Genomic DNA, 144,179 nt, shown 5'->3' with positions numbered 1-144,179 from the left:
AGTCTGATTAACATGTTAGAAATGCCTGTCAGAAAGTCTGCATGTGTTTCAAGCACTCTCTCCACAAGGTACGAAGGTCCTGGATGTGAAGGAAAAACAAAAAAAAAAAGATGACCTGCAGGCAAAGCCCCATCTCTGACCCACCCCAAATCCTCCCTAGCACAGGTCCCACAGCGGGGAAGCACCCTCATCTTCCTTGCGCTCCCACCACTCCTGTCTCAACTGTATCCTGTCCTAGAAGGCCAGGCCGGTTCTAGCACTTTAGACTACCTTCCCAGGTTGCTTCATAACAGTCCTAGGTTGGTAGAACCTAGATAAGTACTTGCTGCATGAATACATAAATACAAATGCATACGTACTCAGATATACCCCCACCTTTTCTACAGATTACAGAACGGCTGGGGTAGACTTCACTGAAGATGCCCCACTTTCAGCCCTGGGGTCAAGGGCAGGAGCAGACGAGTGTCTTTCCAAAGCCCCCTCTGTAAAGGGGCAAAGGGAGAGCATGAGGACCCGACCCTTTGCCCTCCCAATTGTCCCTTCTCTGCCAGAGTTCTAGAGGCTATCAAGAGCACACAGATGGATTCCAGAGCAAAGGCAATCAGGTTTCTGGCTCCTATTACACTCAGATACAGACCAGGGCTGACAGAAGAACTGCAAAAAGCTCCCCTTCCCCAGGTTAAAACACCCTCAAGGCTGTGGGTGCGCAGCAGTCTGGACCATCGGGTGCGGAAGTGACTTCCCTAACACAACTACTCATGCAAGTATTTCCACTTCCCTACCTCCTATAAACTCCTTGCCTATTAAGAAGGGATCAACATTCTGACCAGGCTTAAAGGCTTACCCCCTCTCCAGCGAACCCCAACCCAAACCCCAAGCCTGAGGGGCAACTGGATTACCCCCTGGTAAGGGTTTCTGATTTTAGCTTGCAACTCAGACGTGCTGTAGTTTGGGTGACTTTCCACTCCAAACAGAGAGAGAAGAAAGAGTAATTCTAGGAAAGCACTACTCACGGTAACACAAACCTTGGAGGCAACCCCAAAACCCATCAGCAGGAGTGGACGAATAAACGAACCAATTCTCACAACTGAATAGTATACAAAAGTGAATCAACCATATTGACATTAACACTGAGTGTACAAGATGTTACTAAAAACTGCCTTGTCGGGCGCCTGGGTGGCTCAGTTGGTTAAGCGACTGCCTTCGGCTCAGGTCATGATCCTGGAGTCCCGGGATCGAGTCCCGCATCAGGCTCCCTGCTCGGCGGGGAGTCTGCTTCTCCCTCTGACCCTCCTCCCTCTCATGCTCTGTCTCTCATTCTCTCTCTGGCAAATAAATAAAATCTTAAAAAAAAAAAAAAAAAAACTGCCTTGTGAATGCCTCTCATTCTTCAAGACCTCTTCTCCAGGAAGGTTGGGAAGGACTGTCTGAATCTGAAGACACCATACCATAAACTCCCCAGGACAAGAGCCCATTCCGGTTTTCCTCGTAAAGCTGATGGGGCATAGGGAATGTGAGTGGAGATGGTGAAATGAAATGAAACCTCTTAACCAGCCTTCCAGATTCCACTGGGCACCTACCCCCATACTGTCAGTCCTTTCTCTATTTTTAAAGTATAACATACATGCACGTAAAGTGCCCAAATCTGAAATGCACAGCTCAGTGAAAGAAGTCATCCTTTTTAAAGTACAAATCTGATCACAGCACGTTCTTTGCTTTAAACCCTCTGATGGCTTTCCAGTACAAGTGGAATAAAACCTAGACTCCCTTCCCTGGCCTAAAACTCACTATGTCATCTGGCCCTTGCCAACCACACTGACATTTTTTAGCCTTCTCACTCACTAGGATCCAGCCACTCTGGCCTTGTTTCTGTCCCTTTAACATATCATGTGCATTCTGACCTCAGGGTCTTTGCACTTACTGTTACCTCTGTGTAGAGCGCTTTTCCCTTAGATCTTCATAGGTCTCAGTTCAAATGTCACCTCTACAAAGGTGGATGCCCATGTGGTTCATAAGGGGAAAAAAAAAAAGCTCACTTCCAGTCATTCAGAATCCCAACACGCTGTTTTATTTTCTTCTTACTGTATGTCACTATCTAAAATAGTCTTCTTGGGGCGCCTGGGTGGCTCAGTGGGTTAAGCATCTGCCTTTGGCTCAGGTCATGATCTCAGGGTTGTGAGATCAAGCCCCATGTGGTCAGGCTCCCTGCTCAGCAGGGAGTCTGCTTCTCCCTCTCCCTCTGTTCCTCCCCTCTGCTCATGCTCTCTCAAATAACTAAATAAAATCTTTAACAAAACAAATAAAATAGTCTTCTTTCTCTTGTTTTGATTACATATTTATTTTGTCTCTTAGTACCACGATGTAAACTCCACAGTAGTGGAGACTTAAGGTCTATGACCCTCACAGAACCTGAAGAAATGAGTGGCTGGCACCAAGTCAGCCACCAAAGAATACCTGCTGAACGAAAGTGTTAATTTTCCACTGCCCATTTTCACAGTGCCAGACAGTTTAGAATTGTGTTGTTCTTGAGTCTCTATCCACAGTTGAACTGTTAGCAACCTTAGAGACCTGACCCCTTCTTCTACAGAAGCTTAAATAGAGCTGAAAAGACCCCCAGGGAGCCAGAAGGTTGTCTGGAGCTGGAATATAAAACATCAGGCAGAGAAACCAAAGAGAAACCTAAGCTGCAGCAGGGGATCCAAGAGCAAGGTGGTGGGAGAGAAGCAGACGCAAGGAGGCAGCCTCCCTTCCCTGCAACCCCAAAGACAAATGTCCCAAGGATGGGCAACCATCTGATAATCCTGCCGAAAATAACATGTGAACTTTTCCCCATGGCAGAGGAAGAAAAGGAAAGCAAACCCCACAAGTACAGGCTGTTTCTAGAATTTCTCAGCTGCTCATGGAAACTCTGAGTCTCATCCCAGTTGCATATAACCTCTCAAAGTGCCAACTGCACACATCCTGAAATGCAGGGGGAGGGGCTTTGTGAGCGGCTGCCAAGAGGGAGTGGTGTGAGAATAGTCAAGGTCACAGGCATAATCTGGCCAGCAGAGCTGTGCACACACCTCCGTTTGCCCATGGTCAAGGCCTCTGCCGTGGGAGGCATCCCCACACAGTATCTGCTGGATGTGGGGGGTGGCTGAGGAGGGAGGAGCAGGAACTGGGACATAATCTCTGTTCCTACGGCTGGTCAGGTTGCTCCAGAGGCCACTTTGGCTAGTGGCCCAAGTCTGGGGGAGTGGGTGACTTTGTACTTTTTGCACCTTTCTGGGAAAGGTGATGAGAACAGTCGTGGCTTGCAGCCCCTGGAAACTAACCAGGGACCTGGTATCCTGAGAATCTGCCTGGCCTCTCAAATGGAACGTCTCCAACAACAGAGAAAAATGGTCAGCACTGAAATACACACATGCCAATCAATGTCACCTGGGCCTGGGATGGCTGAGCACAGGACATGCCATCCGTGGGCAGGGGGAGAGAAAGAAAGAGGCAGTAAGGGATTTCAGGGCCTTACACCTCTGGCTCATCTCCTGGAGGAAAAACAGGGCCACCTTCCCCAGGCCAACATGGCTCCACCTTGCTCCAAACTTCACGTACTCTGCGCTCTAAGAAAATGAGAGTCTGTGGGGCTGGCTGGGAGCCCTCTGGTTTCCAGGAAAGGATGAGAGTACTCAACAGTCAGCTTGCTGCCCGTGATTTACAGGGCTTTCTTGACTAGCAGGACACATACATACCCCACCCCTTTTCCCCACAAATCAACCTTTTAGGCTTCCAGTAAAAAAGTGAGGAAAAAAACAGCTGTTGGACTTCCCTCCTCACCCTCCCTTTGGGAGGGCAGCTCAGAAATCCTGGGGCCAGGGAGGTGGTGGTGGGAAAGGCCTTTTAGGGGAGTGGGCTGCCTCCTCCTTCAACTTCTACCTGGCAGCAAGGCACGCGGGAGAGGCCCTAAAGGGTCAAGGAGGTCTCTGCAGAAGGAAAGGATCAGTGAGATCCAGAAGCAAGTTGCCTGGGGGCCAGTCCTGTCCCCACAGCAGCGGTCAACAAACAGTTATTAAGAACTTACTCTAGGGGCGCCTGGGTGGCTCAGTCGGTTAAAGGCCTGACTTATCTCAGCTCAGGCTCAGGTCATGATCTCAGGGTTATGAGATCAAGCCCCACGTGGTTGAGCTCCGAGCTCAGTGGGGAGTCTGCTTGAGATTCTTTCTCCCTCTGCAGCCCCCTCTCTAAAATAAATAATAAATCTTCAAAACAAACAAACAAAACTGGGGCACCTGGGTGGCTCAGCTGGTTAAGCATCTGCCTTCATGATCCCAGTGTCCTGAAATCAAGCCCTGCATCCGGCTCCCTGCTCCGTGGGGAGGCTGTTTCTCCCTCTTCCTCTGCCACTCCCCACCTCTACCCCACTTGTGCTCTCTCAAATAAAATCTTTAAAAAAAAAAAAAAAAACTTACTCCACCATCTGCTAAATCATCCTTCTGAAGGTTTAACTAATTTAATACTCCAACTATCTGCGTGTAAGAATGCCTGCTTCAGGGAGCCTGGGTGGCTCAGTTGGTTGCATATCCAACTCTTGATTTCAGCTCAGGTCACGATCTCAGGGTTGTGAGATGGAATGAGCCCTGTGTTGGTTCCAAGCTGGGTGTGGAGCCTGCTTGAGATTCTCCCTCTCTGCCCCTTCCCACTCACACGTGCATTCTCTTAAAAAGAAAAAAAGGCCCGTTTCATAAGATTCTCACCAATGTTGACTATTAAAATAGTATTCCATCTGGGGCGCCTGGGTGGCTCAGTCATTAAGCGTCTGCCTTCGGCTCAGGTCATGATCTCAGGGTCCTGGGATCCAGCCCCGCATCGGGCTCCCTGCTCAACGGGAAGCCTGCTTCTCCCTCTCCCCCTCCCCCTCCTTGTGTTCCCTCTCTCGCTGTGTCTCTCTGTCAAATAAATAAATAAAATCTTTAAAATAAAATAGTATTCCATCTTTGTCAAATAGGTTAAAAATCATTCTTTCAATTCTTTTAATTTGCATTTCTCATATTAGCAGTGTGGCTAAACATATTTTCGTGTTTACTAACATTTATATTTCTTCTTTCACACACTGTTACTCTCCTTTGCCCATTTTTGCTGAGATTATTCATTCATCTTTGTTCTTATTGGTGTATGTAGGAGTTCATTGTATGGTAAAAATATTAACCTCTTCGGGTGCCGGGTGGCTCAGTCGTTAAGCGTCTGCCTTTGGCTCGGGTCATGATCCCAGGGTGCTGGGATCGAGCCCCATATCGGGCTCCCTGCTCAGAGGGGAGCCTGCTTCTCCCTCTCTCACTCCCCCTGCTTCTGTTCCTGCTCTCGCTGTCTCTCTGTCAAATAAATTAATTAATTAAATTTTTAAAAAATTAACCTCTTGTCACATGTTACAAATACCTTCCTAATTAATCATTTGTCTCTTAATTTTGTTAATTGGTATTACTGACAAATTTTTTAAATAGAGGCAAAGTAAATATATCACACACTTCCTTTAAGGTTACTGCTTTAAGTAGCATGCTTGGAAAATCCTTCCCCACCCAGAAATTATAGAAATATATATCTTTATTTTCTTGCACTTAAAAATTTTAAATCTCTCATCTAGAATTTTTTTTTTTAAGATTTTATCTGTTTATTTGACAGAGAGAGAGAGAGAGAGCACAAGCAGGAGGAGCGGCAGAGGCAGAGGGAGAAACAGGCTCCCTGCCAAGCAAAGAGCCTGACTTGGGGCTCGATCCCAGGACCCTGGGATCATGACCTGAGCCGAAGGCAGACGCTTAACCGACTGAGCCACCCAGGCGCCCTCTCATCTAGAATTTGATTTGGTACAGTGTAAGAAAGAGAATCTTACTTTTAAAGAAATACTCAATTATCCCAATATTGTTTAATAAAGTCTATTTTCTTTATAAACTTCAAGTGTAGAGTCTATAAAAGATAAGAAACGGAGGTAAAGTCAAATATATCCTTTGCACAGGTGGCTACTCCAGCTAACAAAATGTGGGTGCCGTGGGTTTCTTCTCCTTCCGGCTCAGAGGTATAGGCTGGCGAGTAACAACTACAACAAAGTCCTACCTACAGAGGAGGGCACAGCAGAAAGATACAGGGACAGCCTGGGACCCTACGGGCATCACCGAGCAGGAGCATGGGCCTCACACAGCTAACTGCCAGATGCTTTACGTGTTATTTGCCAAACCAGCATTGGTTGGACTCTGGCATTTGCCCTAAACATCCCTGTAACTCATCCACGATCCTTTCTTCCTCAATTTTACAGTAAGAATTGCTCAGATTTATTGTTGTCTGCTAGGCATCACAGTTAAGCAATTTCTTTTCATCCTTGTTTAATTTTCTCAACAACCTTCATTTCGAGGGGCGCCTGGGGTGGTCCAGTCGGTTAAGCATCTGCCTTCAGCTCAAGTCATGATCCTGGGGTCCTGGGATTGAGTCCCGCATCAGGCTCCCTGCTCAGCGGGGAGTCTGCTTCTCCCTCTGCTCTTCACCCCGCTCACTCCCTCTCAAAAACAAAAAAACAAAACAAAAACAACCTTCATTTCGATAGAGTCTACAGGACTTCCCTATAATTGCAAAAGTTTCAATGAGGGCACCTGGGTGGCTCAGTTGTTAAGCATCTGCCTTCGGCTTAGGTCATGATCCCAGAGTCCTGGGATCGAGCCCCGCATCAGGCTCCCTGCTCCGCGGGAAGCCTGCTTCTCCCTCTCCCACTCCCCCTGCTTGTGTTCCTGCTCTCACTATCTCCCTGTCAAATAAATAAATAAAATCTTAAAAAAAAAAAGTTTCAATGATACCTTTTTGGAGTAGGAAAAGACAGTGCATGAAATGCACACATCAATGAGACAACTCTCTATTTTGGAAACATTAAAATAAAACAAAAGCACCATAAAATTGTATCATCTTCCTTTTACAGATAAGGATACTGAGGCTAAAAATACTTGATCAAAATCAGACCGCAACTAGTCAGAAATAGTATCATTATTTGCTAAATTCCTACATATATTTAGGTATGGTTTTGGATGTTTCTATTTTGTTCCATTCACCTATCCTGTGCCAATGTCACCATTTTTCCCCCCCGGTAAAGCGAGTCTAACTTCACTACTTTCTTCTTTAAATTGTTTTTGGCAATTCTTATATATTTATTCTTTCAGAAAAAACTTTTTAAGGTCTCCTGTCAAGTCCCAATACTTCCCTTGGGGAATTCATCCTATGGAAATCACGTTGATTTCTATCTATCGAGTGCTGACTGTTCTGGGCATAAGAAATAGAGCAATAAACAAAAACAAAAATCCTTACCCTCAGAGCATGCATTCTTGTAGTACTCATAACAGTAAAAAGTTGTAAGCCATCTAAATGCACCATAGGGGTGCCTGGCTGGCTCAGTGGGAAGAGCAAGCAACTCTTGATCTCAGGGTCTTAAGTCTGAGCCCCACGTTGGGTATAAAAATGGTTTAAAAGTAAAATCTTAGGGGCGCCTGAGTGGTTCAGTCAGTTGAGCATCTGATTCTTGGTTTCAGCTCAGGTCATGATCTCAGGGTCATGGGACTGAACCCCGCTTTGGACTCCATGCTCAGCGCGGAGTCTGCTCAAGATTCTCTCTCCCTCCCTCCACTCACGTTCACATGTCCTCACTCTCTCTCATATAAATATAAAAATCCTTAAAATAAATAAATAACTGCACAATAGAAGGTAACTGTTAGAGTAAGGTAATCCATATAACAAAATATGTATAGTTTGAGCACAGAGATTAGGAGCTTTGGCTCTGGGTGAGAAAGACCAGTGTGAATCCTCAATCTGCATTTACTAGCTTCAAGGCTTGGGCCAAGGAGACTTATTTTCCTTATATAGAAAACAAAGCCTACTAATGGTCCCTCCTAAAGAGCAGGTAAATGAGATACTAAATATAAATACAGTGCCAACACACCGTAACTGTTCAATAAATATTATTCGGGGGAAGATTAACACGGAAAGATGTTCGTGATATGGTAAGTGGAAAAAAAAAGAGCCTATAAAACTGAAGGCACGGCAGACCATCTTTCCTTAAGTTGTATACATTCACAGAAAAAGACTAAAAATTCATAATTGTTATCTCTTGATGATGGGTTTAATGGTTACTTCTGTTATCCTTTTATTCATCTGCATTTTCTAAAATGAGCATGTATTACTTTAAGAAGTTAACTGTAGACTCCAGTTAGGAAATGGGAAAGGCTTAATGATGACCAAGTGGGAAGGCTTCTCCCTCCCCCTTTTAAAGATCTTCACTTAAGAATCTGGAGGTGGGGGCGCCTGGGTGGCTCAGCTGGTTAAGCGACTGCCTTCGGCTCGGGTCATGATCCCGGGGTCCTGGGATTGAGTCCCACATCGGGCTCTCCCTGCTCTGCAGGGAGCCTGCTTCTCCCTCTGCCTCTGCCTGCCACTCCCCTGCTTGTGCCCCCTCTCTCTCTCTGTCAAATAAGTAAATAAAATCTTTAAAAAAAAAAAAAAAAAGAATCTGGAGGTGGGGGGTGCCTGGGTGGCTCAGTCATTAGGCGTCTGCCGTTGGCTCAGGTCATGATCCCAGGGTCCTGGGATGGAGCCCCACATCGGGCTCCCTGCTCAGCAGGAAGCCTGCTTCTCCCTCTCCCACTCCCCCTGCTTGTGTTCCCTCTCTCACTGTGTCAAATAAATAAAATCTTAAAAAACAAAAAACAAACAAAAAAAACCCCACAAGAATCTGGAGATGAACTGCAGTCCTCATCTGCCCTGGGCTGGACTACATTTGTGCATGGTTCCTAACCTGGCCACTCCAGTGAGCAGGGCCTCACCTCAGTTCTCCTGGATCAGAGCTTCTTGGAGGAGATCCACGTATCTGTACATCTAGTTCTGAGAGATCAACCTGACTCTAGTCTGGGGTACTGGTCTGACATTTCAGGACTGCTGGACTGGACAAGACTAGCTATTAACATTCTGTGATTTATCTAAACTCTCTGAAGTCAGATCACCCCTCCCCCTACCAAATGGGTCCCACCATGTCTGCCTTGCCCATCCTACAGGGAAACTAGTGCTCAGTGAGAGCTCCATGCACATGCAAGTTGTTGGTACTGTAAAGTGTCTGGATCCCAAGCATGAAGGACCTCTGAGGCAAGTTTTCTAATTTCTACTTGGTTCTCAGATCTGTGTCAACATGAGGGGAGCAGGCAGGCTGAGGTTGGGCCCTTGCCTCAAGAGCAAAGCCTGCTTTCTGTCTTCGGTCTAAAAAGAAGCCTCCCTTTTCTTTTGCAGCTCTGTGAATGACAGTCTCTACAGGACATTTCCCCCATCCTGAGTGTAGTGGGTTGAAAAATATCCCCCAAATCCATGTCTACCCAAAACTTCAGAATGTGACTTTATTTGGAAATAGGGTCTTTGCAGATATAATTTGTTAAGGATCTTGAGATGAAATCATCCTGCATTTACGGTGGGCCATAAATCTAATGACTGGTATCTTTACAAGATAAAGGAGAGGGAGATTTGGACAGAGGGACACAGAGAAGGATATTTGAAGATGGAGGCAGAGATTGGAGTGAGCCAAGGAACACCTGGAGCCAACAGAAGCTGTTAGAGGCAAGGAAGGATTCTCCCCTGAGCCTTTGGAGGGAGTGTCAGACTGCTGACACCTTGATTTCGAAATTCAGCCTCCAGAACTATGAGAGGATACATTGCTATTGTTTCAAGGTACGCAGTTTGTGATGAATTTGCTAAGGCAGCCATGGGAAACTAATACTTTGGTGCTGGAATTAAGGCCTGATCATTTTTATTTGGGGTTCTCTTGCTATAGCTGGCAGAATTCTAAGATGAACCCCATGACCTTGTGTGTGGGCAGGACCCGTAAATATGAGATATCACTCCTGTTACTATGTTACATTATCTGGCAAAAGGGATTTTGCTGGTGTTAGCTGACCAAATTTGTTGACCTTAAGATAGAGAAATTACCTTATGTGACTAGAACTAATCAGGTGAGCCCTTGAAAGAGACAGGCTCTTCCTGGCAAAAGGGATTTGAGGCATAAAAGGATTCACCATGGGAGAAAGAGTAATTTTTCCACTGTGGAAGTCTAGCAGACACCAGTTGGACCAAATGATCCAAGAAAACACCACCAGTAATAAGACATATTGACATCATGAATGCCTTGATAGGATGCTCTGAAAAGGATGCAACATGATTTTTTTGATATTCTCGCCCAAAATGCACAACCCCATTGTAAGAAGGAAAGACAGAGAAACTGTTAGAAACTAGAGATCCCTGCAACGTGGGATCCTGGAACAGAAAAACGGCATTAGCGAAAATACTGGTCAAATTTCAAGAAGGCCTGCAGTTTAGTTAATAATATTTGCCAATGTTGATTTCCTGTTTTTGATAATTGTGCTACAGGGTGAGGGATATGATGGAACTCTGCTATATTTTTTTGCAACTTTTCCTTAAGTCTAAGGAAAAAATGAAAAGTTTAAAAGTTTAAAAGGAAATGGCTGCCTAAGTTATTATAGAGCCATAAGGCAGACTAAATGCTTCAGGAGAGGGGCGCCTGGGTGGCTCAGTCATTAAGCGTCTGCCGTCAGCTCAGGTCATGATCCCAGGGTCCTGGGATCGAGCCCCGCATCGGGCTCCCTGCTCAGCGGGAAGCCTGCTTCTCCCTCTCCCACTCCCCTTGCTTGTGTTCCCTCTCTCACTGTGTCTCTCTCTGTCAAATAAATAAAATCTTAAAAAAAAAAATGCTTCAGGAGAAATTTTGATGCCAGCGTAAGGGGGAATAAATACCCAATCGTATCATGAAAAATAATTACGAGGAAATAGGCAATTTGTGAACAGGGCCACAGGATTACAGTCTTTTTCTCCAATACTTCGTTATTCTCTTCTTTACAGTAAGTATGCATTACTTTTTTTTTTTTAAAGATTTTATTTATTCATTTGAGACACAGAGAGAGAGAGCATGAGCAGGGAGAGAAGCAGAGGGAGAGGGAGAAACAGGCTCCCCACTGAGCCAGGAGCCTGATCTGGGGCTCGATCCCAGGACCCTGGGATCATGACCTGAGCCAAAGGCAGACGCTTAACCATCTGAGCCACCCAGACGCCCAGTATGCAATACTTTTGATAATCAGAAAAAAATAAACTCTTCAGGGGCACCTGGGCTGCTCAGTCAGTTGAGCGGCTGCCTTCGGCTTGGGTCGTGATCTCCGGGTCCTGGGGGCTCCTGGGATCAAGCCCCGCATCAGGCTCCCTGCTCAGCTGGGGAGTCTGCTTCTCCCTCTCCCTCTGCCCCTCCCCCTGCTTGTGCTGTCTCTGTGTGTCTCTCCCTCAAATGAGTAAATAAAATCTTTAAAATAAAAAAATTAAAAATAAATAAATAAAATTTTCAAAAATACCAAACAGTTGCTTGGGGATGCTGTGGAATAGAATTAATCACGAAGTTCCTGGAAAAGGCTTTTAAAGTAGAGAGGGCAGTGTTAAGATGGGATAGAAAGGGGGCGCCTGGGTGGCTCAGTTGGTTAAGCGACTGCCTTCGGCTCAGGTCATGATCCTGGAGTCCCTGGATCGAGTCCCGCATCGGGCTCCCTGCTCGGCAGGGAGTCTGCTTCTCCCTCTGACCCTCCCCCCTCTCATGTGCTTGCTCTCTCTCATTCTCTCTCTCTCAAATAAATAAATTAAAAAAAAAAAAAAAAAAAAGATGGGATAGAAAGGTGTTCCCTGCCTCTGAAGGTTAAGAGGGGGCAGGTGGAGGTGGCAGTTTAAGCGGACTGGTGCAAAGGATCTAGATTTGGGGCCACAGAGTTGTTCTAGATAAGAGCAAGCTGGACCCCAAGACAGAGGGCTGCTGAAACAGAACAGTTAAGTCTTTGACATGGAAACAGCTAAGGGTTCTCAGAGTATCAGTACCTTAGGCCCCAGAGCCCTTCAAAACCTCTGGGTCCAACCTAAATTTCCAGGCATGCCTGTCACCTGCCCTTCCCTCTATCAGCTATCAGCCTCTAGCCTATGCTGATCATCCCTGCCCAAGGATCATCCATCCTTGTGCTTCCTCACCAGGACTCCTCTTCCCGCTTTCCTTTCTTCATAGCTTTCAAAGTTTGGCTTAATTCCACCTCCAGGAAGCCTTCCCAGACCACTCCTGCCCTAAGCACTTCACCTTCTTCCAGCCTGCTTAAGTATCTCACCTGCTTCACTCAACTGCCGCTAAGCGAACCCACAAGATAGTGCGTAACCTTCCACATGTCCTCAGTGCATCTTCAGCCCAGAGACCAGGTTTGCCTGTCTTCACGGGGCAGAAGCTCTCAGCTGAGCTCCACTGGCTTGGTCCCCACCTCAGTACATCCTCCAGCAAATCACCTCTCTGCTGTCACCAGCAGAGGTCACATTTAGCAAGTCTGCTGTGCCTATGCCCAGACCTCTTTATACTAGTTCTATTTGTTTTTGTGGTTATAATTTCATTAAACAGTAACTGAAATGCAGGTGCAGAAAGAAAAAGGTTTGGTTTCTATGAAAATTAAGTGCTCTAGAACAGCAATTCTGAAATTCTGGTCTTAGAGGACACCTGGGGTCACTGAGACTGTTTTAGGAGGTCTATCAGGTAAAAACTATTTTCATTGTAATATTAAGATGTTAAAAGCCTTTTCACTCTCATTTTTCAGAGGCTACATGAAGTGTGGTGAATACAGTAGTCTTGAGCTTTGTAAAGATTTCTAAGGTGGAAGTTTAGGATATAAATAGGTGTGTTCGGAGATTAACTCAGTTTGTTCTCAAGACTTCAACTGAGGGCGCCTGGGTGGTTCAGTGGATTGAGGACCTGCCTTCAGCCCAGGTCATGATCCAAGTCCCACATCGGGCTCCCTGCCAGCAGGGAGCCTGCTTCTCCCTCTCCCTCTGCTGCTCCCCCGCTTGTTCTCGATCTCTCAAAGAAATAAATAAAATCTTAAAAAAAAAAAAAAAAGACTTCAACTGAGTCTTTACCAGCAAACTCACATTATACCTATTACAGTCTCTGCTAGCTCATCATCTAATAAATCGTTATTTTGAAATCCTGTAGATCTACAAGGATGTAAAAGCAATGCCATCCTGCTCTCTGCTTTTTTTAATCTTGGAAAACAGGTATTTTCATAAAAATATGCTTTTTAGGGGCGCCTGTGTGGCTCAGTTGTTGGGCGTCTGCTTTCGGCTCAGGTCGTGATCGCAGGGTCCTGGGATCAAGCCCTGCATCGGGCTCCCTGCTCTGCAGGGAGTCTGCTTCTCCCTCTCCCACTCACCCTGCTTGTGTTCCCTCTCGCTGTCTCTCTCTCTCTGTCAAATAAATAAAATCTTAAAAAATATAAATATATATGCTTTTTATGTTAACATGTAATGATCTCATATTTATTATTTTTAAATATGTTTTAATTTGGGGGGAGGGAGGGTAGGGGGAGAGGGAGAGAGAATCCCAAGCAGGCTCCACATCCAGCTTGGAGCCCAACATGGGGCTCGATCTCAAAACCCTGAGATCAAGACCCTAGCTGAAATCAAGAATCGGATGCTTAACTGACTGAGCCACCCAGATGCCCCCAAATCTGTTTTAATTTTTAACACAGCAAATATCAAAAGATTTGGCACATAAACAAAAGACAATATTAGGGGTGCCTGGGTGGCTCAGTCGTTAAGTGTCTGCTTTCAGCTCAGGTCATGATCCCACGGGGATCGAGCCCCACATCGGGCTCCCTGCTCCGTGAGCCTGCTTCTCCTTCTCCCTCTGCCACTCCCACTGTTTGTGCTCTATCAAATAAATAAATAAAATCTTAAAAAAAAAAAAGATAATATTAAAGTACCCTAGGATCAAAAAGTCTGAGAACTGCTCATCTAGAAAGACATGTTACAAATGAGGGGGGAAAAGGGGCACCTGGATGGCTCAGTTGGTTAAGCATCTGACTTCAGCTCAGGTCATGGTATCAGGGTCCTGGGATCCAGCCCTGCATTGGGCTCCCTGCTCAGCAGGGAGCCTGCTTCTTCCTCTCCCTGCCACTCCCCCTGCTTGTGCTCTCTCTCTCAAATAAAATCTTTAAAAAAAAAAGTAGGATTCTACATGTGGACTGATAGGCTTTTAAATTCTTTTAAATAGTCTTTTATTTATTTATTTATTTATTTATTTTTAAAGATTTTATTTATTTATTTGAGAGAGAGAATGAGAGACAGAGAGCACGAGCGGGAAGAGGGTCAGAGGGAGAAGCAGACCCCCCGCTGAGGGAGCCCGATGCGGGACTCGATCCCGGGACTCCAGGATCATGACCTGAGCCGAAGGCAGTCGCTTAACCAACTGAGCCACCCAGGTGCCCCTTAAATAGTCTTTTAAATTCTTTAAGAAAAACTAATGAACAGATGTATATGTCCTTTTACCCAGCAATCCCACTTCCGAGAATTTCTTCTAGAGTCATAATTAAACACATAGGAAATACCATTTGTACAAAGTTATTCATTGCAGCATTGTATGTAATAACAGAATAAACAAAATAATGGAAACAATCCAAGTTCAGGGACAGAGAGAGATGACTTACGTACATTGGTTAAAATATCACTGTACTTCCATATCCTGAATATTGTGTGGCTACAATAAAAGAATGACCTAAATGTTCTCTGTACCCATATGGAAAGATCCAGTACAGTTGCTAGGTGAAAAGAGCAACGGGCTAAACGACACGTCTAAAGTGCTAACTTGAACCATCTGTAAAAAAGAGGAGCAGGGGTAAGATGTTTCACTGAATACCAAGTGTGGGTGTGAATGTATACATTGTTTTTTTAACCTTTTGATTTTTCAACTATGTGAATAGAGCTTGGTGAAAAAAATTTAATAAAATAAAAGGAAATGTGGGGGCGCCTGGGTGGCTCAGTTGGTTAAGCATCTGCCTTCGGCTCAGGTCATGATCTCAGGGTCCTGGGATCAAGCCCCATGCGGGGCTGGCTCCCTGCTCAGCGGGGAGCTTGCTTCTCCCTTGCCCCTGCCCGTGCACCCACGCTCTCTGTCTCTCAAACAAATAAATACAATCTTTAAAAAAAATAATAAAATGTGAAAATTGCAGGTGCTATGTATAGGTATGATTTTTATACACAATTTGCAAGTTTAATTAGGGTACCCAGAAACCCAAAGAAAAAGCCTCAGCCCTAAATCATAGTTTTGGTGAGTAAAAAAATACATGCATATGTTTTTAAAGTAAAATGAACTGTTTAAAACATGGATTGTTTTAAAACTCCCTACTTTAAGCTGACTTTTTATTAACCACTAACACCGAGTGCCTTGCCTAAGAGCCCCTAGGGATCCAATGGTAACAAATTCAGGACCGTCACCTTTTCATTCCATCAAACCCCAACACTCTCCTGGGCCAGATGCTGGAGGAAGGTCGTTAGGAAGCATGAAAACGCAGTCAGATCTTGAGTTTCCAAGGCAGGGAATACGGTTTCCCACAGCTGGGCATGCCAGGCTCTGTCCAGGCTGATTCTGTGGCCACTCTCCCTCCTGCGTTTGTGGGGGTCCCAGAGGGCCCACCGGGTATTCTGCCTCTGGGAGATTCAATGACCACAGTAAGGGTGGGGACAAGGTAGTTGGGTCTCAGAGACCTTGTGGCAAGCCTGCCCTGCTAGCTCCCTGGCAGGGCATGAGGCCCCTGGCTGGCAGCAGACTCTGAACTCCTTATCTGCTGGCATTCTGCCAACCTGTCAGCCTCGAGATCATAAAAGTCCCACTGTAGACATCTAGTGAGTCCTGGCTGGGGCCCCAGCAGCAAGACCTTTCCACATCCACTCCCTACCCTCACATGTCTCAAGGCATTCTGGAAAGAGAAGTAGAAGACTCCTGCAGAAGAAACTTCCACCCACACAAGCAAAGGAACTTCTTTCCCCCTAAATAAGCATAGGGGATAACTGGCTCCTTCCTCTTCATGTTTTCAAGGAAAAGACTAGAATTAGCAATTTCATCATCACACTTAGGAATAAAAAGAGAACCTTTCTTTGGTCTTTGCCATTGAGCCTCTCAGTCACTAGCAAGCAAAGTGACTTGGTTAATGTGACCAATTAACCTCTCCAGATCTAGTTTCTTTAGTTGTAAAACAAAGAGCCTAGACTGAAAGATTCCCCAAATCCCCGCAGTTCAACATCCTATTGTCTGTAGTTCTGCAAAATGCCTAAGCATTACTTTTTTCATGCAAACAGGTTGAATTATTTTAGCACAGTGGGGAGAAGGGGGTCCCAATTCTCAGACATATACAATCTATTCACAGCACTACTACTTAGATCCCAAGATCCTGTGAATATTGGACATGGATTCAGGTTCCTCCTGGAATAGAGTGGGATATGAGCAGGTAAGGAAAAAGGAAGACTGTGGGAAGGGTTTGAAAATAGAACCAGTGCAGTGACTGATACATACCTGCAGCCGCCCCACCCCAACAATGTTAGTCCTTCCAGCCTATTATCAATCCAGAAAAGGAGTACTTCTATTACCTGAAATCAGAATAGCTCCCAAAACTAAAGGTGGGGGGACCCCTCTTTTCCCTATGCCCAGTGATTCTGGGGGACAATCCCTGGCAGGGCCCAAAAAGCAGCCTACTCAGAGAGGCAGGGAAATTGTATGCATGTTCCCAAGGAGGAGAAGAATCAACCCTAAGTCTGCACTCCTACCACTCCTACAACCCAACCTACGTATCAGTTTCTAGGACCCCTAAATAATACACCCCATCCCACAGAGATGATGATGATGATGAGACCTCTACCATGTTCCAGGAACAATCACAACGTGCTTCACGGCAGGGAGAACAGACCCACAGAGATTAGGAAACCGCCCTGCTAGAGAGTAATAGGGTCAGGATTTGGACAGATTGATCTGGCTCAAAAGTCCACAATCTCCCACATTACACCATCTCTAGTAGAGTGCTGTCTTTTCTGAACTTAACTGAACACAACAGCATGGCCTCTCTTACGTTGCTACCTTATTCTTCGTGTCTGGATGTTCTCTCCTCATCAAGAGTCTGCAGGAGCCAGGCCTCATACCCTCTTTGCACCTGGCAGTGGACACTGCAGAGCTGAACACAGACCAGGCCCTGTGTATTGACGTACTGGAGAGATGAGGACTACTAGGAGAATCATTGAGCCTACAGTTTTTATTCTTCTTGCCTAAATGACAAGGCCATGAATTCTGTTTGATGCCCTTTAATCATAACTGCAAACCAAAAGTAGAAAGAGTACCACTAGTCTATCTCCTGGCTACCACACAGTTTACGAAAAGCCCACCTCTGGGCCTCCAACAAGAAATGGAATAGGTAGTTTTTAATTACAGCTTCTAAAAATCACAATTCTGGACATCCTTTCTCTTGCTTCATCATCAAGTTCCTCTCAGTTTTTATGGCTCTTGTTTTAAGAGTTAAGGATTAATCACAGATGCTGTAGATAAGAGATCTATTCTGACTTTAGCACTGACCCCTTCCCAAGGTCACAGGGCAAGTTAAGAGCAGAGCTGGGACAGGGACCAGGATAACCAGGCCAGTCCCCAGTACATGTTATCACCACCACTTCCCAGCAGCCTAACCACGTGTGCCTGTGGTTCCTAGGGAAGAGTGATTCTAAAGTCAAAACCAAATCCAGGGTGGCTCAAGGAAGAAAAGTCAGGTTCAAAGCGGGTCCTGCCCCCACCGTTCCTTACGCCCCAGGTAAGCATTCTGCCCTCATCAAATCATGCCCACACGGTCCTATTGGACACCCAGACCCTGGCAGACACTAGATCCTCACAACTGAAGCCACAACTCCGAGCTGAGAAAATTTTCTTGGCTTTAATTGAATCTCAGAATCACATGGTGAAACTGCTTGGACGGCTATTTTGTCCCATTGCCCTAACCCACCAAGAGAGGGCAGCCTGAGCCAGATCGCCCAACTTGGTCAGTAGGACCAAAAATAGCTAAAAAACCATGCCCAAGGGGTAAGCCAGGTCAGGGTTTAGCATAGTCCCTCCTTTGCCATTCTCCAGCTCTTGCTACTAGTCAACTGGAAGATTTGGGTTATTTTCCTTCTGCTGGTTGGCGATCCGGCCGGGGTGGGATGGGCTGGGGGAGAGTTCCCGGAAAGCAAAGTCCGGAGACCAGTGTCCCATCGGAGCTGCCCCAAGAGCTGCCCACCAGATTTGCCCATCTACTCTCTGCTTTTTCTGTCCTCGTTATCTATGGGCTCCAGGAAGCCTTTCGGGCTTTTAGTGCGGCTATCTACGTTATGGACACTCTTCTCTGGCTCCCACATCCCTCGATCTCCAGCCGAAAGGAGAGCGGCTGCGAACCTCTTCCCTCGCCACCAAGTAAGCCCCATCGTGGCACCGCGGCCAGGTGTCCGCTCCATCCAGCGTCCGGGTCCATGTGCGAGTCCTCCGGGGCGCCTCCCTGGTCTAGCCCGAGGCTTCGGAATCCGGAGCCGAGCTGCCGATCCTCGGCGCCGCCGGGCCCCCGCCCCCACCCGGTGACCCCGAGACTTGGAGGCGCGCCGCTTCTCCGCGCGATGCCCCACTCCTCAGCACTGCGCGGTCCCGCACGCACGTACGCCCTCCGCCCTCACCTGAAGCTCGGACGGACGCCACCCGGGCTCCGCGCAACCTCACAAGCCAGGCCCTCGGGCGGCCCGCAGCGGTACCTCAGTCGGTGTGTCCGCGGAGGAAGCCCGCGTGCCCTAGCCCCACAGCCTGCGTCCGTCCCCGCCACCGTTGCGCATGCCCCGCTATAAACCAGCGCGTCAGCGGCAGGGCCCACCCCCGGCCCTTGGCCCCGCCCCCGCCCCCGCCCCCGCCCTCGCCCCACCCTGCTCTCCCCAGGACCTGCCACGTGGGAACCCCGCGGCGGCAAAGCGACGTGCGCGAGCTGTCAGCCGGCCGGCCGCCAGCTAGGCCCGGCCCGGCGCTGGCGCCTTGCCGCCCCAGGCTGAGACCTAGCTCGCCGGGATCCCAGCCCGACCAGCTTCGTCTTCTAGCCCTTCCGCGAATTCCATTCTTCATTCACTGAGGCCCCATAGACTCCTCCTTCCCCTGGAAACTCCCATAAAGACCTTTCTTAACACCTGGCCTCCATCCCTTAGCAGTGAGACTGCTACTCACCCGATATGTATGTATATATTTTAACACTTTTGATTGATGTAAAAACCTTCTCACCCCCAGCTCAATTCTGAAATGTACCCTAGGAGGGGACGCACCCATAGACGATGTTTCTTCTACACATTTCAACCAGCCAAAAGAACAAAAATTAAAACAACAAAAATATCCTGTTCGAGTTCCAAATAAACCATGCTATACTCAAACTATATGTCGCATCGCACCCCCCCAAATAATCAGGCTCTCTACGGGAGCTACATTTCTTAATCCCAAACAGGGAGAATGTTAATTTGGGGGTGAGGCGTGTCCTAAGAATCTCTTCCGGTGTGGGATAGTCCTATTGAGATGGATATCAGGCCTCGGAAATGCAAATTTCTTGAGAAAATAAGCCACCCATTAAATTCCCATTGTTCTATTCTGCTGGACATCGCGATTATTTCCTCTACAGCTAAACCAGCTGCCACCTGCGTCTAGGGTACCCAAAGGAAAGGTCTTGTAGCAGAACTGTAGCCAGTTATTACCCATGTCCCAGTTTTACCCCAATGACTGATGCCTCACTGGCACTTAGGGTGTCTGTGAATTTGCCCAGGGAAGGGGGACCATAGCCCACTCTGCAGAGTTCTGGAGAGAGGAAGCCTCATGCTGGCAGTGCTAAAGATAAAAGGAAAGCAGACAATCCCTGGAGCACGCAGCAGGAAGAATCCGGGGCTCAATGGCAGCTTGTTCCGAAGTACTGGGTAGCGAGGGGAAAAGAAAGAATTGAAACAAAGCCAGAGCAGGCCAGAGTGTTTATGCCACTCTTGAAGAGACTAGCTGGGCCCTGGGTTTTTCTAAAGTTCAATTATCCTCATACTGCAATTACAGTGCTCCAGTTGGGTAAGGGGTGCGGTGATATTCCTCTCATTTTCCAAGTGATTTCAAAGTAATGGTATCTTGCAGAATTCCCCTCAGAGCCCCTTCATCTTTGTAATAACCCTTTATATTTGTCTTTCTTGGTTAAGCTCGGGAGTATTTTTCAGACATTATGTCATCCATTGGGACTCAATCCCATCTCCAATGGACAGTCAGAAATGGTCCAATATATACCACTCCTTCCTTTCCTTAAAGTACTGGGAAAGGAATGAGAAACTCACCCAGAGATTAAACAAAACAAGCATGCTTCTAACACATACAGCTCTGAAAAGTATTAAGCCCATAAAGGCGTATTACACAGGGGTGTTAATTTCTTAAACCTGAGGTCCAAAAACAATCCCATGACTTTTCCAGGCAAGGTGTCAGTACTACACACAGGGGAACAGGCTCCTTTCAGAGAGACAGGAGGGCAGGCAGAACAAGACACCCCACCTCAGGGCCTATGGCAGCATTTCACTTGTTTGCAACCAGATGAAGGGTAGAGTTGCCAAAGTCCACCAAAGCTGATAAGCTATCAGTAATCCATTAGGGGAATACAATTAATTATTAACACAGCTTAAAATCAAAAGGTTTTAACTCTCCATATCCACCCCCACACAAAATTCTGTAGCTGAACCCTAAGTCTCTCCTTGTTGCTGAGTAGTCCTCAATTTTTTTATGCCTAGTGCCATGCTTAGGCCCCCAATTCTATATTTCTTTTTACATAATATGCCCTTCTTCCTATTAGCCCTATTTCCACTTGTTAAAATTCTAATTCTTCAAAGCCACTTCCCTTCAGAAAGCTTCTTGATTCTTCTGTAGCACATTTGATCTACCCTTTCAAACTTTCTTGACTGGAACCCACATTAAAATGCATTTTACACTCCAGTATAAATAACAAGTCCAGTATAAATAACAATACAGCAAACAAGTTTTAAAAAACTTCATTAGTGTATACAATGTACTGATATTTTATATTCTACTTCAATCTTTTTTTAAAGATTTTATTTATTTATTTGACAGAGAGAGACACAGCGAGAGAGGGAACACAAGCAGGGGGAGTGGGAGAGGGAGAAGCAGGTTTCCTGCTGAGCAGGGAGCCCGATGCGGGCTCGATCCCAGGACCCTGGGATCATGACCTGCGCCGAAGGCAGACGCTTAGGCAGACGCTTAAGCAGACGCTTAATGACTGAGCCAGCAAGGCGCCCCTCTATTTCAATCTTTTAAAAAGTGGTAACAAGCCCACTAAATTGATTTCAGGACCCATTACTGGGTCCTGAATTAAAACATTTTATATGGTTTATGGTACTTGCATTTTCCCCTTAAAAATTATTTCATTTTGGGGTGCCTGGGTGGCTCAGCCTTCAGCTCAGACCCGAGCCCCAATCGGGCTCCCTGCTCGGCGGGAATCCTGCTTCTCTGTCTCCCTCTGCCTGCCACTCCCCCTGCTTGTGCTCTTTCTGTCAAATAAATTTTAAAAATCTTAAAAAAAAATATTTCATTTTTATCTCTATCCTCATTAGACCTTAAACTGTCTTGATTACCAAAGATTTCTGTATATACCGGCATCTCCTAACATAACATCTTTTTTTTTTTTTTTTAAAGATTTTTTATTTATTTATTTGACAGGGAGAGAGAGACAGCGAGAGCAGGAACACAAGCAGGGGAGTGGGAGAGGGAGAAGCAGGCTTCCCGCTGAGCAGGGAGCCCGATGCGGGACTCGATCCCAGGACCCTGGGATCATGACCTGAGCTGAAGGCAGACGCTTAACGACTGAGCCACCCAGGCGCCCCTAACATAACATCTTGCATGTAATAGATTCTCAGTATTTCTTGGATGAATGAATAGGCCAGCTCACTAAAAGTTTGTTGGACGATATTTAAGGGAACTAAGCACAAACACCAGGCATTTTCATGACTATTTCCCTTCTGACAAGTTACCACAGCTACCAGCCAAAAGATATGCAGATTACCCATAGCTGAAGTGAATGGGACAGGCTTGGGAAAGAAGTCAGAGAAATGAGACCCCAGCCCTGAGTGTGTATAGGGTGGGACTGGGGACTCAGAAAATCAAACATCCTTCTGTGGTTTGTGTTCACAAGGTAGGCAACTTGATCAGCAGGCGGGGCAAAGATCCTCTTTTTGATTTGCAGCCTACAGGTCAGTTGAAAGAGAATGAAGTGAGAAATCAATGACCAGGTTTCTAAGACACTTTCAAGGGGAAAAATGAGTTTTCCATGTTTTGGCATGGTTTAATGAATTTAAGAGGGTCAGAGGGAACGTGAAGGCTCTCGTTTCCCCAAAATCATGTCAGAGGACCAGAACCTCACACTCTGTTAGCCAAAAGATTTAGAATGCCTTGGGGGGTGGGGGGATGGGTTAGCCTGGTGATGGGTATTAATGAGGGCACGTACTGCCTGGAGCACTGGGTGTTATACGCAAACAATGAATCATGGAACACTACATCAAAAACTAATGATATAATGTATGGTGATTAACATAATAAAAAGATTTAGAATGCCTTTAGCTTCAGTCACTTCTGTTATCTAATTTTTTTTTTTTTTTTAAATTTTACTTATTTGACACAGAGAGAGAGAGAGCACAAGCAGGGGGAGCGGCAGAGGCAGAGAAAGAAGCAGGCTCCCTGTTGAGCAGGGAACCAGATGCTGGATGGGATCCCAGGACCCTGGGATCATGACCTGAGCTGAAGGCAGGTGCTTAACGGCTGAGCCACCCAGGTGCCCCATCTAATGGTTTTGGCAGACAAAAAAGACAATTGGTAAAAATAACATTTAAGTAGCAAACATAGGAATTTGCCCATTTCATCTAAGATAACTTAATTTCTTGGCATATAGAGGATTGATATTTGTCTCTAATTCTAACTGTTCATAGTATTCCCTTTACAATCCTTTTTATTTCTGTCAGGTCAGTAATCCCTTATTTCATTCCCGATTTTTGTACTTTGAGTCTTTTTTTTTTCTTTTGGCCAATCTAGCTAAAGTTTTGCCCATTTTTTTGTTAAAGATTTTATTTATTTAAGACAGAGAGACAGAGAGGGAGACAGAGAGGGAACACAAGCTGATGCCAACAGAGAGACAGAGAGGGAATACAAGCAGGCGGAGTGGGAGAGGGAGAAGCAGGCTCCCCGCTGAGCAGAGAGCCCGATGTGGGGCTCGATCCCAGGACCCTGGGACCATGACCTGAGCCGAAGGTAGACACTTAACGACTGAGCCACCCAGGCACCCCAAGGTTTGCCCATTTTGTTAATCTTTTTAAATAACTAACTCTTGTTTTTCTATTCTCTTTCATTAATTTCTGCTCTGATCTTTATTAGAAAATACCATTATTTTTGTCCTTGCCTTCGAATGAATGTTTACCTGGCAACAGAATTCCAAGTTGATGGTGCATTTTTAAGTTATTATTCCTTTGTATTAGGCACCTGTTGTGGCTGATGACAAGTGAGCTGCTAGTTTGATGACCTTTCTTTATCAGCAATCTTTCACCTCTAACCATTGCTAAGATTCTGTCTTTGGGGTTCTATAGTTTTACTACAGTACATTTAGAAGTGGATGTGCTTCTCTTTAGCCTCAGGTTCTTCAGGTAGAAGTTTGATATTTGTCTCCAATTCTGGAAAATTCCGTCTTTATATCTTTCATATTTTGCCACTCATTCTTTCTCCTTTAACTTGCAGGAGCTCCTCTTAGATAAATATTGGAGCTTCTCATTCTCACCTATCTCTTTTCTTGCACGGTTCCATTTATACCTCTCCGTGCTGCAATCCAATTGTCTGCACTTGTTTCTCTCACCAGTCTGAGCCAATGTTCATGGTAATGTTTCAGCTTGTGGTCCTTCCACATGCTAGTAATATAAATTCAGACTATGTTTATCTGCATGTGGCCCAGGCTTTGGGATTTTTCATGGATGCCTTTTTACCCCGAAGTTCCTTGTTGCCGCCCCAGGATGGTTGGCAGGGTCTCTTTCGGGCTCCAGCTCTCTTCATCCGGAGACTTTACTCCTGTAGTCCAGCACCTCATAGGCATCTTCTATCCTTAACTGGAACGAGAATCCTCAGTGCTCCTGCCCTTGCCCTTTTGTCCATAATCCTGGGAGCTGTGTTGGCATCAACTATTACCACTCTGGCTTCCCTTTCTTTCTTGCACCTCGATATTTTCTTTCCTTCTTCCTTCCCTTCCTTCCCTCCCTTCCCTCGTTCCATTCCCCCAAATTCAGCTACCTAACAACAACAACATTGTTTTTTTTCTATTTTGGCCAACATTTGTCAGTATGGTCAGTTTAGTCTGCCATGTTGCCAGAGGTCTCCCTAGTTTACTCACTTAAAAACATATTTTATATTTTAGAGTAATTTTAGGTTCACAGCAAAACTGAGTGGAAAGTAGAGATTTCCTATTACACAGAGCTTCCCCCACTACCAACATCTTCCACCAGAAATGGTACATGTGTCACAACTGATGAACCCACGCTGACACATCATAATCACCCAAAGTCCATAGTTTACATCAGGGTTGATGCTTAGTGTTTCATATTCTACCGGTTTGGACAAATATATGACATATATCCACCATTACAATATCATACAGAATAGTTTCCTTACCCTAAAAATTCTCTGTGCTCTGCCTGTTCATCGCTCCCTCTCCCCAACCCCTGATTTTTTCACTGTCTCCATAGTTTTTGCCTTTTCCAGAATGTCAGATAGTTGGAATCATACAGCATGTAGCCTTTTCAGATTGGCTTTTCACTTAGTAATAAACATTTAAGTTTCCTCCATGTCTTTTTGTAGCTTGATAGTTTTTTTTTTTTCTGAATAATATTCCATTACCTGGATGCACCGCATTTTATTTATGCATTCACCTACTGAAGGACATCGTGGTTGCTTCCAAGTTTTGGCAATTATGAATAAAGCTGCTATAAACATCTGCATGCAAGGTTTTGTGTGGACCTAAGTTTTCAACACATTTGAGCAAAAACCAAGGAATGTGATTTTCAGAGAATATGGTAAGAGTAGGTTTAGTTTTTGATGAGTCTGGCTAAAGGTTTATCAATTTTGTTGCTATTTTCAAAAAAGATCCTGGTTTCACTGATCTTTTCCTTTTTCTTTTTTTTTTTTTAGTTTCTATTTCATTTATTTCTGCTCTAATCTTTCTTATCTCCTTCCTTCTACTGGTTTTGGGTTTTGTTTTTTATTCTTCTAGTCCTTCAGGTGTAAAGTTATGTTGTTTATTTGAATTTTTCTTGTTTTTTGGGATAGGCCTGTATTGCTATAATCTTCCATCTTAAACAGCTTTCACTGCATCCTAAAGATTTTAGACTACTGTGTTATCATTTTCATGTCTCTCCAAGCATTTTTTAATTTCCTCTTTGATTTCTTGGTTGACCCATTCATTGTTTAGTAGTATGTCATTTAACCTCCAAGTATTTGTGGAGTTTTTTTAAAAGATTTTATTTATTTAGGGGCACCTGGTTGGCTCAGTCGATTAAGCGTCTGCCTTCAGTTCAGGTCATGATCCTGGAGTCCTGGGATAGAGCCCTGCTTTGGACTCCCAGCTCAGTGGGGAGTCTGCTTCTCCCTCTCCCTCTACTCCTCCCCCGCTCCTGCTCACTCACTCACACTCTCTCTCTCAAATAAATAAAATCTTAAAAAAAAATTATTTGGAGATCCTGGGTGGCTCAGTCGTTAAGCATCCGCCTTCGGTTCAGGTCATGGTCCTAGGGTGCTGGGATCGAGCCCCGCATCAGGCTCTCTGCTTAGCGGGAAGCCTGCTTCTCCCTCTCCCACTCTCCCTCCTTGTGTTCCCTCTCTATGTTTCCCTCTGTCAAATAAATAAATAAAATCTTTTTTAAAATTTTATTCATTTATTTGAGAGAGTGTGTGTGCGCCAGTGTGGGGAAGGGGCAGAGGGAGAGGCAGACAATCCCTCTCCCCCAGCAGACTCCCTGCTGAGCGGGAGCCCACTGTGGGGCTTGATCTCATGACCCTGAGATCATGACCTGAGCAGAAACCAAGAGTAGAACGCTTAACCGATTGAGCCACTCAGGCGCCCCCATGTATTTCTGTTCTTTACAGATTTTTTCTTTTCTAGTTTCATAACGTGGTCAGAAGAAATGCACGGTAGGACTTTATAATCTTTTTGAATTTGTTGAGACTTGTTTTGTGGACTAACATGTGATCTATTCCGGAGAATGTTCCATGTGCCCTTGAAAAGAATGTGTTATCCCACTGGAATGTTTTGAATATAGCTGTTAGGTCCATCTGGTCCCATGTGTCATTCAAGCCACTGTTTCCTCGTTGGTTTTCTGTTTGGATGATCTATCCATCGATGTAAGTAGGGTGTTAAAGTCCCCTGCTACCATTATTATTGATTACTTCCTTTATGTTTATAATTAGCTGCTTTATGTATTTGGGTGCTTCCATGTTGGGTGCATAAATATTTACAATTGTTGTATCTTCATGATAGATTGTTCCCTTTATGATCATATAGTGTCCTTTTTTGTTTAAATAAATTGTTTTTTAGTAGGCTTCACACGGAGCCAATATGGGGCTTCAACTCACAGCCCCGAGATTAAGACCCAAGCTGAAACCAACAGTTGGATGCTCAACCAACTGAGCCACCCAGGCGGTCCCTAAAATTTTTTTTAATTGGAGTAAAGTACATAATAACCTTTGCCACTTTAACCATTTTATTATTTTAAGTAATCTCTACCCCAACACTGGGCTTGAACTCGACCCTGAGATCAAGAGCCCCATGCTCTACCAACTGAGCTAGCCAGGCGCCCCCTCCTTTATCTTTTGCTCTTTCTTTTAAAGTCTATATCGTTTGATACAAGTATTGCTACCCCAGCTTTCTTTTCACTTCCATTTGCATGGTAAATGCTTCTCCATCTTTTCATTTTCAGTCTGTAGGTATCTTTAGGTCTGAAGTTAGTTTCTTGTAGGCAGCATATAGATGGGTCTTGCTTTTTTATTCATTCAGTCACCTTACCTCTTTTGGAGTGTTTGTAAAAAACTGCCAAACTGTCTTACAAAGTGGCTGTACCATTTTTGCATTCTTACCAGCGAGCGATAGAAGTTTCTATTGCTCCACATCCTTGTCAGCATTTGATCTTGTCAGTGTTCTGGATTTTGGCCATTCTAATAGGTGTGTAGTGGTATCTTGTTTTAATTTGTAATTCTGTAATGACATGTGATGTTGAACACCTTTTCAATATGCTTATTTGCCAACTGCATATCTTTGGTGAGACGTCTGTTCAGGTCTTTTGCCTGATTTTCAGTCAGGTTGTTTGTTTTCTTATTATTAAGAGTTCTTTGTTTTATTTCAGGTAAGTCTTTTATCAAATATGTTTTTGGCAAATATTTTCCCTAAGTCTGTGGCTTCTTTTCTCATTCTCTTGATTTTCCTCATTTGTTTTTAAAGAAAGAAAATAAATTCAGACAGGACAACTTACTAAGAAACTCAGGTAAAGCTAGGTATGGAGCCACAAAGTGAAAGTAGGGTCTTCTCCAGTAATCTTAAATCACTGAGAAATATCAGGCATATAGAAAGGTAGTCTATTTAAAAAACTGCTTCCTTTTTCACACCATTCGATGAAATGTTGCCCTGTAACATTGTACAGAAATTAGGCTCTGTCTAGGGGCGCCTAGATGGTTCAGTCAGCAGAGCATAAGAATCTTGATCTTGGGGTCATGAATTCAAGCCCCACGTTGGGCATAGAGCCTTTTATTATTTATTTATTTATTTATTTATTTATTATTTATTTATTTATTTATTTATTTATTATTTAAGCCTACTTAAGAAAAATTAGGTTCTATCTAGAATGAGTGTGCCTGGGTGGCTCAGTTAGTTGAGCGTCTGCTTTCAGCTCAGGTCATGATCCTGGAATCCTGGAATCAAGCCCCACATCGGCTCCCTGCTCAGCAGGGAGTCTGCTTTTCCCTCTGCCTCACCCCCTGCTTGTGCTCTCTCTCTAATAAATAAATAAAATCTAAAAAAAAAAAAAGAATGAGTTCAAGAAGCACTGCACCATTTCAAAATGGAGTTTCTAAATAAATACAAGGAGATGTAGTGGTGAAGCAAGCAGCCACTGTGCTTTGGGAAGGTATTTTTAAGGGTTACAGAAAGAAGGGCAAGCATTATTAGAAAAAGGGGAAGGGAGAGGCCACTCTTGGAGCTGGCTCTCACATAGGTAATAGAAGCTGATGGGAAATGGGAAAAGAGATTTGAAAAACAACACACACACACACACACACACACACACGCACACAGACACATCCCTCACTTGGCCCTAGAAGACTGTTAGTGACTTTACCAAGAAATCTTACTAGCAGGTCACAGTGAAATTACCTTGCTACTAACACTGGAGATGCATCTTCATACTGAATAATAAACTAATAATTCTAACAAGTGTTGCAGCTCTAGAAGGAAAAGAACTATATCAATATATCAATAGCACTATTTCAAACACAAATTCACATTTATACAAATTTGTTTTTATTTATTTCCTACCCCACAGCCCAATCATTTCACATTAAGACTGAAAAACAAGGCAAGAAAACAGGAATAAAAAGTGAAGAAATTTTTGTATTATATTCAAGCATTTGTCTTTTCTGATTATACAAGTGAAAATGAGTATTAGGAAATCCAACTTCAAAAGAGAAATTCAAAATTCAAAATGCTTCCAAAGAGAATCAGAAAGCTGATCAGTTAAGCCAGAGACCAGTGATCCAATTTGTTTGATTCAGTGGTTTTAAATTCCAGGTCTTAGCCTTACCCTATGTCCTGCACTCCAAATGAAACCAGAAGTGCACTTAAGGACTATCAACACTCAAAGTTCTTCAACAGAACTTTGAAGCAGAGGCTGGGCACCACAACAAACTGAAAACTTGCTTGGTTTTCTTCTTCTAAGGAGTTTTTTAAGCTAAAGTTTCTCTTCTCACACACTGTCCTATAAAATGGGAATTTCCGCTTTGTCCCCTCCATGCCATCACACCAAAAAATAAATAAATACAAATTCGAAAAGGGTAAATAAAACTGGCTTTTAAAACCAGTTAAAGCAAGTTAAAACTGAATTAACCCCAAAAGGGTTAGAAGATTTTAAAACAGGGAAAAATAAACACAAAAAACCCACAGGCAGAGTGACAACTTTCTAAGCTGAAAATCTGGACTTTGGCAGGAGTGTCATGTTTTCCAAAGCTGACTTCTGGAAATCTTAAGCTGGATTCAGAAAAATTCCTAACAAAATGAGCCAAGAGCCAGGAATAGGTTATTGAGCAAGGGAAATGAGTGATTCCATTTACAAACACATCAACGCAAAGAAGGCCACACATCTGAGAGAAAGGTTTAAGAAAAACTCACACTCTGTCATGAACCTTCTTAGCTGTTGAATTTCACCATGTTCTGATTCTTAATTTAAAAACTGAAACTTATTAAAGATCAATAACAGAGCAAATGTGTGTCGGGGGTGAGGGGTATAGAAAAATCAGTATGGGACACTGTAAAGCAACTAAAACATACAGAAAAAAACTTTATCTGGCCTCTCTCAGGAGACCAAGGAATGGCTAAAGGCCCCTTTCGAAAGCTTCAAAGCCAAATCATGTCACAGGTGTCACAAACTCAATCTGCAGACAAGATTAGGTCAGAAGGGCCTGACTACGCCACCAGCTGGTTTTACTACGTGCCTTTCACACTTGCCAGCAATAGCAGTATCTTGAAAAACTTTGCCTCACAGGCCTTTTTATTACCTTTCTCTGTTGCCCAAATAAAGTAACTCTCTACTTTAAGATATGTGGAATGACTTCATTCATTATCACCTCTGGCGCCAGAAATGGGAACTGCTTAGTAAGCAGAACTTCTGAGGTGTAATTGCTGCTTCTGCCGGTCTCCACAGCACATTGGGCTGTGGAGGCTCTTCCAGGTTCCCCCGTATTCACCTCTCCATCTATGCAGGAGCAGTACTGCCTCCACTTGGTCTACAAAGACCAGAAGGCAATTTCCAGCTGATATTTAGAATGGAACTTATTTCTTGGTGCTATCAGGTATAAAAGAGAAAAAAAAAAGAAGAAAAGGTATCTTATTCTACTGGGTCAGTGAAAAAACCCACCAACACAAAACCCCTTCTGTCCCTGTTGCTCCCACAGGAGTCGCAGCTGAGTTCAGAACGCTAACCTCCCTAACCAGCCCACATCCTGGTGGTCCAGTCACAGGAAGAACAGGTTCTCGCACAGCTGGATGGCTGGTTCATGATGCAAGATTTGTCCTGACAGGAAAGCGAGCTTGTGGGCATACTTGCAAGGAGCTGGAACTCTGATGGTGCCAGGCCAATTCCAGTACATGTGGCACAGTTTGAAAGTCAACCTGTAGGCCAAGAAAAACATACGATCCATATGACTCTCCACCTTCAATCTGGGACATGATTATGTATGTACAAATGGGTGTATGACACACAGCATACTTTTCAAAAAAACTGGGGGACTGAGAAATACATGATGCAACTTTTGGGAATCATTATTTTTAAGTGGATTTCCTTTCCACTATTTGTAAGTCAAGAGGACATGGGTTAACATGGGTAAATCCCCTCACTTTAGGTGCCCCCGTTTTTAGATCAAAACAAGGTGGGGCGCCTGGGTGGCTCCATCAGTTAAGCATCTGCCTTCAGCTCAAGTCATGATCCCAGGGTCCTGGGACTAAGTCCTGCATCAGGCTCCTTGCTCAGCAGGGAGCCAGCTTCTCCTTCTGCCTGTTGCTCCCCCTGTTTGTGCTCTCTCTCCCCCAACCCTGACAAATAAGTAAATCAATCTTAAAAAAAAAAAAAGAAGGTAAACAACAAGAGATTTTTTTTTTTTTCTCAAGAAGAGGCTGCAGAAGGGTAAGTACTCCAGCAAAGTACTGATACAATCTGAGCCCAAGGACATTGGGTCTCAAAACTCACTGTGTATCATAATCACCCACGGTAGTTTTTAAAATAAGAATGCCTTACATTGCTTGGGGGTAAAGCCTGGGCATCACTATTTTTTTTAAAGCTCTTCAAATAGGGGCGCCTGGGTGGCTCAGTTGTTAAGCGTCTTGCCTTCAGCTCAGGTGATGATCCCAGAGTCCTGGGATGGAGCCCCATGTCGGGCTCCCTGCTCAGCGGGAAGCCTGCTTCTCCCTCTCCCACCACCCCCCCCACCCCCGCTTGTATTCCCTCTCTCGCTGTGTCTCTGTCAAATAAATAAAATCTTAAAAAAAAAAATAAAAGCTCTTCAAATAATTTTAATGTGCACAAGAAATACCAATCACTCTCCAAAAAGATACCATTATCATGAAAGACAAGAAGAAACTCAAAGGGTAAATATTCTGGGTGGTGGGGGGGATTGACCCCATCTTAGCTAGCTGGCCAGAATTACAAGACAGAAAGAGTAAATTATCTATCAGTCAGCTCACCTCTGCATGTGATCAGGGCTCAGGTTTGCAGTGTTGAGAACACAGACATAATGGGTAGGAATGCCACAACCCTGCCGTACATGATGAGCAAGAAGGTAAAAGTCCACCCTAGGAATGAAAAAGTACAAAGGAATGATATGGCCAGATCTGGCTAAAGAGAGCTGGAAAAGATCTTGGTGATCATTTTGGCTCCTCCACCTAAGGCTCAGAGAGGTCAAATGACTGGATCAAGGACATACACAGACCACCACGATTACAGCTCAGGTTTCCAGACTCAACAGGCTATTTGAGAGTGGTAGTATGAACTACCAATACTGTATGCAGAAGGTTTAAAAAGTATGCACAACCTTAGGAAAAGAATGTGCATTCAATATTTTATACTTAGGTAAAAGCTTTATTGTTTTCTTTTTAATCCTTTAGAAAGTATTTTATAACAGCAAAATCTCTGAGGATTCCATTCCACATCTCTCTAGGCAACCTCCCCATTCCAATATCCAGGGAACAGATTAACTCCTCCAACCTATTCTTGTTGAAATATAATGTTTTCCCCACTTACCACTCACAGCTTGTTATGGTATGATCCACCACAGTCCCAGGGGAGGGAGTCACAAAGTGCTCAGTAGCAGCCAGGTACAGATTGGTGCTGATTTTCTTCTGAACTACAAATACTACCATCTTGGGCTGATAATTCTCAAAAGCTTCAAAACACTTCTGTAGCTGAGGAATCTCATAGTTGGCAACCGTCTTTAGTTGGCCATCAGACACTCCATCACGGTACACCACGATCTTCTCTGGGAGACAGTGGTTCACCTGCAACGGACACCCCGCTGAGGTGAACTGTGGGGTCTGGGGTTAATGACCGCAAGCAGGGAGAGGCTCATTCAGCACACAGCCTGGAGATGTGGCAGCAGATCCTTCTGACGGGGGACCAAACCCACCATGTCAGAAGGGAAGGGGGGAAAGCTTCTAGTCATTTCTAGACTTCCTCAGGGTAGTAAAACAGACCTGGTACAGCAAAGGTGTCATAAAATATGAAAGCAAAAATAAGCCAGTGATGAGTCACATACTATGGCACATACTCAAAGTTAAAAGGAATGGTAGGAAAATTAGGGGCTGAATCAATCTTCCTATGATTTGGATTTAACATGAATTACTGTCTAGGCAAAGAACAAGGTAAACTGTTAGAAAAATTCTATGACTGCACATTCTACAGATCTACCATCTTCATATTTTTATGTATAAGCAACATCCAAAGTTGCTAATTAGTGAAAGGCTCCTTTACTAAATACAATCCTACAATCAGGTACAATGTGATACATTTTGCTTTAACTAATTAATTAGCAAAAAGTCACATTTTTTTATGTATAAGCAACATCCAAAGTTGCTAATTAATGAAAGGGTCCTTTACTAAATATTATCCTACAATCAGGTACAATGTGAAACATTTTTGCTTTAACTAAGTAATTAATTAGCAAAAAGTATAATGTGAAACATTTTTAACTAGTAATTAGCAAAAAAATAGCAAAAAACTGATTGAATCAGTTTGAAGAATAATGTGTTTCCCATTTAGAGAATATAATTATGTTCTAGCTGGGTATGATTTTGGTGGCTCAAGAGAATAAGCTGTTCTATTTTGAACTGGAAGTTCCCTGAAAAGTGCTTTAGTTTGGTTCACAGTAAGTGGCAGTTTGATTCTAATTGCATGGCATAGGTTATTCACAATTCCCCTCAAAAACCTAAATTATTACTGAATTAAATACACACACACTATACATTCATTTTTTTTACACTATTCATTCTTTATACATTATTAAGTTTCAATTCAAAGAATACTTTTTAAACATAATCATTTAGAATATTTCTGGAGTTTAAGTTCAGAACTTAAAATATTTTATAAATGTCCCTTTTTTTCTAAAACACCTCAAGTATTCCATTTACAAATGTGTATTGATCTTCACAGTCCAAAACTGACATTATTACTACAGTCTGTACTACATTTTTTTGTGTTGTCTTTGACTCTCCAGCATCTATTCTACCATTTTGGTAAGAACATTTAGTTTTCTTCTACCTCCAACAGGGTAAGTCTGGTAGGACTATTAATCCAGGTGCCTTCCCCTCATCCAAGGTTTTTCAGCACTTTTGATCTATGGGGCTAGATAATTCTGTTTTGCAGGGGCTGACACTATAGGATATTTAGCATTCCTGGCCTCTACCCACTAGATGCCAGCAGCAATTGCTCCTAGTTATAACTAAAAATGCCTCTAGACATTGCCCACTGGGAGGATATAACTGCCCCCAGCTGAGAACCACTGTACTAACCAAAGGACATAAAGATGACTCAAGTCATGCCAACATAATGTTCCTCCTTGCTCTGAATCTTGAGCAGAGAATGAAAATCACTTGGATTTTGGTAGTGTCTCTTTAGGTCCCTGCTTCTGGAACTTTAGGAGCTACCCTGACTCCTGTCCATTTCCCAGCTTGATGCTAAACCTTCTCACCAATCTTGAGACTCTCCATAATTTTATCAACTAATTCCCATTTTGCTAAAGTTAACACATTTCCATGACTTCTCAAAGACCTCTTACTGATATACTGTGTCAAAAGGTGGATACCATAGGGTACTGAGATCAGGAAGAAACTCTCAATTCACAGACAAGGAAACACAGAGGAAGGACACTGGATTGGGATCAGGAGATCTGGGACTGAGTCTGACTCTGCTGTTCCTTGGCTATGATCTTGAACACTGTTTCCTCAGTTGAAAAGTGGAGATAAACGACCACCTTACCTTCTTGTCAGGGTTGTTAAGAGGGATAAAGTAAAAAATATATACAGTTGACTCTTGAACAACATGAGTTTGAACTGTGTGGGTGCACTTAAATACATTAATTTTTTCAATACAGTACAATACTGTAAGTGCATTTTCTCTTCCTTATGATTTTAACATTTCCTTCTCCCTAGCTTACTTTGTTGTAAGAATACAGTATGTGATACATTTAACATACAAAAGATGTGTTCAGTCTACTGTTTATGTTATTGGTAAGGCTTCTGGTCAATGGCAGGCTATTAGTAGTTAAGTTTTTTTTATTGTTATTATGTTAATCACCATACATTACATCATTAGTTTTTGATGTAGTGTTCCATGATTCATTGTTTGCGTGTAACACCCAGTGCTCCATTCAATACGTGCCCTCTTTAATACCCATCACCAGGCTAACCCATCCCCCCACCCCCTCCCCTCTAGAACCCTGTTTGTTTCTCAGAGTCCATCGTCTCTCATGGTTCGTCTAGTAAAGTTTTTGAGAAGTCAAAAGTTATACACTGATTTTTGACTGCGTGGGGGGGGGGGTGTGTGTGTGCCCCTAACCCTTGTGTTATTCAATAGCCAACTACATTTATCTTTAAAAGCTGTTGAGAACGAGCTAGATCAAGGAAATACAGATATTCTGAAGCACAGAGAAGGGACATAATGAGATCAATGGAGTGAAAAATAGAAACAAATTCATCTGAAGTGTTCACTGATACCACCTTTCTTTAAAATTTGCTAACCAACCACTGAGTGTGAGATACTATATACTTGGCTCTATATAAGCTGCCAGTAGAAGTGAAAGACATGATTCCTGTTAACAAGGAACTTAAAAATCTTTTTTTTTTAAAGATTTTATTTATTTGACAGAGAGAGACACAGCGAGAGAGAGGGAATACAAGCAGGGGGAGTGGGAGAGTGGAGAAGCAGGCTTCCCGCTGAGCAGGGAGTCCATAGTGGGGCTCGATCCCAGGACCCTGGGATCATGACCTGAGCCGAAGGCAGACGCCTAATGACTGAGCCACCCAGGCACCCCAAGGAGCTTAAAAATCTAGTAATAGTTAACAATGGTAACTCTTCTAGGTCATCTAATCCAGTCTCATTTCATAAATGATGGTTATGGTCTAGACAGGGGTCAGGACATAAGACAAATCACAACATTTTTTAATAAAGATTTTATTTATTTGTTTGTCAGAGAGAGAGCATAAGTGGGGGGGAGGGGCAAAGGGAGAGGGAGAAGCAGGCTTCCCGCTGAGCAGGGAGCCCAATGAGGGAGCCCAGGATCCCAGGATCATGACCTGAGCCAAAGGCAGATGCTTAACCGATGGAGCCACCCAGGTACACTGACAAATCACAATATTGAAACATAAATGTTAAATGTATATTATTAAACCACTCTAGTAAAAGAGTAAATACACTAAATAAATTAATGAGTACCCTGAAAGCAGGACTATGTTTGTTTGACTTGATATTGCTAGCACTGAGTATAATGACAAGGATCAAGTAGAAAAATCAGTATCTGCTGAAAGTCTGAAATGTTCTTTTAGATATGTCTCCATTCATTCATAGAACACTCAAAGACACTAAATACAAGCAATTGTGCTAGTCTCAGAAAATTAAAAAATTACTTTGATACAATCCAAATATCCATGGAACCCAAATTAAAACTGGGGAGACAGACACAAAGTAAATGCTAGTGATAAATTATAAATAACATTATAAAGGTATAAGCAAAACACTGTAAGAACAGAAAAGTGTAAGACATTTGTCATCTGGAGGGAGAAATGAATGTTATGCCTCAGGAAAAGGTGTAATGAAAGATCAGCAGACAATTCATGCAGGAAAGAAGGGTAAAAGGATTCCAAGTAGAACACAAGCAAAGGCCTAGATTACAGCTGGGGTAAGAAAACAACTAGAGACCACTATATGATCAGTCACACATTTGAAAAACTACTCTGGCAACCATCTAAAAAACAGATCAGGGCTCCTGGGTGGCTCAGTCGGTTAAGCATCTGCCTTTGGCTCAGGTCATGATCCCGGAGTCCTGGGATTGAGCCCTGTGTTAGGCTCTGTGCTCAGCAAGGAGCCTGCTTCTCCCTCTCCCTCTACTCCTCCCCCACTCGTGTTATCTATTGCTATTTCTCTCTCTCTCAAATAAATAAAATCTTTTTAAAAATTTTAAGAAATTAAAAACAAAAAAAAGATCAAAGATGATTCAGAATGGGTATTAGGACTAAAACACTTCCAGTTCGGAATGTCAGAAGACACCAAAAACCTTCCTTCTTATGGTAACACACAAAAACATCAAAATATAAAAATCACACTCCCAGGGGTGCCTGGGTGGCTGTCAGTCAGTTAAGTGTCTGACTCGTGGTTTCGGGTCAGGTCATGATCTTGCAGTTGTGGGATTGAGACCCACATTGGGCTCTGTACTCAGCTTGGAGTCCTTTGGGTTCTTTCTCCCTCTGCCCCTCCCCCTGCTTGCACGTGTACATGCACTCTCTCCCTCTAAAATTAATTAATTAATTAATTTAAAAAAATCTTAAAAGAGTGAGTGTGGGTAGGAGGAAGAGGAGGCCTGAGGCTGGAGAAATTTTTATCAAAAACAGACCAGACTGATAGAATTCTTGGGAGACGGTGGAGGAGGAAGAACAAGGAATTTGTGTCCCCCCACCCAGATAACAAATGCACTTGCAGAGTCCACCTGATACAAATGATTTTTGAACTCTAGAGTTTACTGAAGTCTTGCAACTTCCTGGGAAGACTTGGACAGTGAAGTGCAGGTTATTTCTACTCTCAGGACAAAATGAGCTATCCCCATGCTCACCCACAATGCAGGGCACTATCCTATAAATACTGGGAATCTGTGCTCTGATTGCTGCTTCTGATCACACATGTGCAAACAGGTAGGCAGCCATTCTTGCTACATCGACCTCTCTAGCAAAAGTGACTTCCAGAGGATTTAATGGGCAAGTGCCATCCTCCCCTGCCCTTTATTTTGCTCTTTCTCCTCTTTTGGGGGTCACTGAAACTAGACATTCAAAAACAACTGAGTATATGTAAATAATCAGGAAGTGACAATGCATGCCAGGACAGAGAAAAGCTCACAAAGGAACTTAGAAGACCTTAAGTCCCAGCACAGTCTTAACCTAAAACAATAAAAAAAAAAAAAGAAAGAAAGAAAACTAACCAAAAACAGCAAAGCCCTAAGAAGGGGAAGAATCTGATTTCCAAAGTTACAATGTTATTAGATTCAAATGCCCAGTTTTCAACAAAACTCACAAGGCAAACAAAGAAACAGGGAAGTATGGCCCAAAGGAAAACATTAAATCAACAGAAACTGTTGCTAACAAAGACCTTATGGCAGTTATACTGACCAAAGACCTTAAAACAATTGTTTTAAAGATGCTCAAAGAACCAAAGGGCAATGTGGACAAAGTAAACAAAAGTGGAAATATTAATGAAGAGAACATCTAAAATATAACCAAAAATAACTTCTAGAGTTGAAAAGTACAATAAGTGAAATGAAAATTCCCTAGACGGATTCAAATGCAGATCTGAACAGGCAGAAGAAAACCAGCAAACTTGGAGACTGTACAATGGATATTATTGAGACTGAGAAACAGAAATAAAAAAGACTGAAGAGAACAGTGCCTAAGGGACCTATACGACACCATCCAGTGGACCAACATATGTATCATAGGACTCCCAGGAGAAGAGAGAAAGGGCACAGAGAATATCTGAAGAAATAATGGCTGAAAACTTTCTAAATCTGATGAAAGACATGAATATAAACATTCAAGGAGCTCAATGACCTCCAAGTAAGACGAATTTAAAGAGAACCACACTGACACACATAATCAAATCTTCAAAAGCTGAAAGATAAAGAGTCTTGAAAACAAGATAGAAACAAATCATCACACACAAGAAATGCTCGGTAAGATTATCAACAGACTGTTCATCAGAAACTCTGGAGACCAGAAATGTAGTGAGCTGATATATTCAAAGTACTAAAAGAGAAAAACTGTCACTCAAAACTTAGACCAGCAAATTATTTCTTCAAAAGTATGAAAGAAATTAAGACATTCCCAGATAAACAAAAGCTGAAAGAGTTTCTTGCCAAGAGACATGTGATGCAAGAAATGCTCAAGGGAGTCCTATAGGATGCAATAAAAGAATACCTTACAGTAATGTGCAGCTGTGTGAAGAAATAAAGATTTCAATATAGATTAAGTATTATTGTAACGATGGTTGGTACTACATTTTAAAATTTTCTACATGATTTAAAAGACCAGTAAATTAAAAAGTATTAGTCTAAAACCTAGTATTGTTTACCTTTGGTTTGTAACTCTAAATCTTGTTTTTTTTCAAAATTTAAAGACAAATGTATTTAAAAGGATTATCAGTCTAAGTTTTGGGGCACATATTTATTTGCAAATAAAGATACATGTACTTTTTGACATCAAATGTCAAAATATATAATAAATTTTAGATATTTTATATATATCTATACTTATATATAAAGAGGTAGAGATGGACCTGTAAAGGAGCAGAGTTTTTATATGTTATTGAAGTTAAACTACAATATATTCAAATTAGAGTGTTAGAACTTTAGGATGTTACATGTAATCCCCATGCTAACCACATAGAAAATAGCTACTGAACACACACAAAAGGAAATGAGAGTGCCCCCAACAAAATCAACCCAAGGAGGTCCACACCAAGACACTTAATAAACCTATTAGCTGATTTTTCAGCAGAAACATTGCAAACCAGAAGAGAGTGACATGAGATATTCAAAGTACTGAAAGGAAAAAACCTCCATCCAAGAATACTCTACCCAGCAAGGTTATCCTTCAAAATAGAAGGAGAGATAAAGAGTTTCACAGACAAACAAAACTTAAAGAAGTTCATCACCATTAGACCAGCCTTATAAGAAATAATAAAGGAAATTCTTTCCTTTACGAGTGAATAGAAAAGGTCATAATAGGATTAAGAAAATTATGAAAGGAAAAAATTTCAAAGATAAATGCAAAAATATAACAAAAGTAGTAGATTAATCACTTATAAAACCTGTATGGAGATTAAAGCACAAATGCAATAAAATCAATTATACCTATAAAAATCAGCCAAGGGAGTCACAAAATAAAAGAATGTAAAGTAAGACATCCTATACATACACTGTGATTGGTGGAGGGAAGTAATAATTTATTGCTTTTAGAATGAGTTCAAACTTAAGCAACCCATAAGATGTTATATATAAACCTAAGAACAACCACAAATCAAAAACCTGTAATAGATACACAAAAAATAAAGAAAATGGAATCCAGGCATATCACTGAAGAAGGCCATCAAAGCATAAGGCAAAAGAGCAAGAGAAGGAAGGAACAGAGAACTATAAGAACAACCATAAAACAAGTAGGGGCACCTGGGTGGCTCAGTTGGTTTCAGCTGAGGTCATGATCTCAGGGTGGTGAGATCAGGCCCTGCCGGACTCCACACTCAGCACAGAGTCCACTTGAGATTCTCTTCCTCTCCCTCTCTTTTCCCCTTCTGCTCCTCCCCGCCATTTGCACACACGCATGTGTGCACACCCTCTTATAAATAAATAAATAAATAGATAGATAAATAAATAAATAAATAAAATCTTTAAAACACAACCATAAAACAAGTAACAAATGTTAGCACTATATACCTATCAATAATTACTTTAAATTTAAATGGACTAAATGCTCTAATAAAAAGACATAGGGTTACTGAATGGATAAAAAAGCAAGACCTATGTATATGCTGCCTACAAGAGAATCACTTCAGACCCAAAGATACATGCAGATTGAAAATGAAGGGATGGAGAAGCATTTATTAGGCAAAGAATTAAAAAAACAACAACAAAAAAACAGAGTAGCAATACTTATTAGACAAAACAGACCTTAAAAGACTGTAACAAGAGACAAAGGACACTACATAATGATAAAGGGAACAATCCAACAAGAGGATATAACAATTGTAAATAGTTATGCACCCAACATGGGAGCACCTAAATACATAAAGCAACTATTAACAGACATAAAGGAAAAAGTTGACAGTAATACAATAATAGTAGGGGACTGGAAAGACATTCCATGCTCATGGTTGGAAGAACAAATATGGTTAAAAGGTCTATAATTATCCAAAGAAATCTATACATTTAGCACAATCCTTATCAAAATACCAACAGCATTATTCACAGAGCCATAATAATCCTGAAAAATTGTATGGAACCACAATGGACCCCGAATAGCCAAAGAAACCTTGAAAAAGAAAAGCAAAGCTAGAGGCATCACAATTCCGGACTATTACAAACTAGTAATCAGAACAGTATGGTACAGGCACAAAAACAGACACATAGATCAATAGAACAGAATAGAAAACCCAGAAATAAACCCACATCTATAAAGTCAATTAATCCTTGACAAAGCAGGAAAGAATACCCAATGGGAAAAGGACAGTCTCTTCAACAAATGTTGTTGGGAAAACCGGACAGCAACATGCAAAACAAAGAAACTAGACCACTTTCTTACACCATACACAAAAATAAATTCGAAATGGATTAAAGACCTAAATAGGAGATCTGAAACCATAAAAATCCTAGAAGAGAACACACACAGTAATATCTCCGACATCAACCATAGCAACATTTTTCTAGATATGTCTCTTGACACAAAGGAAATAAAAGCAGAAATAAACTATTGGGACTACATCAAAATAAAAAGCTCTGCACGGTGAAAGAACAATCAACAAAACTAAACAGCAATCTATGAAATGGGAGGGAATATTTGCAAATGACATATCCAATAAAGAGTTAGTATCCAAATATATAAAGAACTTATAAAACTCAACACCCCAAAATAATCCAATTAAAAATGGGCAGAACATATGAACAGACATTTTTCCAAAGAAGACATCCAGATGGCTGGGGTGCCTGGGTGGCTCAGCTGGTTTAAGCGTCTGCCTTTGGCTTGGGTCATGATCCCAGAGTTGTGGGATCGAGCCCCATGTCGGGCTCCCTGCTCAGCTGTCTGCCTGCCACTCCCCCTGCTTGTGCTCTGTCTCTCTCAAATAAATAAAATCCTAGGGCACCTGGGTGGCTCAGTTGGTTAAGCGACTGCCTTCAGCTCAGGTCATGATCCTGGAGTCCCAGGATCGAGTCCCACATCGGGCTCCCTGCTCAGTGGGGAGTCTGCTTCTCCCTCTGACCCTTTCTCCTCTCGTACTCTCTCTCACTCTCTCTCTAATAAATAAAAATCTTAAAAAAAAAAATCCTAAAAAAAAAAAAGACATACAAATGGCTAACAAACCCATGAAAAGATGCTCAACATCACTCATCATCAGGGAAATGCAAATCAAAACTACAATGAAATATCACCTCACACCTGTCAGACTGACTAAAATCAACACAAGAAACAGGTGTTGGCAAAGAGGTGGAGAAAAAGGAACCCTTGTACACTGGTGGGGACGCAAACTGGTGCAGCCACTGTGGAAAACAGTATGGAGGTTCCTCAAAGAGTTAAAAATGGAACTACCCTACAATCCAGCAATTGCACTACTGGGTATTTACCTAAAGAATACAAAAACACTAATTCAAAGGAATACATGCACCCCTATGTTTATAGCAACATTATTTACAATAGCCAAGATACAGAAGCAGCCCAAGTGTCCATCAATTGACGAATGGATAAAGAAGACGTGAGATAAAGAAATTTGTATTAAATTCTTTAACATCAGCCATAGAAACATTTTTTCTTGATAGGTCTCTTCAGGCAAGGGAAACAAAAGCAAAATTACACTACTGAAACTAGAGCAAAATAAAAAAAAAGCCTTTGCACAGCGAGGGAAACCATCAACAAAACAAAAAGACAACCTACTGGATGGGAGAAGGTATTTGCAAATGATATATCCAATAAGGGATTAATATCCAAAATATATAAAGAACTCATAAAACTCAACACCAAAAAACAGATCATCCAGTTAAAAAAATGGGCAGATGGGGGCACCTGGCTGGCTCAGCTGGTAGAGCATTCAACTCTTGATCTCAAGATCATGAGTTCAAGCCCCACATTAGGCATGGAACCAACTTAAAATTTGAAAAAAAGAAAAAAAAAGAAAATGGGCAGAGGACCTGAATAGACATTTTTCTAAGAAAGACATACAGATGGCCAACAGACACATGAAATGATGCTCAACATCACTATTCATCAAGGAAATGCAAATCAAAGCCACAGTGAGGTATCACCTTACACCAGTCAGAATAGCTAAAATCAAAAACACAAGAAATAACAAGTGTTGGTAAAGATGTTCTCCACATCTAAAAAGGAACCCTCATGCACTATTGGTGGGAATACAAAGTGGTGCAGCTGCTGTGGAAAACAGTATGGAGGTTCCTCAAAAAAATTAAAAATAAAATTACCATATGATCCAATAACTGCACTACTATTTATACAAAGAAAGCAAAAACACTAATTTGAAAAGATGTAAGGACCCTTATGTTTATGGAAGCATTATTTACAATAATCAAGAAACAGAAGCAATCCAAGTGTCCCCTGACAGATTAATAAAGAAAATGTGGTGTGTACACACACACACACACACACACACACAGGAATATTACTCAGCCACAAAAACAGATCTTGCCATTTGCAACAACATGGAGATAGACCTAGATGGTATTATGCTAAGTGAAATGTCAGTCAGAGGAAGACAAATACCTTTTAATTTCACTCATATGTGGAATTTAAGAAACCAAATGGACAAAGAAAAAAGGAGACAAACAAAAAAACAGACACTTAAATACATAGAACAAATTGGTGGTTGCCAGAGGGAAGGTGGGTGGGGAAGATGAGTGAAATAGAAAAAGGGGGTTAAGAGTATACTTACTTTGATGCACAATGCATGATGTATTGGATTGTTGAATCATTATATGTTAATTATACAATTTAAAAAAGGAAATGAGAAAGGACTTTAACCATTTTACTACAAAAAAATGAACTAAACAAAAAGATAGTAATACAGTATATGGAGGACCAAAAAAGCTATAAGTAGCATATATAGAAAACAAACAGGACAGAATTTCTCCTCTAATTAGTAATTACTTTAAATGTAAATGGATTAAGCTTTCCAATCAAAAAAATAGAGACTGGCAGAATAGATTAAAAACACTTGATCCATCTATATGCTATCTACAAGAGACTCACTTTAGATCCAAAAACACATATAGATTGAATGCGAAAGAATGGAAAATGATATTCTGTGCAAATAGTAATGAAAAGAAACTGAGGGTGGGGGAGACCTGGGTGGCTCAGTCAGTTAAGTATCCAATTCTTGATAAAGGCTCAGGTCATGATCTCAGTGTTGTGAGATCAAGTCCTGCATCAGGCTCTGTGTTGAGTGTGGACATACTTAAGATTCTTTCTCTCCGTCTCCCTCAGTCCCTTGCTGCCCTACACCCCCAAAAAAGAAAGAAACTAGAGATGTCTATAGTAATATCAGACAAAATAGACTTGAAATCAGAAAGTTACAAGAGACAAAGAACATTATACATTAAAAAAGGTTCCAAAACTGCAAGATGATGTAACAATTCTAAACATTTATACAGCTGATAACAGAGCATCAAAATGTATGAGGACAGAACTGAAGGGAGAATTAGGGAAATGCAAATCAACAGTACAATAATATACTACCTCACATCCACTAGGATGGCTAATATAAGTATATATACACATACACACACACAGAAAACAAGTATTGGCAAGATTGTGGAGACACTGGAATCCTTGCACACAGCAGGATTATTAAATGGTACAGCTGCTGTGGAATACAGTATGGCAGTTCTTCAAAAAATTAAAAATAAGACTCACCATATGATCAAGCAATTCCATTTCTGGATATATACCCTAAAGACTGAATGCAGGGTCTCGAAGAGATGTTTGTACACTCATGTTCACTGCAGTATTATTCACAATAGCTAAAGTGCAGAAGCAACCCAAGTGTCCACAGATGAATGCATAATCATAATGTAGTATATATATACAATGGAATATTATCCAGTCTTAAAAAGGAAGTAAATTCTGCAATACAACATGGACGAACTTCAAGAACATTATGCTAAGTGAAATAAATCAGTCACAAAAACACAAATACTATATGATTCCACTTACGTGAGGTATTTAGTCAAAATCAATAGAGAGTATAATGGTGGTTGCTCAGGGGCTGGGGAAAGAGGAGAATGGAGATTTATTGTTTAATGTGTGCAGGGTTTCAGTTTTACAAGATGAAAAGAATTATGGAGATTGTGGTAGTGATAACTGCACATTATAAATGCATTTAAAACCATGAACTGTATTAATCAAAAATGGTTAAGATGGTAAATTTTATGTTATATGTATTTTACTCAATTAAAAAAACTGGAAAAAAAAAAAAAGAGGCCAGGCAAACTATGGGCAATTGTGGGTGCAGGAAGGGCAGGCTAATGTCTGAAGATCCCTCCAAATAATAATCACTTGCTGGAGTTAGCACTCCACCCCAATCTCTTCCCAATTCTGCTGAGAAAAGAGAAGTGAAGGTGGAACTGAAAAGCAGAAAGAACCCATGTTCACATATTCTACAGTTGCCTGAAACTCTTCATTCTAAAGGCAAAAGTCAAATACCAGTCGAAACTGGTCTAGCCCTATGTAGTCGTAGCCATAGAACCACATCAGCAGTAACAAGGGTTGATCAGAGCAGAGTTCCAGCTTCTTAAGCTCAGGCCAAATAACTGATGAACTTAACATGTAGTGATTACTCATCATGAAAGATAAAGCTGAGGCAAGTGTCAAGAATGTAGCTTGTTTTTGATTTTCACACTTGAGTAGAAGGAAACACTGGCATTCAAACTCAAACACTAGGTTTCAGTGGCCTCTGAGACACCAAAGTAGAGAGGCCAAGCAGATAGTTGGAGATAAGTCTAGGAGCTCAGATGAACAGTCTTGACTGAGTGGGTGTCCTCTGGGGTCCCATCTTTCCCTACCAGCAGTCTCTGGAACATTCTAGGGAGCCCATAAAGTAAAAAAAAAAAATTTTATACTACTACTACCACTACTACATTACCTGTTATTTTCTCTGTAATTCTCTCATAAATATACACTAGAATTTTCCAGATAGTAAATGACACGTGACATCACAAAAGACTAAATGTAAAATATTGACTTGCATTTTTCTAACTCAAACATTAAAGCCATTTGCAAAAATGTAAAACAATGGTTCTCCTCTCACTAAACATTTTGGAAGTAGTTATCTTTAATTAAAAATGTTGTTACTGGGGCATCTGGTTGGCGCAGTTAGTAGAGCATGCAACTCTTGATCTCAGGGTCGTGAGTTCAAGCCCCATGCTGGGCATAAAGCTTACTTAAAAAATAAATAAAATAAAAACAAAAATTTTATGTTATTAACATGTACTGAGTTTATACTTTTCTTATCCTATTTTTTACTACAGTTGACATAGGAGATTAGTTTCAGCTATACAACATAATTATTTCATATTTATACATATTGCAAAATCATCACCAAAATCCACCTAATTAACATCCATCACCACATATAATTACAATATTTTTTCTTGTGATGAGAACTTTTAGGATCTACTGTTAGCAACTTTCAAATATACAACATATGGTATTATTAACTACAGTTGCCATGGTGTACATTACATCCCCATGACTTATATAATTTTAAAATTGAAAGTTTGTACCTTTTGACTCCTTTCAACCATTTTGTCCACTCTCTTCACTCCCCACCTCTGACAACTACCAATTTGTTCTCTATGAACTTTTTCTTTTTTTTTTAAGATGACACATATAGGGGAGCCTGGATGGCTCAGTTGGTTAAGCTTCAAGCCCCATGTTGGGCTCTGCACTAAGCTGGGAGTCTGCTTGAAGATTCTCCCCCTCCACCCCTCCCCCCACTTGTGTGCATGCATGCTCTGTCTCTCAAATAAATATATCTTAAAAAAAAAGATGACACACATGAATAAACTCATATGGTATTTGTCTTCCCCCGACTTATTTCACTTAGCACAATGCCCTCAAGGTTCATCCATGTTGTTGCAAATGGTAAGATTTCATTCTTTTTTAATGGCTAATATTCCATTGTAATATACATACCACAATTTCTGTATTCATCCACTGATGGATAATTAGGTTGTTTCCTTATCTTGGCTACTGCAAATAATGCAGCAGATACCATTTTAAGTTAGTGTTTTCATTTTTCTGAATCATATGGTAGTTCTATTTTTAATTTTTTGAGGAACCTCCATAGTGTTTTCCACAGTGGCTGCACCAATTTACATTCCCACCAACAGTGTAAGAGGGTTACCTTCTCTCCACATCCTTACTAGCACTTCTTTTCTTAGTTATTTTAAATTCAAAACCATAAAACATATCCTCAGTTTTAACTCTGAATATGGTAAATACCGATAGAAATATACCACTTAAATAAAAACTCACTAATATTTAAAAATGTAAAGGATTCCTTAGACCAAAAATTTGAGAATGGCTGGATACAGACATTAAATAAAACCATGGATGAGCTTAAAGCTTGCCTGCGAGACTTCAGGTGGTGGACCAGGAATTCTGAGACACCTGACAGCTGAAAAGCTGGACAAAGTACATAAACATTTAGGTGAAGGCCTCAGATCCAAGCAACATCAGTGGAAGAATGGGGGCCTAGATAAATGAACCAGGCTTCTGTATCTGTTTTTCCCCTGGCATCAGTTGCTGGTTTTGCTGATACCACGAGGGTACCTACAAGGCTAGAAGGTTTGGAAGTGCTTTTTTTTTCCTTTTTCCTTTTTTGAACAGCTTTATTTGGTTCTAGTTTGCTATACCATAAGGTCACTCTTTTAAGGTATAAAACTCAAAGGTTTTATATTCATAGAATTTTGCAGTTATCTAATTTTTTAAAAAGATTTTAAAGAACCCTGCTTAAACCCTGTTAAAGAATCCTGCGTTCAATCTTTAAGGATTTTATTTGGGAGAGAGAGAAAGAGAGAGTGCGCATGCACCGAGCAGGGAGCCTGGTGAGGCGCTCCATCCCAGGACCCTAGGTTCATGACGTGTACATGGATCATGATGTACTCCCTCTGCCCCTCCCCCACGCTCGTGCTCTCTCTCTCTCTCTTCTCTCAAATAAATAAAATCTTTTTTTTTTTTCCTTTGAGACAGAGAGAGAATACAAGCAAGGAGGAGGGTCAGAGAGGAAGCAGCAGACTTTCTGCTGAACAAGGAGCCCAATGCGGGGCTCCATCTCAGGACCCTGAGATCATGACCTGAGCCGAAGGCAGACGCTTAACCAGCTGAGCAACCTGGGCAGCCCTCAAAGAAATAAAATCTTAAAAAAAAAAAAAAAAAAGACTATTTTTAGACCACTTGTAAGTTCACAAAAAAAACTGAGGCGACTTACAGAGTTCCCACATAACCCCTCCCCAACCTACACAGTTTTTCCCCATTACCATATTACATTAGGGTGGTATATTTGTTACAATTTGTTACAATACAAATGAGCAAATACTAACACATTGTTATTAAAGTCCATAAATTTTTCTTTTGGACAGCCATTTATTTATTTATTAAAGATTTTATTTATTTATTTTACAGAGATAAAGAGCATGCACAAGCAGGGGAAGTGGCAGGCAGAGGTAGAAGCAGGGTCTCCCCTCTGCGGGGAGCCTGATGTGGGACTCGATCCCAGGACCCTGGGATCATGACCTGAGCCAAAGGCAGTCGCCCAACCAACTGAGCCACTCAGGCGCCCTAAAATCCATAATTTATATTAGGGCTCACACTGTGTTATATATTCTTTAGGCTTTGAAAAAATACATGACACCATGTATCCATCATTACAGTATCATGTATAATAGTTTCACAGCCCTAAAAATCCCCTGTGCTCCCCCTATTTATCCTTCCTTTCCTTACACTCCCAAACCTCTGGCAACCACTGATCTCTTTACTGGCTCCATAGTTTTGTCTTTTCCAGAATGTGCTATAGTTGGAACCATGGAGTATGTAGTCTTTCAGATTGGCTTTTTTCACTTTGTAATATGTATTTAAAGTTCCTCTATGTCTTTTCAGGAATTGATAGCTCACTTCTTTTTATTGCTGAATAATGCTTCATTGTCTGGATGCATCACAGTTTACTTTCCAATTCACCTACTAAGGGAGATCTTGGTTGCTTCTAAGTTTTGGCAATTGTGGATAAAGCTGCAATGAACAACTCTGTGGAAGTTTTTGCACTGACATAAGTTTTGAACTCATTTGGGTAAATACTAAGAAGTGCTACTACTGGATCCTATAGTGAGAGTTAAGTAGGCTCCATGACCAATGTGGGTCCTGAACTCACGACTCAGAGATCAAGAGTCACATGCTCTACTGACTGAGCCGGTCAGGTGCCTCAAGAGTCTTTTTTTGGGGGGAGGGGGGTGTGCTGGGTGGCTCAGTTGGTTAGGCATCTGGCTTCGGCTCAGGTCATGATCCCAGGGTCCTGGGATCAAGCCCCATGTCGGGCTCCTTGCTCAGCAGGGAGTCTGCTTCTCCCTCTCCCTGTCCCACTCCCCCTGCTTGTGCTCTCTCAAATAAATAAGATGTATTTATAGTATATAATAATATATATAATGTATAATCTTATAATAAGTAAGATATATTCATTTGAGACAGAGAGCGCGTGCGCACGCATGCACTGAGGGAAGGGTAGAGGAAGAGCAAGAGAGAAAATCTCAAGTGGACTCGATGCTGAGCGTTGGGCCCAGTGCGGGGCTGGATCCCACAACCCTGAGATTGAGCTGCCCTGAAACCGAGAATCAGACGCTTAATCACACTGGGCTCTGCGCTGGGAGTGGAGCCTAAAGAAACTGCCAAATTTTCTTCCCTTGAAGTATCTGCACCCTTTTCATTCCTACCAGCAAAGATGAATGAGAGTTCTTATTTCTTCATATCCTCAATTGGCATTTGGTGTCATCTGTGTTTTGGATTTTGGCCATTCTAATAGGAGTGTAATGGTATCTCATTGTTTTAATTTACAATTCCCTGTTATGTTTTCATATAGTTATCTGTCATTTTTATATCTTTTTTGGTGAGATGTCTGTCAAGTCTTTTGCCCTTCTTTTAATGAGATTGTCTTCTTGAGTTTTAGGAGTTCTTTGTATATTCTGGATAACGATGCTTTATCAAATAGGTGCTTTGCAAATATTTTCTCCCAGTATGTAGTTTTCCATTCTCTTAGTATCTTTCACAGAGAAGTTTTTAATTTTTTTAAAAGTTTTGTTTATCGGGCGCCTGGGTGGCTCAGATGGTTAAGCCTCTGCTTTCGGCTCAGGTCATGATCCCAGGATCCTGGGATCAAGTCCCACATTGGGGTCCCTGCTCAGCGGAGAGCCTGCTTCTCCCTCTCCCTCTGCACCTCCCCCTGCTCATGCTCTCTCTCTCTCTCTCAAATGAATAAATAAAAAAAATCTTAAAAAAAATGTTTTGAGGGGCGCCTGGGTGGCTCAGTCATTAAGCGTCTGCCTTCGGTTCAGGTCATGATCCCAGGGTCCTGGGATCAAGCCCCGCACTGGGTTCCCTGCTCAGCGGGAAGCCTGCTTCTCCCTCACACTCTCCCTGTTTGTGTTCCCTCTCTCGCTGTGTCTCTCTCTGTCAAATAAATAAATAAAATCCCTACACCCAAACCATGAGTTTGGGGGCTCAAACTCACAACACCAAAATCAAGAGTCGCATGCTCTTCCAACTGAGCCAGCTGGGCACCCTGAGAAGTTTTAATTTTAATTAAGTCCAACTTATCCTTTCTATTATGGATTGTGCTTTTGTATCTAAGTAAGTTACCATCAAAACTCAAGGTCACCTAGATTTTTTTACCTTCCAGTTTACCATTTTGCATTTTAAATATAAACTTGCAGTACCTTTTAAGTTAATTTTAGTAAAGGTATGTGATTCGATTTTTTTTCATGCAGGTTAACAGTTGTTCCAGCACCATTTGTTGAAAAGACTATCCTTTTTGCATTGTGTGTATGTGCTCCTTTATCAAAGATCACTGGACACTATTTGTATAATTCTATTTCTGGGCTCTCTTATTCTGTTTCACTGACATCTATTCTTTTGCTAAGACCACACCACCTGGATTAGTGTAGCTTTAAAGCAACACTTTAAGTTGAGAAATGGCAGTCCTCCAACTTTGTTCTTCAGTATTGTGCAGTGTTTCCTGTGTCTTCTGCCTTACATGTAAACTTTATAGTTTGTCGATCTCCACAAAATAACTTGCTGAGATTTTGATTGGAATTGCATTGGCTCTACAGATCAAGCTGGGAAGAACTGACAATAACATTGAGTCTTTCTATCAATGAACATGGAACATCTCTCCATTTATTTATTCTTTTTTATCAGAGTTTTGCAGTTTTCCTCATGTAGTGTACCAGCTGTGTTAGATTTATACTTTAATATTTCATTTTTGGTGCCGATATAAACGGTATTTTTAAAATTCAAATTCCAATTGTTCACTGCTGGTATATAGGAAAGAAACGGATTTTTGTATATTAACCTTTTATCCTGTAACCTTATAATTCTTGCTTATTCCAGGTTTTTTAGTTGTTGATTCCATGAGATTTTCTACATAGACAATCATTCTATCTGCACTTTTCTTTCCTCATTTCCAGTATTTATATATTTTATTTCCTTTTCTTGTCTTTTTGCATCAGTTAGGACTTCAGTATGATGCTGAATAGGAATAGTGAGAGGGGAAATACATGTGCCCAATCTTAGGGGAAAGTATATAGTGTCTCACAATTAAGGATAATGTTAGCTGCAGGGTTTTTGTAGACGTTCTGTATTAAATTTATGAAGTTCTTCCTCTACTGCTAATTTTCTGGGAGTTTTTGTTTTTTTAATCACGATTGGGAACTGAATTTTGTCAAATGCTTTTTCTGCATCTATTGATGTGATATGATTTTTATTCTTTAGCTTGTTGATGAGACGGATTACATTAATAGATCTTTAACTGTTGAACCATCCTTGTGTAACTGGAATACACATGGTTGTTGTATTCTTTTCCAAGGGTTGCTATACCAACCAACCACAAATTGAATGGCTTAGAACAACAGAAATTTATTCTCTCACAGTCCTAGAGGATGCAAGTCCAAAATTAAGGTATCAGCAGGATCATGTTTCCTCCAAAGGCTCTAGGAAAGAATCCTTCCTTGCCTCTTGTAGCTTCTGGTGGTTGCTGGCAACCCTTGGTGTTTCTTGGCCTCTATATACATCACTCCAATCTCTGCCTACACCTTCACAACACCTCTCCTCCCCTGTGTTGTCTGTGTCTTTGCTTCTTCACATGGCTTTCACCCCATGAGTCTGTGACCAAATTTCCCTCTTATAAGAATATCACTTATTGGGCGCCTGGGTGGCTCAGTTGGTTAGGCGACTGCCTTCGGCTCAGGTCATGATCCTGGAGACCCTGGATCGAGTCCCGCATCGGGCTCCCTGCTCGGCAGGGAGCCTGCTTCTCCCTCTGACCCTCCCCCCTCTCATGTGCTCTCTCTCTCTCATTCTCTCTGTCTCAAATAAATAAATAAAATCTTTAAAAAAAAAAAAAAAAAAAAAGAATATCACTTATTGGATTACAACCCATCCTAATTCATTCACTGCATATTAACTTGGCTGCATCTGCAAAGACCCTATTTCCAAATAAGGTCACATTCACAAGTTCCAGGTGGACATAAATTTGGAAGGGTAATACTGAACTCAGTACAGTTAAGGTATATAATTTTTTAAATACAGTTAGATTTGCTTTGCTAATATTTTGTTGAGGATTTCTGCATCATCTATGTTCATGAGAGATACTGGTCTGTGGCTTTACTGTAATGCCTTTATCTGATTTTGGTGTGAAGTGGTATCTCATTGTGATTTTGATTCCCATTTCCCTAATTATTAATTATATTAAGTTCTTTCCATGTGTTTTTTTTTTTTTTTTTTTTTTTTTTTTTTTTTTATGGGGAAGGGGCAGAGAGGGAAAATCTTAAGCAGGCTCCATGCCCAGCACATAACCCAATGTGGGACTCGATCTCACAACCTTGAGATCATGACCTGAGCCGAAATCAAGAGTCAGACCCAAGTTAAGCAGCTGAGCCACCCAGGCGCCCCTCATGTGTTTCTTATCTATTTGTGTATGTTCTTTGGATAAATATCTAATCAAATGTTCCCTGGTTTTAAATTGGGTAATTTGTCTCTCTGTTGTTGAGCTGTAAGAGTTCTTTATATGTTCTGGAAAGTAGACCTTTACCAGATACATCAGATGAATGATTCTGTCCCATTCTGTGGTTTGTCTTTTTACTTTGATGGTGTCCTTTGAAGTAAGTAAGATTTAATTTTGATGAAGTCCAATCTGTGGTCATAAAGATTTACACCTATGTTATCCAGAATTTTAAAGTTTTAGTTCCTACATTTGGGTGCTTGATCCTTTGGAGTTAATTTTTGTACCTTGTGTGCGGCAAGGATCCAACTTCATTCTTTTGCATGTGGATATCCATTAGGCCCTGCATCATTTCTTGAAAAGACCATTCTTTCCACCCCTGAATGGCAACCTTGTGAAAAATTAGTTTACCATAGGTACATGGGTCTTCCAATCCATGAACAAGTGATGTATTTCCTTTTACATTTTCTTCAATTTCTTTCAAGACATTCTGCAGTTTTCAGTATGCGCCTTGCCCTTCTGTTAAAATTTTTCCTACGTTTCATTTTTGATCACTGCTAGTGTACAGAAGTACAACTGATTAATGTATATTAATCTTATATCCTCAATCTGGCTGAACTAATTTATTAGCTATAATAGTTTGTGTGTGTGATCTTTAAGGTTTCTTATATGTAAGTTAACATCATCTAGAAAGACAGTTTTCTTTATTTCCCATCTAGATGTCTGCTGCAACTTTCTTGTGATATTTTTGTTTAGCTTTAGTATCATGATAATATTAGCCTCATAGTCTGAATTGGGAAGTGTTCCCTCCTTTCCAATTTGATGGAAGAATTTATGAAAAATTGGTGTTAATTCCTCTTTAAATGTTTGGTATAACCAAAAAGATTCAGTGGTTTGTGTCTTTCTTGGGGTCTGTCCATTTCATTTAACCTATTTTCTTGGGATACAGTTGTTTACAGTATGTTTTATAATCCTTTTTTTCCCCCTGTTTGGTCAGTACTGAGGTCTTTTTCATTCCTGATTTTAGTAATCTTATTCTATAGTTCATGGGTGTTTTAGCTAAAGGTTTGTCAATTTTGTTGATCTTTTCAAATAACCAACTTTTGGTTTCATTGATTTTCTCTATTGTTTTTCAATTCTCCATTTATTTATGCTCTAATCTCTATTATTTCCTTGCTTTAAGTTTGCTCTTCTTTTCCTTATTTCTCAAGGTGGAAATTGGGTTGTTTTGAGATCTTCACTTTTAATATAGGTGTTTACACCTATATGTAAATTTCCCTCCAAGCACTGTTTACCTACATCCACAAGTTTTGGTATGTTGCATCTTTGTTTTTATTTATTTCAAAGTATTTTCTAACTTACCTTTTAATCTCTTCTTTGATGCTTTGGTTATTCACGAGTATTCATGAATTTCCTGAATTTATCTCTCTTATTAAAATTTCTAATTTCATTCCATTGTGGTTTGAGAACATATTTTATATGATTTTAATCCTTCTAAATTTATTTGGTCTTGTTTTACATCCCAACAAAGTGGTCTATCTTGAGATAATGTGCCATATACATTTGAGAAGAATATGTATTCTGTTGGTGGGGTGTTCTATAGATACCTGTTATGTTTAGTTGGATCATAGTGCTGTTCAAGTATTCTGTTTCCTTGTTAATCTTATTTCTAATTGTTTCATCCATTATTCAAAGTGGAATTTTGAAGTCTCCAACTATTACTGTTGAATTTTCTATTTCTGCCTTTAATTAGTTTTAGTTTCATGTATTTTGAGGGGTCTATTTGGGGTTAGGTTCACATATATTTATATTTTAGGTCTTCCTCATGGATTGACACTTTCGCCATTATAAAATGTCCCTCCTTGTCTCTAGTAACAATTGTTATCTTAAAGTCATTCTGTCTGATAGTATGCCACTCCAGCTCTGTTTTGGTTACTACTTGTATATATCTTGTTCTATCCTTTTACTTTCAACCCACTGTGTCTTTGACACTAAAATGTGTCTCTTGCAGAAATTATAACCATGTATTTTTCACTTAATCCATTCTCTAATTTCTATCTTTTGAATGGGATGTTTAGTCCATTTACAATTAAGGTAATTACTAATACGGTAAGATTTACATGTGCCATTTCACTGTTTTACACATGCTTTATATCTTTTTTTGTCCCTCTATTCTTCCACAAATGCCTTACTTTCTATTAAATAGATATTTTCTAGTTACCATTTTAATTTCCTTGTTGTTCCCTTGTTATATTTTTCAGAGTTTTTTTTTTTAAGATTTTACTTATTAGAGAGAGAGAGAGAGAAAATGAGCACAAGCAGGGGGAGGGGCAGAGGGAGAAGGAGAAGCAGGCTTCCCACCGAGCAGGGAGCCTGATGCGGGACTCGATCCCAGGACCCTGAGATCATAACCTGAGCCGAAGGCAGACGCTTAACCGACTGAGCCACTGAAGTGCCCCTCAGAGTTCTTTTCTTAGTGTTTTTCTGGGAAATTACAACTAACATATTAACTTGGAACAATGCCATTTGGTTAATATAAACTTACTTTCAGTAATATTAAAAACTTTCTCTATGACTTCATTCCCTCCCCTCTCCTTTGTGCCTTTATTGTCACACAAATTCAATCTTTACACATTGTATGCACATCTACTCAGATTAACATCTATTGCTTTATGAAGTTGTTTCTTAAATCATGGAGTACAAAAAAAGTGACAAAAATACATTTTTGCTCTCTTTTATATTTATCTGTATGGTTATCTTTTCTGGTGCTACTTATTTCTTCATATGGACACAAATTACTATCTAGTGTTATTTCATTTCCACATAAACGACTCCCTTTAGTATTTCTCATAGGACAGGTGTGTCAGTGATAAATTCTTCCAGTTTTTATCTAAAAAGGTCTTAATTTCTCCTTCATTTTTTTGATTGGATTACTCACATTTTATTTTTGTTTATTCCCCTTTTCTTATTTTTTAAATTTAAATTCAATTAATTAATATATAGTGTATTAATTAGTTTCAGAGGTAGAGTTCAGTGATTCATTCTCCTTCATTTTAAAAAAAATTGACATATATCACATACCATAAAATTCTCCATTTCGAAGTGTATAATTCAGTGGTTTTTAATATATTCACCAAGCTATGCACTAATCCTGTAATATTTTCATCACCCCAAAAGAACCCTGCACTCATTAGCACTTACTCCCCATTCTTGTCCACATCCCCACTCTCTGGAAACTAGTAATCTCTTTTCAGTCTTTATGATTTGCCTATTCTGGATAGTTCACTGAAATGGAAGAATATAAAATATAGCTTTTTTCCATCTAGCTGCTTTCACTGAGCTTAATATTGTCAAGATGTCACTCATTTTTAAACAGTTTTTCTGGATACTGAATTCTTATTCAACCTTTTTCTTTCATTATTTTGAATATGTCCTCCCACTGCCTTCTGGGCTCCATGATTTCTGATGAGAGATCAGGTCTTAATCTTACTGAAGATGGCTTGAACATAGTAAGTTGCTTTCTCTTGGTACTTTCAAGATGCTCTCTTTGTCTTTCAGTACTTTTACTGTGACGTGTCTAGGTGTGGATATCTTTGAGTTTTTACTACTTAGTATTCATTTGGCTTCTTTGCTACTGATTTTCATCAAATTTGAGAATTTGCGGCTATTGTTCCTTCCAATGTTCCTTCTTCTCCATTTTCTCTCTTTACTCCCCTTCTGAGAATCACATTATGTTTATGGTTGATATGATTAATGGTGTGCCACAGATCTCTGAGTCTCTATTCATTTTCTTCATTTTCCTCACACTGGATAATCTCAATTGACCTATCTTCAAGATTGCTGGTTATTTCTTCTGCCTAGTCAAATCTGATATTAACCTCCTCCAGTGAAATTTTCATTTAATATATTTTACAACTCCAGAATTTCTGTATGGTTCTTAAAATTTTTTAAAACATCTTTTTATTGAGATATAATTCATATACCATATAATTCACCAACTTAAAGTGTAAAATTCAATGATTTTGAGTATATTCATAAATATGTACAACACATTTAGTATATTCACAGATACCAACTTTCCATCCTCTCCCCACCTCAGCCCTAAGCAAACATTGGTCTACCTTCTGTCTCTCTAGATTTCCCTCTCCTATACATTTTTTATAGGATCTGTGGTCTTCTGTGACAGGCTTCTTTCACATGGTGTAACATTTTCAAGATTTAAGTATTGCATGCTATTTTGTCTCAGCTGTTCCACATTCTTTTTTTCTTTCTTTTTAAAAAAATTTTTTATTGTCTTATTTTCTCTTATCTTGATAGTTACATACTTTTATTATTTAGTGTCTAATCTAGAAATTACACCAACATAGATCTTTAGCAAATCGAAGTGTAATACATATTATTACTTTCATCTTTTACTCAACAATTCAAGGAACTAAGAGCATCAGAATTTCATTTATTTCTTCCTAATATATGTACTATTGTCATTAATTTGAAATTTATACACACACATGAATATATATCTTTTCAGGAATTATATTATTTTAGATGGTATGTATTCATTCAAATTTATCCCATATTTGCCACTTTTATTCCTGAAACCACTTCTGTGTTTCTCTTTAGGATAATTTGCCTTCAGGTGATGAATGCCATTTAGTATCTTCCTTTAATGCAAGTTTGCCAGTGACAAAGTCTGTCAACTTTTTGTCATGGAATATCTTTATTTCACCTTATTAGAAGTTATATTTCATGGATACTAGATTCTACATTGGCAGTTCTTTTTTCTCTTTTAAAGATTTTATTTTTTTAAGTAATCTCTCCACCCAATATGGGGCTCAAACTCACAACCCTGAGATTAAGAGTCCCATTCTCCACTGACTGAGCGAGCCAGATGCCCCTTTAAGCACTTCGTAGCTATTATTTTATTACCTGTGCTTACACTTTTTCTTTTGACAAGTTAGCTATTAGTCCATTTGTTGCTCTTTTAAGGTAACATTTCTTTTATTTTCCTTTGACTGATCTTAAGGTGTGTGTGTGTGTGTTCAACAGTTTTATTATAATGTACACCTAAGTGTACTTATCTTTTTATACATCCTACTTGGGATTTTTCAGATTATCTGTGCTTTGTTGTTTTTCAATCACTTTTGGATTATTCTTTACCATTGTCTTTTCAGATATTTCTTCTGTTCTATACCCTCTTTAAATTCCTTCTGGGCCAATTATGCATATATTGTATTTTAACCCCATATCTCCCATGTCTTTGTATCTCAATGCTTCAGTTTTTTATCTCTTTCAGTTGACTTTTTCCTTCCTCAACTAAGTCTAAACTACTGTTACCCATTTTTATGCATAGAGTTGTGTTTCCCCAAAATTTGTATGTTGAAGTCCTAACCCCTAGTATCCCAGAATGGGACTGTATTTGGAGATAGAGCTTTTAAAAAGAGGTTATCAAGTTGAAATGAGGTCACCAGGGTAGGGTCTAATTAAATATGACTGTGTCTTTTTAAGAAGAGGATATTAGGACACACAGGATGAAGACCATGTGACAGAAAAAAGACAGTCATCTACAAGACAAGAAGAAAGGCCTCAGGAGAATCCAGCCCTGCCAACACCGTAATCTTGGACTTCCCGTCCTCCAGAACTGTGAAGAAATAAATCTTTTGCTGTTTAAGCCACCCGGTCTATGGTATGTTGTTATGGCAGTCCTAGCAACCTAATAACCCATCCACTGAGTATTTAATTTTGGTTAGCATAAATTTCAGTTCAAGAAATTCCAACTTTTTCCTCATAGCTCCCAATTCTTTGCTAATTTTTTTTTTTTTTAAGATTTTATTTATTTGCGAGAGAGAGAATGAGAGAGAGCACAAGAGGGAGGAGGGTCAGAGGGAGAAGCAGACTCCCTGCTGAGCAGGGAGCCCGATGCGGGACTCGATCCCGGGACTCCAGGACCATGACCTGAGCCGAAGGCAGTCGCTTAACCAACTGAGCCACCCAGGCGCCCTTTGCTAAAATTCTTAACGTTGTCTTTTATCTTTTTAAACACATTAAGTGTAGCTATTTTTTTTTTTAGAGGGGGGTAGAGAGGGATGTGGGCAGAGAGGGAGAGAGAATCTTAACCAGGCTCCATACCGAGCACAGAGCCTGATGCAGGGCTTGATCTCACAACCATGAGATCATGACCTGAGCTGAAATCAAGAGTCTGATGCTTAAGTGACTACGCCACCTAGGTGCCCCAAGTGTAGCAATTTTAAAAAGTGTCTGATTACTCAAATATCTGAATCCTATGTGGATCAGAATCAATTATCTGTTTTTTTATTTGTTTGTTTTTAGTCACTTCATTTTCTCTCCTTGTGTTATTAGTTATTATTTTATTGGTAGGCATTGTGGAAACATTTTGATGCCTAAGATAATGTTACCTTTCTTCAGAGGATTTGTATTTGCTCTGGCAAGTGGGTAGTGAAACTAGCAGTCAAGTTCACCTAAATTCATATTCAGGGACTGACATGATTCAGAGTCAGTCTACCTATAGTTCTTCTTTACTCCTAGTCTGTAGCCTTTTAGATTCACAACCCAAAGAGTGGGAAAGTATACTCAGGACCACCACTGATTTAGGGGCCCTGGCCTCCTGTTTTTGATCCTTAGAGACAAATGTGCTAAAGCTTTTCAACACTTTAGCTGCCGCTTTCAGAATTAGCATATGCCCCTAGGGTTTCTGTCCTTTTGTATCTTGACTTTCTTATTCTTTTTTCTTCATTAAGTCTTCAATTAAACGCAAGTAGATTTTATATATACACGTATATATATATATGCATATATGTATGTCCTTGTATATATGTATATGCATGTGTATGTATGTAACTATACCTACCCATACACACACATATGTGTAGACATGTACATGTATGTATATATTATACATATATTCCTTTCTAAAAATTATATGCCAAACATAGCATTTATAAATAGTGTTAATAGAAATGAGATTAAGCCTGGAATGATGTTTTAATACAGAGAAGATTAAGTTTGTTTCTTCCAGGAGTCTGGGGTATTAGCACTATAAGAAACTTGGGAACACTAGCATTCTGGGTCACTGTATCTGATTTCAGGAATAGAATAATTCAAAGATGAACCGTAGTTTGCTCTAAGGGTTTATATACCACTGACTCTCCCTTATTCCTACAATGTAGCTCTTTAGGGCACCAAACCAAAATGTTGGAGGTTTCCTAGTGTCATCTAAACTTAGTGAGTCCTAGGGGCGCCTGGGTGGCTCAGTCGTTAAGCGTCTGCCTTTGGCTCAGGTCATGATCCTAGGGTCCTGGGATAGAGCCCCGCATTGGGCTCCCTGCTTAGCGGGAAGCCTGCTTCTCTCTCTCCCACTCCCCCTGCTTGTGTTCCCTCTCTCGCTGTGTCTCTCTCTGTCAAATAAATAAAATCTTAAGAAAAAAATAAATAAATAAACTTAGTGAGTTCTAGACTCTAATCACTGTCCACCTGGAAAACTGCAAGACTGTCAAAAGTACTCCTCAGGAAACTGAATGGGAAAGAAAGGACCTTGAAAAATCTGCTCCTCCATAAAAGCAAAAATGGTCAAAATCAAACTTTCTGGAATTGTGGATACTAACCAGAGGTTTGCAACAATCTGAGGAGCATTTACTCAATAAAACCAGCTGAATCTCACAAGCTTTACAGTGTTTTAACTTGCTCTACTCACATCCCCCTTTCTCTGCAGTAGCTGTCACATTTGTAGCCTCAACTACTATGGTAATTGTGAAAATAATGTAGCAGTCACTGGAGGAGGCAAAACACGTTCAAGACATTTAAAGAAATATTTGTTCAGTCATTAACTGATCACTAAGCTAACCAAGGGGAAATTTTCAATACTACACATAATCTAGATTACAGAGATTATAGAATCAGGCCAGAAAAGTCATCAAAGAATAACAACAACAATTCTTGGGAGTGGAGATTTAATTTGCAGAGCTGCCATATTATATTAAAAATGTCTCATTTTCAACAAAAAAATTATGAGACACATCAAGAAAGAGTAAAATATGGCCCATTCACATGAAAAAAAAAAGTAGTCAGTAGAAACTGCCTGGGATAAACCCAGTTGATGACTTTACTGGAGAAAGACTTTAAGCCAATATTTTAAATACTCTTCAAAGAAGTAAAGAAAACCGTATCTAAAGACCTTAAGTATAGGAAATGACCATCAATAAAGAGACAAGTTATAAGCAAGAACCAAATAGAAATTTTGGGAGTTAGAAAGTATAATAACTGAAACAACAAATTCCACTAGATGGGCTCAACAGCAGATCAGATCAGGCAGAAGAAATAATCCATGAACTAGGAGATAGGTCCACTGAGATTATCCAGTATGAGAAAGAGGAAGAAAAAAGGAGAAAAATGAATGGAGCCTCTGAAACAGTAAGATGCCATCAAACATACCAAACACAAATAACTGGAGTCTCAGTATCTCAGTAGTACTGACAGGTGAGAGAGAAAGGGTCAAAAAGACTATCTGAAGAAATAGTGGACCCCAAATTACCAAACCTGGTGAAAAATTCAACTGAACATCCAAGAAGCCTAAGGAATACAAAGTAGGATAAACTCAAATTTGATCTGCAACATCAGCTATTTTCTGGGTCTTCAGCCTGCTGGCCCACTCTGAAGATTTTGCACTTGCCAGGCTCCATAAATTATGTGAGCCAATTCCTTAAATAAATCTCTCTCTGCGTGCACACACACCAAACACTCCTGATTCTATTTCTCTAGAGAACCCTAATATAGAATTAGCATACAAAAAGAGGAAGAGAACATAACTATATGAGGACAAAGTTTTTGTACATTACTGAAATTAATTTGGTATTACTGTGAATAAGATTTTTATAAATTAATATGCAGAAAATGCATTTGATAAAATCCAACACCTTTCAACATAAAAATGCTCATCACCTGTCAGAAAAAAAAAAAAAAGAAAGAAAAATGCTCATTAAATTAGGAATAGAAGAAAACTTCCTTTACATGAGAAAGCAAGCTTATGGAAAACTCACAGCTACCATACTCAATAGTGAAAAACTTAAAATTATTCCCCTACAAACATCAGGAATAAAATAGGGTGCCTGTTTTCACCATTGCTATCAACGTTGTACTAGAAATTCCAACCAGAGCAACTGTGCGAGAAAAAGAAATAAAAGACATCCAAATTGGAGGGGCGCCTGGGTGGCTCAGTTAGTTAAGCATGTGACTCTTGGTTTTGGCTCAGGTCATGATCTCAGGGTCGTGGGATGGAGCCCTGCACTGAGCTCTGTGCTCGGCTTGGAGTCTGCTTGGGATTCTCCCCCTTTTGCTCTCTCCCCCCCCCCGCCCCTCCCCCTGCTCACGTAGGTGTTCTCTCTCTCAAATAAATAAATAAATAAATAAATAAAATCTTTGTATCCAAATTGGAAAGAAAGAATTATAACTATCTCTATTTGGAGATGACCTGATTCCATAAATAGAAAATTCCAAGAATTTTTGAAAAAAGAAAAAGCCCTAAACCTAATAAATTCAAAAAAGTGGTAAGGTTAAAGATTAATACATAAAAACCAGCTATGTTTCTGTACACCAGCAATGGACAATTAAAAAATGAAATTAAGAGAATTACATTTACAATAGCATCTAAAACAATAAAATTCCTAGGAATAAATTTAATCAGGGAGGTAAAATATTGTACATGGAAACTATAAAATGTTGCTGAAAGCAATTAAAGAAGACCTAAATAAATAGAAAAAATATCCTGTCTATATATTACACAACTAAATATTATTAAGATGGCAACACCTGCAAAGCAATCTTCAAATTCAGTGCAATCCTTATCAAAATTCCAATGGCTTTTTTCTTTCAGAAATGGAAATTTCATATGAAATTCTAAGGGGCCCTGAACAGCTAAAATAATATTCAAAAAAGAAAACAAACCTGGAAGACTCACACTTTCAGATTTCAAAACTAAAAAGAAACAGTAATCAAAACAGTCTTGTACTAACATTAAGAATGACAAACATATATGGACAAAAGAAAAACAGATAACCGGACTTCATAAAAATTTTAAATTTTTATGCATCAAATTAACATTATCAAGAAAGTGAAGACATTCTACAGAATGGGACAAAATATTTGCAAATCATTTATCAGACAAGCATTCTGTATCCAAAATATGTAAGAAAAACTTTACAATTCAACAACAAAAAGACATATAACTCAATTAAAAAAAGGGGAAAAGATCTGAAAGGACTTCTTCAAAGAAGATATGGACAATAAGCACATGAAAAGATGTTCAACGTTGTTGGTTATTAAGGAAATGCAAGTTAAAACCACAATGAGATACCACTTCACAGTGGCTATAATTAAAAATGGAAAACAAAGCGTTGGCAAGGATTGGGGAAATTGGAACCTCTGTACATTGCTGGTAGGAACGAAAATGGTGTAGCCACTGTGGAAAAGTTTGCTAGTTCCTCAAAAAGTTAAACACAGAATTACCTTATGGCCCATCAATTTCTCCTAGGTATATACCCAAAAGAAATGCAAATAGGTACTCAAATGAATACACAGGCATATTTACAGCAGTATTCACAATAGTTAAAAGGTAGGAACAAGTCCAAATGTCTATCAGTAATGGATGGATAAACACACAATGGAATATTACTCATCTATAAAAAAGAACAAAGTAGTGATATATGCTACAACTTTCATGAACCCTAAAAACATGCTCAACAAAAGAAGCCAGACACAAAAGGTCACATATTTTATGATTACTTCTATATAATGCATCCCAAATCAGTAAATCCAGAGACAGAAAAGCAGAGTAGACATTACCAGTAAGTAGAGTGAAGGGTGAATGGGGAATAATTATCTCCTTCCAGAATCAAAAAGAGGTTGGAACTAGCAAGCAGATATTTTGGTGTGCTTGCTTGAGGTGACACCTGAGTCCATGAAATGAATGGACATTGGAGGCTGCAGCAATGCAGAAATGGGTTGAATCTAGACATTTCTCTTGCACCCTCTGAAGTGCAAAATGCCAACAAGAATTGTTCTGACTGACAAGAGGAGATACAGAGAATGCAGATGGCTCTGGGGTAGATTCCCTGAGGGGAAAGCCCTGCACATAGGTGGCAAGTTAGACTGACCCTGGTAGCTCCAAGAGGCAAGAAATAGTTCCTGACATAAAGAGACATCTATTGTGGACTGGGCTATGCATACCTGCTGGTAGACATAAATGCTCAAAATACTAAAAAAAAAAAGGTCTAAAACAGAAGATACTGCACCAATTTGGACAACTCACATTTCCTTGTGACCAAGGAACACATTTTCATCCTCAAAGTAACAGTTTGACAGAGAATAGAATGGAAAATTGAAACACTTTTTTGTCTAAAATGGAGGGAATAAAGGCATGAAGGATTGACTTGCATGCTTTCATGAGTGTGTACTGACACTCAACATGAGCAGGGCCCAGAGGATGTCTCTCAGACCCTTCTGTGGGGGATCCAGAGAAGAGGGGGTGGAGAAAGATGCTGGTATAACAATACGTTTTTTTGTTTTTCCCATGTGACCTCAACACTCTTTTTTCCTACTCGATCTCAGACCAGAGCTGCAACTGCAGGTGCCAGAGCTGGGATGAACTGTGTATCCATTCACTAGGGCTGCCATAACAAAGTACCACTAACTGAGTGCCTTCGACAGCAGATATGTATTGTTTCACAGGGCTGGAGGCTAGAAGTCTGAGATCAGGGTGTTGGCAGGATTGGTTCCTCCTGAGGGCTATGAGGGATAATCTATTCCATGACTCCCTCCTAGCCTCTGGTGGCCGCAGGTGTTCCTTGGCTTGTAGCTGGTCATCTCCCTGTGTCTTCACATCGTCTTTCCTCTACGTGTATGTGCCTCTGTGTTCAAATCTCCTTTCATAAGGACACAGTCACACTGGATTAGGGCACACTCTAATGACCTCATCTTAACTCCATCATCTGCAAAGGCCCTATTTCCAAATATAGTCACATTCACTAGTACTGAGGGTTAGGATGTCAATACCTTTGTGTGTGTGGGGGGGGGGGGTATATAATTCAATCTATAACAATCTCTAAGCAAAAAACTGTAACTATATTTTTAAACCTTTATGATGAAATTCCTAAGGGCCTGATGGGATAGATCGTGCTTTCACCCCTCAAGCAAAATTGAGGTTCACAGGAAATGCAGCTAAACCGCCTAGTGGGCAAGAGAGCTCACTAATTCTGTACCTGTGTAGCCCTTCCCTATATGAATGGGAGTGGACTAAGGTGGAAGCACCTGCCAGACCAGCATTGCTATCAGCAACCTATACCAGCATAGGAGCCAAACCTAACATTCCTTCCAAAGGTAGAAAAGTTAGGGTATGAATGGAGGGAAGGAAGAATGGTAGCTGAGGATAAAGGAATGAATCAATGGTTATGCAATGAGGGAAATCCAATATTACATTCATTGGTATCTCAAAACAGGCTTAGAACAAGAGATAATATTATTGCCTGTAGCTTAAGTGTACCCCATGCCTGAAAAAGCAGAGCCATGTTGCTGAGACTATTCTTGCTTTTAGAACCTGACAATGTCAAATGAAAGCCTGCAAACTTAAGTGGCAAAGCTCGGGGAGATATTTTGGTCATGTAATATGACAATGAACTGGAGTAATTACTCATAACTGAGTTGAACTCTAGTAATGCCTCAGTATCCTTTGACTCACATTTCAGATTATATTTACTACCATACTGCAATGTGATGGGACACTAACCTCGTTGGTTAAAAATCAGTTATATTACTTTAACAAGTCTTCTAATAATACTGATGTTGACAGTCAAATATATTGGGAAATTGGGTTAATGCTTCTTCAGGATATAATACTGATGGAAGAATGAATGGCGTGAGAAAGAACTGGATTAGTTAACCACCAGCTAAATTCTACACTCAAGAGTTCTGCACAAATTTATTGTAAGGAACAAACAGTGGCAAATTGAGGGGGGAAATGTAATTAAATTAGTACAAACATATGAAAATGTATGTAACAGCTTTATAGAGCAGATCCATTATTTAAATCTATCCCATCCCCACACTGGCTCCTCCAAATATTAGGCATATTCATAATGAGACTACTGTACAAATGGAATGCAGTGAAAGTGATACTGCATGACTTTCAAGACTACGGTATAAAGGCAACATGATTTCCACCTGGCTCTAGTTTCTTGGAATGCTCACACCTTGAACCGTGTGCCACCATGCTGTGAGGAAGCCCAAACTAGCTCATGCAGAAAGACCACATGAAGAGGCACCAGAGCCCACTGCACCCTGCTCAACTTCTTGACTCCTTGACTTCAGAATCATAAATGCTCACTGCATGTCACAAATTTTTAGGGTAAATTTGTTACACGGCCATCAAGAACCAAGAAGTGCTCAAGTAATTCACAACCCAGAGAAAGATAAATAAGGATACAACTAACTAATACAAGGCAAAATGTAATAGCCACTACACAGAATATAAACAAGGGGCCTTGGAAAAAATTAATAAATAAACAAGGGGCCTTGGAAGAGGAAGGAACATAAATAAGTCTAAGGGAATGGAGCAGTGGGGGGAACACGGAAAAGGCTTCAAAGAAGCAATCTTTGAAAAGGTAGGGCCTACAGAAGAGCTTGAAGGGAAAAAATAGCATCAACAACAAGAAAAAGGAAGGTGTGGTAGGACTTGGTGACAAGAGAGCATATATATAGGTCTCCTAGACAAAATTCAACTTTTTTTTTACATGACCTCAAATACTGAAAGAATATTAAACTAATTGAAGGACAGTGTAGGAAACATTAATCTAAAAAGAAATAAGGTGGAGTTCTAGTGACTGACTATAATCATATGAAATTATTAAATTTTTTGCTGTTAATCTGTATGTGAAGGGCTAACTCTGACCCTGAGAAATGAAAGCCACTTATCAGCACTTTCTTTGATGTACTGGCCAAGGTAAAACCCAATACTTTGCTTGCTCATTGTGCCAGACCCAGTATCAGTTTAATGACAGCAATTCTCCATGGTTAGCATTCCTGGGAGTTCTAGGGGTGATTTACAGGGAGGTCTTTGTCTTGAACCAAAATGAAAAGTGCTTAATAATAGCCATAAAAAGCTGAGTAAATTCATAAGCTTCTTTAATTGCTGAAATTTACCCCTACTTCCCTGATAAGGGCATGAAGATTATGTCTACAGGTATCAGGCTGACAACCTGGGAATAATCATTACTTACCAAACAAAATCAAAGTATTTATCTCTTGTACAAGTAGAAGCCTGAAAGCAGTCCCTCTGAGCTGCCTGTTCAGCAATGACTGACTCTTCAATCTGTTTAGGAGACACCTTCAATTTGGGACCCCTCCCACTAAATCAGAGTTCCTCCTAAAGTGGTCAGATAGACAGTCCTTAAAAACCCTGAAACTTTAAAATTTCTGTTCTGGGGTGCCTGTGTGGCTCAGTTGGTAAACATCTGCCTTTGGCTCAGGTCATGATCCCAGGGTTCTGCTCAGCGGGGGACCTGCTTCTCCCTCTCCCTCTGCCTATCACTCCCCTTGCTTGTGCTCGTGCGCTCTAATAAATAAATAAAATCTTCAAAAAAAATAAATAAAATAAAATTTCTGTTCTCCTCACCTCATAAAACTTTTTTAAGGAGCCCACCAGGCACAGCTTCAGGCTATCCACAATCTCCTGATGAGGCATCTGGAATACCACTCGTGAATACCATTTTGTGAGAGTGCTGGGGAGGAGGGAGGAAGAGAGAGAAAAGACAGAAAGATGAAGACACACTCACAGAGGAAGGCCCACGGTCTGAATGTCAGTACACACAGGCTCCTCTATGCACCAATACAACGAGTACCTAGTAAATGCATTTATCTTACAGGTAAAAACACATGGCGATATGGGGAAAGATATACATATATATGGGGAAAGACATATATATATGCGCCACACATAGAAGGTAAAAATAAAGGCATAATTGTGGTATTTGCTACAAAACTGCTTCCAACTGAAAAAATTTAACCACCTAGATATCTAACAGAAAACTAGTTAAATAGTGCTCTAGCATACAATAAATTCCATGCAGCAGTTGAGAAGAATTGGTTGAGATTTATTTGTATGGATATGAAAAAATATCAGCAATATACAATTTAAGTACATAAAACAAACTAAGGAATACTATACATAGTATTATGCCATTTTGTTTACATATATACACCACCTATACGTGTTACTATGTGCATAAATGAGAATCTAAAAGTTTGATCTAAAATCAAACCTTTGGTGGTAGTTAATAAAAGATTGCCCATGAGGAAGTTTCACTTTCTAAATTTCTGCAGGTATCTGCATGAGCATGCCTTGTTTTTACAATCAGAACAAACAAAAAAATCCCTCATTCCTGGTGGGGGAAAAACTACTTAAGACACAGCCCCCATTCTGAAGAAGATTACACCACAGCCAGGGGAACAAATTTATAGATCTGACAAGTCTGGTAAATAGACTGAATAAACGAATAGGAAGATAAAGGAGGAAAAAGTTTAGTATACTTTTGTAAAGTACAGTAAGATTAGGCATCAAAATGAGATAACCAAACAAAATGGCACTACGAGTAGTACTTACAGATTGATGCTCGCAACGAAGCCAACCACAGAGCGCATGCCTCGGCTAGGATCATGGTAAACATCCATCCCAATCACCATTAATTGTTTCTGGGTTAGAAAACAAACAAACAAAAAAAAACCCAAAACAAGCAATCCATCACCCCATCTTTTTGTTATCTGCACCCCAAAAGCAACATATGAAAATAAGTTCTGGGAAAGGAAGAGAAAGACGGACATCAACTTGACATTTCTTTAAACACTATGAACAAGTCTGAGATCTAGAACAGGACCAGCACACTTCTGTAAAGGACTAAACAGTAAATAACGTTGGGCTCTATGAGCCACGCAGTCTCTGCAGGAACTATTCAATTATAGCACAAGAACAGCCATAGCTAGTCTGTAAAGAAGTATGGCTGTATTCCAATAAAACTTCATTTAAAGACATGGGAAATGGAATTTCATATAATTTTCATGTGTCAGGAAATATTAGTCTTATTTTGATTGGTTTCAACTATTTAAAGTTATAAAAACCATTCTTAGCACTTGGGCTATACAAAATCACGCTATGAACCATTTAGACCACTAAGCATGGAGAATAAAGATAACTCCATGAGGAAAACCAGGAAAACAACTAGGTAGGAGTCTCTGGAGAGCTAAATTGAATGAAGACACATCTCAGCATCACTCACCAGAGGAATATCCACTCCCCAGAGCTCACCACCCAATTTACAATTAATCTGAAGTAAAATTTTCTGGGCCACACTCCGAAGCCTGGTCGGCTGACCAATGGTTCGGACATTGATGACCTATAACAAAGGGGCATGGGGAAAGAGGACACTATCAGCCTGTCAGACGATGTAAACAAGCCTGAAGTAAATACTACATTTGTTTAAGAAACCCCAGTTAGCAGATAATATACTTTGCCTGACTAGTTCTAATTCTAGGATTTCTAGGCAGGCATGCACACACACATACATACACCCCACACACACAAATCAAAACAAAACAAAACACCAAAAAACAAAAACTTTCAAAGGAATCTCATAGAGAATTTTTTTTTTTTAAACCTACTTAGGAAAAACAGCTTTCCCTTTCAGAGTGAAGCCTATCCTCCCAGAACCCAGTCATGTGAAAACACCCAGCAGCTCACCCACTGAACCAGCAAAAGTAACTCATTTGAGAACATGAAGGCAGCATTTACAAAGAGCATCTGCTTTTAACCAGGTTACTCTAATAAGGGGACTGTTCCACCAGAAAGATTACACATGATGGCTTCTAATAGTTACTGCAGTCTTTTTGAACACCTGTATACCTCTTTTCAAAGCCTCAAGGGAGGCTATAGTTTCCATCTGTGCCTCCTGCCCAGCTCCCACTCACCTGTGAGGGCACAGGAGCTTGCACACAGCATAGCTTTTTAATGGCCCCATAGAGATCGTCACGTGTGCCCATGATGATGCAAACAACCATCTGTATCTTCCCCTTGAGGAGATAAAGTACATATAAATCAGGCTTTGGAACTCTCAGGGGACCATGATGGGGCTCCAGTTGGGGGCAGTCTAGGAGCCTGCAAAGTCATGGGACCTTTAAGGCAGAGGGGGATTGAAACAAAGAGGGTACGCATTCCAACCCCAAACAGGTCTTTGAACCTTTGTTGGGTTCAGGGCTTCTTTGCACAGATACAGAATATGATACTGTAAATTATCTAGAGCTGGTCCTGACTACCTGACATCTTTCTTAGGAGACTTAAGATGCCTGGAAAAGGCAGGCTTGAAAATTTGCAAGGGTTACTTAGTTGCTGCTTTCAATTCCTTATAATGCTTTTTACCACTCTCTTCAGTAAACTAAGTACCTTATTACATTCATACCACAAAACTGAGGAAACATGGAATATGATACCACAAGAAAGCATTCAGAGCCAAACACAAACAAATGAAGCTATTGCCAAATCCGTAAATGGCTCTTCCTAACTCTCTGGTTAGGAGATAGAATGATATTGCCTGCAGAGTATCTCATATAAGCATCCTTGACCCCTCACTGTTTAATTAAGAGTTCCAACATTGGAAACATAGGGTCTTTCAAAGTCTGAATAAAGAAAAGTAGCACTCAACTGAAATGAAGGTGCCAATTCTTTATGCCAGAAACAGATATTAATGGTAAATCAATAGTATATTATTCCAAATCAAGATTAGTGTTAGATTAAGATCTCTCCGAGGGATGCATGCGTGGCTCAGTCGGTTAAGCGTCTGCTTTGGCTCAGGTCATGATCCCAGGGTCCTGGGATCAAGTCCCACATCCATCTCCCTGCTCAGCGGGGAGCCTGCTTCTCCCTCTGCCTGCCACTCCCCCTGCTTGTGCTTGCATGCGCTCTTCTCTCTCTGACAAATAAATAAAATCTTAAAAAAAAAGAAGAGCTGAGAACACACATTCTAGTTATCACATCAAAGAACTTCCAAAGTCATGGAGAACACAGGCTGCACACTGGGAGCCTATGGGCTGGACCTATCAAACACATGTAGCTTTTTAGTCCCTATAGTAACTTACATGTGTTGTTGTTGTTTTTATTAACACTTTTTAAATTTTATTTTTATTATTATTATTATTATTTTTAAGTAGGCTCCATGCCCAACATGGGGCCTGAACTCATGACCCTGAGATCAAGAGACTGAGCCAGCCAGGTACCCGCCTTTTTTAATTAACATTTAAACATAAGGAGGGTAACATACACACAAATCCAGATCTTTTGCTTCTACTAAAAAAGAAATAAATTAAAAATTAATTTGATAATGCTGTGCTTCTATCTGCAGTTATAGGGTTTACTCTCTTTAGTTCACTATAGCCCCCTCCTAGCCCACTTCACTTGTTTGTGTTATTCACCTGGCTCCTGCAGACATTCTGAGTTTGTGACCCCTAACAAATAATAAAACAGCATGCCCTAAAGACGACAGAGACAAGACCAATATGAGTTAAGTTTGGTAAACATGATGAATGAACCTCATATCCATGCTGCATGAGAACTGATAGCAGTACACCCTCCTAAAGAGAACGTGGCAAGTGGTGAGATGCAGGAGCTGATGTACTACACTGGGTTATTCTTTTGAAAGCAGAGCAGAATTATCCATGATCAGGCCTAGGGGGAGGCCACGGCAGACTACAAGCCTGGGAAACTAGGAAGAAATTACAAAGAAAGACAGAACACGAGGGTGCTGTTGTGGGTAATAACCCAGAGTCGGGGATCAGAGAGATCCCAAGATAATCTCATTCTAGTACTGATCTCACAAGAAAGGACTCTTCAAGTCAAAGACTAGTTACTTCCAAAAACTTTTCCTCTGCTTTTGTTCCCTCCTTAAGCTTCTTCCTGTTTTGTGTACGAACAGATAAGAACTGCAGGCCTGAACTACTGAGTTACGAGTGCTATGACCTGCTCACCTCCAGTGGTCCTGACTGGCTGACAGGATCGAGCCAATGGGCCAGGTGCCAAGTTCATCACCAGAGCAATTCAAATCTTAAGCCAGACCAGACTGTGACAGCTCAGTACAGAACTGTGCAAAATGGCACCGGGCCCAAAAAGTTGCTTTAGGAGCACAACATGTTCTATATAGATAAGGAACTAAAGTTAAGTCAGCTATTCTGTCAATTATGTGAAAAAAGAACGTAAGAGTGAGGCTCCCAACACATAATGAGAGAAGCAGAATTAACCAAAGAGCATAAAGATTACTTACACTTAGTTCAGTATTTCATGTGTACATGAGTAATACACAAGTTTCTGGGCATCATAAACAGCAGACTGATGACCAAGATAATTTAAGATCAAGTATTCAAGTATTTTAAAACAGGCATCCTATAAATATACTCAAATTAATTTATTACCTCAACTCCTAGCATGGATTGAATGGTTCTGACATAGGTTTCTATTCGATCATCCTTTAGTTCAACCCAGGCTGGTGGGCTCATACGCATACCAATGGGGCCAGCTATCTTCTCCAACATGTTAACCAGTTCTCGGGCCTGATCCATTGCTCTCTTTGGGTAAAACAGTGCCCAGAAATGCATGGGGACCTAGGAATAACCACAAGCTATTTTTAGCACTTCCCACAACTTAGACACTCTGAAGTTACACCCAGGAGGTATTATTCTAGAGAACAAATTGCTTATAACTCTGCTTGAGTCCTTTCTGGTCTAATTCCTGTAACTAACAGATATACGTGATAAGTAAATTGGGGGATACTTTCACAGTGGAATACTATGCAGCAATGAGAATGAAAGACCTACAACCATATCTAACAATATGGATGAAACCCACCAATGCAAGGCTGAAGAAATTAAGCCAGACATAAAAGAATATATACCATATGGTTTCATGTATACATCAAGTACAAAAACCAACTGAAATGAATCTGTGCTGTTAAAAGTCAGGATAGTGACTACTCTTGTAGTTTGTAAGGGAGAGGTAGGTAGTAACGAGGAGCTGGAGGGATGGCTTCTGGGGCACTGATAAAGTTCTCTTTCTTAACCCTTGGGGTGGATTACATAGATTTATGAACCTTTGAAAATTCATCAAACTTAAAATTGTAAGTATACTTTTTCTTTAAACATACTTCAATAAAAAGTTTTAGAAACAGATGTGAATACTTTATGCATGGCCAAAAAGACCAGGTTAGCCAAAAACATTTAAAAATAATTATATACCATTTTGTTCTTTAGTTCCTTTGGTGGGGGCTGTTTTAATTATACTTCTTTCATGGATAAGAACATCTTTCAGGAACCCCCAGGGAAAAGCGGGGGAAGATAAAAGGGAGAGTGGGTAAGAGGCTGCTGGCACTATATGAATTACCATAGCAATCTATTTCCTTTTCCTAAGTTTATGGCCAACCAAAGTGCTTATCTCTAACAACTCATCAATTTGCTCTATTTGGAGGACCCCAGTTTAATAGATAATTCAGGATGGGAATTCAGTTGGTACTCTCCCTCAAAAAGAAGACACTGAATCATTCCTGCTTCTTAATTTCCATACTTATAGGAATACTGGTCCTCTCTTCACCACCTCAAAAGTCACTTACAGTCAAGATGGAAAGGTCTCTGGTTACTTCCTTAATCCAGTTTAGTTCCTGAGATGTGATAAATGAAGTATTTCTTAAGTTAATTCTTTCCATTGGCAGAACACGTCCTTCAATCTAAATACAAAACAAAGGACCCATGACAGGAGCCATCTGCAAACACTACTGATACTGTTCTCTCTCAGGCCTGGTCAACTCCACTATGTAAACCTGTCCCTGTAATAACTTCCAAGAACAGCACAAAAATGAAACTGCTAGCAGTGAGTGAGTCTAGGCCAAAAAAACTCTGGACAAATACAGGTAAAATTTTTATAGACCTGGCTCTTTAATTATTGAAGCTTTTAACATGGTCTCCCAAGAAAGGGATTAGAAAGCATTGCCTCTTTAGAAGTAGAGAATGCATGTAAAATAATTATAATTTCAAGATAAATAGGAAAATAGGGACGCCTGGGTGGCTCAGTCGTTAAGCGTCTGCCTTCGGCTCAGGTCATGATCCCAGGGTCCTGGGATCGAGCCCCGCATCGGGCTCCCCGCTCCGCGGGAAGCCTGCTTCTCCCTCTCCCACTTCCCCTGCTTGTGTTTCCTCTCTCGCTGTGTCTCTCTCTGCCAAATAAATAAATAAAATCTTAAAAAAAAAAAAAAAGAAAGATAAATAGGAAAATAATTTTTAAAAATATTTTAAGGGACAAATTGAAAAGAAAATTAAAAGTAAAATTTCTTAATAAGGCTGAACATAAACTACTACACTTTAAAAAGAAAAACAGGAAGGAAAGATATAAATATAATGAAAGAACAAATTAAAGTTAGGAATAAGTCAATCAAATCTAAATATCCAAAAATAAGAAGATAATTAAGCTGATGATATAACAACATGATGGGACTATTCTGCAATCATTAAAACTACTTTCTAACGAATATGATCTTGTTTTTAAAAAAAAATAGTAATGTACGCATAATAAAAACTGGATGAGTCTATACTTAGCGGTGATTATCTCTGGGGATGCGTATTTTTTACTATGATCTCTACCATTTGCTTATTTAAAAATAACAAATACTGGGGCTCCTGGGTGGCTCAGTCGGTTAAGTGCCCAACTCTTGATTTTGGCTCAGGTCATGATCTCGGGGTTGTGAGATGGAGCCCTATGTCAGGTTCTGTGCTCAGCGGGTGGTCTGCTTGAGATTCTCTCCCTCTCCCTTCGTCCTCTCCCCATGCTCTTGCACAGGCACTCTCATGTGCGCTCTTTTCCTCTCTTGCTCTTGCTCTCTCAAATAAATCAATCTTTAGAAAAATACTTACTTTATCTATAACCAAAAAAAAAACCTGAGTTTATTAACATAAATAACAATAGCAAGAGTAAGGAATCAAACTCATGATGTGAAAGTAAAAAACTTTTGAACTTTTCTAGAAGGCAACTGGCAATATGTAATACGTACTAAAAACATAAATGTCCCCTGACCTAATAATTCCACTTCCATAAATCTATGAAAATAAACAACATTACAAAGACTTAGTTACAAGGCTGTTTACTGAGTAACTATTTCTTTTTAAGATTTTATTTATTTATTTGGCAGAGAGAGCGAGCGAGTGAGACAGCAAGCGCACACATAGGGGGAGCAGCATGCAAAGGGATAAACAGGCTCCCCGCTGAGCAGGGAGCCCAATGCAGGATCATGACCTGAGCCGAAGGCAGACGCTTAATGACTGAGCCACCCAGGCGCCCCTGAATAACTATTTCTAATTTTAAAATATTAAATTCAATTTTAATGTAAAAGAATAGAAAATTGTTAATAAACTATCTAGCAGCAATTAAAATGTTTAGAAAAATATTAAATGACATGGAAAAACATTCTAAATATACTGAGGGAAAAAAAGAAACTATATGAACACACGCCGTGTGTGAGTATGCATAAGCACGCAAGCATGCACATGTATACACACACAAAAATCCACTGAAGGGTATGTACAAAAATGTTAACAGTGGTTATTCTCAAATAGAAAGATGAACTTTTTTCTTCTTTGGCTTATATTTTCTACATTTTCAAATTAATATTTAGTAACACGAAAACATGTTCAAAATATAATATTAAATGAAAAAGAAGATGTAAAACCATATACAATATAATTACAGCTTTGTGAAAAAAAAAGATTTATTTTCACAGAAAAATGTGGAGGAAGAATATACATTGAAGTATCTTTCGTACATATCTAAAATAAAACACTGAGGGATGCCTGGGTGGCTCAGTGGGTTAAGTGTCTGCCTTCAGCTCAGGTCATGATCCCAGGGTCCTGGGATCGAGTCCCACATCAGGCTCCTTGCTCAGCAGGGAGCCTGCTTCTCCCTCTCCCTCTGCCTGCCGCTCCCCGCTTGTACTTTCTTTCTCTGACAAATAAAATCTTTAAGAAAAAAATAAAATAAATCACTGAGATATCATCTTTGGATGATAAAATTACTGATGTTTTTACCTCTTTCTTTACTTTTTGTGAGGTTTCGACATTTTCCTTATTGACTATCCATTACTTTTATTTAAAAAAAATTTTTTTAACAAGGAGTCAATTCAGAGTACAAGAGAACTAGAGAAAAGGTAGAATTAATTATTTTGGTATAACCTCAAAAGAAAGGTGAAAAGTAATAATAGCTAATGTTTATTTAGCACTTGCTATGTGTCACATATTATGCTGAAGATGTTACCATTTAAATTCTTATAACTCAATCATTATCCTCATTTTACAGATAAAAATACTAAGAGATGCTAGGCAATTTGCTCAAAGTAACTAAGATGGCAAGTGGTAAAACTGAGATTCAAAGCCAAATAAATGGATACAGAAGGCCAAGGACTCCACACCATCTCACACTGCCTCTGCCCTATGGATCATGCTGCACAAAATACAACATAACAGATGCAGGCAAGATACAGGCAGAAAGGGCCATAAGAATCAGATGGTGTAAATCCAAAACTCTCTATGCCTATGGAAAGAATGACAATAGTATATTCAAGAATCACAAGTTAATTATTGGGAAAGAAAAAAAAAACTTGGAAAAAAAAAAAGGACATACAGAACCTTAGGAATTATCTAGATTAGAAAACTTAAAATGAGGTCATTTTTTTTATAAAGACTTATTTTTTTTAGGGGGTGGGGAGAGGGAGAAAGAGAATGTCAAGCAGAATTCCTGCTGAGCGCAGAGCCCAACATGCAGCATGATTTCACAACCCTGAGATCATGACCTGAGCCAAAATCAAGAGTCAGACGCTTAACCAACTGAGCCACCCAGGCACCCCAAAAATGAGATAAAATTTAAGTCAATATTCCTTTTACTATCTGTTTGACTGAAAATTAACAGCTCAGATCTCTGTGAAATACAGAAGAAAAATCTCTAAGAGATACTAACAAATTAAGAGAAGAAAATTCAAATATTATGACTAGGACCCCCTAAAAAAAGTGCAATAATAGAGCAAAACTCCAAAATAAAAACAAGAGAAGAAGCTATCACCTACTTCACTAAGCTCTTAAAATCACTGTTCAATGCTGTTTCCTACTCGGCTACATTCACTTTACCTTATGTACATCCTTCTGCAGGCAGAGTCCCCAGCGTGCCAATTCATTGCTGGCTGTCTCATTCTTTGAAATTCTCTGGAGCAAGCATTCCAAAGCATTATGGTGCTGTTTGGGGCTCAGGTTGATCTGCTGGGTCAAATCCTAAATAGATTTAAAATGGAGATAATAAGTTATGAGTATTAGTTTCTCCAATATGAAGTTAAACCCCAATATGTCTAAAACATTTCCAAAAGAAAACCTCCTTTCCACTGAAATCTGTAGACATTTTTAAATACTCCAAAAATTTTAATAAACATCTCTCAGGAATGTAAATGAAGTATACGGTTAAAATTTTAATCATGAAAGTAAGAATTTGAAATGTTATTGTTTCTTTCTCCCACATGACAGCTAAATCTTACCTCTTTCTCAAAACCATGTTCTGAATTTAAAATTCCTAAGAAATTCAGGGGCACCTGGGTGGCTCAGTCAGTTAAGCATCTGCCTTCGGCTCAGGTCGTGATCCCAGGATTCTGGGATCCAGCCCTGCATCGGGGCTCCCTATTCAGTGGGGAGTTTGCTTCTCCTTCTCCCTCTTCCTCTGCTCCCCCAACTTGTGCACTCTCTCTCAAATGAATAAATAAAATCTTAAAAAAAAACTCCTTAGAAATTCTATGAAACAGGAGCAAAAGGGGCTTGATTACACCTATTTAATATTTGGGAAAAATAGGGGGAAAAATGTCCTGTGCCGGGCAGAGCCAAACATAACAGAATGGAAAACCAGATCCAGTTTTATACTTCATATCATACTACTACTGTATTTAATGTCATCATAAGACAAGTTTTTTGTCCAGTGTTTGGTCCATAATTCGTGTCTTCTAAATGTTATTGTTTTTTTTTAAAGATTTTATTCATTTATTTGACAGAGAGAGACACAGCGAGAGAGGGAACACAAGCAGGGGGAGAGGGAGAGGGAGAAGCAGGCTCCCCGCCGAACAGGGAGCCCGACGCGGGGCTCGATCCCAGGACCGTTGGACCATGACCTGAGCCGAAGGCAGACGCTCAACGACTGAGCCACCCAGGCGCCTCACTAATGTTATTGTTAAATGAAGACCCAAAGGTATACATAAAGATTCTGAATCACATATGTGAGTTCTTTACTCTTCTGGGACCAAAGAACTGTCCAGTTGTTGTTCCCTATGAGGCATCATTACTGCCAGTCTGCGGGGCGGCACAGATAGCTCTGTGATCATAAAGTCATTAGGTGACTGAGTGTTGTAAGGAAGGAGCCTTGACCTACATGCTAAACAGAGAAGGAACGAAGGTAGACATGAAAGAAATCTCTTACAGATATGCTAAGCTTCACTTCGGGCTCTTTATGATGTTATTGAAAATAGTCTGTGGCATCGGAGACAGACATGGGTCCAAGGGTAACAGACAAGCGCTGGGAGAGTGAGGCAGCACAGGAGCTCGGGTGTGGAAAGCCCCAAGCGCTGCAGACAGAGTGGAGGTGAAGTGCTTGGGCTCCAGACTCATGCTGCTGCCCACGTCTGTGCTTCTCAGCTACTTCTTATGGGGATTCAGCCCAACACCTCCTGGACACTCCACACCCCACAAGATAAACTTCTATCCTTTTACCTCAGCCTCTGACTTGTTGATTACTTTTTGCTACATTATCTCCCCCACCCCTTTAAATAGACTGAAGGCTTGTAGGAAGGCTTGTAGCACTAGAAAAACTCAGTGCTATCAAAGAACCTCACTTATGATCATATGACCAGTTTATAGTCATCTATCTGATTGGTGGGGGTGAAGACATAATTACTTCTTTCCTTCTACCTTATAATCCAGTCACTCCACTGTTTTGTTTTCAACAATCTTCAAAAAGGAGCTCCGATCAGCTATTTTAGTGTGTGGGAAGGGACATGGAGCATGTTTTACAGAGAGAACTGGAGCCTGGAAGAACAGACCTGCCCAGGTGATGACACAGGCCTGCCCAGATCTAGCTCAAGCTGTTCTCAAAAAGGCCTTCCAATCAACACGGGCATTTCTCACCTTCATGGCTCTGAAGTCCTTCTTCATCTTCTCAGGGATTCCAGTCATGAACGAAAGTTCAGGTAGCAGCAGGATTTCGCCTTTTAGCAGCTTTGAGGAGAGAATGGAGAAGAAAAATAAGGCAGGAAAGATGGTCTTGTTCCTCTGACCTCACAGGACATGCCATGCCCAGGGCTGGGCCTGCAGGGACATAACTGGCACAATAAGGAACATAAAACCCCAGAAAAGAGGGCAGTGAAACACTGCAAGTATTTTACCCTTTTCCCCTCAGTGATAATACTTATAGCCTGCTGTACTAGGTAAAGGAAAAATGTTGAAATGGTCAAAAAAAGTGGAAAAACTAGGAAAAAAAACCCAAAAACTGTCCCTCTTGGGCCTCCAGACAAGCTAAGGCGATACATCCCATCCAGCTGGGGCCTCCAGATCTTATCTTAGCTGGTTGATCTTCAGCCTTCTCACTTAAAAGACAGAACAGTCAGTGTCAAGGTACTTTCCCCTGGCTCCAGTCCCTGTTAAATGTCTACAACTTCCCTAATGGCTCCAGTGTTTTAATCTTTAGCAGAAAATTCTCCTTATTCCTTAACCTAACTTACTCATATGGATACTTAGCTCCTCATTATGGGGACTTCAAAAGCAAATCCTACCGCATGAAGTGACACCACTGGCTAGATGAGACAGCCCTGCAGTCTTCCCCAACCACACTGTAACCCTGCTCCACGGCTCCCAGCACCATGGATGAAGAGCTTAAGCTAGAAGTGCAAATCTGACACCCCCCCACTCACCATCCCTTGGTTATTCTGTCTCTCACTGGGCCTGTGGATCAGCAGTGGCTGGTCCTCTTCCTTAATTGTGATCCCATAGTTTTTGCTAGAGCAGGGCAGAGGCAGGAAAACATTTCAGAAGCAGCATCACTACTGTATGGCAACATAGTCTGGGTGTCTTAACCAGTACTGGGGTACATAATTTGCATAATACCTTTGTCAAGGATCCACCAGAAACTCATTATAGCATATTTATAACTGGAAAAGGCAGGCTCAAGTTAACACCGCAATTAAATGGAGGAGAAAGAGTCTAACGTCCAGGGAAAAATATGCTTAAAACTGCATCAGGTTGGGGGTGCCTGAGTGGTTCAGTCAGTTAAGCATCCAATTCTTGGTTTTGGCTTGGGTCATGATCTCGGGGTTGTGGGATCAAGCCCCACCCACGTCAGGTTCCACACAGGCTCTGCTTGGGATTCTCTCTCTCCCCCTCTCTCTCTGCCCCTCCCCCTGCCCGTGTGCATTCCCCCCACCCTCAAATAAATAAATCTTTAAAAAAAAAAAACTCCATCAGGTTGAAAGGCTTGGGCAACTGGAAAAACAAAATGATAGTCAAATGATTAAAGACTTGAATTTCACCCCTCCAACCAGACTTCTACCTAAACCAACAAAAGAAATATAATTCAAAATCCTGGTATTAATTTATAAAGTAACTTCCAAAATTACTAAAAGAAATGAAACTGTAAGGGTAGCATATTCAGGTCAAATCCCACAAACAAGCTCATTCAATCTTAGGTGTGTTACCAATCCAATTATTTTAAAAGCATGCTACTATGGAACTCAATCTCCCGCTACAGAATGGTAGCCTATATCCCACAGCCACCCAAAGACCCAAGCCCAGTCTCTTCTTTCCACCTGTAGTATTCCAAGAATGTGATCTCCTTCCCATCAGACACTGTGAAGCTATCTTTTGGTGTCTTATTCCAATCCACATCATCAATACGATAGGTACGATTGTTGTATCGGGTTATAACAATATTGCCAACCAGAAGCTTAGTGCACTCATCCTGGAAGTTTTCTTTGTTCTGCTGATACATGGCATGCCTTTGGAAAGAGACAAAAGACTTCTGAATCATATCTGTATACAGAGAGCACAATGAAAAGGATGGGGGATGCAAATAAGTACTTCAGGGGGCGCCTAGGTGGCTCAGTCGTTAAGCGTCTGCCTTCCGCTCAGGTCATGATCCCAGGGTCCTGGGATCGAGTCCCGCATTGGACTCCCCGCTCAGTGGGGAGTCTGCTTCTCCCTCTCCCTCTGCCTGCCATTCTGCCTACTTGTGCTCCATCTCTCTGCCAAATAAATAAAATCTTAAAAAAAAAAAAAAAAAAAGTACTTCAGGGGTACGATCACAGCTATACAGCACCAGAAGGCTCCAGTTGTCTCTTTTAAGAGTAGGACTCTCGGGGCACCTGGGTGGCTCAGCTGGTTAAGCGACTGCCTTTGGATCAGGTCATGATCCTGGAGTCTCAGGATCGAATCCCACATCGGGCTCCCTGCCCTCAGCAGGGAGTCTGCTTCTCTCTCTGACCCTCCCCCCTCTCATGCTCTCTCTCATTCTTTCTCTCAAATAAATAAATAAAATCTTAAAAAAAAAAAAAGAGTTAGGACTCTCATCTCTTTTCTTTTTGACATTACCAAAAAAAAAACCAAAATCACTAAAAAATAGTGAAAAGAGGGGCGCCTGAGTGGCTCAGTTGGTTAAGCGTCTGTCTTCAGCTCAGGTCATGATTCCAGGGTCCTGGGATTGAGCCCCGTGCCAGGGTCCCCGCTCAACAGGGAGTCTGATTCTCCCTGTCCCCCTCTCTGCCTCTCCCCTGCTCTCTCTCTCTCTAATAAATAAATAAAATCTTTTAAAAAAATTGTGGAAAAAATAAAAGGGAAATTAAAAACAGCAACTGCAAATTAATAACATTCACAGTTTGCCTTCGAATTAGGTACTTTAATCATCAAAACAATTATTTTGTATCATTATTAGGATAGTCTATGGAGGAACAACAAAACATTCTTTAAACTATATTTGCCCTTTTTAGCTAATGGAAGGGATTACAAATATCTATCATTAGACAGCACTGGTGAAGATGCTAAAGATGCAGATGACAGACTCACCATAGATAAATGTACCCTCGCAGTAACCTCTAAACAGTGCTGTGAACAAGCCAACACAGGAAACTTGCAGAAAGCATGTCTGAATATGCCGAGAGAGTCAAGGAACGTTTACAGAATGATGCTTGAAGGAGCAATCTGCCAAGCAGAAACGCCAGGGCAGAGGAATGAGTGACATTCCAGGCAGAGGCAGCAGTATGCAGGGGATAAGCAGGGATCTGGGGATGGGGAGGGCAAGGAGGCTGAAGACGGACAGGCTGAAGATAAGCAGGGACAGATGTGAATGTCCTTGTTAAGTCAAGGATCAGAGCTTGGACTTTTTTCTGTAGGTCAGTGTCACCCAGGGTAGATTCTTCAGGAACACCGGTGGTCCCTTGAGAGGTTGTGAGAAGGTGTGAAAAAGGTTCCACAATCAAAAAAGTGGAGTCCATTCTGCAAATTATAACCCTGTTTAGAGACTCACAACATACCTGAGCACCTCAGGCTGCTGAAGAAACATATTTACCTTTATTTACCTCCCATGTATTTAACCACGGATTCCTCCCACTCTTCTCCTTTTAACCTCACTGAATGAACATTTATTGCCATCCTGGGCAATTAGTATCCTGCAGAACTCGTCTTAAGAAAGACTGCAGTAAGTGGTGAAAAACCGTCAGAGAGCTTAAGCAGTTCAACACTGACGACAGAGCCAATGCCTGGGTTCAAATCTCATGTCTTCCACTTACCAGCCTGTGAGACTTTGAGTTACGGCTCTTTGTGCTTTGGTTTCCTCACGTGGAAGTGGGGTCAGGGAAGCACCTAACTTAGTGTTGTGAGAACGCAATGACTTTATATACATGAAGCACTGAGAACTGTCCCTAGCACAGAGAACAGAACTGTGTGTTTGCAGACATCATGTCCATCATTGTCATCAGTGCCTGATACGTGCCAGATGTAGTGTGTGTGTGGCACTTTACTCTGTCGGCAGGTTCAATACAGAGGAGAGATGGCTATAAAGATAGTTCACTGCAAGGGCGCCTTGGTGGCTCAGTTGGTTAAGACTCTGACTCTTGATTTTGGCTCAGGTCATGATCTCAGGGTCGTGAGATCGAGCCTGGTGTCAGGCTCTGTGCTGGGCATGGACCCTGCTTAAGATTCTCTCTCTCCCTCTCCCTCTGCCCCCGTCACTTGTGCGCTCTCTGTCTCAAAAAAATGTAGGTTAACTATATATATGTAGTTGTGGAAGTCAAAAGCAACCACTAGTATAAAATCCATATTCAAACACTTTTAAACTTGTAATTTATTTTCAGAACTCTTAATGACAGTTTTTAATATTCTCTCATCAAATCCTTTTCCCCTAAATCACTGTCTTGCATCAGAAAAGGTAGGAGGTTGACATGGAGGAGGAAGGCACAATCAAGAAAAAAGCTAAAAACGGACCGAGGGACACAGGAGATAAACAATATAGGCCTATGTCTTGTTACTCCAATATTCAACATTGAAAAGAAGATAAAAATCAATGATTTTTAACTGCATCTATTTCACTTTACTTTTTTAAAAAAGATTTTAATTTATTTACTTGAGAGAGAGAGAGAGAGAACCAGTGGGAGCAGAGGGAGAGGGAGAAGCAGATTCGCCGCTGAGCGGGGAGCGACGCGGAACTCGATCCCAGGACCCCGGGATCATGACCTGAGCCAAAGGCAGACGCTCAACCGACTGAGCCACTCAGGTGCCCCTTACTTTGACTTCTATACTGGGATTGAAATAAAAAATTAAAATTAAAAAAACTCATGCTGAAAAAAGCCAGACTGAACAACAAAAAAACAAAAAATGAGTATATACCATATGATTCCACATATAGAAAATTCTAAAAGATGGACACTAATCCCTAGTGGCAGAAAGCAGAACAGTGTTTGCTGCCTATGGTGGACAGAGGAGAACAAAGAAAGAGGTCTGAAAGAGACATGAGTAAATTTTACATGGGCAATGGATATGCTCATTATCTTCACTGTGATGTTATGTTGGTATACAAGTAAGTTAAAACTCATGAAATTGTATACTTTAAATGTATGAGGTTTATTTTGTCAATTGTGCCTTACTAAATCTGAAAAAAGAAAAGAAATTAATGGAATAAAAGATCTCAATGAGATTGAAAGACAGATCAGATTGAGTGTCCAATAATTACTAGTGGCATTTCAAGTTAGTGGGGGAAAAGGATCATTAAAAACCGGGTAAGAGGGGCGCCTGGGTGGCTCAGTCGTTAAGCGTCTGCCTTCGGCTCGGGTCATGATCCTGGGGTCCTGGGATCGAGCCCCGCATCGGGCTCCCTGCTCGGCGGGAGGCCTGCTTCTCCCTCTCCCACTCCCCCTGCTTGTGTTACCTCCCTAGCTGTCTCTCTCTCTGTCAAATAAATAAATAAAATCTTTAAAAAAAAAAAAAAAAAACCGGGTAAGAAGGGTGTCTGAGTGGCTCAGTCGGTTAAGCATCTGCCTTAGGCTCAGATCATGATATGAGGGTCCTGGGATCAAGTCTCGCATTGAACCCCTGCTCACCGGGGAGCCTGCTTCTCCCTCTCCCTCTGCCATTCCCCCCAACTTGTGCTCTCTGGCTCTATCTCTCTGTCAAATAAATAAATAAAAAATCTTAAAAAAAAAAAAGTATAAGAATTGGGGCACCCAGGTGGCACAGTCAGGTAAGCGTCCAACTCTTGGTTTCAGCTCAGGTTGTGATCTCAGGGTCATGGGATTAAGCACTGCATCAGGCTCTGTGCTCAGTGCACAGTCTCCTTAAGATTCTCTCTCCCTCTGCCCTTACCCCCCTTCACATGCGCTCGCATGCTCTCTCTCTCTCTCTCAAATAAATAAATCTTTAAAAAAAAAACACATGTTTAGGGGTGCTTGGGTGGCTCAGTCGGTAAAATGTCTGCCTTTGGCTCAGGTCATGATCCTGGAGTCCCGGGATCGAGCCCCGCATCAGGCTCCCTGCTCAGCGGGGAGTCTACTTCTCCCACTGCTCCTCACCCTGCTCATGCTCTCTCTCAAATAAATAAAATCTTTAAAAAAAAAAAAGTTTAAAAAAATGGCTAAGAATACTTGTTATCCATTTAAAAAATAAATTCTTGGGGGACGCCTGGGTGGCTCAGTCGGTTAAGCGGCTGCCTTCAGCTCAGGTCATGATCCCAGGGTCCTGGGATTGAGTCCCACATCGGGCTCCTTTGCTCAGAGGAGAGCCTGCTTCTCCTCCCTCTGCCTGCCGCTCTCCCTGCTTGTGGTCTGTCTCTCTCTCTCTGACAAATAAATAAATAAAATCTCTTAAAAAATTTTTTAAAAATAACAAATTCTTCATCAATTTAACATTAACGTGTGAGAAATAAAACAATAAAATCAGGTGAAAATATAAACATTCATGTGTTCCTGGCAATTAAAAAATGACAAACTTTGTAAAAGATATATTGTTTTGTAGCCATGGTAACAAGTAGCCATAAAATCCAGTTTTGTTTTTTTTTAAGATTTTATTATTCATTTGAGAGAGAGAGTGAGCAGGGGGAGGTTCAGGGGGAGAGGGAGAAGCAGACTCCCTGCTGAGCAGGGAGCCCAACACGGGGCTCCATCCCAGGAGCCCGGGCACAAGACCTGAGCCAAAGGCAGATGCTTAACCGACTGAGCCACCCAGGCGTCCCCATAAAATCCAGTTTTATTTATTTATTTATTTTTAAAAGATTTTTTATTTATTTATTTGACAGAGAGAGACAGTCAGAGAGGGAACACAAGCAGAGGGAGTGGGAGAGGGAGAAGCAGGCTTCCCGCAGAGCAGGGAGCCTGATGTGGGGCTCGATCCCAGGACCCTGGGACCATGACCTGAGCCGAAGGCAGATGCTTAACGACTGAGCCACCCAGGCGCCCCTAAAATCCAGTTTTAAACCTGCTTAATACGTCTGTATCAACTCACCTCAGCAAACCTACTTTTGTAAGCTATCCAACCAGAGTCATCCCCTTGTTTCTGTAAATTGGCCAATCAGGGAAGAACTTAATCCAACAAGCATCCCAGAGAGGAGTACTACTCAATCAACAACAGACTACCTGAGCAACCATGTTTGTGCTGCTTGCCCCGCTGCAAGACTGCTGTCCTGAACTCCATACCTCTCCAGTATTCTCTATAAGATCAGCAGTCTCTTCTCACTGCAGGAAGCAGTAAATCAGCAGCCTTCTCTTTATTTCAGAGAGAACAGCGGTCTCATCATCCTTTGACAATTCTGGAGCTCTCACCACGGTAACTGTGGAAGCTCTTCCTTGGCAACACTCCAGGAGTTTCAGACCCACAGATGCACTCACTGGGCCCCTTGTGCTTAACTCCATTTGTCCTTCAGATCTGCTGCCAGTGAGTCAATCCCAACAACTAGTTGAGCTCAAACTAGTTTCATTAGGCTTTAGCTGCTTATCTAATGAGCTTTCAGGTTAGAAGTCATTGTTTGGACCCAGGTCTTTGTATGAGGTCTCTGGGCTTTTTGTTTTGAAGGAATACCACTTGAAAATTATTTTTGCCCTTAACTTGATTTCTCTCCATCTGCTTACTTTGCTTTTGCTGTTATTTGTCTATATTCATAAGATTTTTTCATGTGTTTTTGTTTTGCCCTGCATTTCCTTCTTTCTGTTAAATGTACAAGAGAGTGTTCTGTAGGGAATGCATGGAGGCATAAGCCAGATAAGCCTCCAAACCAAGCCAATCTATTCCTAAGACATCATAGTTGGAGGTCCATTTGATCAGAGACCAATTGGTAAAAAAGCAAGTGGTCAAACGTTAGGAAGGCTCTTCTTGTCTTTTCAATTTGTGAAAGAAGATCACTGTGTTTATTTAGTTCAAATTCCAGGGTCAGGGATAGTTGGGTCACTGATCTCATTCATGGCCCTTCCTATCTGTGTTTGGAACCTGAAATACAGTTCACAAACACACATCCTTAGACAACTATAGTGCTTCTCCTTCTTGTTTGTCATATGTTTGCCTATGCCAAGCTCTCAACCTCCCTGGGAGAATTTCTACTTCCAATATAAAGGTGTACCATAGTCCTAATTCTGGCACTTTCCTTAGTAAAAGGCAAAAAATATTTTAAGTTAAAATTACAACATCCAAAGTGCACACAGAACATTCTCCAGTAGAGAGCATATGCTGGATCATTAAACAAACCTCAATGAATATAAAAGGATAGAATAATACAAAGTAAGTTCTCTGTTCACAACAGAAGAAATTCAGGAAACTCACATACATGTGGAAAGTAAACAACACACTCCCTTAAATCATCAAGCGGTCAAATAAGAAATCACAAGGGAAATTAGAAAATACTCCGAGTTAGATGTAAATGAAAACACAACATACCAGAACATATGGGATACAGCTACAGCATTACTTACAGGGAAATTTATAGCTGTAAAAGCCTATATTAAAAAGAAAAAATATCCCAAATAAACTAACCTTTCACCTTATGACACTGGAAAGAGAAGAAGAGCAAACTAAACCTTAAGTATGCAAAAGGAAGGAAATAATGAGTATAAGAGTGGGAATTAATAGAAAACAGAAAAATACAGTCAACAAAACCAAACACTGGCTTTTTGAAAAGGTCAACACTGATAAACCTTTAGCTAGACCACCTATGAAAAAAGGAGACTCAGATTTCTAAAATCTGGGATGAAAGAGGGGGTGGGCTCACAGAAATAAAAAGAACTGTAGAGGAACCCTTTGAACGTTAGTATGCCAACAAATTAGATAACCTAAATGAACTGGACAAACTCCTAGAAAAACACAGATCACCAAAACTGACCCAAAAATAAATAGAAAATCAGAATAAATATCTAACAATACAAAAATTAAATTAGTAATTTAAAAACTGTACACAAAGAAAAACCAAAACCCAGATGGCTTCTCTGTCAAATTTCTCTACCAGGCATCCACAGGAAAATGAATTCCAATCCTTCATAAACTCTCTCAAAAAAACAGAAGAGGAAGGGAATACTTCCCAACTCTTTCTATAAAGCCAATATTACCCAGATATCAACACGAGACAAAGGTATCACAAGAAAAATACAGATATCACTTAGGAATATAGAAAAAAATCCTCAACAAAATATAAGCAAACCCAAACCAGCAACATGCAGAAAAAAATTATACGCCACAAACAAGTGGGATTTATCCCAGGAATGCAAGGTTGATTCAATATTGAAAAATCAATTTAAAAAGCAGAATTTTTTTTTTAAATGATCAAAACCCAATTTCCTTTCATGATAAGAACACTCAATAAACTAGGAATAAAATGGAATTTCCTCAATCTGAAAAAGGGCATCTACAGAAAACTCACAGCTAATACACTTAATGGTGAAAGACTGGATGGATATTTTTTCCCTAAGATCAGGAAAAGGACAAGGATGTGCACTCTCACCACTCCCCTCCCCCCCCACCGTTGAATTGTCTTTATTAACAAAGGGAATATCCAAGGCCACTCCTCCATTGAGGAGGGGCGGGGTCAAGGCTTTTTTTTTTCCCTCACTTTCACCATGCCCATTCAACATTGTACTAGAGGTCCTAGCAGAATAATTCAGCAAGAAAAAGAAATAAAAGAGATCCAGATTGGAAAAGAAGAAGTAAAAAGTATCTTTATTTGCAGATGACATGATCTCCTATATAGAAAATCCCACAGAATCCATGAATAAACTGTTTTAACTAATAAATGACTTCAAAGGGGTTATGGGATACAAGATTGATATAAAAAAAAAATCAGTTGTTTTTCTCTACACTTGCGACAAACCGAAAATGAAATTTTAAAAAAATCCATTTACAAATGCATCAAAAGAATAAAATACTTAGGAATAATTGCAAAACTTGTACTCTGAAATCTACAAAACACTGTTGAATTAGTGGTAAGTACATACAAAATTATGTACTTAGAAAATGAAAAGCTAATTTTATATCCAAAATAAGCAATTGTGCAGAAAACAAAACCAATCCTACATATACTACATAACTCACCCATAAATAGCTTTTGTGTAGTTATAATAAAATATGACAATAACTTTCATGAAAGTAAAACTTTAATAAAAATAAATTTCAATAAATGGAAAAATATGCCATTATTTGTGAATAGGAAGATTCACTGAACAGTCTCCCCAGTTGATGCCAATTGACTTTTTTTCTTGTTTTCATTAAATTATTCAAAGGATCACATGCAAGAATAAATGGGTGGCATTTACTATGAAAATTCTGAAAACAGGATTCCTTGACAAATATTAAAAGCTAATAAAATTACAATAACTAAAACACAGCATCACATTGATTTTAACCACTGGATCAAAATGAAATATTCAGAAGTAAATCAAAGTACTTTAACATATGATAAAGATAGTGATTTAAATCTAAAAAAAAATGTTTTCCAATAAACTGTGAGATAGTCCCAAGGCAATCATGATGATCCCAACGTCACATCAAGATAAATTCCAGAAGGTGTAAAACATCAGAAAAAATAAAACATAAAATAAGTTAGACCTATCTAAGAAGAAAAGCAAAGCAGAGACCATAAAGAAAGAAATAGTGCATTTGAAGACATCTACTCTTATTTAGCAAATATTCTTGAACACTTACTAGATGCTAGGAATCAACTAGAGCTGGATGTACTGTCAGAAAAAGAGACATGGCCCCCACCATCAAGGAGAGACAGTCTAGGAAAGATAGAATAATTACAAATTCACCCAAAAAAAGTGAGCCATTCTCAACCTCTCTCTTTATCTCACACCCCACGTCCAGCCAGGACACTGAGCACTACTTTCACAATTTATCCAGGAGCCAACCACTTCTCGCCACCTCCACTGCTGCCATCTTCATGCCTCCCCTGGATTCCTGGTAGGTCTCCCCACTTCTATTCCCACCCTTCCAACTCTCTCCCCCATGCAGCAATGGGAGGGATCCTTTTACAATTTAAGCCACATCATGTTACTCCTTGGCCATAAATCCTATGCTTCACTCAAAGTAAAAGCTAAAATCCTTACAATAGCCTTTCAAAGCTCTATACTGTCATCTCCTCCACCTTCCCCACACTTCCACTGCTCTTGCCTAGTCACCCTGGCTTCCCTGCCACTCCCTGAATGAGCCAGGCATATTTCTGTCTTTTAAAGGCCTTTACTCTGGCTGTCCCTCTGTCAAAAAGCTCCTTCGCCCATGTATTCACCTGGCTAACTCAACTCCTTCAAGTGTTGGCTCGAATGAACTTGGTCACTCTACTTAAAGTTATAGCTCTCCACCCTCCCCCACCCCACTCCTGGTACTCCTGATCTCTCCTACTCTGTGTTCCACTTTTTCTTCCTTCCAAAGCTCTCAACACTTCTAGTATACTATACAATTCACTTATCTTGTTTATTTATTGTTTATGTACCCGACTACAACGTAAACTCCATGAGGAGAGAGATCTTTGTTATGTTAACTGATATGTCCCAAGACTCTGGTATACAACAGGAGCTCAATAAATGCATATGAAGGAATGAATCAATTCATTAGATAAGCAAAGATTTATAAGCCTGATAACACCTAGTAGTTGTACACAGCTGGTGGAAAAATGAACTAAGTAAGTGTTCTAGAGGGTAATCTGTCAATGTATATTTAAGTATCTTTTTTTAAAAAGATTTTATTTGAGAGACAGAGCATGTGAGACAGAGAGAGTGCACGAGCAGGGGGAGGGGCACAGAAAGAGGGAGAAGCAGATTCCCCACTGAGCAGGGAGCCCGATGTGGGGCTCGATCCCAAGATCCCGGGACCATGATCTGAGCCGAAGGCAGACACCTAACGCTTAACTGACTGAAACACCCAGGCACCCTTATATTTAAGTATCTTATTATAGCAAATATTTTCTTAAAGTCTTTAAAATGTTAAGCCTTTTCATTAAGTAATTCCACTTCTAAGTACATAGCCTTAAAAAAAGAATCAGTGATGGACACAGATTTATCTATAAAATGGGATTTCATGAAGCCATTACAAATTAATCACATCTATATTTACTATAGTAAGTGATTTACTAAAATAACACATTTTTTTTACATTTATTTATTTATTCCAGAGAGAGAGGGAGGGAGAGAAATCCTCAAGCAGACTCCCCTCTGAGCACAAAGCCTGAAATGGGGCTCAAGTCCACAACCCTGAGATCATGACCTGAGCCGAAACCAAGAGTTGGATGCTTAACTGACTGAGTCACCCAGGTGCCCCTATAATAACGCATTTAAACAAAAATTCAGGGTGTGTGTGTATTAAACCAAGGCTTCTTAACCAGAGAGTTAAATACAATTCCTCCTCAGGGCACCTCGGTGGTGCAGTTCGTTAAACGTCTGACTCTTGGTTTCGGCTCAGGTTGTGATCTCAGGGTCGTGAGATTGAGCCCCGAGTTGGTCTCCATGCTCATTGTGGAGTCTGCTTGAGGATTTCTCTCTCTCCCTCACCCTCTGCCCCTCCTGCTTGTAAGCTCTCTCTTTCAGCGAAATAAATAAATCTTTAAAAAAAATACAATTCCTCCTCAAATATAACAGGTCTCTATTCAAATGCCTATCTCTGCAAGACTTACATACATTTAGTATCCTTAATCTGTTCTACAATTTTTAAAACATTTTATTTATTTGACAGAGAGAGAGATAGTGAGAGCAGGAACACAAGCAGGGGCAGTGGGAGAGGGAGAAGCAGGCTTCCCGCGGAGCAGGGAGCCTGATGTGGGGCTCGATCCCAGGACCCTGGGATCATGACCTGAGCCGAAGGCAGACGCTCAACGACTGAGCCACCCAGGTGTCCCTGTTCTACAATTTAAAACCTAAACAGAACAATGGCCAATCTGTATTCAGCTATTACTGAACTTTCAGAAAATCGTTAGCTTGTTAAAAGTAAATCCCACCATTCACTCACATGACATCCAGTACTGAATCATTCCGAATGACCTTATGCGAGACATCAGCTAGGAGAAAAAGACCTCCATCTGTCCTTCGGATGCTAGCTGCATAGCCTGGCCAGATCTGCAACCTGAAGAGACAAGTGAGCTTTACCTCAGGGTTCTAAAAAAACCACAGATACTTCCATGCCCCCATTTGAAACAGCTGAGCCAATACCGCCCCCCTCCCCAGTAACAGTGAGAAAGCACCATGAAACAAAGTAAATAAACATCATTGTGAACTTACTAAAAAACTAAACTATGGAACAGATTTAACTGATAAATTATATTCACAGTCATAAAATACTGCTGAGATTTCTGTACTACATATGGTAATCACAATGAAAAATTTCTTTCCAGAACATTCCAAAGTGAGGAAAAGAAGAACACCACTGACCTGTGTTGCTGTAGTACCATAGCACTTGTAGGGTCATAAAAGTTTCTCCCCACAAGCTTCATATCTAAAAGTTTCATTACCCTGAAATGAAGAGCAAAAATGGGTCTTCTAGAGAATAATTAAAAAAATTCAAGCTCTACTACTCTTAACTATATTTTCCTTTTGAAGCCTAAAGTGTCAAAATTATTGGTGCCCTTTGCACAATATAGCTTTTATGCTGAGAACACCGTTGCCAGAAGAAAAAGAAAAATTATCATTTATCTTGAGGTATATACAACTGACAATAGCTTGTCCTACGTACCAGGTGACCAAAAACCGAGCTGATTTCCCAGGTTCAATTTACATTATTTTTCACCATTAACTAAAAAGAATGCAAGAGAGTCAATTTCTGTTTGTAAAGATCAGTCTGACATAAGAAGTTGTGTTCGTTCCTGGCAGTTCAACTTACTAGGTAGAAATTATGTTCTGTGTTTCATTTAAAAAGAGGTGGTGTAGGAATAAGTTTTATGAAAATTTGCGTCTTATAAAAAGTAAAAAAAAATTATGAGCTGTCTGAATCCAAAAATCAAGGGATGTGGAAAAAAATTCTTCCAGCATAAATTTTTGCACCCTACCACTTTGAGTAGCCCCATCAGTAACACCATGAAATTATGCAATATAAACATCTGCTTGATGGAATCCGAATGATTCCAAAGGAACCCAACCAGCCACCTCAAATCTACCTTCATTATCCCCAAATCTGGCTAATCACTTGACATAATTTTTCCATAAGTTAGCCTCAATACCATCTATTTATTTATTAAATGTTTCTAAACTCCGATTTATATGTGCGTGGTATACCACCATCCAAGCTCCTTGAAGAGCACTGTTACTAATATAAGACTGAGATTAAAGAAAATAAGCTGTTTTCTCACCGACGGAAAACAACATTGTAGAAGGGAATGCACAAGTCAGAACAGGGCTCCAGGATCTTTGTCAACTGAATCTTAATGCTGATATCTGTGCCATCAGTTTTCCTTTGACTTTTTAGCTCAAGAACCTAACAAATAAATATATGCAAGTAAAAAAAAAAAAAATGACAAAACTACCAAGCCCTAATCTAATCCAACTGTGTTCTAGAAAACACTAAAATGTCTTACATATATTTTCTACTTTCCCCTCATTTTGCTGTTCACACTGGGCCAAATCATAGCATGACAACTAGGATTTAAGAAAAGATTTGGTAAGAGGACTGACTAGCAATAGATCCCTTCCCATTTGAAATCTTAAACCATTCTCTGTCACTGAGGTCAAAGGCTTCCAACCACTCCTCTTATGTGAGAAGGAACTTCTTGAAGAATTCAAACGAAAAAGTTTCTTAGTCTGACATTTCTTTGTTATGGAAAAGCCTGTCTTTCTTTAAGGACTAGGAAAGTACAACTCAAATATCAGGATGTCTATGATTTCCTACCACTCAAAGCACCAGAACTCTCTTAGGTTTCATTCCAAAATATATTTCCTATTTAGTCTTACTTGTTGAAGCTTAATAGGCAGATAGAGAATGGATCCATCAAAAGCAGTAACGTTTCCAGTGACAGCTTGATGGTCCTTCAACATGCCAAACCTCATGCTTTTGCACTCCACATTAGGGCTAGAAAACAATAAAGAGAATTTACTTCAATTTGCTCAAATGGCAGGCAGTCTTTATTACCCGTTTAATAGGTTTGGTAGAGAACCAGTCACTTGTAACTACTGCCCCATCTAGTGGTCATATTAAAATTCAAATATACCTGACTACAAAAGGAATTTCAACCCAAGAATACCTGCCCACAGGAAAAAAAAAGAAACTGTAATTCCACCACCCAAAGACAACTGCCTTAACATTTCAGCGTATGTTCTTCCCGATTTTAGACAAGAGATCAGAAAACTTTCTCAGTAAAGGGCCTGATAGCAAGTATTTTAGGCTTTATAGGCCATAGAGTCTCCACTCAACTTGGCCAACATGCACGAAAGCATCATGGACAATATGTAAACCAATGAACCTGGTTATGTTCCAGTAAAGTTTTATTACAGAACAGGCAGATTTGCCCTGCAGGACAGCCATATTTTGCCAATCCCTGATCTAGAGTCTGCAAAAATACATACTTTAAAAATAACTTTTTAAAAACAGGATTTTACTCCAACTATTTTTCACTTGTGGCAATTTCTACTTTTTATTGATTGTCACAAATCTTACAGCTTTAAAAAGCCCCAGTAGCTACTTGGTACAATGGCTGTCCCATTTCATATCAGTAACACACACCCCTGTTGTACAACTGGAAAGTTTAAACAAATCTAAGGCTCAAAAGGGTTAAGTATGTTCAAGTACATGATGAAAGATTAAAAAATCAAGTGGTAATCCAATATAGCTGTCCCCAAAACTAAACACTCATATGCTAGTATAACATTTCAAAATGCTTCTCCAAAAATTCATCTACATGAATGGCACTATGCCCTAAACACAGTATTTAAAATTGTCTCTCTGGACTTCCTTCACATAATACAAGGAAGCCACACGATAACCAGTCCACTATAATACATCTTCTCAGTATCCTCTCAATGGTCTGGCATGCTCTTTATATTGTGGCTTCAAAGGTCCAGATCTACCATCTTGAAATTTACAGAATCCATGTCTTCTCCACTGTCCAGTCAATGCAGAGGCCTGTAAAGACTCACACTCCTTTCTGCTTCATTAACATTTGTCAATCCATTTCCAGAGAAAGGGTTCTTCCCTCTCATTAATGCTCATCTGTTTCCTTTACATTCCAGAGCAGGCTCATTTCCACTACCCTCCCTTCTCAGGGGTTCAATTTCACCCTCTTTTTTTTTTTTTTTTTAATTTATTCATTTGAGACAGAGAGATACAGAGAGAGAGAGAGAGTAGGAGCAGTGGGGAGAGGCAGAGGGAGAGGGAGAAGCAGACTCCCCACTGAGCAGGGAGCCTGATGCGGGGCTCGATCCCAGGACCTGGAGATCATGACCTGAGCCGAAGGCAGACACTTAACGACTGAGCCACCCAGGCGCCCCTTCACCCTCTTTTTTAGCTCCTTCTCTTCACCTGCCACATGTGCTCAGCTTTAAAGCAATTACTCTCTTTATCGTTCCATTTCTCATTTCTCACATACTTTTTAAATAAGCGGCCAGTTCACTGGCTATTTCCAATCGCCTGTGCTCTCCTTGGTTCTTTTAGTCTAGTTTTTTTTCTCCCTAACTCTAACAAATCTAGTGGAAAATCAACAAGGGTTTCTTCAGAGTAAATTCAGTAACTTTTTTTCCTGTGGCCAAAGTCAACCACCTCTTCCTCATTCAAAGGAGCCCTTCCTTTGGTCTTTATAATCTGTTTTCAAGGTATTTCCCCCTAACTGTTCCTTTCTTTTCTCTTTCACTCCACTTACTCCTCTTATACATCTGTGCTTCAAAAATTCAGTCTTCCATCTTCCTATTTTCTCTCCACAGATACTCCAAATCACTCATTCATTTTCACACTTCCAGCTAATATCCTCCAGCTAATGACTCTCCTGAGATTTTAAGCAGGTGTGGAGCCCAACGCAGGGCTTGAACCCACAACCCTGAGATCACGACCTAAGCTGAGATCAACACCTAAGCTGAGATCAAGAGTTGGGACACTTAACCAGCTGAGCCACCCAAGTGCTCCCTTCCTGAGATTTGAAAAGAGAACACAAACTAACATGAATTCTTAATTTTTAAGAAGTATGAGAAACCCTGAAATTATTGATATAAGATTAAAGTTATTCTCTCTGATTTTCTCACCCTCAAATTTCACCCTAGACGGTCACTGGAGAGCCATCATGGTATGAGACTTATGCAAGGAGGATCCAGGTTTTGTGGGGTATGGGTCTTACACCAGTGTGTGTGTGGATCTCTCTTTAAGAAGAAGAATACAAAATTACAGATACAAAATAAGTTAAAAGGTTATGGAAGGGGTCTATGCAAGTAAAAGGCCCTGACCTTAAGCTTCATCAACTTCACAGTAAATCCACCTTACAGGTGTATAAAATGGCACCTATTAAGTTAAAATTGGAAATGGTAATATAGCTAAACACAAATAATGTTAACCTTAAATTTATCACAAGGATCTGAGTTTGTGCATTATTGTGGAGGGACGTTCATCAGGAATCACACAGAAAAATACCCAGTTATTCCAGGGAAACGATTTCATTACTGTTCTCTAAGAAGTGAATATGGAGAAAAAAAGTTGTGAATACCTGAAAGTCACATGATACTGATAAACTGCTTCATTATGACACTGTATTTTGATAAGGTTCAATCCCAAAGACTGAGGTGTTCCTTTTGAGCCTTGCTTTACAAAAAGCTCTCTGGAAAATATACAAAAGCACACATATATACCAAAAACAAAAATGCAAACAACTCACGCCACAAAAAAATTAAAGAGAAAAAGAACACTGAGAGAAGTAATATTTTACACTTAGCTTTCACAAGTGACACAAAAGCAAGCTTTGAAAGCTAGAAGCTAAGTTCTTAGCAATCTCTAATTGGAGAAGTAAGATCACCCTCTTTGCCCTGGTAATATCAATGGAATAATTGAGGCCAGGTAACTAAGAACACAAAAATTAGTTCCACCAAGAAAGATGAACTGCTGCAATATCTTTCCTAGATAATTTCCTAATCTTCGATGTGACAAAAAACTGGCTATGTCTGAATTGAGAAGGAAATGAAAAATCATTTGAGTCTACTCTCTGGTACATTCTATCTAAACCATCAACCCCATTTCACTTCATCAGGAATTATCCCACCTCTTTGTCATTCTCCTCACTGGCAAAAACCCAAAAAACAAAATAAACAACCCTGCAGTACCTACCACCCACAAAGACTTTTAGACACAACAGAAACAGCGTTTACAATATTATAAGGCCTCCTCCCACATCATTATCAAGCAGAGAAGGCGGTGCTCCAGACTTACTTGTCCTTGTGTTCTACAGTCCCAAGTAGAGGGTGATCCAGAGGGTGACGTGAGGATGGGGGCAGAGGTGGTGGTGATGATAGCTGGGTAGGATCCCGAGAAGTTAGGCTGAGAGCACCAGGAGCCTTGTATACTCCTCTGCCTATACCACCAGTTGCTCTTCCCAAAGGTAATAAAGATGTATCCAAATTCCCTCTTCCAAGCATTCTGAAATGTTGAAAAGAAAAGCAAATCAGGACTTTCTCAGCCATGTTCCTATCTAAATGATTCCTCCAAGTCTACATTCTTTTCCTGAAGGAAAAGGGGACCCAAACCTTGGGATTCTCTTCAGATGCAAATACGCCTACACGACTCATTTGCTAATTGCTATTCATACTGACTCTCAAGGCCAATTTCCATGGCAGAATTGAGGTGGAAGAGTGAATCAGCCAGGTTAAAGAACCACCACAATCAGGTTAACTTAACAGGGCAAATGGAGTTGTAAACTGCCCAGCAGAGAACTACTTTTTACCCTTTTCCAATGACTGACGGGAGCAGTGGCTGCTGATTATTCTTGGAAAACATCCATTCTTTAATATAAAACCATGTATTGTTTATAAGATAATACGACCCTTTTCAGAGTTTCCGTTTGGGCTTATAGAGATATTTCATCTGAATTTGACACTTACCCTTGAAGGCAACTTTACCCACCTATTCCAACCAACGCAGGCCTCTGCTATCTTGCTATCCCCAGCTGCCAACATGGAAGGATCCAGAAATGTGGGATGGAGTTCTTCTTTGTCCTTGCGCACCATACTGGTAGACAAGCCTCGACCTAAAATGCCTCTACCTGAATGGAAGGGCCAAAACCCAACTGTAACTGTGAGTTGAAGGTGTTGTAAAGTAGTTATTTTTGACGATAAATTGTATGAATTTAAGAACAAAGAAATCATACATACATACTCCCACACCTTTTTACAAATTAGTTTTCCACATACCTAATGGAGGCACTTCCCGTTTCAAAGGGGTCTGGGACACTGTCTCAAGGCCCAGTCCTCGGAACATAGAGACCAAACCTACAGATTCCTATGGAAAGTTAATGAGTAGAGTTATTAAAAAATGTATTTCGACAGTTATTCTAAGATGTAGAATGCTTTTCATTTCTAAGATGAAATAACAGTGTTATTTCAATGACTGCAAGTGACACACATTCTGTAACACACGTAGTGAAGTGTTTAAGAAGACATAAGAATGATGTTTCTAACAAGACACCCAGAAACACTGATGGCTTTCTTAAAGCCTTGGTGAGTAATAAAAATCATCTTTGAATTCTATACATGTTATAAGAATAAAGGACAAAAATACCTCATAAAAATTATTTAAGCAGTTTTTTTAGAGGGGGGAGGGGCAGATGGAGAGAGGGAGAGAATGAGAATCTCAAGCAGATTCCACACCCAGCACAGAGCCCAACACTGGGCTCCATCTCACAACCCTGAGATCATGACCTGAGCTGAAATCAAGAGTTGGAGCTTAACCAACTGAGCTACCCAGGTGCCCCTTTAAGTAGTTTTCATAAACACTTTCAATAAACACTCTTAATACTTATAACAATCTCATCTTAGGTTTTTAAGCGTAAATACAGGTACAGTCCATGATTTGATGTACAAAATAACAAAGTGCAATTTTTCTAGTTTGTTTCCTATACACCCAAGGTAAGAGGGAACACTGTACCAGTTAATAAATTTTCAGAAAAAAAATGGACCATTTAAAAGTACCTGAGGTTGGGTTTTTTTAAAATAACCTCCAACAAAACTGGCTACTGTTTTCCTGTGGCAGTCTTGAAAGTTTAATGTTATTACACCAATTAGGGCTGTCACATATAGACTCAAGCAAGTCATCGGAGAAAAAATACAACATAATGTCATCTTTTCTTCTGCCTACATAACATTACATTTGACACTGTCTACTCTACTTAAAATTGCCATAACTGCATTATCCAGTTCTTCCTATATTTGTTAACTCTTTATTCTTTGAGATTTCTTAATTATAGACAAATACCATTCTTAAAATTACTACATAATTAGAAGATTAAGAATGCACATACATGCAATTGTACACACATTAGAAGCAATAGCTGAGGATCTTTTTCTTTAAGATTTGGGCAAAGAGCCCTCTAAAAGGAACCTTCTTAAGAATTATTACCTCAGAAGCAGGAGTGGCTGCTAATACCATAGAGCCAAACCCAACACAAAAATCTAAACACTTAAAAGCCATATCTTCAAACCTGCCATTTATGTATGTATGTTTATTTATATCTATAGAAGCTAGAGGACTGAGGTCTATACCCAAGTCTATCTAGCATTCTTTATGACGCACTTTTTCTAAACTCACAACTCTAGGATTTGAAACATATGCCCAGAATGCAACTAAGAAAAACAAAAACAAAAACAAAACCCAACCAATCAACCAACCAAAAAAGCCCAAATCTTTTTTTTTTTTTCATATAGGGCTTCACAGTTATTTGAAATCTGTTATTTCCTCTGATGATAAGCTGAATGCTGCTACTATGCATCCAGACATGGTCTTACCCTTTGTGCTGGCCCACTCCGTGGGCTTGGTTCCCCTGGCTTTCCAAACACATGGCCTCTGCTTGCAGGTCCTGCCCTGCCCAGAGCTGAGTCCAAAGGTTTAGGAGCTTGCGGCCAAGAGCCTGGCATCCGTACACACTGAGACAGGTGCACAGAAGAGCCCCTGAAGGGTGGTCGGACAGGATCCATTGAAAGGCTGCAGAGGATACGGGTGTCGATCTTGTTCTGATCAATTACCTGCCGGCATTTTATAAAGATTAAAGATTCCTAATTGTTTTCCTTTTCCTTCAAGACAGACTCACAAAGCATTAAAAACATAGTTTCCTTAGGTCATACCAGTAATACGACCAACCTCCTATATCATATTCACTTCTAAAGCTCTATTTAGCCTGGAATATTCTAAATACTCTCCATCAGCAAGCCCTTAAAAGCCAAGCTCTCACCAAAGTTACTTATATTTTCTACCCAAACAGCCTCTCAGAGAACTTGGTCCTGTAAGTTAACTGCCTGTTGTACAGTAAACACTTTTTATGTATGAACATGATTTTGGTTTATGAGCAAGTTCACAGTTACCATAGCCGTATTACAAAATTATTCTGTCAGTAAATATTTATGGATTTTGCTTTGTTTTTGGTCCATCTTTCCTCTACTAGAGTCCTAATTTTTTTTCCTAATCTATTTTCACTTTACACTATTCCATCTTCCCCTTCATCTCCGTAGTTGCTTCTCTGAATCTTTATCCAATTCCTCTCTATAAAACTCTTCTTTCAAACTCTATCAGAACTGAGGTCTCTAGGATGTAGACCCTTTTGCTTTGAGCTTGCAATACCTGCTGAGTCTCACAGGTGACATTTAACACCCTTTGCGCACCCAGGTAACTAGGGATGAGGCTCTTCCTGCTCCTCAAATCTCAGGACCACTAAGCGTCTTCAAAATCACTTTATAACCTATAGAATTCAGGAGTCCTTCTTTAAAGAGCTCCCTTCACTGCCCTGACCTACTCGTGGTCCCCAAAGAATCCTTAACTGACAAATAAACCTCTTCTTAACTTTTGCAAACCTGCCTTAAGCATTAGCTACAAAAAATCAGGCCATCTATGTAAAGACAGGACTGACAGAAATCCTAAGTCAATACTACAGGTGGAAGTAGTTCAGGATCTGGCAAAAAAATTTTTTCAATTTTTAACTAGACTATCCTCTTTTACACAAAAATGGCAGGATATGCCACCCTTCCCTAAAGGCTACAGTAACTCTAGTGCTTAAACTCCTTTTCAGTTAGCCTGGCCTCTTTGCTCACATCTTCCCAGCACCACCCAAAGAATCAGTTGCCTAACTGGTACACACTGAGGGGCGCTTTGACACCTACCAATTACAAGATCTCTGGCATCCTCCCTTCTCCACTCCTCCCTCACCTCCATCATCACTGCTATGGATTCTGGCCCCTCCTCCAGAAGGCCCTCCCTTAATGTGGACTTCCTCCTTTGATTAGTTAGCAGAGAGCTGGCTGACTAGAATGTGCAACAGGGAAAGGCCCGGGGCCAGGCCTGTCTTCCCCACCTCTCCAGGTGCCAGCTCTGGGCTGAGGCACTATGACTGGGGGCCTAACCAGAAGGAAAGCCCCGGAGGGCAAATCCTTCCCCCCTCCATCCCAGAGGAAAGTCCCAAAACCAATAGCTTTGCTGGGGTTCCCACCCACTGTTGCCATCCAAATAACACTCAGACCCAGCAGGAGTCCCCTCTCTCCTTGGGCCACAACCTTTATACCTTCTCCAGGTCCTGCGTTCCTCCTACATACCCGGTGTCAAATAACGACTTCCCGCCCCAGGCCCGGCCCCACCCAGGGCCCACAGTCTCTCGCGCCTGGGGTGGGGGTGGGGGCTGGGGTGGGGGGGGGGGGGGGGGGGTGGGGGGCGGAGGGTCCGCACTGGGCCGGAAGGATCCCCGCTCGCTACCGCAGGCTTGAGCGAGAGCCCACTCGGCCTGCACGGGGGCTACCTGGGCCTCCCTGGCCTTCCAAACCTCCGTTCTGTCCACACAGGAGGCTCGAGCCGTCGCCAGGTTCCGCTGAGCGTCAGCGGAATACCGCACTCGACGCACCGACACGCCGAAAGGCCCATATGCTCCAGTCCAATTTCCGGTCCTCTCGCGGGGCCTCAGGGGCTGACCCCATTGGCCAAACGATACGCCACTCACAGGATGCCTCCATCTCATTGGCTCGTCTGTGAAAAGAACCTCTCCCTTTCTAGCAGCTTCGTTCTACAGAAGATTCATCCCCAAAAGGGTGTTTGAAATGGGGATCCGGAAGTTAGGAGTAAGCCTAAGTATTAAATGTATTATGTTTCTAAGATCTGGACTCTGTTCTGTGGGCAACTCCCATAAAAAAATTTGCTCAGGGATGCCCGCGTGGCTCAGTCCGTTAAGTGTCTGCCTTCGGCTCAGGTCATGATCCCAGGACTCTGGGATCGAGTCCCCTATCGGGCTCCTTGCTCAGCAGGGAGTCTGCTTCTCTTTCTGCCTGCTGCTCCTCCTACTTCTGTGCGCTCTCTGTCTGTCTCTCTGACAAATAAATAAAATTTTTTTTAGTTTTATTTATTATGTTATGTTAATCACCATACATGACATCATTTGTTTTTTTGTTTGTTTGTTTGTTTTGTTTTTAAGATTTTATTTATTTGACAGAGCACAAGTAGAGGGAGAGGGAGAAGCAGGCTCCCCACTGAGCAGGGAGCCCGACGCGGGACTTGATCCCAGGACCCTGAGATCTTGACCTGAGCTGAAGGCAGACACTTAACGACTGAGCCACCCAGGCGTCCCTACATCATTAGTTTTTGATGTAGTGTTCCATGATCCATTGTTTGGGTATAACACCCAGTGCTCCATTCAATACATGCCCTCTTTAATACCCATCACCGGGCTAACCCATCTCCCTCCCCCTCCCCTCTAGAACCCTGTTTGTTTCTCAGAGTCCATAGTCTCTCGTGGTTTGTCGCCTCCTCTGACTTCCACCCCCCTTCATTCTTCCCTTCCTGCTATCTTCTTCTTTTTTTTTTTTTTTTTTTACATATAATGTATTATTTGTTTCAGAGGTACAGGTCTGTGATTCAATAGTCTTACACAATTGACAGCACTCACCATAGCACATACCCTCCCCAGTGTGTATCACCCAGCCAGCCCATCCCTCCCACCCCCTACCACTCCAGCAACCCTCAATCTTAAAAAAAAAAAAATTGCTCATAATGAAGTTGATGTGCCCCATCCTTCCCATTTAGAGGATATAGGGATATAGGCAAGGGTAAGCTTGAGTTTACATTAAAACACCTAATTATGTGATCTCTGCACCTCACTTTCTTTATAAGATAGAAATAAAAGCATCCATTCATAGGGTGTATGGAAATGTACATACATTAATGAGATGATGTATATAAATTACTTAGCACAATGAGAAGATTGCCTGCAATTAATGTTGCCTACTGTTATTATTTGATGTCTGAATCTGTAAGCCAAGAAAAACTTTCTCCAAACTATATAAAACTATTGGTAGTTAATTTTGTAATTACAGAATATTTTCACCCAAAGAAATACAGATTTCTCACCCTCTCCAAACATTTTGGCAAATAACTACACCCCTTGCCAACCCCAGGTTTTAGGAGGTGGTTGGGGTCAGGCTTCAAGAAACCTTGGCTGATGCTATAGAGACAGGCAAATGCTCTGCATGGAATAGCACTAGAGGCTTTTCCAAACCTCAGGTATCTCATACCTTGTTTTAATCCATACATTCAAGGACTCTCCTCTACTCAAATCAGAATAGAATTTGAAAAGTATTGGAGCAAGAGGATTTACAAAGCAGGGATCTAATTGGCATGATACTCCTTTACTCTTTGTAGATGTTATTTGTTTAACATTGTAACATTTTAAGTTCTTCTACTCTACAACCTTCCTACCTTTCAATGTTATAATGTTATGTTCTATTAACATATATAGTAGGCAGAATTTTGTTGCCCATGCAAATATTAGTAGCAAGTGGGCTCAAAAACAATAAAACAAATCGTTTTGTAACCTTGGTAAAGTCCCAGCTTCCTGTCCTTTAGGTACTTTGACCAACTTTGCATGAATGATTCATTCCATGCCCAGGAAACAACATCTTAGGGGGAGGATTTAAAAGATCTTCACAACAGCAATTCTCAGATAATGTTCTGAAGCTGTCAGTTTTGGAATATAAATCAAGAGCACCATTACAAAGAGTAATGGTAATATGCAGTACAAAGGGAGTATCTAGGGTTCCCTAGTTTTCTATATCTTGTCATGCAAGAGTAGGTGGCCTCTGTACTGTGTTTCTAGCCAATCCATACATTATAAATACTATTTATTTCACCAAAGAAAAATCCATATGGTCTCATTGTTGAGTGGAGATAAAGGTGGTCGAAGTTCTCTAAAGTGTGGACATCTGCTTAGAATGTTTCAAAAACTAATCAACTTCTCCTGGAGTTTATATTCCCCACCAGGGTACTTCAATTGTTAATTAACCATCCCTAGGATATTGATTAAAAACAGCACATATACATCATACTGTTTTAAGTATTTAAAATTAAATTACCAATGATATTTTCATAATGCAAAATTTTGTCCACTTGGCCCTGCCAGGCTCTAAAACTCAGGGTGAGGGTGACCCTCTGTATGCAATCTGGATTTTCCCAGGCAATCATGACTTCAAACACTCTGGCCCTTTGTCCCATCACTACTTCCATTCTGGCCACATTTCCAGATTATTTTGGTTCAGAAAATAAAGTCACCACAGCCACAGTAAGATCAAGGGCAGAAAATTACATTGCCTGTTTGGCCTAGGAACTACAAGGAGGATTTAATTGGAGATAGACCCATGTCTGTAGTACCTCTGGGTTCCAGGTAGAAGTAAATACATTAGGAGAAATGCAGCTTCAACCTGGCCCCAAAGCTCCCATAAAAAGTGTCAATAGATACAAGCTCACAAGAAAAATAAATAAATCACAAAACACAGTAGGATCAATAAAATGGGTGAACTGTTCTTTTGTTATTTGTAATTTAAATGTAAAATACACACGAGTGCACATTTAAATACACATACACTAGGCTCAATTAGGAGACAAAACACCCCAATAAAAAAGTGGGGGGTGGGGTGCCTGGGTGGCTCAGTCAGTTAAGTGTCATGATCCCAGGCTCAGCGGGGAGTCTGCTTCTCCCTCTGCCCCACCCCCAGCTCCTGCTCTCTCTCTAATAAATAAAATCTTAAAAAAAAAAAAGTGGTGGGGGTAAGTGATTGAATTGATCTTTCACCAAAGAAGATATATAAATGGCTAATAAGCACATGAAAATATGGTCAATATCATTAGTCATTAGGGATATGCAAACTAAAACCACAATGAGATATCTTTTCATACCCACTAGAATAGCTATAATAAGTAAAACAGATAATACCTGTCATGGTTAATTTTATGAATCAATTTGACTGTGCCATCTCTGGAGTGCCTAAAGATTTGATCAAACATTATTCTGTGTTTTGGATGGGCTTAACATTTGAACTGAGGTACTGAATAAAGCAGACTGCCCTCTGTAATATAAGTGGGCCTCATCCAATCAGGTGAGGGCCTGATTAGGACAAGAAGGCTGATTCTCTCTGGAATAAGAAAATCCCTCTTGGGGCGCCTGGGTGGCTCAGTCGTTGGGCGACTGCCTTCGGCTCAGGTCATGATCACAGGGTCCTGGGATCAAGCCCCGCATCGGGCTCCCTGCTCCGCAGGAAGCCTGCTTCTCCCTCTCCCACTCCCCCTGCTTGTGTTCCCTCTCTCACTGTGTCTCTCTCTGTCAAATAAATAAAACCTTAAAAAAAGAAAAGAAAAGAAAAGAAAAAAAGAAAATTCCTCTTACCTGACTGCTTTTGAACTGAGACAGCTGCTTTTCCCCCACCTTTAGACTCAAACTAAGACATTGACTCTTTCCGGGTCTTGAGCCTGTTAGCCTTCAGACTGGAACAACACTATATATGTATCTTAATGGTTCTGTTTCTCTAGAGAACCCTGACTAATAACATTTTGGAAACACGAAGTGGGATGCTGATGTAACAAATACATAAAAATGTATTTAAGTGGTTTTGGAACTGGGTGGTTGATATAGACTGGAAGAGTTTTGAGGTGCATGCTAGAAAAAACCTAGATTGTCCTGAGAAAACTACTGGTAGAATTATGGATGTTAAAGGTGCTTCTGGTGAGATCTCAGCCTGAAATGAGGATGTTATTGGAAACTGGAGGAAAAGTGATCCTTGTTAGAAAATGGCAAAGAACCTGGCTGAATTGTGGTCTAGTGTTTTGTAGAAGGTTGAACTCATAAGCTATGAACTTGGATATTTAGTTTTCTAAGCAAAATGTTGAAAGTGAGACCTGGCTTCTCCTTCCTGCTTCTAGTAAAATGTGAGAGGAGAGAGATAAATTGAAGGAAAAATTAAGCAAAAAGGAACTTGAAGATTTGAAAAGTTCTCAACCCATCCATATTGCAAAAATGAGAAAAATTGTTCTAGAGAGAACACCAAGGGTGTGGCTAGACAATCCACCCCATTAGGAGATTATCCATGATTAACTGTGGAGATAATCAGCTATCTCAGCAGAACCAGGAGTAAAGATGGGATTATGCTGGCAGACACACTGCCAGTTTGGACCAAAAGGAGCAGAGACCGGATGAAAGAAAGGAAGGCTTTTGGACTTCTGGGACTCTCGAGGACAGGACAATAGAACTATTCAGCATGTTTTATCCTTTAAGAAGACAGAAGAATAACCCCAAAGGTGACTCAGAGATCATCAGGGCTGGCACTCCCACCCCGAGCCTGGGAGGCAAAGCTGTTTCTTCTGCACAGGTTTGCAGCCGGAGAGGAATAAAGCTCAGGATGAATCTGAACTTCAGTTGTCACCCATACCCGATTTAGATGATATCAAGATGAGACTTTGTACTGGGGTTAATGCTGGAGTGGGTTAAAACTTTGGGGGGGTGGGTATTGGGATGGGGTGAATGTGTTTTGCATGTGAGAAGGACATGAATTTTGGGAAGCCATAGGGCAGGAAGTTATGGACTGAATTTTGCCCTCCCTAAATTCATATGTTGAAGCCTGACTCCCAATGTCACTGCGTTTGGAGACAGGACAGAGGTACTTAAGGTTAAATGAAGTCATAAGTGTAGGGGCCCTATTCTGATAGGATTAAGAAGAAGAAGAGACACCAGAGATCTCTTTTCCTCTCCAGGTGAGCAAAGAGGAAAGGCCCTTTGAGGACACAGAAAGAAAGTGGCTGTTTACAAGCCAAGGAAGGGTCTTACCAGAAACGAGTTTGCCAGCACCTTGATCATGGACTTCTTCTTCTTCTTCTTTTTTTAAGATTTATTCATTTGAGGGGCACCTGGGTGGCTCAGTCTGTTAAGCATCTGCCTTCAGGTCAGGTTGTGATATTGGAGTCCTGGGATCAAGCCCCATGTTGGGCTCCCTGCTCAGTGAGGAGTCTGCTTCTCCCTCTCCCTCTCCCTCTGTGCGCGCGCTCTCTCTCTCTCTTTCATTGAGAGAGCGAGAGAGACCACGCGCGTGTGCGCTCATGAGTGGGGGGAGGGGCAGAGGGAGAGGGAGAATCTCCAGCAGCCTCCCTGTTGAGTGCAGAGCTGGCTCGGGGCTCAATCCCAGAACCCTGAAATCATGACCTGAGCCGAAATCAAGGGCCAGCTGCTTAACCGACTGAGCCACCCAGGCGCCCCTTGATCGCAGACTTCTATGCCTCCAAAACTGTGAGAAATAAATGTCGGTTGTTTAAGCACCACCTTCACTGCCCCTCACATCTGTGGTATTTTGTTAAGGCAGCCCTAGCTGACTAATACAATAATAAATGTCAACAACGATGTTGAAGGGTAAATACCTGACATTAAGCTTTTGATTGCTGAGGTGCCCATTTCAAAGACACGCATCTCAAACAAACATATCGCCAGATAAACAAGTAGCCAAGGAGCCAGGCTGTCCTCATCCCTGGAGTTTCCCTTTAGAAAGCCTTGTGGAACTCTTGACTCCTTGAGTGCCCCTGCTTTTCCCTTCCCACCCCTACTCCCTGCTCTTACGTTTTGTTTCTGTTTAGGATTTTATTTTTTTTAAGATTTTATTTATTTACTTGGGAGAGAGAGCACAAGCGGAGCGGGGGGCTGGACGGAGGAGGCAGAGGGAGAGGGAGAAGCAGACTCCCCACTGAGCAGGGGGAGCCCCATGTGGGACTCGATCCCAGGACCCCGAGATCATGACCTGAGCCGAAGGCAGTCGCTTAACCAATTGAGCCACCCAGGCGCCCCTCTAAGATTTTATTTTTAAGTAATCTCTACATCCAATGTGAGGCTCAAACTCAAAACCCTGAGATCAAGAGTCACGTGCTCCACCAACTGAGCCAGTCAGGCACCCCATGCTCTTGTGTTTTAAATTCACCAGATAAAGAGTAAACCCACAAAAACCCCACCCTTGATCCTAATAAAGGCAGAACCCCAGGTCCCCCCACACACACTCCGTCTCTCTTCTTCCTCTCTCTCCCCTAGACCTTGTTGTGTGGCCCTCAGGCATACTGTGTACCCTCCAGGACTTGTGGGTAATAAACTTTGGGTTTTTTCCAAAGTCCCCTAATGGTTGGTGCTGAGATGGGTCTTGCAATCCTAAGAACCACAAGGGTTGGTCCAGCACAACATTGGCTCTGGTCAGGGAAATAGCTGTGGGGGCTTGCCACAAGAAGTATGTGAATGTCAGGTGAGTGCCCCCAGGCATTCCTAGCTGACAGCATCACTATCAATAGGCTAAGACTGACACAAAACAGATGTGGCAAAACCAGAACCTTAATACATTGCTGCTGGGAATGTAAAATGGTGCAGCCAGTTTGGAAAACATTTGGCAGTTTCTCAAAAAGTTTACAAAAAATTACTGTAGGAACCAAAAATTCCACTTCTTGGTAACTACCTAAGAGAAATGAAAACATTCGTCCACACAAAGCATGCATGCAAATGTTTATAGCAGCATTACTGATTAGAGCCAGAGCTTAAAAACAACCTAACTGTCCATCAACTGGTGAATGGATAAACAAAATGTGGTATATCTAAACAATGGATAAATTCAGCAGTAAAAAGGAACAAACTATGGGGCGCCTGGGTGGCTCAGTCGTTAAGCGTCTGCCTTCGGCTCAGGTCATGATCCCAGGGTCCTGGGATCGAGCCCCGCGTTGGGCTCCCTGCTCAGTGGAAAGCCTGCTTCTCCCTCTCCCACTCCCCCTGCTTGTGTTCTCTCTCTCGCTGTGTCTCTCTCTGTCAGATAAATAAATAAAATCTTTAAAAAAAAAAAAAAAAAAGGAACAAACTATGCCACATGCCATGGATGAACTTCAAAAACATTATGTTAAGTGAATGAAGCCAGGCACAGACCACATATTATATGATTCCACTTATATGAAAAGTCTAGAAAAGACAAATGGGTAGAAACAGAGTGTAGAAGAGCAGTTGCCGGGGGCTAGGAGGAATAATGAGGATGAACTATTAATGAACCTAAAAGGATCTTATTAAGGTGATGAAAATGTTCTAAAATTGATTTATGGCGATGTCTGTACCACTCGATAAATTTACAAAAAATTATTAAACACTTGAATAGGGTCAATTTTATGATTTGTAACATAGACCTTAATAAAGCTATTTTAAAATACACATTAGGAAACAAGCAGAAACTACAATGAACAGAATCAGACCCACAAACATCTCAAAACAAGGATCACTGGACACAATGTAAATGAATCCATAATATGTTTTAAAAAATAAAAATGGCAATTAAAATCATGAGTAAAGAGCAAAGGCTACCAAAATTGACTAGGCAGACTTGAAAAGAACCAAAATAGAGCTTCTAAAAATGAAGAATATAAAAATTGAAATGAAATACCTAGGGGAAAAAATTATACAACAGAGCAGACATGGCTGAGGGGGGCCCATCATGAATTACAAGAGTAATCTGAAGTAATTACCCAGAATGTAGTATCAATGGAAAATATGAAAGGTTGAGACACATGGAGAACAAAGTTAAAACAGAAGATCCAACAGAGTTTGAGAAGGAGATAATATAGAGAAAAGAGGAAAGACAATATTTGAAAGAGTTAATGGGTGAGAATTCTTCAGAATTGATGAAGGATACAAATCTCTGGAATCAGAAAGCCCAAGGAATCTCAAACAGAAAAGTAAAAATAAATCTACTCTTAGCATCATAGTTGTACTACAGAATATCAAAGCCAAAGAAAAGATCTAAGAAGAAACACATTCTCTACAAATGAAAGAAAATTGGCTCAATAGAAAAAGCCTGGAAGACAGTGGTATAATATATCCACAGACCTGAAAGGTTAAGGAAAAAACAACAACAAATTGCTGTGAACCTAGAAATTGCATATCTAGTGAAATTTTCTTTCAACAAGAGTAAAATAAAACATTTTGAGAGAAAGAGAGATCACAAAAGAGAAATTTACCTCCAACAAACCCTGTCTAAAAGAATTTTTAAACACTAAAATGAAGAAAAATGAAAAATCTGAGATGAAAAAAGGAGTCATAAGAAAGTAGTTTGCTGAATAAAGTAGTAATAATAATGTCTGATAGGTGGGTAGCTTAGCAGGGATTCCTCAGAAGGCAGAGTCTGAGATAGAAGTTTAAGTGCAAGGATTTTATTGGTCTGTGTGTGATCCCAGGGAACAAGAGTGAGGGATGGAGGAATGATGGAGGGCAGGAGTGCTCATTCAAGGATACATGATTAATTTGGCCACTGCTACAAAGGTCTGGTTGCTCCATCACTCAGGATCATTTGAGAAACCATATGAAGTACATATCAAGACTACTCATCCTGGGGGATGTTCCCAGCGAGAATAAGTGGGATGAGTGTATCCATTGATTCTCTCCTTTCCCTTGGTCATCAAAGGCTCACCTTAAGGTGTGTTAACTCCTTATATTTTCTAGGTGCACCATGGTTTCCCAGTGCTCTTCTATGCATTGACATCAACATAGATGCCTCAGGATAGAAGGCAGGAGATGCACAGGGCAAGTCTGAGGCTAGGCATTATCAGATTCTATCTGTGTAGACCTGGTGAGTGCCCACAGAGATGTTCACCACAGAGCTGGCTATATAAAGAAAGGTAAGGCTGAGAGGATCTGTAATGAGGCATAGAGGTATCCAATACAGTGAAGTTAAAAAAAAAAAAAAAAGGTAGAGCCAGAAGGTTAAGAAAAATAACATTTAAGGGTGCCTGGGTGACTCAGTTGGTTAAGCCTTTGGCTCAGGTCATGTTCCCGGGGTCCTGGGATTGAGCCCTGCGCATCAGGCTCCTTTCTCAGTGGGGAGTCTGCTTCTCCCTCTGCCCACCCCCTGCTCTCTCTCTCAAATAAATAAATAAGTAAATAAATAAGTAAGTAAGTAAATAAATAAAATCTTTTTTTAAAAAAGGAAAAATAACATATTTTTTTTTTTTTTTTTTTTTTAAAGATTTTATTTATTCATTTGAGACACAGAGATACAGAGAGAGAGAGAGAAAGCACGAGCAGGGAGAGAGGCAGAGGGAGAGGGGGAAGCAGGCTCCTCGCTGAGCCAGGAGCCCGATGTGGGGCTCGATCCCAGGACCCCGGGATCATGACCTGAGCTGAAGGCAGACGCTTAACCATCTGAGCCACCCAGGCGCCCCAAAAATAACATATTTTAATTAGTAATTAGAGTAATTAGAATTAAAACATTATAAAGTTTGCATATTAAAATTTTTAAAAATAATTTTTATGGGGGGTGTGCCTGGGTGGCTCAATCAGTTAAGTGCCTGACTCTTGATTTCGGCTCAGGTCATGAGATGGAGCTCTGTGTAGGGCTCCATGCTCAGCGGGGAGTCTGCTGAAGATTCTCTCTCTCCCTCTACCTCTCCCTCTGTGCTCTCCCTCTCTCTCTCAAATAAATAAATATATTTTTTAAAAAATAATAATAATTTGTATTGGGGGTGCCTGGGTGGCTCAGTCAGTTAAGCAACTGACTCTTGATTTTGGCTCAGGTCATGACCTCAGGGTCATGAGATTGAGCCTTGCATGGAGCCTACTTAAGATTCACTCTCTCTGGGGCTCCTGGGTGGCTCAGCTGGTTAAGCACCTGCCTTTGGCTCAGGTCATGATCCCAGGCTCCTGGGATTGAGCCCTGCATTGGGCTCCCTGCTCAGCGGGGAGCCTACTTCTCCCTCTCCCTCTGCCTGCTGCTCCCCTGCTTATGCTCTCTCTCTCGGTCAAATAAATAAATAAAATCTTAAAAAAAGAAAAAAAAAAAAAAAAAAAGATTCTCTCTCTTCCTTCTGCCCCCCTCCCACCCTGGCTCATGCTCTTTCCCTCTCTCTAAAAAGATACAATAATAATTTTTATTGAAGTATAATTAACATACAATTTAAATTTTTAATTAAAAACTAAGGTATAATTGAAATAAAACTTTATATTAGTTTCAGGTGTACAACGTAATGATTTGATATTTGTATACATTGTGAAATGATCATACAATATGTCTAGTTAACATTTGTCACCTTACATAGTCACAAAAAATAATTTCTTTTTCTTGTGATGAGAACTTAAATTTACTCTCTCAGCAACTTTCAAATACGCAATACAGTATTATTAACTATAATCAGCATGCTGTACATTACATCCCATGACTTATTTATTTGATAATTGGAATTTTGTACATTTTGATGCCCTTCATCCATTTCTCCCAACCACCACCACCTTCCCCGCCTCTGGCAATCACCAGTCTGTTCTCTATATCTATGAGCCCTTTTTTTTTAATAAGATTTTATTTATTTAGGGACGCCTGGGTGGCTCAGTCGTTAAGCATCTGCCTTCAGCTCAGGTCAGAATCCCAGGGTCCTGGGATCAAGCCCCACATCGGGGTCCCTGCTCAGCGGGAAGCCTGCTTCTCCCTCTCCCACTCCCCCTGCTTGTGTTCCCTCTCTCGCTGTGTTTCTCTCTGTCAAATAAATAAATAAGATCTTTTAAAAAAAAAGATTTTATTTATTTATTTGAGAGAGAGAGAGACTGAACACAAGCAGGGGTAGCAGCAGGCAGAAGGAGAAGCAGCCTTCCCACTGAGTGGGGAGCCCAACGTGGGGCTCGATTCCAGGACCCTGGTATCATGACCTGAGCCATGACCTGAAGGCAGACACTTAACCAACTGAGCCACCCAGGCACCCCATGTTTGTTTTTTAGATTACACATGTAAGTGAAATCATATGGTATTTGTCTTTCTCTGTCTGACTTATTTCACTTAGCATAATACCCTCCAGTTCCATCCATGTTGTCACAAATGGCAGGACTTCCTTCTTTTTTATGGCTGAATAATATATATGTATGTAATGGAATTGCTGGATCATATGGATCATGTGGTAGTCCTATTTTAAGAAACATTTAAAGAAATAAAATGCATATATTTTCAATCAGTATGAGGAAAAATGAGAAAAAAGTCAATCAATCCAAACAAAAAGTCAAGAAAGAAGAACAATAAATCACAGAAAAATCTGGACAAAGAGAAAGCACGAATTAAGTGGTAGAAATAAATCGAACAGTATTAGTAATTATGATAAATATAAATGGACCAAACTTTCCAAGTAAAAGGCAAGAATTATCAGGCTAGATTTAAAAAACAAAATCCAATGATATGACATTTAATTAGATAGAGATAGACGTAAAACACAATAATAGAGAAAGGTTGAAAGTCAAATGCTAAAAAAAGAAAAGAAAAAAGAAGCTCGTGCTGCTGTATCAATTTCTGACAAAATAACTTTAAAGTATTATTAAGGAAAAAGTGGGTCAATTAATAATGATGGAGAATTCAGAGATCGGGACTGGCTGGGATCGCGAAAGGATCAATATGCCTTTGGCTAGAGATTTACTACACCCATCCTTGGAAGAGGAAAAGAAAAAACACAAAAAGAAACAGCTAGTTCAGAGCCCAAATTCCTATTTTTTGGATGTAAAATGTCCAGGTTGTTACAAGATTACCACGGTTTTCAGCCATGCTCAGACGGCGGTTCTTTGTGTAGGCTGTTCAACAGTGTTGTGCCAGCCAACAGGAGAAAAGGCCAGACTCACAGAGGGGTGTTCATTTAGAAGAAAGCAACGCTAATGATCCACACAACCTCTTGAATTTGTGTTATATCACAGAAAGCCTTATCAGTTCAGTAATTCCAGTTAATCTACCAAGATAATGTAATTATGTTTAATTTTGTATGGTTTACAACAGTGATCTATTTTGGTGTCATTTTTTTCAATAAAGTTTTGATTATGGGCAAAAAAAAAATAATGGAGGATTCAAGAAATTTTAACCATTCTAAAGTTATATGTGTCTAATAACATAGCATCAAGATATGTAAAACAAAAAATGATGAATACAAAGAGAAATGGAAAAATCCACCGACAAACTGGAAGTTGACAACATACATCTCCTAGTAATTGATTGATCAAGCAAACCAAAAAAATCAGTAAGGTTAGGGAAGATTTGAATAACACAGATCACAGGCTTTATTGGTTTTGTTTATGTGCTTGTTGTTTAACAAATATTCATATAGAGTTTATTATGTAGCATGTGCTCTTCTAAAAGAATTTTTGTCAAGAACTGGAAAGAAAGGGTTCTGATCTGAATACCTTCCAGAGTCAAGGTGCTGTCATTGATCACTTCAGCTAAATTCAGGGACAAATTTCATAGTACTTTTTCTAATAGGACAACTCCTATCATGAAGAGAACTCCCCACAGACTGCACATGAATAACAAGCTAGTTATCTCCAAGTAATAAAGGACAGCTTCATTTTGAAGAGATCTCTGCAGTTGTCTAAGAGCTATGTGATCTACCGGTGGTGTTCTTTTTTTTTTTTTTTTTTAAGATTTTATTTATTTGTTTGACAGAGAGAGAGATAGCAAGACCAGAAACACAAGCAGGGGGAGTGGGAGAGGGAGAAGCAGGCTTCCCGCCTGAGCAGGGAGCCCGATGTGGGGCTCGATCCCAGGACCCTGGGATCATGACCTGAGCCAAAGACAGATGCTTAATGACTGAGCCACCCAGGCACCCAGACTGGTGGTGTTCTTATGGTCTCTCATTACTCACCATTAAGTGCAAGTCACCATGATTTGGGGAAGCAGAGAAGTTAACACTTGGCTTCCATGTACCAAAGGTGTTCACGGTGCTCCTGGAAAAAAAAAAAAAAAAGAGAAGATTTACAACTGCTGGGTCCCCCAAGTAGGACCCTACATCAGTCAGGGGTACAGCCTGACAGCATCTCCAATGTGGCCTCCCAGAAGGATTGTAATCCTTAGGGTTCTTAGGGGTGTTCAAAGAGCTTAGCCCTTTTTTTTTTTGAGGGACTGCTAGGGGGCAGTCAGTTCACCCTCCTCTACCTGTCCATACTACCAGCCAAGTGGCATTCATCCATCCACCCATGGAATGACTGATCAATGGGTAGGGGAGTGATGATGAGATCCAGAGGTGCTGATGGGTGTTTTGTGTGGAAGGGGCAGAGCTAGGACTGGCTTCTGCTTTTTCTGATACACCCTGGCTAAGATTAAAGAGAATGGTGATCGAACAGAAGGCCAGGTGAGCAGTCAGTTCAGTGTCAAGGGCTTGCAACAGGTGGAGAGGAGCAGGGTGCTTTCCTTTGTGGGGAAGTTCTAGAGGCAGTTCTGGAAGACAAAGATTATTAATGTCCTACCCTCTCCCACCCCTTCCAGGGGACCGAAGTGGTTCCTCCCTGGTGCCTAATTCATTATTCTCCTCCCACTGTGTTCCATTCCAGTAACTACAAACTTACTATTTGTCACACCCCGACCATTTGTCCAGAAGGATCAGATACAAGAGGGACAAGGGTATTTTTATAAAATTTAATCAGTTGTGTTCCTAGTGTCTGGGTAATTTCTTTCACAGCAACTCAGGACAAAAGAAACACCTAAAAATCCCATTATTAATTTGTCAGGTCCAAATATCTTTTTTTTTTTAAGATTTTATTTATTTATTTGACAGAGACACAGCGAGAGAGGGAACACAAGCAGGGGGAGCGGGAGAGGGAGAAGCAGGCTTCCCGCTGAGCAAGGAGCTCGATGTGGGGCTCGATCCCAGGACCCTGGGATCATGACCTGAGCCGAAGGCAGACGCTTAACGAATGAGCCACCCAGGCGCCCCAGGTCCATATATCTTTTTTTTTTTTAAAGATTTATTTATTTATTTATTTGACAGATAGAGACAAAGCGAGAGAGGGAACACAAGCAGGGGGAGTGGGAGAGGAAGAAGCAGGCTTCCCGCGGAGCAGGGAGCCCGACGCGGGGCTCGATCCCAGGACCCTGGGATCATGACCTGAGCTGAAAGCAGACGCTTAACCGACTGAGCCACCCAGGCATATATCTTAATATATATTTATGTTGTCACCACTTTGTAGCCATTTGAAAAAATAATACGTATAAATTGAAAGAAAAATAATACTTTTACTCTATTTTTAAGTAACCATAATTACGTGCTAATGGGATGTGCTGGGAGCTGTACGAGTTTTCAAACCTTGGCATCAGATTGGATGCTCATTGCCTGTTCCACACTGATATTCACACAGTACATGCTTTTTATCACAGCAACTGTAGGAAACCCAACTGTGCAAAGATATGACATTGTTAATAGGATAATAATCCAATGTTGGAACCACGATCTACCTTATACTAGTGGTCCACACAGTTTCCCATGGATGTTGAGTATCACTGTGCTTCCCTTGAACATTTATTTTTATAAATTTTTAAAAAAGATTTTATTTATTTATTTGTCAGAGAGAGAGAGTATGTATGTGCGTGCACACAAACAGGGGGAGCGGCAGGCAGAGGGAGAAGCAGGCTCCCCAGTAAGCAGGGAGCCTGATGTGGGACTCGATCCCAGGACCCTGGGATCATGATAGGAGCCAAAGGCAGATGCTTAACTGACTGAGCCACTCAGGCGTCCCTCCCTTGAACATTTAAAATATTCTCTGGTGGTCCATGGGCTTACTGCTGCAGCACCCTGGTGTGCATGATACGGTTTGGGAACTGTGGGTCTCACACAGAATTGTTTAGTTTGGGGCAAAAATTCTTGGAGGGGAATTCAAAATCAGATTGTCACACTTGATATTCCTTTATAGTGTGAATGTTAACAAACTGTGTAACAATATTCTAAAATCTTGATAATCAGCATTAAACTTGAATCCCCTTCCCCTGGGCCTGTTTTGGCTGGGCAGCCACCAGAGGGTGAGGTCTGCTGGGATTGCCTTCAGGAGAAAGAAACATCATGTGCATCAGGGAATCTCAAATTCTTAAAATAGTTCTGTAGAACATCCCACCTTTCACCTGATTAGTACCAGGGAGTGGCCAAGAAGAAATGATTGCTTTCTAAAACAGTCAAATTTCGTGACCACACTGCCTTACTAATATGCCCCAACCAGGAGGAGGTGAGGGAGGTAGGGTTAGAAATCATTTTGAGTTGATTTTTGAAGAATCAATTGCAATGCTCCACAGTCCCAGACGCCTGTGGATGTGAATAGTACAGAGGGGCCGTCAAACACCTCGAGTAGCTTGAGAGCCCACTGCGATCAAAGGTGCATCGTGGTCAGACTGCAAATGTCTCAAAAGCCAGAAATATAACAAATAGCAGTTTCAAGGGCTACAAGGAGCTAGCCAGAGTCAACACTGCAGCAAGATTGCAACCCAAAAAAGGATCAACAGTGGTGAGCCACCACCAGGAGCCCCAGGAGGGGATCAAATGTTCGGCGGACTCAACTGCCTCGCCCTGTGCAATGGGCCTCCCTCTCCGAGAGACAAACGGTTCAACTTTTCTTACGAGTCGCTGGCCGGGCATGCAGTAACGGCTGGTGCATCTGAAATACAGTCTTTACTCAGGGCCCAGCCTATGCTGGGGGCTGTGGGGCGTGTCTGCTTCAAGCACGGGGCCAGGCAGCGGACGTGGCTGTGGGGACAGTGCAAGCTCCACCTGCAGCTTGGTCCTGGTCGGTCTCAGAGGATGGACCCTCACCGTGAGCACCTACCCGAGAGACCCAAACAGCTCCGTCAGCAGCCGTGATTTGTTTCCATGGTTCATGACCCCAAAGAGGGAAGAATCTGCCAGTCTGTAGTTTTCCAAGTGGCAGACCAAACAGCTAGGCCATTGTCAACAGCCCAAGAAGCAGTAAAAATGTAACAAGCTTCATCAGGGAGCACTGGCTGGAGCTGTGAGGATGGCTTTGAGTTCTGCCCACTGAGAGGAGTGAGCACATCTGTTTTCCATTCCACGTAGCTGGCACCGACACTGACCAGCCACAGAGGCCCGGGGGACATCAGGGGTTTCAGCAGAGCCAGACCATCAGCGAGCCCGGCCCAGGCTTTAGGGCAACCTAAAGCCTGTGTGGATCGAGAGTCCCACTGAGCAAGTGGCTTTGCTTCAGCTCTGGAGTGGAGGATAACATTTCCCCCAAAGGGAAACTGCCTTTTCTTCACGTAAAGCTGAAAATGCCACCGAGGCCAGGTAGCTGTAGACTTAAATATACCATCTCCATCAGACAAGTGAGGCTTCTCAGGCCCTTTCCCACATTATGTGTTGTTGGGTCTGAGTTAACCTACCCCCCCCGCCCCGCCCCCAAGATAACCGTCACAGGGTCTCTACGGGCATGTGTTTCAGCCCCATCAGGTGTTCAGCTCTGACAAGAACCCAATAGAAGCTAAAAGCTGCTTTTCTTTTTTTTTTTTAAAGATTTTATTTATTTGACAGAGAGAGACACAGCGACAGCAGGAACACAAGCAGGGGGAGTGGGAGAGGGAAAAGCAGGCTCCCCGCTGAGCAGGGAGCCCGATGCAGGGCTCGATCCCAGGACCCTGGGATCATGACCTGAGCCGAAGGCAGACGCTTAACAACTGAGCCACCCAGGCGCCCCTAAAAGCTGCTTTTCAAAAGAGGTATACCTCTTAGCCACATGAGGGAGACAACTCCCCCTTTCCCCCCACAAAAAGGGGTGCCTCCTCGTGGAGGCAGCCTCCCTGGAAAATGATCAATCAGGAAAATGATGAATCAGAGAGATTTTTAGCTTCAAGGGGTCATAAGGTTGCAGAGTCCCCAAATCACTAGCACTTTCCTGATGCAGAATTCCAGATTGATCTAATCTCTTCAGGCATTTATGAGCATTCACAGTGCGTTCATGGAAAATACCAATGCCAATTACATACTCAGCAATGAAAGCCACTAGAACAGTACATTGACTTGGCCCAAAGCCCTGCTCACAAGGTCAATGAGATCCTTTCTTCTCTCTGGAAAAGTGAGGGACAGTCTTCCCTTGGGAGGAAGCGAGGAGACTTGCAAAGTCCTTTTTTGCAATTGCTCAGAAATGTGGAACAATTCTTTAGCACACACCTACAACCTACGTAAGAATAGCCATTCCTTCATTCTTTCAACAAATATTCATTTGGTGCCTATTATGTGCAAGGAACTATTTCAAGTTCTGGGGAAACAGTAACGAACAAAACAGTCCCTACTGTCACATAGCTTATGTTCTAAGGGGAATATCAGGCAAAAAATAAATAAATAAATAAAAAATAAAAAATATGTCAGGTGGTGGTAGATGCTATGGAAAAAAGGGAGCAGGAAAAGGGGCACTAGGAGTGTGGGGGATGGGGCCTCACTAATTTATGTAGTGCGGTCAGGTTCTGTAGTCTCAGAAACCTGAAGGAGTGAGGAAACAAGACGTGAAGTCGATTCTAGGCAAGGGGGAACCCCTGGGGAAGTGGGTTCTAGGTAGGGGGGAAATAATGCCGAGACCCTAAAGCTGGTGTCTGCCTGTTTTGTTTCAAAAGTAGCAAGGCCTGTGCGGCTGGAGTTGAGTGACCCAGGAGGGTAGGACATGAGATCACAGAGGACACGCGAGGATCCATGAGGTCTTGGTAGATTGAACAGACTTGGCTTTTACTCTGAGTGAGGTGGTAAGTGGCATGATATGGCACATTTCACCAAGATCTCTCTGGCTGTGTGTTGAGAACAGACTGGTGGCCGGGTTGGGGGAAGGTGGGGGGGTTGGGGGTTGGCATCATAGAGGCAGGCAGATTGTTTAATAGGCAGTCATAAGTCCCACAAGAGAGGATGCTGGTTTGGTCAAGAGTGATAATGCTGAAAGTGTGGTGAGAAGTGACAACATTCCAGATAAATACTTTTTAATTATGATTTTGAAAAATAGAACCACAACACCATTACTTAAAAAAAACTAACGATAAATATTTAATATTATCAAATATCTAGTCAATATACAGATATACAAGATTACCTCATGAGTTCTTTTTTTTTTAATTTGTTAGAAATGTCAAAGATAAAGCTGGATATTAGTTAAAGCAGTGAAAACAGATTTTATTCAGTAACCACTGCCAGTAGGGAAAAGAGCTGAGCTCCATTCGGATTTGTGAAGAGGCAACAGAGCATTTTAAACGGAGAATGAAGAGCAGGGCCTCACGCTAAAAATCATAAAGGGTTGGTCACTGTAAATGTGACTAGGCCAGCACTGTCTGCTAGCTGGCAGTTACGGGAAGTTAGGAATCTATCCTCCCAGAGACAGGGAGACCAAAGACCTCTCCTTCCTGATTACACTTCAGAGGAACAGCTTTCAGGTCCTTGAGACAGACATTCGGAGTTACCGAAGATACACACACATCTCAAGGAACAGAGGAAGGATTCACCATCGCAAGCCCTTTTTAGTGAGTGCTCTAAGAAAACGAGATGGGGCCGATGTCAGATACCAGTTACAACAAACAGCAACTTTTTTTTTGACACCTCTGAGCTTTTCCAGACAGGAGCTCAAAAGGGGCTGGGTTGTCCCAGGGACGAGGCCTTAAGCTGCTAGAAGCCATGTTGAGGTTTGGTCAAGCTTCTTAGGGCAGGGGTTTGAAGGGAGTCTTCATGTTGAGAAGTTTTTGCAGTTCTCAGAATCTATATCATGTGAGGTCCATATATTGTAACTGATTGACATTCTGTCTTAAATTTCTTTTAACTTATAGGGTCCTCCTGATTCTTCATTTTTATCCCTTACAACTTGTTTGTTGAAGAAATGGAGTCATTTGTCCTGTAGACACAATCAAGATTTTGCTGACTGGACTCTCATGGCTTATTTTAACATGTTACTTGGTCCCTATATTTCCCCCAAATTGGTACTTAGGGTCAAGTTGCCTAGTAGACATACAAAAAGAGATGGGAGGATAGGCAGTTGGATATAAGGATGGGAGACAGGAGAGATCCAACTGGCAACAATAAATTGGAAGTCATGGGCATAGAGAGTTTAAAGCCAATTCCAGATGTGATTGCTGAGGGAATGAGAGGACAAGAGAAACCCTGTAAGAGTTTAGAGGTGTGGAGATGGGGCGATACCAGGAAGGATGAGGAGCACGTCCAATGTGAGGGCAGTGACCCCGGAGCCAATAAAAGAAGGTACTTAAAGAAGGAAGGAGTGCTCAACTGTGTCAAATGCGGTAACAGATTCCAAGTAAGGATTGCAAATTTCTATTGTTCGCTAAAGACGTCACTGGTGACCTCGAGAAGAGCTGTTTGGAATGGGCTCAAGAGGGAACGAATGAGAGCACATGGAGACATGTAAAGACAACTCTTTCAAGAAGTTTTACTGCAAAGGGAAGCAGAGGAAAAAGGTTAACTGGAGGCCAACTCAACCTTGAAGGAAAATTTGTTGTTTTCCGGATGGGTCCCTAAGAGCCTATTTGTAACCTGTGAAACTGATCTAATAGAGGGGGAAATTGGGGTATTGTATAGGGAGTTGTTGGAGCAATATCCTTGGAATAGGGAAGAGGGGATGGAATCTAGTGCCCCAGGGAAGGGTCTGGTCTCAGGGCAGAGCAAGTCAGTTCATCCACGGTAATGGGAGGTGAGGCTGCGCACCTGGACACGGATGCAAACCGACCCGTCGATGCCATGGAGGGAACACGTGTTCTAAGTGCTTCTGTTTTCTTAGTGCAGTAAGAAGCAGGGTTGTCAGCTAAGACTGAGAAGTGGGGAGGTGTTGGAGGTTTGAGGACACAGGAATAGGGGTTAGCTGTACTCTCTGGGGAGTGAGGAAAATAAATAGACAAAGAAAATGTGGATTATTGGTCTTAAAGTGAGACCATCACCTTGGCCGGGTGTTTCTTCAGCCAAGTTTAAGCTCTCAGAAGAAATGCAGAGTTAGCAGAGATTTAGATTTACCTAAAAGTGGGAGTTTTTCCAATGAATAACGCAGGAGAGAAGGGCAAGGGTGCTGAGAGTGTGTGCAGGAAGTGGTTATAATGACCACGCATGGTATCTATAGAGGAAATTGTGGGCTAAGTGATGTGCCTTGGAAGCTCTTCCCTGTCACAACTGGGACCAGCAGTTGTTCAGTTATTTTTTTATTTTTTTAAGGAGGCTCCACACACCCAGCATGGAGCCCAGTGCGGGGCTTGAACTCACAACCATGAGATTAAGACCTGAGCTGAGATCAAGAATCAGTGCCTAACGGACCAAGTCACCCAGGCGCTCCTGTTCAGTTATTGTTAAAGTAAGTTGAATAGATGTGACAGAGGCTGCTCATTGTTCCACAATATCCTGTTTCCTTCTTCCATGGTCATGAACCTTGACTCTTAGGAGGGTATATGCTCATTCAAGACAAAGACCACATTTCTCGGCCTCCTTCAAGGCCAGGGGTGACTATGTCTCTACTCTCTGGACAAAGATATATAATCATCAATATTATGAGACAGTTCCCAGGAACCTCCCTAAAAGGAGATATGATACACACCCTGTCCTTTGGCAAGGGGGAGGGCTATGAACCTTTCATTTATCTGGCTGCCTGGGGTGGGGATGAAATGACCAGAGCTCTGGTCTTCCACTTAGAACACGAGGATGAGGTCCATGCCCTAGATACCATAGGGAGATAAGCTGGAGGAACCTGAGGCCCTTGGGTCTTTGTGGTGCAGAGCTGCCACACCAACTCAGACTGTGCATCTTTAGAGTTTTACAAGAGAGAAATAAAATTCTATTTGTTTAAACCACTGTTTTTGGAGGGCTCCATTGTTCACAGCTGAATCTAATTTTAACTCATATTTTGGGGAACATTTTTAATGAAAGAAACATACCTATTTTAAATATTTTAACTTGACACTTATTAATGGACATTGATCCACTGGTCTTTTGGTGTAGGGACAAGTCCTATTCTTTGAGTGGGGTTCCACTAATTAGCATTCCAAGGAAACTACACATGCCCATAATGCACCAAGATCACCAGTTTCGATTTCTTCAAAAGCAGAATGCAAAGGCAAAGCCTTAGGGAAGTTGTGAAGCCATGCGAATGCAATACCCTGGATGTTTACAATTACCCCCATCTTTACCTCTTCCTTGCCTACACTTAATTCAACAGTATTTTTTATTGACTCACTTTTATCAAGTCTTTCCACAGCATTTGCTTTGGTTTAGGAGAACTTTGTTTTAGCACTTACCGTTCATCAATTTATGTAATATTTAATTACATATTTACCTTATTTTCATCAGAAATACTTTCTCTTAGCCTCATACTTTATTAGTTGATGCAATGTTTTTGTTTTTTTTTAAGATTTTATTTATTTGACAGAGAGAGACACAGCGAGAGAGGGAACACAAGCAGGGGGAGTGGGAGAGAGAGAAGCAGGCTTCCCGCTGAGCAGGGAGCCCGATGCGGGGCTCGATCCCAGGACCTGGGATCATGACCTGAGTCGAAGGCAGACGCTTAACGACTGAGCCACCCAGGTGCCCCAGTTGATGCAATGTTTAATTGAATTCCACAATTACGCCAGTGAAGACAACTGCCAGAAATGAGCACTGACCTTTGGAAAGCATATAACCCAACTGAGGAAGCAGCGCGTTCTTCCCACATCAACCCTCTCTGATGTTTGACGGAGGGAGAGAGGGAACGTTAGTTCTCTCTCCACTGGAGTACGGGTCAGATCTGCTACCCAGCATCGCTTTACATTTATATAATTTAAAAGAATCTTGATTATACATTCATTTTTTATTTTTTTAAATTTTATTATGTTAGTCACCATACAATACATCCCTGGTTTTTGATGTGGTGATCCACGATCTTTACAAATGCACAAGCGACTCTTGCACACTGCTGACGGGCGTGTGAATAGGTATGAGCATTCTGGAGGGCAGTATCTATCAAAGCCTTAAAAACGTCATAGAACTGACTTGGCAAAGCCTTTTTAAATAAAGAATCCTAAGAAAATATTTGAGACATTTCCAAAAGAATTCCTATGATTATCTTGCCTGGGGGAAAGGTTTAAAAGCCCCACTGAGTATGGCTAGTTTTACGTACTGACTGTGTTTTCATTTGGAATATACTGTTTTGAAAGAATGAATCAGAGAGAACTTTAACTTTGGATTGGCAGCATGACATGGTCACAGAAAGCTTTTATTAAAATTTTGGATCCTTAAGCCGACTGTGGCTAATACAGCTTATGTGCACTCAAGAGCCACCTGATTACTGAGGCTAGAAAGGGAATACCACCAAAATAATAATTATAATAATAACAGTAACAATAACGATAATAATAATAAATAAAAAATAATAAAATAAATTTAAAAAAAGAAAGGGAATACCACATTTCCCCTAATCTCTTGTGCCAGGGTTTGGATGTGAATTAGGTTCCACCAGTTGAGCTCTGAAAGGTGGAAGGCAGGCCATCTTCCTACCACTTTAGCTGTTTTCTGCTGCTAAAGCTGTGCAGTCTGATTCTTCTCTTTCCCTCACAGCCCACCTCGACTCTATCAGCAGACCACGCTGGCTCTACCTTTGAAGTAACTACTCAGGATCCATGCACTTCCCAGCACCTCCGCTCTTCCCACCCCGGTCCACAGCACAGCCATCTGTCGCTGGGATGACTACAGCAGCCTTTAACCCGGTATCTCTGCTTCTATCTTTGCCTCGACCTGGCAGCTCAAGTGAGCCTTTTAAAACCCAGATAACACTTGTGACAGTGAACCATTTCACTTAGAAGACAGCCCAACTCCTCTCAGTGGCCTAAAGCCCTGGCTGACCTGGACCACCCACCCCACACCTCCTCTGCTGCCCTTCTCCTTCCGGCTTTCAGCTCCAGCCAGTCTCCTCTGCTGCTCCCGATTCTGGCTGTCCTCACCCCCTATGGATCCTGCCAGCTCACTTCTTCAACTCTGACATGCTGAGCTACCACCTGTAGACTCCCCCTACCCTTTAAAAATAATTCCCAAGCGCTTGTCACCTTCTAAATACCACGAAACTTACTTATTTATGCTTATTATCTGTCCCCCTCACTAAAATGAAAGTTCTGTCAGGACAGACATCTTCCTCTTTTGTCACTGATGTATCTATCCTACGCTGCAATGGCCTAGCCCCCAGGAGGCCCTCTGTCTGGGGCGTTTTTTCTTCAGGTGTCCCAGGGTCCAGTCTTCAGCTCTGTGGTTCCCCGGAGGCAGCTGAGACTGGGGATTTCGTGATCACCGGACTGCAGCTTTGCGGTGTTCTGTAACTCAACAGCTCCATAGCCGGATTCTCCACTCTCCCGACTATGGTAGAGGTCGTTGCACCCCTGGTGGGAGTTCTCTGGCGTTCTGATTCATGGAGGCTCAACCTATTACTCCTCCAGCTTTCCAAAGAGTCTGTTAACACTTATTTTCCTGTATTAAACTCTTCTGCTTGAATAACTGGAATGGCTTTTATTTTTCCATGGAACCCTGAAGAATACACGAGATAGTTGTAGGACCAATGATGATCAAGACTGCATTTTTTTCCTGACTGACTGGGTTTTAGATGTAAATGAGCCAACTAGAAGAAAGCCCAGCCCCTACCTCAGTCCTTGGGGAGTTGGATCAGTGACCGCTCCAATACAAGGGAACAAAAGAAATGTTTCAGAAGAACTGAGTCAGAAGTTGGCTACACAGGGAGGGAGTTACTAGAGTTGGCATTCTCTCTCCATTTTTTTCGGAGGATACCCCTGAGACCCAACCACACTCCAGTTGCTACCCTCTATTGGTAGAACTTTGGCAGCTGAACCATATCCAAGAGGAGCTGTAAATACCACATGTCACTAGCTGCAGCCATCTGAAGAGGGGAAATGCCCCAGCTGTGAATGTCCTGCACTAGGCTGGGGGTGGGAGCACAGGGCGAACACGCAGTGGATGTCATTTTTCACATAATACCTAAGAAATAAGCCTCTTTTCCTTTAAAGAGCCAAGTGTTAAGTGGTCAATTTAACTGGACCATGGGGGTAGGTCTAGGATTAAAAGACCCCGTCTTTAATTCATTCAGCTAGCTCAGACATATCTGAAGTACAAGATGCTCATCAACAAAGAACTGTATGTGTTTTTAAGATAAAGCACATGATGAGACAATATAATATTTAGGTCATCATATACAATATATACAATTTTAGAGTCTGAAAAAGAATATGTACCAAAATGTTAAAACTGGTGTATTTAGAAGAAAAGGCAATTGAAGATTTAAAAAAACTCCACCTAGATATACCTCGACTCTCTGTCATTCCTGCTTCTTCCCTACTAACAAAACTCTGTCTCAGGTAGCAACAGGTTGCCAAAGGCCGGGGGACAAACTGCTCCACCCATCTCTTTGGCAGCACCGCATCCAAGGGTGGGTATGTGACCCAGCTCTGTCCAAGAGACATAGGGGGCAAGTGTCTTTGGGCTTCTGAAGGGTTCCGAAGAGCACACGAGGAGAAGGTTCCTTTACCGCTGTCTACTTTGCTCCCTGCTGTGGCTCTGGACACTCATTTGAAGAAATGACGCTGGGCTGTAAGCAGCCACTTTGCAACACGGAGCCCAGCAGAACAAACGAACCTAAGGAAATCTTGATGACGTTTTGGCTGCCACCCAACTCCGGAGCCATTTCTCTCTAGACTTCTCGTTACAGGAGATAACTAAACATGCTTACTGCTTATGCCACGGTCAGCCCTGCTTCCTGTTTCCCTTGTGCGGCTGCTCACTCTCCGCAGAAGCACTTTTCTGTCTGGCACCAGATGAATGCTTTATGTTCACTCTAATCTACAAACACCCTATTAAACGGCTACTATGACCTCATTTTTATAGAAAACAAATGAAACCAAGCTTAGGGAGGGTAAGTAATTTTCCCCAAAGTTACTGGTGGAGGTGGAGTCAAACCCAACCCTGGCTCTAGAACCCACACGGGTCACTCCACTCGCACAGTGAGAAAAATGAACAAGTCTGTAGTTCTCTTAGAATCGTACCAAAATGCCTACACGTAGATGCAGGTAGTAATAAATTTGCATACATTTGCACTCACACATAATGAATTTTGACTTTAGGCTTTTTCTCCCGTTATTTGCGTTTATTTGTTGGTAGAAACGTATGCTTCAGAGGCTTGGTCAAGAAAGCAGACTTGTTTCATCTTTTTTCCACGCTTTCACTGATGACATCCATTCCGTGTATCGGGGACAGAAAGACCGGTCATGGGGACTCTGATGCAGGGTCCTAATAGTCAATCCCCAAGATACCTGAAATGGAGAATGTGAAGGTGGTATGTGCTCTTCCTCGAGCTTTCTTGGGAGAGCTGAAGACCGCAAAATACCAAAGAACTAACGAGGCAGAGCCTTTGAGTTAGCCCAGAAAAGCCCAAGATTGTTTCTGAACCAAAGAAACAGAAGAGAAAGAGGATTACAATAGAGGCCCAGTGGCAGCGCATCGGCTATCTAAAAGAAGAAACACTGGAGCCCGGAGAACAAAGCTCAGCCTTCGACCAAATAGAACTTCCATGGTTCATGTCTCCACAGAAGCCTTCTGTCTCTTACAAGAAGACACCAGAACAACACTACCAATGGAGCTCAGGAGAGCTCTTAGCTTCAGAAAGGCCAATGTTCAACCCCCCTCACTGCTGCTGGCTAGGCAGTTTGAGGGGCTCGGCATAGGAAAACCCCAGTTGTCATGAACAAAAAACAGACTCATGGGACAGAAAGGTGAGACTAAAGGAAGGCATATCCATCCCAAACCTCCGGGGCCACCTCAAAGTCAGGAGGAGGCACTCTCACTGAGCCTGTGTGGTCCACCGCTGGTACACAGGCAGCTGGCTAAGCTCACAGCAAAAGGGGCTGTGACATCGGTCTCTAACGACCAGACACTGCTGCAGGCAGCCTTCCCTCACCTCTAAGATGTCTCCCACCGCCAAACCAGGGAAAAAACCCAGCCCTGTGGACAGGGGATGAGGGAAGAGAAGCTGCTCCTCCAGGAATGACACACTGGAAGGATCAAGAGCATGACGATCTGGTAAAAGGAACAAGGTGACAGACCCATGGACTAAAGGCCACTGTGGCCAGCAGGGACTGGGATGCAGAGCTGGTGATGGTAGGACAGGACGTACAGGGGGGCCTCTCAAATTCAAAGCTTTTGAAGGAGGAGGTCATCCGTCAAGTGTCAAAGCCGCCGCTGCGCAATAAATCCCTAGTTGCCGTCCTACAGGGTTGCTCTTCAGCAGTATTTGAGTGTGGTTATAATTCTGAGCGCGCACAGGCTTCTGTCGGGAAATATTTAAATGGAAGCCAAGAGTACTGCTAGTCATTGCAGGGCTTAGGGGTGGGGGGATGAGTCCTGGGACCCCGATATCACCCAAAGGCAAGCGTAGGGTGCTAGGAGGAGTCTCTGAGTTCCCCTCTGGTAGAACCTACCGCCAGCGCCTCACCGCAGCGAACAGGCAGCACTTGGCTAGCAGCACTCAGGAGAAAACGGGCAGAGAAGGGCCCAGACCTGCACCTTCAGAGCTTCCGGCCCAGGGGGACGGCACATGCAGCCAGGAGGCAGGGAGAGAGCAGCTCCAGTCACGTCTTCCAAGAGATTCTTGGCATCTCTATTTTGTTTGAAAACAGACTCAGGCAAAGGGAAGGGAACTAACATTTATTGAGTGCCCACCGTGTTTATCTGGCCTTGTGCAAGGAGTTTTCATCTACGACATTCCATTTCATCCTCACACCAACCCTGTGAGGTAGGTATTATCCTCATTTTTGTCCCATGAGGAATATGAGGCTCAGAAAGGTTAGGTAGTTTGTCCAAGGTCATACAACTAGTAACTGATGGAGCTGGGATTGAGCACTGAGTCCCAGACTGAAAAATTCCCTGCTCTCTCTCCAACGCTGCTTCTTGGGAAGGAGAAGGGAGCAAAAGCGGCAACCGTCCTTACGCTTCCTACCCTGAGAACAAGACAGTCAGCAAGAGGAGGAGCCTGGACTTTCCCACAGACCCTCCCCTCTCTACCTGGGGAGGGTACAGTCACTTGAAGAGATAAGACATAAATATAAAAATAAATAGAAGGGACAAGTCCCCCAGCAGCGAGGATGTGCAGGATCCATGCCGTGGGTAGGCCACTGTGCCGTTCCCAGCTGCCGTGGGAGGCAGCCACGTGGGCCCTGTGGGGAAAACTGGGACAATGGCTGCCAAAGGCTGGAGTGGGTGGGCTAAACAGGCCCTTTCTGGGTCGCACAGATTTGAGAACAAAACGTCTGGAGCAGGCAGCAGCCGTGGGCACAGTCACCATCATCCTCCATCTGCTCATTTTACCGGTGTTTGTGATCCAAGAGGGACTCAAAATCGGGGGAACAGACAAGTTTGTGCTTTATGTGTCCCAGGACGGTCATCTCACCGGTCCGACTATCCCCAAGGCCCACGGACACCAGCTCCTGCCAATCAACAGAGACAGCGATAAGAACCAAAACCACACAGCCCACTACTCGGTCCTATGATTTTCACGTGATAATCCCAAGAATGCTTCTCCCTTAGTTAGCACGGACTCCTCAACACTCCTTACCTCTTAAGGAGCCCCTACTGTGACCCTACAGGCTCTCACCTGCAGAAAGGAACAGGCGGTTCCCATGGTCACATCTAGGGTCACCTTGCCCAGGAGGAGCTGCACCTTTCCTGACTTGCGGATGAGCAGCTTGCCAACCTGACCCTCTGTCAGGTCAGCCAGGGTACAAGCATTCTCTGCCAGCCTGGCTTCCTGTGGAGAGAATCAGAAGATGGAAACTGGGTAAGGAGCTGCTTCCTCCATCCTTCACGAATGACACCCTTTTCCAAAGGAAGGCAGCAGCAGCAGAGGTTAGAATGCGCTCCTCCAGAGGGCCTTTCCCCAGGGCTCCCTGCCATTGGCTGAACGACAAAACCCAAAGCAAACGAATGAACAAATGGACAAAATACTGCTAACGGCCGCAGACGAGTGATGGTACCTGAGAATTTATGTTCTCTCATTTGTGTATGTTCAAAGTATTTCACTGGAAAAAGTAAACACATGTAATAGGGGCTGAAGTACAAAGCCCCACGTCCCTTGTGGGTAGAGAGAACAAATGGGTACTACTCTGACATTTCAGCTTGGGTGGCACACCTCTGCTTCCCCAACAGCTCACCGTTTCCCCTCCTGGTCTCCCCGGCATTTTCACAGAACTCACTCCTAAGCATACCCGGTCTTTCTCCTGCTTTATAACCACCATCTGTCCATCCTCGCTCTGCACCTCTGTCTTGATAGGCTTGATGTCCTGAGTAGGCGGCTGGCCAGGGAGCGTGTCTGGCAGCTGAAGGAACAGCAGCTCTTCTTCCTGGGTGAGGCTCAGCTCCCTGAGCAGCTCTGCCACAGATACGTCCTTTGGGAGGCCCGGGGTCTTTCTGGCTGTCCTAGGAGGAGCCTTCATCTTGGCCTCCTCCTCCTCATCTCGGGGCTCCTCTTTCACTGCCCAAGATAACACAAATGGAAGAGCTATGAAGTGGCCATGTCGCTGTACGCAGCCCTTCATCCCCCTCTGCTTCACTGTCACTCAGCCACGAAGTGGAAGGGAATCACTGGTTATGAAGAAGGATCCAGGAGTTGTGTGACTTATCTAAAAGGCTAGGCCCACGGATCCATGTCAGTACGAACCTCCTGAGAGTGAGAGTTCGGTGTCCCTGTTCGGGTCATGTATTTTACAGCTGGAATGGGGGAGGACCTGCTTCTGAATCTGGGAGGCTCATTCCTAGGGAGGATTCCTGGGGGGCAGCCACAGGGAAGGAGAGGAGACGTTAATGGACACAGAGTACCTTTCACAACAGGTACATCCACCTCCATGTCCTCTTCCTTGGGGCCAGCCAGCCAAGGTTTAACATCTGGCTCTTCATTCTCTTCCTTAAAAAGCCACCCTGAGTGAGCCAGCGGCAGCTGCACAGGCATGTTTCGAGTGTCATTCCTCAGCCCAGGGTCATCGATGAACTACCAGGGAAGAGTCAGCGGGTCACATGGTCTGGCTAGCATGCACACATACCTGGACTGCAGCCCACCTCACCCTTTTCTAACTGAAGACTCCTGCTGTTCACAGGCTTCCAGGACATCAGAGAGCTCTTCTTCCCCCCAAGCCTGCCTCCCCAGAAGCCCATTCCTCCCGGCTAGTGGTACCTACATCATCCTTCTCCAGCATGCGCAGGATCTGTTTCGTTTCTTCATCTGTCTCCCTCTTCTCTTTTTTGATGTTGATGATATGAGAAGGCCCCATGTCTGACACATCCACTGTCTTATCCCAGTTCCCTGTGGGAAATCACTCAGTTCACCAGAGGTACGGAAGAGGCCAACAGCAAGGAAAACTAAACTGGGAGCAGGGGGATTTTACTGCCCTTGCCCTTCTCTTGGGCAGTCTGGACTGAAATCCACTGATTCCTTCCTCCCAGAACCCCAGCTTTGTACCCTTTTTCTTCATCATTTCAGCTGGACCCTGCTCAAAGATGGAGTGGGACTGGATCACTTCTGGGCGGCCCCGGCCCCGTCCATGCCCCTCTCGTTGTCGGTCTCTATCCCTGTCACGCTTCTCCTTCTTGATGGTTACTTCTTCCTTGGGCCTGGAAAAGAGAATGGAGTAAGGGAAACCACTCACTCACTCTGCCTCAGAGAACTGGTCTTACTCTTCCATACCACTCTACTCCACCTGAGTGGAGAATTAACGAGACAATAACTGTATCAGAAGAAGCAGAACCCAATCTTAAGTCTAGCACCTTTTCTATTTCCTTGATGGGGCAGTGTCCCTTCAGTTTGCTTTACTTTACCTTCTTCTTGAGAGTATATATCAGAACTACAACTCAAAAGTTGAATTACAGAGACTACCCCAAAATGTGGACTTTTTAGTGTTGCTTGAAAGCAAGAGGGTTGTAATACAAAAGAACGTAAGTGAAAATCTGACACGTTTTTGTCTAACCTAGTGGGTCTCAACTCCAGCTGTAAAAGATAATCATTCTGTTTCACTGCAAAAAAGTTAAATCACCACTGTCTAGAGATGGACTTCCAGGCATCAGTACTTTTTATCCTGCACATTAGAATCACCTGGGAGCTTGGGTCCAAAATCACTAGTGAAAAAAATTAATACACAAATTTAGATTTCTGAGCCACATACCTAGTTATTTCCCAAAAGACCCAAATTCAGAACAATAAGGGGAAAGTTTTTAGAAGGCCCAGCTACTTACTCTTCCTTGATTTTCCGACTGATGATATTTGGGGTGAAGGTTTTCTGAAAGTAAAATATGGGAGTCACTGGTTTGGTAAGTTCTGATCCCAAAGTACAGAGAAAAATGAAAACTCTCAGAGGGCATCTTGTATGGACCAAGACCACCATTCTATATTCCCCACTGTTGTCAATGATTTACAGAGACAGACATGTACTTAAAAGGGACAAACATCTTGTCATGATAGCAGTGGACTTACACACAGAACAGGGCACCAAAACCTATTTAAGCTAGCAGCCTCAGCTTCTGCCCTCTGAAAGGAGAGCCCTCAGGGCTTTGAAAACTTATTTGTCTAATCTCACTTCCTGTCATCAAACTGCTATAGAAACCATGGAGTATCATAGGAAAGAGCTCTAGCAGCAAGGCTCAAGTAGGAAGTCGGCCAGCACTCACAAACAGATGATACAGCTAGGCTGCCACCAGCATTTCCCAAGGCAAACAAGTCTTGAAAACTGGCTGTTTTATGCTTCTATTACAGCCTCCCCTCCCCCCACTAAATTTCAAGGCTATCCTTACATCTACAGTCATAAACACAACAGAAAAGGACACAGAGCCTCCAGTGTCCTGCCTAGGATTCATTATACTCTAGATCACAGTCTGCCACTTTAATCCATGGTGAATACAGAACTCTGTAAAACTGCAGGCAAAGTTTATGCCTGCTGGCTTTCATGGGTTTCTTAAAGGTGTCCAAAACACATAAAAAAGGTAAATAAGCACTGCTCAAGTTGCTTGGGGAGTAATTAGGTTTCTCTGCCCTTCAGCCATCTCTGAGAACCAGTCAACATCTTGTAACCAGTATCTAGACCTGAAGGTAGGCAGACTCCCCAGAATTTGTCAGCAAAGTCTGGGGGCGAGTTTTGTTAGGCCCAATACCAAGCCTGGCACACGGTAGGCCCTACGTGAACATCAGCTGAACCCCAGGGTCCTGGAATTCAAGGTAGTAGGGTTTCTTTAGAAAGGTGCCGTCTGGTACCTTCTTGACTCCTCCGAGGGTGAGATCCCTGGAGCGGATGGAGGGAAGGCGACCTGGAGTGAGTGGAGGCGCCGGCCGCCGCCCGATAAGCCCCCGTCCCCCAGAGAGGAGGGGGCGGGGACCTCCCGGAGCACTCGGCTCGCCCGCGGCGTTTCCTTGCGACATTTTGCCTGGGAGAAAAGAAGGAAAGGGGCAACAAAGTCACTCGAGGGGGCGGACACACGGACCCTGGGCGGAACCCCACCCACGTGGCCTCCCGCCCCCCAGGCAGTGCGTCCCTCCCTTTCCACGTGGCAAGACTCCCCGGACCACCCAGTTAGAGCACTTGGCTCGCTCTCTGCCCAGGCCCCCGGCCAGGCACGAGGCAGAGACGCACCCCAGCGTACTCGGGCTGTGGCTCCACACCACGCGCCTCCCGACTTCACCTCCGCCGCGGCCCGCAGATTGTCCTGGGTCTCTGCGCCCGGCGGAAGTCTGCGTGGCAGGGCCCGGGGGCCGCCATCTTGCCGCGGGGCGGAAGTGAGGTCGGTGGGCGGGGCCGGGCCACAGTATTTATCCGGCGGCGCCTCGCTCCCCTCCGCCTTCTCTTCCCGGTTCTTCCCGGAGTCGGGAAAAGCTGGGTTGAGAGGGCGAAAATGGAAGAGGGGTCTGGTCTAGGTTACGCTGCGGTGCAGCGTTCGGGGGTCTTGGCCCGGGCCGAGGGGGTAGAGGCGCCCAGCTCTGGGTCCGGGGGCCGTGGCGGCCGCCACGACCCAGCATGGGGATTCGCCGTGGTGGAGCCTCTGGGAGCGGTGGGGTCGTGGCTCGGGACGGGGCGAGGGGCGCGGGGCGGAGAGCGAGACCCGGACCCAGAGTTGGGAAGTCCTGGGCCGGGCCGAGCCGCGGCTGTGGGCTCGGTGATGACCTTGGAGTGGTCACTGTACTCTGGGCTGCGGCCTCGTCCTCGCTTGGGGGTCCCTTCCCTGGACTGCTTGGGGGTCCCTTCCCTGGACTGCTGGTGGGATCCTGGGGTGGGGCTGTGAGCGCAGCGCTAGGGCAGCAACAGCGGACTAATTGGGTGCCTAAGGGCACCCGCCCTGGGCTCCTGGCTGCGGACCCTCGTGTGCGCTCTCAGGGCTGTTGACTGCGGACCCCTGTGTGCGCTCTCGTTCCAAGCCCGGAACCGAAAAACGAAGTTTGCTCGATTGGGAGGGACGAATTTAAAGAACTTTTATGGTGATTCCTTCATTTGTAATTTAACATAAAAAAATGCCTTTACTGTTCTCCCCACCCCCAAACCATTTAAAAACCACTTAACATTGCGGAAAGTTTGAGGGGAGGAAAACACTTCTGCCACTCACTACTATTAAAACTTTTGCAATGCAATCCCCTTGTAGAGCTGTCATTGTACCACAATTTTGAATCCTCCCTTTTGAAATAACATTTCTTTGTTGCTGTATCAAATGTGTAATTCTTGGGTCTATGTCATGATTTGCCTATTTTCCTATTTGGACACTTAGATTGTCCCCCCCCCCCCCCCGCCCCCGCTGCTGTAAATAACGCTGTAGTGAACATCTGGTGCATTTAACATTTTTTTCTTCTTTTGGATTATATACCTAGGACAACCTTTCAGACTTGTGTAGGGGCCAAAAGAAGATGTACTTTGTTTTTTAAGTAAAATTTTTGAGATAATAGATACACATGCAGGTTTTTTAAAGATTTATTTATTTATTTATTTATTTTAGAGAGAAAGAGAGGGAGAGAGAGAATGAGCAGGAAGGCAGAGGGAGAGAGAATCACAAGCAGACTCCACGCTGAGCCCATTGACCCCCACGCTGGGCTTTATCTCTTGATCCTGAGATCGTGACCTGAGCGGAAACCAAGAGTCAGATGCTTAACAGACTGAGCCAGCCAGGTGCCCCAGATACACATGTAGTTTTAAGAAATAATACAGAGATCTCAAGTTTTCCCCAATAGAAACATGTCCTAAAACTATGGTACAATATCACAACCAGAATATTGACATTGATACAGTAGAAATATAAAACATTTCCATCAATGCAAGGATCCCTTTTAGTTGCCTTTTAATAGCCACACCTCTCTCCCTTCGGCCCACCCCTGGCAACAACTAACCTATTCTTCACTTTCGTACTTCTCTTATTTCAAAAGTGGAACTCATTCAAAAATGGAATCATACAGTATGTGACTTCTTGGGATGACGTTTTTCACTCAGCATAATTCCCTGGAGATAATCTAAATTGTTGCATGTATCACTAGTTCGTTCCTTTTTATTACTAAGTATCCATGGTTTGTTTAACCATTTGTTCTTTGAAGGAAGTCGGGGTTGTTTCCAGTTTTTGGCTATTATGAATAAAGCTGCTATGAACACACATGTACCAGTTTTGTTTTTTACGAAGATACTTATTCACCGTAGAAAATTTGGAAAACTTTAATAAACACCCAGAAGAAAATGAAAGTCATCCATTACATACTTGAAGTTGTTTTTCTATACATGCGGCTTTTTAAAAATTGAGGTGTTTTACATATGGTTCTATAATCTGCTTTTGTTTCTCTTAACAATATCCTATAAACATTTTTGGAGTTATCGAATATACTTCTAAATTATAATTTTTAATGACTAAATAGTACTCCACATTGTTGTCTTGCACCATAATTCCTTTAACCAGTTTCCTGTTAACCAGGAAACCAGTTTCCTTCCTGCAATCCTGATTGGATTTCTGCAAAATTTTTCACCCCAACAAGACAAGAGGAGAGAAGACTTAAATCAAGACTTCTATCTTTAACATTTGGGGGCTTGCTTCCTAACAACAGTTACTATAATTTCCCATTAAGAATATTCTCCAGTGTTCCCTCTAATTAGGCTAATATACTTTTGGCACCATTCTCCTTTCTTTTCTCTCTCTCTCTCTCCCTTTTTTTTTTAAGAGAGAGAGAGTGTGCATCCACACGGGGGTGGGGAGGTGGGATGGGGGAGGGAGAGAGAGAATCTCCAGCAAACTCCCTGCTAAGGGCAGAGCTGCAGGCTTGGCACAGGGCTCAATCTCACGACCCTGAGATCATGACCTGAGCTGAAATCAAGAGTCAGAGGCTTATCCAACTGAGCCACCCAGATGCCCCACACCATTCTCCTTTCTTTATTTGCTCTAACACCTCCCTCTCTGTTTTCTTCCAAAGGGTGTATATTCTTTTATCTAGCCTCAAAAGAAACTAGTAAATCCTTACCAGCTGAACCCCATGTCATCGCATCTGTGATTCTAGCAGATCTTAATTGTTATTAATAACACTTTATTTCTACATATTTCATAGTAAAGGTGATAATCTTATTGTTGTCTGATAACTTAATGAAATTAATAATTAAACTCTTAAGAGCAAATATAGTTTTTTTGTTCTAAATGCAGAATTCAGAAGGTGTAAACAGATTCTGTCAAGACTGTTTCTGTGAAATCTTGTTGGGCATTGGGAATACTAAATGAATAAGAAACTGTTTTGAGTATGTGTCAGAAGAAAAGGAATGTGTGGTATGAAAATGCTATCCAAGCTCAAGCCATTACATGTTCTCTATGAGTAATTTCTCCTGATTTGTTTGCATCATTTTGCAGGCCATTATTTGCTAGTTCCTTCTCATCTCCTTGACCTTGGAACACTGAAGAACCCTAGGATTCAGTCCTCAGAACTCTTCCGTTTTTTCTTTATACTTACTCCTTTGGCTCTGTTTCAGTTTCTCAGCTTCAAACCCTGTGCTGAATGCTGATGACTCCTCAGTGCTTATCTCAATATGGACCTCTCTGAACACCAGATGTGTATTTCTGCCTATCCCACCCTTCCACTTGGATGTCTACAAGGCATCTCAAACCTACATCCACATCTGAACTTTTGATTCCCTCCTCAAACTACTTCGAAATATTTCCCATCTCAGTACGTGGCAACCCCATCCTTCTAGCCATTCAAGTCAAAATTTTGCAGTTATTCTTCACTCCTGTCTTTTTCTCATGTGACGCATCCAGTACATCAGCTTTTCCAGAATCTTACCACTTCTCACCACATTCACTGACATGCCACCCTGGGCCTGGCCACCATCTCTTCTTCTTCTTCTTCTCCTCCTCCTCCTCCTCTTCCTCTGCCCCCTCCCCCTCCCTCTTCTTCTCCTTCTCCTTCTCCTTCTTCTTCTTTTGCTATGATTATTTTAATAGCCTCCTAACTGGCCTCCCTGCTTCCACCTGGGTCCCGTCAGTTTAGTTGTAACATAGCATAATTAACATATTTCACATCAGGTGACATCTCTGCTCTTGACTTCCCAGAGGCTTCCCATTTCAGAGTAGAAACCAGAGAATTTAGACTGGCCTACACAAGCCCTACCTAATCTGTCCCTCCACCCACCATCTCTCTGTCCTTAACTCCTACCACACACCCCTCACTCACTCTGCTCCAACTGCACCTGTCCCTTGCTCTATCCAGAACAATCTGGCATGCTCCCTCTTCAGGGCCTCTGCACCTGCTACCTGGAATGCCCTTCCCCCATGTAATTCTGCGTGGCTCTCCTCCTCTCTTCAATATTTTTTTTTTTCTTTATCCCAAAGTCACTTTTTCAAGGAGGTCTTCTTTGATGGCATTATTAAAAATGTAACCTCCCCCATGACATTCCCTATCCCTATTTACTGACTTCTTTTTCTCTATGACACTATCACCTAATAGACTCTAGAGTTTGTTTGTCTCTCCGTCTTCCCCCCCACCAGAAAGAAAACCCCATAGGAGCAGGGACTTATTTTCCTCCTTCACTACAGTATCCTCACTGCCTGAAACAATACCCGACACAGAGTAAGCACCCAATAAATTTTTGTTGAATGAACGAATGAATTCCAGTTTGTGTTGAGACCAAGTAGCAAATCCAGATGTGCATTAGAGAAATAAAAGGGTGTATTGTTTCCAGGTGGATTGTACAAGTGATTTAACTTTAGCACCACTGATGTAAAAGCCATCCTTGCATTGCACACGTCCATATGTCTTCTCTATAGGTTCTCTGTATGCAGGTTGCTTAATGCAGTAAGTAAATAAGTAAGCAAATACTGAGCGAGTGGAGGGAAGGCTTTGTGTCCTGGTGGCAGTTTGTGTATCCGTTACGTTTAAGTCTTGTCCCTGGTATCTTGCCAAGAAGTGCCCAGTGGTATTCCGTAGCTTCTACGTTGTGCTCTTCCCCTCTGGGTATAGCTCGGTGACTATTCCAGTACTGTGGATTCATCCTATCAGTCCTTCCACTTTTTATTGGGCTTGTGATTCTTTCTTCATTGTTCTTGGTCTTTGTCCCTTGAAGTTTCTTTTTGCCCCTCCAACATTTCATTAGTGTCTCTTCTATAGCTTTTCAGTGTGCTTAAATATAATTTAGCGTTTTTCCCGTCTTAAATTTGTTAAATATTTAAGTAAAAAACGGCTAAAAAAACTTTAAAAGTTCAAAGTAGTGAGGGTTGTAAGAGGTCTAAATATAATTTCAAAACGATAAAGCAAAGAAGCACTGAGAAATCCATACAGTTCTTAAACACAGTCACTGCCCACTCCTGTCATTGCCAACACACGTAAACGAACAAAGTGGTTTTTATGAGCTGTCTGGATGTGTCTGCATTCATTGGCCCCGGAAATCCCCGCACTTAGCTCAACCATGAAGAAATACAGGTAAACATTTTGAGTCTATAAAATTCGCAAACAGTATTAAGACTGTAGGTCTTTTTCACTTACAGCTTCTATCTATTGCCTCACACTCTATTTGCTCTATGTCCTTCTACCATGAAGAACCCAGCCCTTGTACTCAGACATGATTTTGAATATAGTTCTGCCTCTTATGGGCTGAGTCTCATTTCCCACCACCAACTCTTTTAAGATAAGGTTGATAGTTCCACCTCTCAAGGCTGTGGTGAGAATCCCATTCATAGCGTCTTGGTGTTTAACAATAAAATAATAAAATTAATAATAATAATAAAATTGCTTTTGTTATTATTGTAATCATACTCTAGATATAATATTAAATACGGAAACTTCCAAGCATGCACAAAAGTGCAGAGAATAGCTTATTGGATCTCCAAGTACCCAGCTTCAACAATTATCTGTAGCCATGCCAATCTTGTTTCACCTGTCCATGCTAAAGATTTTATTTATTTGACAGAGAGAGACACAGAGAGAGAGGGAACACAAGCAGGGGGAGAGGGAGAGGGAGAAGCAGGTTTCCCGCGGAGCAGGGAGCCCAATGCCGGGCTGGATCCCAGGACCCTGGGATCATGACCTGAGCTGAAGGCAGACGCTTAACGACTGAGCCACCCAGGCGCCCCTCCAGATTATTTTTAAATAGGTCACAGATATCATGTCATTCACTCATAAATATTATAGTATGTATCTCTGAAGGATATTCTTTTTAAAAATAACCATAAAATATCATTATCAGAGTATCATTCTTAAATACTATCAAATACCCCCTTAGTATTCAAATTGCCCAATTGTCACACAGGGTTCTCTTTTTTTAACAGTTTAGGTCAGTATCCAAATAAGGTCTATACCCTTGAATATTTTATTGGAGATATAATTAAGGTGTGGGCAGAGTTTTGCTGTAAGATTGTCCATTGCAGTGTTGTCTAGAATGGAGAAAAAGCAAAACATTCATTGTAGATTAGGGGATTGGAGTATGACCTGACAATAGAACCATACATAGCAATTTAAAACAATACTGTAGAAAGACTATGTAACGAACAGAAAAGGTATTGGTAAGTGAAAAAGGCAGGTTATAAAACAGTATTTACACTTTCTATTTTTGTTAATAAAATATATATCTGAATGGTGGGGGAAATGAATGATTTTCTCTCTTCAATTTTAGAATCAAAATTTCTCATCTTTCTATTGTGATCATGTATTCCTTGTGTAATAAAAAGCTATTAAAAATAAAACTGCAGCAGAAGGGCATCTGGGCGGTTGTCTGGTTTCACATAGCGTTCGTTCTATTTGAGTTGTTAAGCTCTCTTCTCCCCATGTGTTTTCTCATGTGATTTGAAGAGCAGTCCTCAGAGGTAGGAAGCAGCAGAAGCCCTGACAGGGTCTGTGCCTTCCCCTGAGGCTATCACACAGCTCCACAAAAGCGCATTCAGATGGCTACTGTTCACCCTTGGGACACATGATCTCATGCGCACTCCGCGTGCCATCCTGGGAAGGTGGGAGGCAGAGCTGTGCTAGGACACGTCTTCCTTTTAAGGGGGGAACCGAGTCTCAGAGAACCTGACTTTTGCTCACACCAACCCTCAGGTTAGTTGTAGGGCCAAGTTTTGGTCCAGATGTCTGGTGCTGGCCATAACCATGAGACTACGTTTTGCATCCCTTCAAAATTGCGACATTTCAGTGTAGGTGTGCGAGGGGCAGGACCTACTTATGTTTGGCCAAGGGAGTGCTTAATCCTGTCTCAGTGTAATGCACCATGCTGCATTCTGTGGTTCAGGATCTGACCAAACTTGCTTGGGTTCTCCACACCCATTTAGGGAAGGATTGGCTTCTGCTTGTCTTTGCTTTCTGTAAAATATTCGCGTTCTGTCCACTGTCACCTCCTCTAACCTTTGCTGCTTGCTGATGTCTGCAGCCCCCAAGTCCCTCTCGGTGAGTGTCCCTTGCACTCAGCTCATGCCTTCTATGGCACTCTGAGCCCTCAGCCAGAACCTGAGAGGTCTGCCCGCCGCCCCTGCACCAAGCCCTCCCCACCCCCCACCATGTTCCTGCTTCCACAGTCCCCTCTTGGCTGTGCTCTGGCTGGACTCCAGCTGGTTCTGACTCCTCCTTCTCTGAATCCTTATCTGTACCCTGCAATTTGGTTGTATATTTCTTGTTCTTTATGTCCACCTTTCCTCCCCCTAAAAGACCACGGGCTCTTTGCAGGCAGACACTATTAATAATGATGGCAATGACAACAGTTCTGATGGGTCACTGGGCCCTTCTTGTGTACCAGGCCCACAGCTGAGTGATTTACATAATTTCTCATTCAGTATTTATTGTCTCACTTGACAGATGAAGAAATCGAAGCTCTGAGAGGTTGAGTAACTTGTCCAAGATCACCCAGCTAGAAAGTGATAGAACTGGAATTTTAACCAAATCTGTCTGACTGTAAAGCCCATGCTTTTCCACACTGTGCATACTCTTTGTCACTGTTGGTTGTTTGATTCAGATTTCCTTGAGTGCTCTTCACAGTGGCGTCTCTGAGGTTTTCATCTGGTGGTAGAAAAGCCGCCTGTCAATAAGAGAGCAGATAGTATTCTCCGTAGCCCAGATGGTTGGTTGGGATGAGAACACTCCAAGCTCCCTGTGTGTTCTTCCCACCCCCACTTTCTTGCCTCTGCACACCCTTCGCTGCCCCACAACCTCTCTCTCTCTCTCTCTCTCTCTGTCATTCCTTTCCCTGGGGACACCTGAGCAGCCAGAGGACTCTCCCTAGATGATCGGGGATCTTCTACGGGTCTAATATCTTTTGATAGAGTTGGTAAGAAAATGGAGCCATGGATCAGCCAAAGTCCCCGCAGAGAGAATCCGGACTGAAGACGGACCCCCGTACTCCTTTCCCGTCACAGCTCCCCTTCCCTTCCCCCAGTCAGAATCCTTGTTTGGGGGCTCCCAAGCCTCTGGGCTCAGCCCCACCCCTCTCCCAGCATCCTAAAGTTCGGGGGCTGCATTCAAGTGAGAGATTTCCAAGTCGAGGTGTGTTGGAGGGACTTCTGAGGGCAGCTTGTTCTGGAAGAACGGGGGGAAAAGTGGCAGCCACCGCCGCTGTCTCTGAGGACATCAGCGGAGCTTCCTGGGAGACCCTCTGCCCTTTCCCCTCCCACCAGCCCAGGCGAGCAGGGACCAAGCTTGCTTATTGTCACCTGACGCTGGGCAGCCTCTGATCCCATTGGTGGAGCCAGATTCGGTCTGGCTCTCCCGTTCTTTCTCGTCTTCTCTGCCTCTCACTCTCCTCCACGCTGCTGTGATTTCGCTCTTGCCTCCCCTTGCGCTCGGCTGGGAAGATCGCCTCTCTGGGGGCAGTAGCCGTGCGCTGCAGAGCCAGGCAGGAGCTGCCTGCGGGGCATGGAAGAAGCCTCTTTGGCAGCCTCGAGAGGAGCGGGAGGAGCGAGCGAGCGCCGCTGCCTGTGACCCCGGCGTCGCCGCTGCCCCTCTCCCTGGGGAGAGCACGTCCGCACAGAGGGCTCTCCCTTCCCTCCCTTCCAGGTCTTCCTCTGCAGAGCCCCGTGGAGCCAGGTGAGTGCCCTTCCTCCCCAGAGCATCCCGCTGTCAATTCTGAGAGGGACTGAGGGGGCAAGGGGCTAAGAGCTGGGGGCACCAGGGGCCAGCCACTGCCCACGGTGCCCACCTGGATTGCCAGGGCCAACGACCTTGTCCCCTGTCCCCCAGGGCCTTGGCAAAGGGATTAACAGCTGGGTCCCGTCCCCAGGGGCACCACAGTTAGTCACCCCGTGACCATTCTGCTGCAGTCAGCGATGCCAACAGGGAGAGTGGGGTGGGGGAAGATTCCCCCCCGGCTTGTGGGTGGCTTTTCTGGAGGGGCATGGGCAAGGGGTATCGGTGTGTACAGCACGTATGCATGCTTGCGAGGTCCCTGGAGGTTTGCTTGCGTAGATAGTTCTGTATGCACACACTTAGGCTCTTGTGTGGGTTTCCACTGCTGGGTGGCATGTTTAGGGACATATGTTTCTTGTACACGTGAGCTACGTGTGTGGGGGGATCACTTATCCGAGTAGCCTCTGGGTTGTGTGGGTGGGGGCAGCGTGAGGCAGTATATTTATGGGGTGGACATACCACTTGTCATGGGTGTGGGAGGACATGTTGAGGGAGGGAGTGCATGTAACCAAAGGGTTTCTACGTGGGGAGGGGCAGCTCCAGAGCAGAAAGGGGTAGGTAGGTGGAGAGCGTGGGCAGAAGCCACTGTCCGTGCGCAGACCCACGTAGGTGTGCAGACCTGTCGGCATGTGGAGGATCAGGGCTGGCAGAGTGTGGCTAGGGACAAACCACATTTTCAAAGTCTGGGTCTTCTAGCCTGGAGAAGATTGGAGAGAGAATACCAGAATCTGGGCAGGGGTTGACGTGCATGTGAGTGTACATGCGTGTGCAAGCCGGCATACGGGTCGCATGCCTTCTGTGGAGGTAGCACACGTGCATGTTGGCGCCTGTGGCTTTCTTTTTTTTTTCCCAAATATGGCTTGCGAGAAGGTGTGCGTATATGTGTGTGTGTGAGCCTCTGGACTTCAACACGTGTGGGTCTGTGTGGAGGTGACAGCTTGTAGAGGGAAAACTGTGGGACGTTCTTAGAATGCGGAAGGGGGTGGAGGCACCTGAGTGCGTAGGTGAGTGCGTGGGACCGACAAGGTCCGAGGAGGTGTGTGCAGCCCTTGTGTGGCAGGTGGGGGTGGGCACACTTGGTGCATGTGTGCGTGTGTGTGTCTGCGTGTGCACTCATGTTCCTGCCTGTGTGTGGGTGTGTAAATGCTTGTCTTGGCAGTGCGGGTGTTCCTCAGGTGCTGTCTCAACCTGTCCCTCACACCCTGACCTTCCCCAGTCATGGGCTTGGAGAACTGGGGCTCACACCCACCCTCGGTCCACCCTGGCATTGCTGTTCTCCCAAGTGTCACTCACGGCCACTCTCCCAAGCTAGCACGGGGGAGTAATCTTAGCTCTTCTAGAACTGTAGAAAGGAAAGGATGAGCCAGGTCCTGGGGAGCCCCCCCCCAACATGGCTGGCCCTGTCTCTGGGGGAGAGTCTGAGGAGAGGAGTATTGAGGCAGGAATAGGTGCCCACCTGTGGGGTAGGCATAGATTGAATCTGCTGTGGGTGGGAGGTGGTCCCTCAGGCCCTCTGTGGGGGGAGTGTGTCTGTGTTGGTGTGTTGTGTTGGTGCATGTGTGTGTGTGTGCATGTGGGTGCATGCGTGTATCTCCCTGGGGAGCTCCTCACTGGGAGCCCAGAGGATGGCAACGCCCCCAGTCTCCACATCTGTCCCCATGAATTATAAACTGGTTTATTATCATACAGCTGTTTCCCAATCCTATTCTGCTTTTTTCGGGGATGGACCTGGTAGCACCCCCATGCTTGT

General features: G+C 42.0%; 5 protein-coding genes across 9 annotated transcripts in view; 2 read left to right on the top strand and 3 right to left on the bottom strand.

Moving 5' to 3' along the window:
• The window catches only part of SLC39A14 (solute carrier family 39 member 14), a 47,575-nt gene extending 28,866 nt beyond the window's left edge, over positions 1–18,709 (bottom strand). Inside the window, exon 1 of the mRNA XM_032389096.1 lies at positions 18,577–18,709. The gene's annotated coding sequence lies outside the window, so the exon portion shown is untranslated. The remainder of the gene's footprint in view (positions 1–18,576) is intronic.
• Positions 18,710–30,202: 11,493 nt separating this feature from the next.
• On the bottom strand, positions 30,203–99,707 carry PIWIL2 (piwi like RNA-mediated gene silencing 2). 2 transcript variants are annotated; one of them, XM_032389177.1, is made up of 22 exons: positions 99,519–99,707; positions 97,929–98,016; positions 97,642–97,780; positions 96,952–97,158; positions 96,236–96,346; positions 93,504–93,621; positions 92,906–93,030; positions 91,992–92,072; positions 91,573–91,686; positions 80,427–80,615; positions 79,536–79,620; positions 78,754–78,843; positions 76,726–76,866; positions 73,173–73,286; positions 71,983–72,171; positions 69,493–69,594; positions 68,805–68,921; positions 68,135–68,223; positions 67,148–67,253; positions 31,984–32,237; positions 31,428–31,535; positions 30,203–30,359 (listed from the first exon to the last, which is right to left on the bottom strand). In XM_032389177.1, exons 1-22 carry the CDS (start codon positions 99,705–99,707, stop codon positions 30,203–30,205), a joined length of 2,913 nt encoding a protein of 970 aa, XP_032245068.1. The 2 variants fall into 2 exon arrangements, with proteins under 2 accessions (XP_032245068.1, XP_032245069.1); XM_032389178.1 differs by lacking the exon at positions 31,428–31,535.
• A 13,740-nt stretch (positions 99,708–113,447) lies between these two features.
• LOC116622663 (40S ribosomal protein S27-like) lies at positions 113,448–113,762 on the top strand. The gene has a single exon (XM_032389215.1). The coding sequence runs from the start codon at positions 113,448–113,450 to the stop codon at positions 113,700–113,702; it is 255 nt and encodes an 84-aa protein (XP_032245106.1). The 3' UTR covers positions 113,703–113,762.
• A 14,719-nt stretch (positions 113,763–128,481) lies between these two features.
• POLR3D (RNA polymerase III subunit D) lies at positions 128,482–133,584 on the bottom strand. 3 transcript variants are annotated; one of them, XM_032389080.1, is made up of 9 exons: positions 133,458–133,584; positions 133,082–133,251; positions 132,070–132,113; positions 131,300–131,451; positions 131,019–131,143; positions 130,663–130,831; positions 130,053–130,318; positions 129,443–129,595; positions 128,482–129,275 (listed from the first exon to the last, which is right to left on the bottom strand). In XM_032389080.1, the coding sequence occupies exons 2-9, from the start codon at positions 133,244–133,246 to the stop codon at positions 129,153–129,155; spliced, it is 1,197 nt and encodes a 398-aa protein (XP_032244971.1). In that variant the 5' UTR covers positions 133,247–133,251; positions 133,458–133,584; the 3' UTR covers positions 128,482–129,152. The 3 variants fall into 3 exon arrangements, with proteins under 3 accessions (XP_032244971.1, XP_032244972.1, XP_032244973.1); XM_032389081.1 differs by having other exon boundaries at positions 133,468–133,584; XM_032389082.1 differs by having other exon boundaries at positions 133,507–133,583.
• A 7,915-nt stretch (positions 133,585–141,499) lies between these two features.
• PHYHIP (phytanoyl-CoA 2-hydroxylase interacting protein) overlaps positions 141,500–144,179 on the top strand; it is a 12,072-nt gene continuing 9,392 nt past the window's right edge. The window contains exon 1 of one of the 2 annotated variants that reach the window (XM_032389097.1): positions 141,500–142,330. The gene's annotated coding sequence lies outside the window, so the exon portion shown is untranslated. Of the gene's footprint in view, positions 142,331–142,945; positions 143,180–144,179 lie in introns of those variants that run through there. The other variant, XM_032389098.1, reaches the window with a different exon arrangement.

Source organism: Phoca vitulina, unplaced genomic scaffold (genome assembly GCF_004348235.1).
Source record: "Phoca vitulina isolate PV1807 unplaced genomic scaffold, GSC_HSeal_1.0 scaffold53, whole genome shotgun sequence".
In the NCBI taxonomy this organism is placed as follows: Eukaryota; Metazoa; Chordata; class Mammalia; order Carnivora; family Phocidae; genus Phoca; species Phoca vitulina.
Note: the sequence above shows the minus strand (reverse complement) of the source record. Positions and strands in the feature narration are given on the sequence as shown.

Coding starts and splice junctions, on each gene's coding strand:
- PIWIL2 (XM_032389177.1), bottom strand. CDS start 99,707: ATGGATCCTGTCCGACCACCCTTCAGGGGCTCTTCTGTGCACCTGTCT. Junction 72,172..73,172: donor GAGACCTTTCCATCTTGACT/GTAAGTGACTTT, acceptor GGTTATTCCTAG/GTCCCCATGCATTTCTGGGC. Junction 31,536..31,983: donor ACCATAACAAGCTGTGAGTG/GTAAGTGGGGAA, acceptor TTTCATTCCTAG/GGTGGACTTTTACCTTCTTG.
- LOC116622663 (XM_032389215.1), top strand. CDS start 113,448: ATGCCTTTGGCTAGAGATTTACTACACCCATCCTTGGAAGAGGAAAAG.
- POLR3D (XM_032389080.1), bottom strand. CDS start 133,246: ATGTCGCAAGGAAACGCCGCGGGCGAGCCGAGTGCTCCGGGAGGTCCC. Junction 130,832..131,018: donor GCATGCTGGAGAAGGATGAT/GTAGGTACCACT, acceptor CTTCCCTGGTAG/TTCATCGATGACCCTGGGCT. Junction 130,319..130,662: donor GGATGTACCTGTTGTGAAAG/GTACTCTGTGTC, acceptor TATCTTGGGCAG/TGAAAGAGGAGCCCCGAGAT.